Genomic DNA, 144,179 nt, shown 5'->3' with positions numbered 1-144,179 from the left:
TTTTTATTTCTGAAAAAAAAAAAAGAAATCACTTTTGCTTTTTAAGTGATTCAGTTGTAGCTACCCTTTCATGATTAAAAATCTTAGTTTAGAAAAAAAAAATTAACAAAATGTACTTTACACCTTAGCTCCCAGAGGGCTCGCCTATGCGTGAATGGTGTCGTTGGACCTTTTTTTTAGGTTCCTGGGAAAGCTTAGGATCCTAAATCCCTCAAGTGCCAGGTCCTACACAGTGCATCTTCTCTCAGGCTTGGAATACTAAGCTTTCCCAAGATCTAATGGAGTGGCCCAGTGATGCCACTGGTGCCTACAGGAGAAAATGGTCTCAGTCTTTTAATTTTTACTGAGAGTTTTATAATCTGGGGGTGAGGAGCTCCCAGGTAAGAAGACCTTACATTGTTACATACATACTTACATGAATCTGGTTGAAAAAAAAGACTCAAGTCCATCCAGTTCAACCCCCTGAAAAAAGAGGTGCTCTGAGTGGTTCTGAGGAAGTGGCTTGTCCTCGAAACACGTTAGCCTATTGGATCTTCATTTGTCCTGTCGCATGCTATGATGTACTGTGGACTGAATGATTCTGTTCTTTGTGAAAAGCTTTAGGCTCCATTCACACCTTAGCGTATCGTTTTCAGGGTTTTTTCTGGTCTTTTTTCAGGCTTTTTTTCAGGTGTTTTGTTTGGGCTTTTTTCAGGCATTTTGTCTGGCTTTTTTCAGGCGTTTTTTGCAGGTGTTTGGAGGCAGGCATTGATATCTAACAAAAACGCTTTGTATACTTGTACTTCATAAACTAATAACTTATAATCTGCCAAAAGAGCTTCAGGCATTTTCATTCAGGCGACCAAACGCTCAGATGTGAACAGGGGCAACTGAAATTAATGGGATTTTTTGCTTGTTGGGCGTTTTTGAGATTTCAGAGAAGCATTTTACGAGCTGGAAAACGCACAGGTGTGAACAGGGCCTTAAAGTAATTGTCACTCTTTGAGTATAATACTTACCACCTTTATAATAGTAAAGTTTTGCTTTTAGAATAATGCACTAAGTCGGTGCACCTTCTGTTTTGTTTTGTGGTTACACTATCCTATACCCACAGTTGATCCAGAGGAAAGCCAAAAAAAAACAACCCAATAAAGCATGGTCCAATTCGCTCCAGCATAGTTGCCAACATTTGAAAAACATTTCCAGGGACACTTTGCAGCACAGCTTTCAATTACTTACCACACCCACTTCCTTGAAGATCCGCCCACTCTTCAATTTCAATAAAGTAGGCGGAGATGAATTATGCAAAGGGAATTTCAAACTTAAGGCCAAAGTAGCAGAGTTGGAATAATTCTCCCATTCAGCTGCTCTACTTCTGCCTAAAAATTAAAATTCTCATCACAATTCCCTGCAATTCTAAAGTGTAAAATGTGCTCAGGTGTGACCATATAAAAAATGTAATATGTAAATATAAATAAAGTGCAAGGTGTAAATAAGTACGATAAAACCTAATTATACCATCTGAGTATATTTGACACTTTATTCACGTCATTTTACCAGATATTTTTGCACATAAGGTTGTTGCTTTCATCCTACCTACCTTCTTGTCTGTGAATGTGTCTTTACTCTCCAGGGGTCCTTCTCTGCTGAGCCTTTAATTTAAAAATGGCGCCATTACGTAACTGCGCATGCGCCTGCCCGGCCGAGCTTGTACGAGTTTTCCGAGGCCGGCAGGCATCGGAATGGTGCATGCGCCATTACGATGTCGGTCCGCAACCCTTTTTTTTACGGGCACCGGCTGCCCGTAACGGGCATTTACGGGCAGCCTGATTAACGACCGATTGCCGGGACAATGTAAATTACCCAGGACAGGCTCATATTTGCCGGGACTGTCCCAGCAATAACGGGACAGTTGGCAACTATGCTCCAGTGTGGGGAAAAAAAAAATTTCTTCCTGATCCTGCAACAGGCAATTGGATATTCCCACGCAAGGTTTGCTTTATCTATGTTGTGGACTAGTCTGTCCATTAAAAAAAAAAATTTAAAAGGACCTCTTGAAACCATAATACACAAAATAAATCTCTGTTGCTTTTGTAATCTTAACAATAAATCCAATCATACTAACTTTGGAATCTTACTAAAAACAGATCTTCAGTCAACCTACTTGGACCATTTAACATAAACAGATTGGGCCGTCTTTCTTGCGATGCTAGTGCTGTCTTGGGCCTCCGACAAGTAGGGCAGACATATGTTCGAGTTATTAACGGAGTTTCCTGTTACTCATTGTTTTAATCTTGAAAAGCACAGAGCATGTCACTTTTCTTGACACGCACTATTCACAAATCCAAGTTTTGCAATCCCGGCTCGTGCAGCTGTGTGTTTACAGGCACTAAGCGGAGAAAAAAAAAATGAAGCAGCTGACGATCTGGGCAGAGGCTTACTGAGTGGGAGAAAAAAAAGAGGATCTTTCAGCTCTTTTGCCTTGCATGCTCTTTGTGCAAAACCGTCTTTATGTGCTGTGCAAGAGAACATACATTCATTCTAAATCAGTAAGCATAAAACATTATTGTGTTAGTCACGCTTTGTACTGTGTATAAAGAGAAATGGTGTTGAAATTTAAAATGTATGAAAATCAGTGCATGTTTGTAAAGTTTACTGAATGTATAAATGGACTTGTGTGTTTGAGAGATTAGGGGGCCGATTTAATAAGATTTCTGGATGATAAAGGGGCATTGTTGCTCATAGTAACTAGTCAGATTTCATTCTTTTTTTTTTTTCCAAGACAGAGCTGACAATAAATGCATTAATCTGGCCAATATGGGTAAAACGTTAGTTTTTCTATGCTTTCATATATCCTAGATTGCTCCCAAAGCTACACACACACACACACACACACACACACATATATATATATATATATATATATATACACAGTAAAACCTTGGTTTGAGCAAATTTTTAAAATAAATTTTGACTTGATATACAAGCGATGTCTTGATATACAAGTAGCGTCATGTATAATAAAGAAGAGAGGAGCCTCTAAAGTGTAGCAATATGGTTACATTTATTGAAGGTTCAATATTTAGCAACTCACATGGTTGATGATTAAAACAGGCACATCTAAGTATGCAGGCATCTGGGGTAAAGTTGTCCACATAGACCATCTTCTGCACCACCATCAACATCATCCCTTCCCCGCTGCACTCCACGAGTGTTTCAAAGGCTCATTTTCAGATCACTCTACTGCAGGGTATTCTTCCTGTTCACAATTGCAGACTGACAGTGGTGAGAGCCGGTGGTTCAGAAGATGGTCTATGTGGACAGCTTTACCCCGGATGCCTGCATACTTAGGTGTGCCTATTTTAATCATCAACCATGTGAGTTGCTAAATAGTTGAACCTTCATTAAATGTAATCATATTGCTACACTTAGAGGCTCCTCTCATCTCTCTTATATTCTGTAGCTCTGCTAGATTTTGCTTCTATTTCCCTTGGGAAGGCTGCATATTGTGGATGGACATTTTATGGTTACACAACCTACCACATTGCTATAATCTTTGTATATAGACTATAAACTGAAGGACTTGTGGAACGAATCATCTGAGTTTCCATTATTTCTTATAGGGAAATTCGCTTTGATATAAGAGTGCTTTGGATTACAAGCATGTTTCCAGAACGAATTATGCTCGCTATCCAAGGTTTTACTGTATATATATATATATATATATATATATATATATGTGTATTTATGTGTGTGTGTGTGTGTGTGTATATATATATATATATATATATATATATATATATATATATGTGTATTTATGTGTATATATATATATATATGTGTATTTATGTATATATATATATATATATATATATATATATATATATATGTGTATATATATATATATATATATATATATATATATGTATGTATATGGAAGCTGTCAGGCTTACCCTTCCCATGACTGCTTAGTGAGTTACGGTCATGTTACTAAGTGTGCAGGTTAAGATGTATCTGTAGTCAAAACGTTTTAATAGTTTAGGGCATAATTGAAAAGGGTTAGACCCCCTGTCGCTTGTTGCTGTCCTTATCCACACTGGGGGGGGGGGGGGGGGGGGTTTACCCTCTTTATTTGTCCAGGTGGACAATTTCACTGGGAAAGAAAGTGGTGGGAAGCCCAAGATGTGACAGTCAATGCCATCTCTAGGATCTCTAGAGTTGCCTAAGGAAAACTTACCCATGGAGACATCTTTTCCATTGACAACTGTCCAAGAGGAATTTTTTTTCGATCACCTTTTGTGCCTCTGGGGAAAAACAATACTCTGGTCAAAGCCAAAGAAAAAACATTTTTGCTTTAAGTATACATTAAAGGGGTACTAAAGTCACATACATTATATTATGTATTAATAAAGAGCATCAAGCATGGACTTTGAATGCTGTATTATTGAAATATTTTTTCTACTTTAAAATATGTTCATATCTTTAGGCCATCCTTGTAACTGTAGCAGCTGTTTTTCTGGCTCTTTATGGCTAGCAGGGGGGTGATACATCAAATCTCTTCTTATTGCAAAAGTGAAAGAACGCATTCCAGGTAGCCTTTAAACATGCATGTTCCAGGGATGGAGCTGGACACTGGATGGTGTAGATTTAAGATATGTAATCTGCCAATCAGTTGCTTGATTACATTTTCACACTGGAACCGTAATTAACTGATCAGCACAGCAAGAGTCTGCCCCATCCATTGACCAGCAAGGAGGAACATGTTTGTCTACAGGGATGCTGGGGATGTGTTATTTCACTCAGGCTTATCGCTCATCATCACTTACATTCTCTGTTGTCAGTGCATCTGAATGGGTAGCTGCAAAGGAAGATATTGAGAGAGCATAATGAATTGTAGACACAGTCATAAACCAAACAGATGCAGGTGGGCTCTCTGGAATGATTCTTACCTATTTATGGGGACTAAATGTACACATAATTTTAAAGAAACAGGATGAAACAATTGAGAACTGGAATCTGAAGCATACAGTATATGTAATTTTTGTTTTTTAAATTTAGTTATGCTTCAGTCACTTGTGCTCTAGCCTGTTTATACCTCTTCATCATCAGGACATTTTTCAGTTTTCAGTGCCATGATAGTTTAATTGACAATTAGCAATTTAGTTTTAGAGGCCAGGAATCTTGCAGGTTTCAGTAGTCAGAAGTTGTTGTCCCCTTATGGTGGTGGTTGTGGGAAGTACCCCTGTAAATGTTGGTGGTTAGTGGTGTGTACCCTGTTAAATGTTGGTGGTCAGTGGTGATTTCCCTATACCTGTAAGTAGGCAGTGGTGTTTTCCCCTATACCATTGGTGATCATTGTGCCCCCTTTATGGTCAATAAGCCCCCTTGCTTCTTAGTGTGCAACCTTGTAGTGCCCCCCTTTCTGTTGGTTGTCAGTGGAAGCAGTGTTATTATTTACAGAGGGGAAGTAATCAACGACAGAGGTAGAGGAGGAAGGGATTGTTTACATTATTGTGTTTACACTAGTGATTACTGAGATTGGTTAACAGTGACCACAAACTACAGAGCCATTCTGATTGGCTCTGTGCAATTTTCCTGTGATTGAGCTGTCAACGGACAGTGCAGATCACTGGCAAATTCACAGAGCAAATCAGAGTGGCTCTGTTTCCTGTTGCAGCTCAGATCTGAGCTGTCAATAAACAGAGCAGATCACAGGCAAACTGTATCGCGTCAATCAGAGTAGCTCTGTGCCTTGTGATCGCTGTGAACCAACCACAGTAATCACAGAGGCAGATAGGGAGGAATTGTTTAAACTGTTACATTTATACTTGTGACTCATGATAGGTTTAGAGTAAACGTAAGCTACTCTGATGGGCTCTGTGGAGTTTGCCTGTGATCTGTCCTGTCTATTGACAGCTCAGTCACAGGCAATTAAAAGTTGCCTTGGCTGCCACTGTGTGCTTTCTGCAGAGCCATTAAAAAAAAAAAAAAAAATGCTCCACAAAATTGAGCAACAAACTCGCCATTTGACAATGGCGTGGAAGTAGTGGGGAGATTAAGGGCTCCTTCAGAGTAACTTGTTTAGCGGTGCCATTTATTTTGATTGCCACCCCAACACACTAATGCAGTACCTATACATTTTTGGCAGCTTATGGTGCGTTGGCAGCCACCTTGAAATAAACGAGCTGCCTCAGAGCACCGCATGTTTGTTCATGCACTGCAACGCAAAGCTAATTTTGTCAATAGGTCCTAAAAGTATAAACTTCTCTGGCTGCTTACTGATAATAAAAAAGCATTACCAAAAGTGTCTTAAACTGGTTTTAAACCCCTTTCATATACCCAGTGAAGTGACTGGCCTCAGGTGATACACAGATATGAAGCAAATCCTCCTACATAAGTTGTATATGTTTATCTACAGTCTTCTCTTCTCTGCATCTGTTCACAATTCTTGAATTTTAAAGTGTGTCTAAAAGTTCTGTAAAAAGAGGGCAGAGAGCTGAAGTTACTCCGCAGAGCTCAGTGAGGAGAGCTCTGACAGCTGATTGGAGGGAAGGGACACACCTCCGTGCACACAGAAACAGAGCTGGGGCTTTCAATCAGCAGCAGACAGAAATGATACTTAGTGCTCCTAATTGAGACAAGAACATACGTTTGAACAGTGGTCTTCAAATGACGCACCAGGGGCCAGATGTGACCCTTTACTTGCCTTTTTTAGGCCCTTGGGACACTATTCCTCCCACTGATGCATGGCACTATTTCTTCTACAACAACAATGGGGGATAATTCCTGTCACTGATATCAACAATAGGGCATTAATACTACCACTGACCCCAACAATGGGGCACTAGTCTTCCCACTGACACTAATAATAGGGCACTATTCTTCCCACTGACACCATCTGCAGGGCCCTATACTGCCCACTAATACCAATGATGGGGCCCTATTCCTTCCCCTGATACCAACAACGAGGCCCTATTCCTCCCAATGACACCAATGATGGGGTACTATTTGTTCCCCAATTGCGAACAATGGGGCAATATTTCTCCCACTATCACCAATGATGGGACACTATTCCTCCCACTAATACCAATGATGGGGCATTCTTTACTCCCATAAATACCAGGGAATTTTCTACTCCCACTGGCCATAGTCCAGCCTCCTCAAAGTCTGATGGACAGTAAACTGGCCCTTTGTTCAGAAAGTTTGGAGACCCCTGCTATAGAAGGATAGACTTTGTTAATATTTCATGCCTGAGGTTTACATTAAAAAAACAACATTAAAAAGGAAGTATTTAGTACCTGTTGGGTGATGAAGGAACTCGGGAGGTGGCGAGCCAACACCTCTCACCTCCCTGATGCAAGTTCTGGGAGCCAGACACAGGCACTCGCTAACAAAAACACCTTGCTCCCTAGGAAGATGGGACAAAAGCACTACATGTACATTGGTAAATCGAATACTGTATAAATTGATACTGCTTTCCAGGCATTTGTCCCTGGGCACATAGTATTCTAAACTCAGGTACTACTCAGGGCACCGTCCAGCTGCAGCTTATAGCCTCTCATTGAGTTTACAGGCTGCGGGCAGTGGGACTGTACCGTCCACCTGTACTTTCCGCCCGCTTAAAAGCTCTAATACCCTGAGGCTAAATGCCCAGTGTACACGAGGCCTTACTAGATAAAGTAGTTTTAGTAAGATTCTTACTTCTAATTCTGAGTAAAGAAAAACGAAATTGTGAATTTAGATTTTAATTTTGCTAAGCTGATCATATTTTTAAATGTGAAATGCTGGTCTTCTAGCCTAAATTTCTGTTTTTGCAATTTTATTAGAATAGATAGAAATGGACCCATGCCAACTGAGAGTCTATGCCGCAATAATCAAGGATTTTTACAGTGATGATGATACAATGATAGGCCAGCCGTAGACGAGTCAAATACCTGAACATTCTGTTGATCGGAAAACAAAAATGGTGCATACAACTGTGCCATCGTTTTTTTCCATATTTCTAAACAATCCAGAATGTTGGATCAGGCACTTTCACAATTGGTGGTATCAGCAGGGAGTATTAATACTTTTAAAAGACTATTGGATGTGCATCTCAAAGAACACAATATTCAGGGATATGGGAAATTAATATCGTCACACCTACACAGGTTGAACTGGATGGACTGTTGTCTTTATTCAACCTTAACTACTATGTAATTGCGGCACGAAAAACCAGTGTTGCAGCTGGCACACTAATGATCCGAAAAACATATCCAAAAATTTTCATTCGGTTTTCGACTTATCCTGCTTTAATAACTTATGACAGGCTGTAGCTTCTTTAAATCTTTATCAGTATAATTGCAGTGTCAGTTTTTATTTTGTACTTTTTTGCTTTCTTTCTTCAAATATAATGTTTTATTTAGGTTACATTTGTATTAAAACTCTTTATTTTGTAACTTCTCTTTTCAACTTGCGAGAGTCATTGATTTGTTTTTGTGATTTAGTGTTGGCAGTAGTCTAAATGATCAGATTTTTTTTTTCTCTGTTACATTTTGCAGACTTTTGGAAGTCTCCTGTAAACATACAACCAAAATATGCTCCAGCTTTTCACAAGCCTCTCCCCCAAGGCTACGTCAAGAGGGAGTCTCATCATCTACCTCTTATAAACGGCGTGCATTCTCTCCGCACCAGAACGCCCTCAGAATTGGAATGTAGCCAGACCAACGGAGCTCTGTGTTTTATAAATCCTCTCTTCTTAAAAGTGCACAGCCAGGACTCAGGGGGAAGCTTGAAGAGGGAGAGCAGCAGAGCCTATGAAGCAAATGGCATAGAGAAGACGAGATCACCACCTCCTAGACCCCCTCCCCCTTCCATTAACAGTCATCGCACAAGCCTTCAGCTGTCTAGAGCTGTGCAGTCAGAGCCAAGCATGCCAGAAACACTTATTAATAGCAGGAACATTAACTTAGACTCCCCTTCTAAAACTGCTACCCCCATCCCTCCTCCTCGCCTGAAGAAGCAGGCCACCATTAACAGGTGGCAAAGCAGCGACCAAACACCATCTCTGAGTAGTTCCTGTAGGTCGTCTTTTGAATCTCAGCCCGAGGAATCGCCTCCACAGAAGACAATGCAGAATATTACTTTGACTCCGAACTGCAACTCCTCTGGCACATTACGGGTGCAGCGTTTGAGTGATATGAGCATCTCTACGTCATCATCGGACTCCTTCGAGTATGACCGCATGGTGCCCCCATTTTACGAAGGTGACAGCTTGGAAGATTGCGAGGAAGAAAGTGACCAAGAGAGCATGGCACCACCTGTGAAGTCTCGGAAAAAAAGAGGGACATCTCTGGGTCTGTCCAAAATAATGAAAACTCACCTACGCAAAGTGAGCGGAGTCTTCAACTCTTTGGTGACTCCAGAGAAGAAGATGGTCAAAAAGATTTCAGCCTTGTCCCGGGACAAGCGGACTTATTTTGGATGCCTTGTGCAGGATTATATCAGCTTTCTGCAGGAAAACAAGGACTGCCACGTCTCTAGCACAGATATGTTACACACCATCCGACAGTTTATGACACAAGTCAAAAACTATTTGTCGCAGAGCTCCGAACTGGACCCACCAATCGAATCCCTGATTCCGGAAGATCAGATAGGTAAGAGAAAATTCAAGTCTTCTATAACAGCCACCCACAGCAGGTACTGATTACAGAACAGCTTGAAACTCACACGAAAGCTACCCTCTGGAACTCATTTCACCCTACACATGCAGTTTTTCTTTTTCTCAATCTATCTTAAAATTGTTGCATTTAAGTATGACATAAGTAAATGTATTAACACTTCACAAAATTAGTATGTTAGACATATGTCTGGTGGGCTCTGTTTTTGTTTTTCATGTGATAAACCGGGTGTCAATGCCGCTCCCATATACGCATGCACGGCCCCCAGATGTTTTGCATTTATACATTAAAGGCATAACCCAAGATATATAAACATAGTACGGGTGGTGGGGGGACTCGCTCACCATAAATAATAGAACACACTTGTTGTGTATTGCGCAATATTTTGCCGGGGAAGCTGAATGATGGTGTTCTTTTCTTAGACAGGATGCTGCTGTGTACTGTTGACGTTGCTGTAATCTGGTTGTGGCTGCACGTGATCATTGACTTAGCTAATCATAAACTTTTTGCAAAAGTCTCTAGCTTTGTGGTTGGATAGCTTTCATGGGCCAGTACAGAATGAATTAGCTTTATATGCATAAATGTAGCTAGAGTATAAAGTGGGGATTTTGTGAATTTTGGAAAGAATTATATGTGGTGTGCAGTTTAGTTGGCCTTTTACATAGAGTGATGCTTTTTAAAAATAAAGTTTAATCCTATGTTGTGGAGTTGTATTACAGCCTACATTCTGGCCAGTGCAGAGATTCACTTTCACCAGTCCCAGCACTTTTTGCTGCCCTCAGGAATGTTTGCTCCTTGATCCCACCCTATTTTCCTTGTTCTTTGTAGCCAAGAAGGTGCCCTGCCAAGCTACTCCCAGCTTTGAGTCCAGGTTTTAATGTGGAAATAAAAACTCAGAATAACACGTCCCTGGCTGTGCTCCAGCGACGCTAATTAAAATTGTCTTCTGCTAGTCCTTGCTCGCCTGCATAAATGTCCTTAACTCCTAAGCTACAAAACGCAAAATTTTATCCTGAAGAACGAAGACATGTCTAAAAATCATCCATAGATATGCAGTGCAATCTCACACAATTCAATATTAGTTAATGGACCCCACTTATACTAGATAAATTACCAGCTTCTATCAAATAACATGCAAACCCTGCTCCTGGTTGTCCCATCTTTTATACCAGCCCCCCAACCATACCATATCATACATGAAGGGAGGTTGAACACACTCCAAAAGATGGAAAATCCAGTGAAATTTAATGAAGAAAATCCATAATAAAAAACATCACAGCTCAAAGCAGGCAGGGAACACTGATGTTAGCACAATTCATGCAAAAAGCGCTAAGTCATAACCTATGATTAAGCACGTATTGCGTGAAACGGGTTAACATCTGTGCTCCCTGCCTGCTTTGAGCGGTGATGTTTTTTATTATGGATTTTCTTCAATAAATTTCACAGGCTTTTCCATCTATTAGAGTGCATTCAACCTCCCTTCGTGTATTACAGAACTAGCTTTTGTTTGAGGGTCTGGGATACATGGGCCTAACTAATATAAAACATGAATGAACATATCAGATTTTTTTTCTAGGTATTGATCACCAAAACTGATCAAGTCAGAGGTGGCAGCTCACATATATTTATCCAGATGGGTTAGCTTTAATAGGATGAAAACCTTTCCGAAACATGAACTGTCCCTCATACAAAATCAATGAACTTATAACAATTCAAAGTTTGCCACATTTAGTTATTTGCAAGGGTTTCCTCATGATCTTAACCACTTAAGCCCCGGAAAATTTTACCCCCTTCCTGACCAGGGGGTATTTTGCGATTCGGCACTGCGTGACTTTAACGGACAATTGCGCGGTTGTGCGACGCTGTACCTAAACGAATTTGGCGTCCTTTTTTTCCCATAAACAGAGCTTTCTTTTGGTGGTATTTGATCACCTGTGCGATTTTTTGATCATGCACTATAAACAAAAAAAGAGCGTACATTTTGCAAAAATAGCAATATTTTTCACTTTTTTTTTATATGAAATTCCCCCCCAAAAAAATGTAAAAATCCAAATTTTGTAACATTTTCGGCCAATTTGTTTTATGCTACCTATGTTTGGTAAAAAAAATCGCAAAAAGCATATTTTGATTGGTTTGCGTAAAAGTTATCGCGTTTACTAACAAAGGGAAAGATTTTTGTCATTTTTGTTGTTTTTTTTTTTTAACGCGTAATGGCGGCGATCTGCGATTTTTTTTTTTGCGGTACTGTGACATTGCGGCGGACAGATCGGACCCTTGACTGACATTTTTGACACTTTTGGGGTTACCAGTGACATTACTGCAGTAATCAGTGCTATATATATGCACTGTTACTGCAAAAATACACTGGTAGTGAAGGGGTTAACTTTGAGAGGGAGAGGCTGTGTGTGTCCCTAGGGGCGTGCTTTCTACTGTGATTGGCTGTGGCTTGAGCTGTAAGGACACTGATCAACGGATCTACATAGTAGATCCGTGTGATCAGTGTCTTTACACCGAGGAGAATGACAGGCAGCTTGTTTACACAAGCTGCCTGACTTTCTCCCTCTCCCCCGCCGATCGCAGAGTGGCCGGCGTCACACGTGCGGGGGGGTCCGTGACCACGCGGGAGCGCGCCTCCGGAGGCGCGCGCTCGCTCCCTAGACCCTCACAAGCAAGCGACGTAGTCCTACGTCACTTTGCCTGTGAGGGGCTGACCGCCGACGTAGATAGTCGTGCGGCGGTCAGCAAGTGGTTAAAGCGGAGTTCCGGCCTCGGAAAAATTTTTTCAATAAAAATACCCCCGGGACAGTCAGGGCTAGTACATTTCATAATGGATAGCCTCTGAACTGTCCCAGGTCGCAATTACTTTTTAGAAGAAATACTTACTTTGAAAATTTCTTGTCCAGCGCTGCCATCTCAGGTGTGGGCAGCTGAAGCCAGGGCATCCACTTCGGTGTCCTCTTCCTCCCAGAATGCCCTGCACCGGCCCCGCTTGTCACTCCCGGGGCTGGCGCGTCATCCCTGCACATGCCCAGAAGCTGTTTAGCAGGGAATGACGCGCCTGCACCGGAACTGACGAGCGGGGACGGTGTAGGCGTATTGACTGCTGGGAGCGATGACGTTCAGCTCCCAGGAGTCAACGCAAGCAGGAAGTGACAGTGCGGGCCACGGCCGCAGAGGGAGGAAGTAGAAGGAAGGGAAGTATACTTTCTTAAAAAACAAGGTAAGTAAAGAGAAAAAAAATCAGGAGCATCCATTTGTTTTTTAGGGGATTTAAAGCAAGCGGATGGCCCAGAACTCCGCTTTAATCCAGCATTTCCATGATTCATGTAATAGGTGCAGAGCTCAGAGCTGTCAAAAAAAAAGGCAGCAACAAAGTTTATCACAACATTGCTCAGCGCTGAGAAAAAAAATAAACATTGTATCATTTGGATCTTTTAGATCAAAGGGATGAATTTTCTCTGCAAATTAGGGTAGTTTAACCATTTAAAGACCGGGCCTTTTTCTGACACTTGTTGCTTACAATCAGTATTTTTTGACAGAAAATTTCTTAGAACCCCCAAACATTATATATAGATATATATATATATATATATATATATATATATATATATATATATATATATATATATATTAGAGCTGCACGATTAATCGTATGAAAATCGCGATCTCGATTCACCCCTCCTGACGATCTAACCCTGAATTATGCTTGATTCTTTACATAGCTGCATAGCAGAGAGAACAGCTGTGGAAAAAAAAAAAAAGCCTCCTGGTGGCTATCAGCAAAGTCTCCCAGTAACTATAAACAAAAATGATTACATTGTATCTTTTCCTTCCCTCTGCCAGGTATAAAGGAAGTTTAACCTCTTAAAGACTGGATCTTTTTCTGACATTTGTTGCTTGCAAGTTAAAATCATTTTTTTTTGCTAGAAAAGTACTTAGAACCCCCAAACATTTTATATATTTTTTTTTTAGCAGAGACCCTACAGAATAAAATGGCGATTGTTGTAATATTTTATGTCACACTGTATTTGCGCAGCAGTCTTTCAAACGCAATTAATAGACTTTAATGAATAAAAAAAAAACGTAACAGTAAAGTTATCCCAATTTTTTTTTGTTACACAGAGAATCGTGAGAGAATCGTGATCTTTATTCCAAGCTAAAAAATCGTGATTCTCATTTTGGCCAGAATCGTGCAGCTCTAATATATATATATATAGTGTATATATATATATATTAGTGATCGACCGATTAGCAGGCATCACCGATATATCGGGGGCCGATGTACACTTTCCCAGATATATTAAATTGGCCCCTGAGGTTACCGATATTGCCAATATTTCGGGAAAGTGCTTGTACCGGAGTGATGCCTGCAGCAAGAGTCCATAGCCGACGGTCGGCTGTCTTGTAATGACAACCGATGCGGCTGTGAAGCCGCTCTGCTGTCATTACAAGGAGCGGGCGGGGATGCCCCTGCCGCCTTCCGCGGTTCACCCGGGTCTCCCGTCCCCCCGAGAGACCCAGGCATCCTACCTGCACGGCCACCAAAGACCCGATCAAAGCCCCATTCGGCTCTGATCTGGTCTCCATGTAAAAAACCCGGAAGTGATGTCATGACATCACTTCCGGGTACTCGGCGCCAAATTAAAAAAACTGCCAGCATTCAAAACAACCAAACTTGGCGTTTTGAATGCTTTTCAGTGCCGAGGAGGGGTTTGGGGTCTTTTAGACCCCCAGATCCCTCCACAAGGAGTACCTGTGAAAAATATCGGCCGATACCGATATCCGATGACCAAAATATCGGTATCGGCATTAAAAAAAACAATATTGGTCAATCACTAATATATATATATATATATATATATATATATATATATATATATATATATATATATATATATATATATATATATATATTATATATATATGTATATATATATATTTTTTTTTTTGCAGAAACCCTAGACCATAAAAGGGCGGTCGTTACAATATTTTATCTCACACTGTGTTTGCGCAGAAGTCTTTCAAAAGCAATTTTTTGGTAAAAAATATACTTCAATGAATTAAAAAAAACTAAACAGTAAAGTTAGCCCAATTTTTTTGTATAATGTATAAGATGATGTTACCCCGAGAATTGTGGGAAAATCGTGATCTTTATTCTAAGCAAAAAAACGGTGATTCTCATTTTATCCAGAATCGTGCAGCTCTAGTATGTGTGTATATATATATATATATATATATATATATATATATATTATACATACACACACTTTTTTTTTTCTGTCCCAGTAACGCTGAGCTCAGCTGCTGCTGGGGTAGGGGGAGTAAGAGCACACACCAGGCATGTACAGCATGTGTGGCTTTTAAATCAGGAAACCTGCTCTCTCTTGCCTAATGTCTGCCATGTCCTTGAAATATTATTTGAGTCTGAACATTAAGGCGCCTCACTAAATTGTTAGAGTTAATTTTTTTTTTTTTTTTTATTTAAACATATAATAGATGTTACAGCTGATGCATTTCAGGCTGTAACATCTATTATAGGAGAGGAGGACACAGGAGAGCAGAGAGGAGAGCGGCGGAAGACGGAGACATATAAACTGACCACAGTGTCAGGGCTCAGCAGCCATGATAAACCATGGTCAGTTTACAGGGGGGAAGAGCAGAACCAGGCAAGATCAGCCAGGTATTTCAGGTGATAACGGTAGCCAAATTACACAACACAAGCACTGTGCTGTGTTACATGCTTTGAGGGAACAGGATCCGCTTTTTTTTTTTTTTTTTATTTAACCACTTGCCTACAGTGCACTTTCACCCCCTTCCTGCCCAGACCGATTTTCAGCTTTCAGCGCTCTCACACTTTGACTGAGAATTACTCAGTCATGCAACACTGTACCCATACAAAAATTGTGTCCTTTTTTTCACACAAATAGAGCTTTCTTTTGATGGTATTTGATCAATACTGGGTTTTTTATTTTTTGTGCTATAAATAAAAAAAGACTGAAAATATCGTGAAAAAACGCATTTTTCTTTGTTTCTGTCATAAAATTTTGCAAATTAGTCATTTTTCTTCACAAATTTTGGCCAAAATTTATACTGATACTTATCTTTGGTAAAAAACCCCCAAATAAGTGTATATTATTTGGTCTTTGTGAAAGTTATAGAGTCCACAAGTTATGGTGCTATTCATTGAAAATTGATCACACTTGATCACACCTGATGTACTGAAGGCCTATCTCATTTCTTGAGACACTAAAAGGTCAGGAAAGTACAAATACCCCCCAAATGACCCCTTTTTGGAAAGTAGACATTCCAAGGTATTTAATAAGGGGCATGATGAGTTTTTTGAAGTTGTAATTTTTTCCCACAATGCTTTGCAAAATGAAGATTTATTTTTTTTTATTTTTTTTTTTTTACAAATTGCCGTATTAACAGGTTATTTCTCTCACACAGCACATGAATACTTGCAACTACACCCCAAAACACATTCTACTACTCCGCCTGAGTATGGCGATACCACATGTGTGAGACTTTTTCACAGCCTGGCCACATACAGAGGCCTAACATCCGAGTAGCAGCGTCCGGCATTCTAGGAGCACAAATTACACATATCATTTCCTGACAACCTATCGCACTTTTGAAGGCCCTGAAGCACCAGGACAATGGAAACCCCCATAAAATGACCCCATTTTGGAAAGCAAACAGCCCAACGTATAATTTTTGAGGCATAATGAGTCTTTTGAATATGTCATTTTTTTCCACAAGTTTTTGGAAAATGTGGAAAGAAAATGAAAACACATTTTTTTTACACAAAGCTGTCCATTTATGCAATATTTCTAACACATCGCATGTACATAGCAAAACTTGCACCCCAAAATACATTCTGCTATTCCTCCTGAGTATGGCGATACCACATGTGTAACACTTTTTCACAGCCTGGCCACATACATAGGCCTCACATCCAAGTAGCGCTTTACACAAAGTTGTCCATTTATCCACTTTAAGACTGGGCCTATTTTTGACACTTGGTGTTTACAAGCTAAAATAATTTTTTTTGCTAGAAAACTACTTTGAACCCCCAAACATTATATATATTTTTTTAGCAGAGACCCTAGAGAATAAAATGGAGATCGTTGCAATATTTTTTATCACACCATATTTGCGCAGCAGTCTTCCAAATGCGATTTTTTTGAAAAAAATTCACTTTTTTGAACTAAAAAATAAGAAAACAGTAAATTTAGCCCAATTTTTTTCCATAATATGAAAGATAATGTTACGCCGAGTAATTGGATACCCAACATGTCATGCTTCAAAATTGCGCATGCTCACAGAATGGCGCCAAACATTGGTACTTAAAAATCCCCATAGGCAACATTTTAAAAATTTCTGCAGGTTACTAGCTTAGAGTTACAGAGGAGGTCTAGGGCTCAAATTATTGCACTCGCTCTAACGATCGCGGCGATACCTCACATGTATGGTTTGAACACCGTTTACATATGTGGGCGGGACTTGCGTATGCGTTTGCTTCTGCGCGCGAGCTAACGGGGACAGGGCGCTTTAATTTTTTTTTTTTTTTTTTTCCTATTTATTTTATTTATTATTTTTTTATTTTTACACAGTTTAAAAAAAAAAATGTTTTGATCATTTTTATTCCTATTACAAGGAATGTAAACATCCCTTGTAATAGAAATAGGCATGACAGGTCCTCTTTATTGTGAGATCTGGGGTCAAAAAGACCTCACACCTCACAACTACACTAAAAAAGAAAAAAAAAAAAAAAAAAATTGTTGAAAGAGGGAAAAAAAAAAGTAAAAAAAAAAAGCGGCCCTTTAAACCGGTTGCTAGGCAACGTCTTTTGACGTAGCTCCGGTCCTCCAAGACCATAGAGTTGAGTGAGGGCCATCTTGCCCTCACTCGACTTCCTGTCTCTGAGGATCCGGGACCGGATAGTTTTCCCCGCTGCCGGCGGGTCCGGTAAGCTGGGAAAACGTCTGGGACGCGGCAGGAGGGGGGGGCACCTCTTCCCCTGCACCGTAAGGGTAATTCCGCGGCGAATCCGCCACTGGGACCACCCTTATCTGAAAGCCGACCGCCCGCCGTTTCAAAAAATACCGGGGTTATGGGGGCTATCTGCTGCCATAACCCCAGTATTTAGCTTTTAATGGCCGACGCATATAGTCGTTAGGCGGTCAGTAAGTGATTGCATGTATATGGCAAACAGGTGACGATGACTGACGGGGTGACAGGTGACGATGACTGATGGGGTGACAGGTGACGATGACTGATGGGGTGACAGGTGACGATGACTGATGGGGTGACAGGTGACGATGATTGATGAGGTGACAGGTGATGATGATTGATGAGGTGACAGGTGACGATGATTGATGGGGTGACAGGTGACGATGATTGATGAGGTGACAGGTGATGATGATTGATGGGGTGACAGATGACGATGATTGATGGGGTGACAGATGACAGTCACTGACAGGGTGACATGTGACGATGATTGATGGGGTGACAAGTGACGATCACTGATGGGGTGTCAAGTGACGATGACTGATGGGGTGACAGGTGACGATGACTGATGCGGTGACAGGTGACGATGACTGATGGGGTGACAGGTGACGGTGATTGATGGGGTGACAGGTGACGGGCGATGGTCACTGATGGGTGAGGGGTGACCCGGCGATGGTGCACGGCGGTACTGATGGCAGTCTCTGGTGACCGGTGAACTTTAGGCTACGTTCACATGTGAGCGTAGCGATCGCGGGCAGAATCACTGCGATTCTGCCCATGATCCAGAAATCATTGCAAATTGCGGGGCGCCTGTGCGTTGCCCGTGATTTGCAATAGCACCCCAAACGCTGTGCGATGTTGCTGCGATTTCCGCCTGCCGAATCGCGGTAACATCGCGCAAACAACGCATGACGCTCCAAAGAAACTCTTGTACCTTTTTTGGGTGTCATGCGATGTTTGCGCAATGTTACCGCGATTTGGCAAGCGGAAATGGCGGCAACATCGCACAGCGTTTGGGGTGCTATTGCAAATCAGGGGCAACGCACAGGCGTCCCGCGATTTGCAATGATTTCCGGATCGCCGGCAGAATCGCAGTGATTCTGCCTGCGATCGCTGCGCTCACATGTGAACGTTATGGGTGTCAATTTCTGGGCACTGATGAGGTGACTGTTGGGTGACAGGTGACATTGGGGGGGGGCTGAGGACTGTGTGTGGGGACATTTATTAGTGTGATTTTTACTTTGTTACATGTGTACAGAGCAGTAACTCACTATTTCTAGCTCTTCTCCCCTCACACTGGAAACTGTATGAGGGGAGAAGAGCTAGTAACAGTCAGTTACTGCTCTTTGTTTACATTTTCTGATCGGCTGTGAATGGATTCACAGCCGATCACATAGTAAACAGTCACTGTCAGTGACTGTTAACTACCGCCGGTGACAGCTGTGTTCCTACGGAACACAGTGCCACCGACATGACCGCGCTGCGCGCTCCCGATAGCGCATGCGCGGTCATCTAGTGGGCGCCTTCATTGTGATCGCTGTGTCATTGGAACACAGCCGATCACGTGGGAAACAGCCACGCCCATTGGCTGTTTCCCCCCTGCCGGTGACGGGGGGTGTCCCGGGGACACCCCGACACCGGCAGTGCAGGGCGGCGCGCACGCGATCACGCGCCTGCCCTGCTTAAAGTGCCGCAGCTGATTGGATACGATGCACAGCTGCACCAGATTCTGTGTACACCAGTTTTAGTAAATCCCCCCCCCCCCCCCCCCAGTTTCCTGGAAATGAATTCAGGATGCAGGAATGTAAACACCCACATACAGTAGGTCAGGCTATATGGGTGATATAGAAGGCCTATGGGTATAGCATTTGCATTAAACAATATTTTTACAAAGAGCACAGTACATTGTAAACTGCTGGGCCCTTTATCTGCACTGGGCAATATATGTAAAAGGTGAATTTAGCCTTTAACTCTCTTCTATTTGTATTGCATATATACAATGAAAGGAACATTTTCTTTTCCTATGAAAAAGTTGGCAACTGAACATTTTGGGTCCAAGCTCCCAGTATTAGACATCATGGGGGTTCATTTATCAAAGCTGGAGAGTGCAAAATCTGATGCAAATATGCATAGAAACCAATCAGCGTCCAGGTTTTTTTTTTTTGTCAAAGCATAATTAACCACTTTACAACCGGAGGATTTTGCTGTCTTCCGTCCAGGCCACTTTTTGCGATTCGGCGCTGTGCGACTTCAACTGACAATTGCGCGGTCGTGCGACGCCGTACCCAAACGAAATTTACGTCCTTTTTTTCCCACAAACAGAGCTTTCTTTTGGTGGTATTTGATCACCTGTGCGATTTTTACTTTTTGCGCTATAAACAAAAAAAGAGCGTTTATTTTGAAAAAATAACAATATTTTTCACATTTTTTTATATGAAATTCCCCCCAAAAAAGATGTAAAAACCAATTTTTTTAAAAGTTTTTGGCCAATTTGTTTTATGCTACATATGTTTGGTAAAAAAAATCGCAATAAGCGTATTTTGATTGGTTTGCGCAAAAGTTATTGCGTTTACTAACAAAGGGAAAGATTTCTGTCATTTTTGGTGTTTTTTTTTTAACGCGTAATGGCGGCGATCTGCGATTTTTTTTGCGGGACTGCGACATTGCGGCGGACAGACCGGACCCCTGACTGACATTTTTGACACTTTTGGGGGTACCAGTGACATTACTGCAGTAATCAGTGCTATATATATGCACTGTTACTGTAAAAATGACACTGGCAGGGAAGGGGTTAATTTTATTGGAGAGGGAGGGGTTAATGTATGCCTGGTGCTTACTGACGTGTAGGGGGGGAGGTGACTGTGTGAGTCATGGACAGATCGGATGTCCAGCTATGCTGAACAGTCCGATCTGTCACTCCCTGTCACTATGGAGATCCGCCCGCTGTGTTTACACACAGCGGGCGGATCTCCAGACTCGATCCCCGACGATCGGGTAAGAGCAGCGGCGATCGCCGCTGCTCCTCCCCTGGCCCGACTCCCGCTGTGAATGAAAACAGAGGGAGCGAGCCTCCGGCGGCGCGCAAGCGCCGCCCAGAAGGGGGAGTGTCCAGTCACGTTAATACTACGTGGCTGGACGATAACGAACCACTCTGCCGCAGTAGTATTACTGTGAGCGGTTGCAGAGTGGTTAAACAAGCTGAAATGAAAAGCTGATTGGCTACCATGCACAGCTGCACCAGATTCTGAGTACACCAGCTTTAGTAAATATCCCCCTATCTGCCTGGCATGTCATGGCGAATTGTATAATTCCACAATAGCATAACAGCTGGAGGTTACCTAAGCTTGCTTATTTATGGAGAGGAGTGGCAGTATTAGGAGAAAGTTGCTACCTTTGACTCGTGTGTTGTCTACAAGTCTATTCTCCCTCTATCTATAGACAACAATAACCCACACTAGTATCTGTTCCACCTATGGGTTTCTGTGGGTAGCTCTTCTTGGCATCATTGCCATGCACATACATTAGCAGGTCTGTTCTATAAAGTGTATATATGTTTTTGTATGTTTATGTAAATCTTTATTACCTGAAGGAATATAGGCTTGACATAGGTAAAAACAACCTTTGTTCTTCACAAAGTTCTACAATGGTGATGTAGACGATGAGTTGACAGATGCCTCCTTATGTTCACTATTAGGTTTATTCATACCAGCATTATCTACTGTATCGCCGGATTTTAGCAGCATATGAAAATGTGTTGAAGGAAAGTGCATTTCCATCAGTTTTTATTAGTTATCCATTTATATCAGATGAAGCCACCCCAATGGGGAAGGAGGGAGATACCAGCCTACCTTCAAATTCAGTGCTGGGGACCTTTTGCTATCTATGCGTTTGTTTACTGCTGTTCCCTTGCTGCTCTGATGCCTTCCTTTACTATGCTGGTGCTTTGGGGTGTGGAGGCACATAGGACATGCCACCTGTTTCCCACTATCAGGAGCATGTGACATTCCACCTGCCTTCCGGCAATGAGTGGCCAGTCAGTATGCCTAAATGCTGTAACATGGGCGAGAGGGGGCATGCAGTGTGAAATTGTCAACAATATTTGGTACTGTTAACAATTGCTGGTAACTTTGAAGGAACAGTGGTAGAGATCTGGGCAGTAATAAAAGTGAGTATAGGCATAGTTGTATAAAGTACTCGAAACCCATACTTGAGTAAAAGTACAAGTGCTCGATCAAAAAGTGACTTGAGTAGAAGTACTAAAGTATTCAACATTTTTTGTACTTAAGTATTGCAAGTAGTTTTTTTAAAAATGTTGCTACTCAAGTACTGAAAGTAAAAGTACCAGTAGTTTTGAAAAAATAATTGCTACTCAAGTACTGAAAGTAAAAGTACAAGTACTGTGTTATGTAGTTATTAAAGAAAGAAGTCAAAAGTTTGAACATCATATTGTTTTTTATTATTTCAAATGCAGCTTTTATTTATACATACAGTAGCATTTATTTTTGTATGCGCTTATAATACACATGTTTTGAGCTTCATGAAACCTGCCATCTACTGTTCTGGCAGTGGTCATTTTTATAATTGTAACGAGTAACTATGCAACACAGAAAAAAAATATCGGAGTAGAAGTATTGAAATCATCTAAAACATGTAGTGAAGTAAAAGTGGAATAGGAGAAAAAAATTCTACTCTAGGAAAGTACAGATACCGCCTTTCGGTACTTAAGTACAGTAGTGAAGTAGTTCTACTTGGTTACTATACATCTCTGAGTATAGGCATTGGGGAGGGGTCCTTGCTGTGATTTTTTTTTTTCCCCCCAACAGGTTTACATGATAGTAATAACAAAGGCTCTTGTTTTAACAAACATGTCATACTTACCTGCTCTCTGCAGTGGTTTTGCAGAGAGCAGCCCCGATCCTCCTCTTCTCCGGTCCTTTGCCAGTGCTCTGGGCTCCTCCCCCTTACCGAGTGCCGCCATAGCAAGCCTCTTGTGTCTCAGCCAATGAGGAGGGAGAGACCTGGGAGAGCTGCTGGTTTCATGCACATCGCTGGATCGAGATGGGACTTGAGATGAGTATTAGGGGGGGGGGGGGGGTTGCTGCACACAGGTTTTTTTTTTACCTTCATGTATAGATTTGCATGAAGGTTAAAAAAAACCTTCAGCCTTTACAAGCACTTTAATGTGCATTTTCTACAAAATAAACGGATTAAAATACACATGCTAGTTTTTTGTAGATGGCCATCAAACACATTGGGAAGTACGGCATAGGGATGCACAGGTGTTGCAAGCATCCCCATGCCAGCAGTCCCATTGTTGTCTATTGGGACGTAGCAGCTGCATGGACACAGCCGCTTCTCCTAATATGACATCTGTGCTAGTGTGGGGGCATGGTCATAAATACAGCCTGAGTGCCGGCACAGGTGTCATTAAAACATAGCCCTGCACAGGGCATGGATGTAATTTCCCTGTGTGAATAAGACCTAACTGTGCGATTGGCATTACACTCATATTAGTACATTGCTGCATCCTGCTAGTGTGAATGATAAAATGCTTCCATTTTATCATTGATAAGTATTATTCTGCCTCTTAAAACTAATAGTATATTTATAAGGATTACTCTCACTATGATATACAGTGGGTATAGGAACCCCCCCTTATAAAATAATCACATTTTGTTGCTTTGCAGCCTGAAATGAAGACAGACACAGTTTTTGTTTTATCGAGCTCTAGTTACTCAGTGCAACTTATAACATCCAAGTGAAAGATGGAACACCAACGTGTAAGAAAAAATCAAAAACAGAATCACTTAAGAAAATACTGCTGCCCGCTGCCAGAAAGTTGTCAATGGGAAGAAGGTTTATCTTCCAACATGACAATGACCCAAAGCACACAACAAAAATGACCACACAGTGGTTGAAGGAGAAAAAGGTGAATTTCCTTGCATGACCTAGTCAGAGCCCCATTGAAAATCTGTGGACTGTCCTAGAGACTGCAGTCCACAAACGGTCACCACCGAAGTTAACTGAACATGAACAGTTCTGCAAAGAAGAGAGGGCAAATACTGCAAAGTCTAGATGTGCAAAGTTAGTAGAGACATATCCCAACCGACTAACGGCTGTAATTAAAGCAAAATGTGGTTCAGCAAAATACTAACACAAGGGGGTGATCCTTTTTCCAACTCCATGATTTTGTTTTTTATTTATTTATTTATTTATTTTTGTTATATCTTTCACTTGAATGTTATAAGTTGCAATCAGTAAATGCAGCTGGATAAAACAAAAACATCTGTCTTTATTTCAGCAACAAAATGTAATTATTTTAAAGAGGGGGTGATTCTTTTCTGGACCCACTGTATTATGTATTGATCTTCTGGGCTTACTTGCCATTTCTGTATTTTAATTGCCATTTTTAGAGCAAAACTGAAGGTGCCAAGTGGTGACCATTGAAGAAGATAGGGCAGTACATAAGCTCTATAAAATACAGCAGATTGGCCATCACTAAGTTATTTTGTTTGTACCTCTTTTCAATCATTTTTACTTTTTAATGCTGAAGTCATGATATAACCTGTCTGCCTTGCTACAAGATTGCTCAATAACGTAGACAGAAACTTGTGACTAATGCTTGAAACCCAGCTGTGGTTTGGCATGAAAGAATTTAACCATTGATGTAGTCAGCATTGCGAAGGAGATGAATTTCCCCAGGACGTAAACAGACCAGAGTAAATACATGGCAGTATACTGTAGCTATTTATAGCCCCATATTCCCTTCAACAACTTCTATATTAATAGTATGTATGCACTACAAATAGAAACTTACCTGTGGGGGAGGGGCGGGGGGGTTCCCTATGGCCCCTTTCACACGGGCTTTCCGATCCGGACCGCCTGTCAGTTTTTCAGGTGGACCTGATCGGATGCTCCATGCACCCGCCGCTATCCGATCCGATCCTGTCCGTGAAATCCGGATGGCTGGAACCCCTATTTTCCATCTGTCTGGAGGATCGGCTCGGATAGGATCAGATAAAACGGACAGGCGGTCCGTTATCATCCAATCTCCCATAGAGGAGAGCGGGGATCTGACAGCTCCATCTCTGCACACAGAGAGCGGAGACAGAGCTGTCATCCGCCTGCTCAGCGGGGATCGGCAGATCGAACCCCGCTGAGCAAAATGGAGTTCGCTTGGCGGAAAGCCCGTGTGAAAGGAACCTATTGTTAAACCTTACATCAGTGCTTGTGAAGCTGTAATACTTTATCTTATTTTTTCAAAGATGTTGGCTTTAATTTTTTGCAATGCATGTCAAAACAGCTTCCCAGCTTAACCGCTTAAGAGCCGCCCTATAGCAATTTTACTGCTACAGGGTGGCACCTCTGCACAGGTCATGTATATATACGTGATCAGACTCTTCTGGGAAGGGGGCGCGCATGCGCATTGCCGGCAGCTCGCTCTCACTGTACTCAGTCACTGCAGGAGCCGAGCGACTCGATGTCCGCCGGTAACCGCCGATTATCATCCAGAGTGACGGTACCACAATCTGCCTATGTAAAGAAGGAAGATTGCCCTTCTGACAGGAGGGAAAGCTTGGATCCTGTGTCTCTGCAAAGGGGTAAATCATCTGGAGGTCAAGTGGGTAAAATAGGATCGCAATGATGGGGCACCATTCCTCCCACAGATACCAATGATGGGGCACCATTCTTACCACAGATACCAATGATGGGGCACCATTCTTCCCACAGATACCAATGATGGGGCACCATTCCTCCCACAGATAGCAATGATGGGGCACCATTCCTCCCACAGATACCAATGATGGGGCACCATTCTTCCCACAGATACCAATGATGGGGCACCATTCCTCCCACAGATACTAATGATGGGGCACCATTCCTCCCCCAGATACTAATGATGGGGCACCATTCCTCCCACAGATACTAATAATGGGGCACCATTCCTCCCACAGATACCGATGATGGGGCACCATTCCTCCCACAGATACTAATAATGGGGCACCATTCCTCCCACAGATACCAATGATGGGGCACCATTCCTCCCACAGATACCAATGATGGGGCACCATTCTTCCCACAGATACCAATGATGGGGCACCATTCTTCCCACAGATACCAATGACGGGACACCGTTCCTCCCACAGATTCCAATGACGGGGCACCGTTCCTCCCACAGATTCCAATGACGGGGCACCGTTCCTCCCACAGATTCCAATGATGGGGCACCATTCCTCCCACAGATACCAATGATGGGGCACCATTCTTCCCACAGATACCAATGACGGGGCACCATTCCTCCCACAGATACTAATGACTGGGCACCATTCCTCCCACAGATACTAATGATGGGGCACCATTCCTGCCACAGATACCAATGATGGGGCACCATTCTTCCCACAGATACTAATAATGGGGCACCATTCCTCCCACAGATACCATTGATGGGGCACCATTCCTCCCACAGATACCAATGATGGGGCACCATTCCTCCCACAAATACCAATGATGGGGCACCATTCTTCCCACAGATACCAATGATGGGGCACCATTCTTCCCACAGATACTAATGATGGGGCACCATTCCTCCCACAGATACCAATGATGGGGCACCATTCTTCCCACAGATACCAATGATGGGGCACCATTCTTCCCACAGATACTAATGATGGGGCACCATTCCTCCCACAGATACCAATGATGAGGCACCATTCCTATTTTGAATACCAACAATAAGGCACTATTCCTTCCACTAAAACTAGTGATGGGGCACTGTTTACTCTCACTGACACCAGCGCATTTTCTAATAGCACTGGCCACAGTCTGGCCCTTCTAAAGCTTCAAGGATAGTAAACTGGCCCGTTGTTCAGGAATTTTGAAGACCCCTGCTATAGAAGGCAGACAGGTGTCTCATTGAATGTCTCATGAGAAGTGTTATTGTACAAGTCTATGTGGCAGGCCATGGGATATCACATTGATTTACGTGTAAGGTACTTACCATCAGATTCTGCTTTTGTGGGAGCACTGGAATTTATTGCATGGGCCAGAAAAGTGGATTGTAAGAAAAGTCTGTACGGTGATTGTTCAGCCTTTTGCTTTTCTTTTCATTGTTGTATTGGCACAAAAGACCTTTCAGAGCTGTTTAAAAAAGTTGGCAAAAAATAAGAATAAATGAAAATATTATGCAAGTTATTATTCATGAAGTTCATTGTGAGCTCATGATTGCAATATTTGCATTTCCATTGTGTGTTCTAGTGTTCTTGTTTCACAAGCCATCTCTATGAGCTGGTGTATAATAATTTTTCTGTTTCCACTCAAAATATTCTAATTATATTTTAACACATACTGAGCTTAAATGTCATCAATAATAATAAATTGTAGCGGTTATTGTCCTATCTGCGGTAGGAAGAGTTTAATAGTCCTTCAGGTCTGTTCCAGTTTTGTTTATCCATTTACAATAAAGACATATGAACACCACATTGAGGTGTCTAAAACTGAGGCTGTATGCACTGTACTAAAGTTGTATGTGCTGTGGTCTTTATCGTGATTCAGTCTCAAGTAAGTAGGACTGTATCATATGGTTCACTATTTTTTTCTTTAATATATTGCAGCTTACCCATCATTAGATGTGGTTGCTGCATTAGTTTTCTTTTTTAACTCTTTTCCTTATGTTTTCTTCTGGTGATTTGGCCGGTAACACACCACCTATATTACAGTGCCCTCACTCTGGATGAAGGAGCACAGGGGGCACCTTTTGGACAGCAGCATTGATAGTCTGGGGGGGATGTTAGATATACTAGCAGATTTAAATACACTAACACATTGAAGCCAAACTCCAGCTAATACTTTATAAGGAAGTACAGCAGGCAGTTTCGCATTGTTATGGCGCAACGCACTGGGGTTTATTTGCTAAAACTAAAGAGTGCAAAATCTGGTGCAGCTGTGCATGGTAGCCAATTAGCTTCTAACTTCAGTTTTTTTCAATTAATTATTGACAAAAAAAAAACACCTGGAAGCTGATTGATTACTATGCAGAGCTGCACATGATTTTGCACTCTCCAGTTTTAGTAAATAACCCCACTGTTTACTTTTTCTTGAACCTTTATTGAAATTCATATGGTGTGAATGAGCACCAAGGATTCGAAAAATGAGGGACAAATATAATAATGCAATTACCAATTAGTGAGTTTTTATTTTTATCACTTTTCATAGACTAACTGTGACGGGAGTCACTTTGGGCAGGGGGCTTGTGGAACCCATATTACTGTAGAGAGATCTGGAAACTCCTTGTCCAGCTCCCCCGCCCCTCCTATGTTTAAGTCACCCTGTGTCCTTTTAGGTGCATAGGGTGACCGAGAACCCCAATCAGGTCTGCAGTAACCAGACTCACTGTACAACCACACCGGACTCAGCATTTTGTGTTACCCCGGTTATCCTGGGTTCTATATGTGTGGTTTGTGTTAAAAGAATGAAGGGGCTTTTTCTCTTAGGACAGTAATATTTATGAACAATATCCCTCAGGAAATATAGGAAGATAAATTGGTTTGACCTTTTTAGGCTGCTTGAAGGAGTTTATCTCATAGACCATTGCTAGATAGTTTGAGGTGGGGTGGGGTTTGTTATTGTTAAGTGCTTGTATCCCATTGTTCTATTGTTTCTGTCTTCCTTGGGATCAGCCTATTATTGGATGTATATGTGTATGTGGTTAGCTGCTAGATGGGAGGGGGAATTTCTCCAGCAGCCCTTCCTAAGGACTCTCTACTGTTGGAAAGTTGAAGATACCTGGGTGTCCTGTTATCGAATGTAGTTTACCTCGCCCTGTGTCATTATGCAAAGAAGAGGGGTTTGTCCCCGAGTGTATATCTCTTTGTGCCTGTGTTTTGAATAGAGTCTTATGCTTCTTACCACCCTACACTGATGTCGCGACAAGTGACTGGGTGGGCTAAGGGATCTTGGATCATGCTGGTATCAGGCAAGGGAAGCTTATACGGTGGACATACTCTTCTTGAGTAAGGGGGTCCATCACACTCTTATACGGCGGTCGGCGGACATACTCTTCTTGAGTAAGGGGGTCCATCACTCTAACGTTTTCGTTTTCTAAGACGCCATGGTTGGGTTGTGCATGGTTTTATGTTAGTAAACTGTAGAAGCTTTGTTGTTATACTGACAAGAATCTGAGAGGCCCCTTGTTTGGTATTATTTAGGTTACATGTAGCTTTAAGCTATTCTAGTACTTGGAATTTTCGTGCAGTTGAAAATATGAAAAAACATTTCTAATTACAGATACTAGATTGTGACAGTATGACATCTGAATTTAGGGGAGTATTTTGCTTTTATCAGCTACTTGAGCTGTCCCTACTGATGAATGTACTTTCCTTCTGACACTAATCAGCATTCCGTTGGAATAATGTGCCACTTAGAGATTTAGTTGTAATGTAAATTTGAAATATCCACTGGCATGGTTTGGGCGCATAGACTATGTTAACTCTTTCGTGGAAACTAGATTTTTTTCCCTAAAAATGCAGAACTAATCCTTTAAAAAAAAAGAAATTATAATGACAAATATGTATTATTCCAATAGAGTTAAGTAGGATGGGGAGTGTATGATGATGGTCAAAGAACACATTCTCACTGTAGAGTGGGTGAAGAATGCATTATGTGCATTTGCATCTGGTTCCATATAAATTAGTTAATGACGTGTCATGCAGCAAGAGTACACATTTTAAAAAAATTATTTTATCATTAAAGCGGTAGTAAATCGCAGTTGGTTAAAAAAAAAAAAAAATCCCTGCAAGGCAATGTCATAATGTGCTAGTATGCATCAAATACTAGCACATTATAAGAAACTTTCCTTAGAACAAAGCCCGCCAGCGCTGCACGGTCAACACTGAGAGGGTTGACATCTTCCCTTGGTCTTCCTTCTAGGTTCGCAGCCTCCGGCTACATGAGTGGCCAGGGGCGCAAATACCTCACTCCTGTGCATGCGCGCAGGAGCCGCCATTTATGGCATGGGCTCTGAAGGTCTGGCACTAAATGCCAGACCTTCCGAGCTCATGTGTCGGTGACGTCACCAGCTGCATGCATTCTGAATATCTCCTAAACAGTTCAAGTTTAGGAGATACTCACAGTACCTATAGGGAAGCCTTATTATAGGCTTACCTGTAGGTATAAGTGGTGTAACAGAGTTTACTACCACTTTAAAAGCAGTCCTAGAACTGCAGTCAAGTAACTGTGTCTATAGGCAGCATATTAGGGCTTATTCACAAGGGGACAGAGACCTGTATAGCATGCAGATGGGCTGTATTTATGCACCTGACACATCTTCCCACATATCCAAACCTTTACATCCATACAGGGCCTGATGCATGGCTCTGCTCAGCAAGATGATTCATACAGCCATTGCGTCTGTCAGCCTGCCATTGATTCTTAAGAAAGGCAGCTGGCTGTGGCTGCATGGATCACCGGTGCACCTAGGTGCAAAAACATATAGAATTTTGCACGCTGTATGAGCCACCGGATAACCCTTACTCATTGCGCTGGCTGCAAAGCACCAAAAAAAACAGGAATTTCACTTTCATCAAACGATACGGCCTCCTACCGTACCCCAAAGGGTGTGAAAGCTTTATTTAAACAGGTATGCAAGATTCGGCATATAACCTCCTGATTGCCTGCCATGTAAAAGGAACCCAAGGTCTTACTGAGTGGAGCAGCAGGCTGGGATGGTGATTTTTACACTGGGATGGTGATTTTTACACTGGCATGTCCTAGGTATCACTGTCTCATATCTGGGCCAGCATCTATGTTTAAAAGGTAGACGCTGACTTTGGATGATTGATTAAAGAAGATGGTGGAGGCTTTCAGGGGAAAAGGAAGATGAATGTGTTGTCAGGAGGAGTATGAAGTATTTTGATCATCTTCAAAGGAAGAAGTTCCTAAAAAAAAAGATATATAATTGATGCCATGCCCACTTTAATTCAGCTCACTGTAATTTACATTATCTAATTTTATTGTCTGGCTGGTGCTACATGAGGGTTTTTTTGTAGGAGGCGTTTGGAGTGGGGAAGGGTTATTACATCTGTCAGGTTTTTATTGTTGTATATGTACCACTGGCAAAATTCCCTTTACTTTTGTACTGATGACATCACAGGATTCTAGCTAGGGGGGGGGGGGGGGGGGGCTAATCTCAACAGTTTATTCTTTGATTTGAGTGAACAGTGACCCATTTAAATTGCCAATCTGTAAAAACAGCCAGACGTTTGTTTCAATAACCAAATATTCCTCAGTAAAACCAATGAATTAGTTACAGTCATTTTGATAGTGTTCTAAGCAGCATATGGCATGAGGGGAATGCAGGAATGAGGATTGGCCTGATTAGTGATGCTTCCATGTCTATTAGGTAAGCCTTCATAGATCTGGACAATTCAAATTGGTGTAAAATGCATAAGAGAGGACACCCTAAATCCCCTTTCACACTTGTGCGACTTGTCGTGTGCTTTGGACTGCAAAGTTGCAAGTCAAGTAGTACTCCATGATTTCCAATGAGTACTGTTCATATCTGTACGACTTTAAGTCGCAACGACTTCAAAGTAGTCCCTGCACTACTTTGGGCCAATTTTAATGCGTTTTGAGGTTCAAAGACATAGGCATTGTTTTAAGTCCAGTCAAAATCGCGGTAAAATCGCGGCAACAAAATCACTGTAAAATCACGCGACTTTTAGGTCGCACAAGTGTGAAAGGGGCCTTAGTCACAACTACATTTTCAGTAATCAGTAGATCCTCAGATAAAAGCAGTTAAAGTGATATGTGGACCTTGATGTCTCCTGTAAGACTGATTAAACACCTATGCATTATGGTAAAGCATGGCAAACGCACTTTTACCACTCATTACTGCAAGGCACATTGATGTCCAGCACCTTGCATGGTGCATTATAGTGCCTTTCAAACACAAGAAAAATAGCTGTCAAAGCACCCACACTGCAGCCCACCACAACACACATGCCTTAGATGGTGGTGTGCTGCCTTACAATAATTTTTTTTTTTTGTAATCCATTCTGGGGTTTTGGCAGCCCAATATGAATTAGTTGCCTTAAGACAATGCATGTTTATGTTGACTCCTTTTTTAGGCCTCATACACACTGGACGTATTTACAGCTTCTGTTTTTGGCGTCCAATGTTTTTTTCTGCAGCCAATAAACTCCCCAGCATGTTATCCTATGTGTCCATGCACACATAGGCTGTTTTTAGCATTTTTCTGGCATGGGTGTGTTTTCTGGCTGGAAAAAACCCCAAAACTGGTGGGTTTTAAGAGGAGTTTTTCAGCTGTAAAAACGATCTAACTCTGATAAAAGCTTAAAAACGCACCTATTTGGCGTTTATCAGCGTTTTTGAGCCATAAGCTTTTGTGGGAGTATAGTTTTGCTAAAGAAAACGCTACAGCTAAAAAACTCCTTCTACAGCTACAGCTTTCTACTGCGGTTTTGAAAACGTCCAGTCTGCATGAGGCCTTAATAAACTGGGGCACTTTGAAGTGGCGTTTGAGGTAGATGTGGATCATTTCTTTAAGAATTTGAAGCATTTCTGAACCATCAATAGAAATAAATTAAAGTCATTCTAAAGGGTTTTTTTTAACAAACATTCCATACTTTCCTGCTCTGTGTAATGGTTTTGCATAGATCAGCTTTGAACCGCCTCTCCTGGGGTCCCCTGCTGGCTCTGTCCGCTCCTCCTTGTCTCCATCTGCCCCCATAGCAAAGCGCTTGCTATGGGGGCAGATGTGCGGGCTCAAACCAGAGCCGGAATGTGTGAGTTTGTTGACACGCAAAGCACGGCTCAACCCTGCCCCTTCGCTCCTGTCCTTACAGGATTTGATTGACAGCAGCAGGAGCCAATAGTTCCCTCTGCTGCCTCCATGTCCATTGAGGAGAGAGAAACCAGAGCTGGATCAGGCTCGGGTGAGTATTTATGAGGCATTGGGGGAAGTGATCACAGAATGTTTTTCACCTCAATGCAGAGCATGCACTAAGGTAAAAAAAAAACATTCTGCCTTTACAATCACCTTAATAATTGAAAGGGCTGAAAAAAGAAATGAGAAATGAAATCATAGTCTGTATGGATTTTTCTCCTAACTGATTAAAAGTGAAGTAAATAAGGGGCCTTATGGACATTTTTCGATCTATTTTTATTTTTTGGTAGCTTCAGAATATCTTTTCCATAGCTCAATCCCTCTCAAACAAAGCACTCAAACATCTCTATTACAGAATTACACAAAACAGTGCAATATTCCTATATAGAACAGTCATTATCCTATAATATACACCACACCATGGAAATGTATTCATATGGTACAAGAACTGAAAAAAAGATCTGACCAAACAATTGGCGCTTTTCCACTGCATGGAACCGAACGGTTCAGCTCGCTTTTGTGCTTTTCCATTGCATGGTACCGCATGGTACGGTGTAAGAACGGTACGGCGGCGCTTTTCCACTACATGGAACCGAACGGTACGGCTCGCTTAGACAGTACCACCTCGGTTGTGGTTCCAAGAGGGCCATACCGGTACCATATCCCACAATCCTTTGCATGCAGCCTTGACTGTTTGTCACTACTAGCCACTGATTGGTCAGAGAATCGTTGTTATCCCACCCACTTACTTTAGTACTACTTTAGTGGAAAAGCAAACTGTACCAAAACTGTTCCAACACCGTACCATGCGGTACCATGCAGTGGAAAACCAAACCCGGCCAAGCAGGGCCGAGTGGAGCCGAGCCGGTACTTGCAGTGGAAAAGTGCCAAATGTAAATCTTTCAAACTAAAGAAAACTGTAAAATCAGCAAATGCCATTTCACTGTAACAATATGCCCAAAGGATATTTACCCCATAGCATAGACGAGACTGATAGAACATCTGGCATTGGGTATATATCTCAATATGATGAACTTCAGTGCCAAGAGGTCCACATCTGGACCTGTTGTTTAGATCCTCACGTGAATCTATTGTAATTTCAACCATTCAAATGTAGGTCAAGCTGTACTGAGTGCTATAAATAGTAAAAAAAAAAAAATACAAATACCAGCCACACGTAGGTCACTATTTCCCTAAAATTCATGTTTAAGGTGATTGTAGCCCTATTGGTGTACTTGCAACAACACAGTTGAGGACGGTTCTTTTGTTTGCACTAAAAATCTCAAGGCAAGCTCTTAGGGGTGTAATGTAAAAGGTCGGGCACAATAATTGGGGCAACACCATCATGGCCATTTTTGGATAGTGTAAAAAACAGTTCACACCCTGATCATTTTTTTCCCCCCAGCGCCACCTGTTCAGTTGTTGAGATTCCACTTCACATCCTGTCATGGAGAGACAACAGGACATGAGAGGAAATCTTTTCATAGTGAGGGGTAATTCCCACGTCACCAGAGTGGGTGTCCTTATTGGAAGATTTCCTCTCACCCGCCTGTTCCTGCGATATCTGTACAATTTGAGGTTTCTCAATGGACATCAGGACAATTAGATTGGCTCTCCCCACCCGCCACACAGATAGCAATACAAACCTGATAGAACTTGTAACCCTTCCTATACAAAGCAAATCAAAAACAAGAAAGTGTTGGCTTACAGTGGGTATGGAAAGTATTCAGACCCCCTTAAATTTTTCACTCTTTGTTATATTGCAGCCATTTGCTAAAATCATTTAAGTTCATTCTTCTTCCTCATGAATGTACACATAGCACCCCATACTGACAGAAAAACACAGAATTGTTGACATTGTTGCAGATTTATTAAAAAAGAAAAACTGAAATATCACATGGTCCTAAGTATTCAGACCCTTTGCTCAGTATTTAGTAGAAGCCCCCTTTTGATCTAATACAGCCAGGAGTCTTTTTGGGAAAGATGCAACAAGTCTTTCACACCTGGATTTGGGGATCCTCTGCCATTCCTCCTTGCAGATCCTCTCCAGTTCTGTCAGGTTGGATGGTAAACGTTGGTGGACAGCCATTTTTAGGTCTCTCCAGAGATGCTCAATTGGGTTTAAGTCAGGGCTCTGGCTGGGCCATTCAAGAACAGTCACGGAGTTGTTGTGAAGCCACTCCTTCGTTATTTTAGCTGTGTGCTTCGGGTCATTGTCTTGTTGGAAGGTAAACCTTCGGCCCAGTCTGAGGTCCAGAGCACTCTGGAGAAGGTTTTTGTCCAGGATATCCCTGTACTTCGCCGCATTCATCTTTCCCTTGATTGCAACCAGTCGTCCTGTCCCTGCAGCTGAAAAACACCCCCACAGCATGATGCTGCCACCACAATGCTTCACTGTTGGGACTGTATTGGACAGGTGATGAGCAGTGCCTGGTTTTCTCCACACATACCGCTTAGAATTAAGGCCAAAAAGTTCTATTTTGGTCTCATCAGACCAGAGAATCTTATTTCTCACCATCTTGGAGTCCTTCAGGTGTTTTTTTAGCAAACTCCATGCGGGCTTTCATGTGTCTTACACTGAGGAGAGGCTTCCGTCGGGCCACTCTGCCATAAAGCCCCGACTGGTGGAGGGCTGCAGTGATGGTTGACTTTCTACAACTTTCTCCCATCTCCTGACTGCATCTCTGGAGCTCAGCCACAGCGATCTTTGGGTTCTTCTTTACCTCTCTCACCAAGGCTCTTCTCCCCCCCTATAGCTCAGTTTGGTCGGACGGCCAGCTCTAGGAAGGGTTCTGGTCATCCCAAACGTCTTCCATTTGAGGATTATGGAGGCCACTGTGCTCTTAGGAACCTTAAGTGCAGCAGAAATCTTTTTGTAACCTTGGCCAGATCTGTGCCTTGCCACAATTCTGTCTCTGAGCTCTTCAGGCAGTTCCTTTGACCTCATGATTCTCATTTGCTCTGACATGCATTGTGATCTGGAAGGTCTTATATAGACAGGTGTGTGGCTTTCCTAATCAAGTCCAATCAGTATAATCAAACACAGCTGGACTCAAATGAAGGTGTAGAACCATCTCAAGGATGATCAGAAGAAATGGAAAGCACCTGAGTTAAATATATGAGTGTCACAGCAAAGGGTCTGAATACTTAGGACCATGTGATATTTCAGTTTTTCTTTTTTAATAAATCTGCAACAATGTCAACTAGGGATGCACCGAAATTTCGGCCACCGATATTTTCGGCCGAAAATGCAACTATTTCATTTCGGCCGATAGGGGGTTAAATATGCCGAAAATGTATGGCCGCTTATCTGTGCAGAAAGTGAAAGTAAAACTTTCCTGTCCGCCGCGATCCTATGCTGGAGCTTCACTGTGATTTACAGTGACGTCCCGGGGGAGAGGGACCCAGAATGCAGAGTGTAGGAGGATCTCATCCTCCTCCGCACCAATTGCTGCTCCGATTGATCGCTCCACCCACCTCCTCTTTTCTCCTGTATAATAGAACAAATTCACAGCCTAGTGCTCATCCCATTCTAATTGCAGCGCGCTAGTCAGTGAGTGTCAGTCAGTTAGTCAGTGAGTGTCAATGAGTAAGTGTCAGTCAGTCAGTGAGTGTCAGTCAGTCAGTGAGTGTCAGTCAGTTAGTCAGTGAGTGTCAATGAGTAAGTGTCAGTCAGTCAGTGAGTGTCAGTCAGTCAGTGAGTGTCAGTCAGTTAGTGAGTAAGTGTCAGTCAGTGAGTGAGTAAGTGTCAGTCAGTGAGTGTCAGTCAGTCAGTGAGTGTCAGTCAGTTAGTGAGTAAGTGTCAGTCAGTGAGTGTCAGTCAGTTAGTGAGTAAGTGTCAGTCAGTGAGTGTCAGTCAGTTAGTGAGTAAGTGTCAGTCAGTGAGTGTCAGTCAGTCAGTGAGTGTCAGTCAGTCAGTGAGTGTCAGTCAGTTAGTCAGTGAGTGTCAGTCAGTTAGTCAGTGAGTGTCAATGAGTAAGTGTCAGTCAGTCAGTGAGTGTCAGTCAGTCAGTGAGTGTCAGTCAGTTAGTGAGTAAGTGTCAGTCAGTGAGTGAGTAAGTGTCAGTCAGTGAGTGTCAGTCAGTCAGTGAGTGTCAGTCAGTGAGTGTCAGTCAGTTAGTCAGTGAGTGTCAGTCAGTCAGTGAGTGTCAGTCAGTTAGTGAGTAAGTGTCAGTCAGTGAGTGTCAGTCAGTTAGTGAGTAAGTGTCAGTCAGTGAGTGAGTAAGTGTCAGTCAGTGAGTGTCAGTCAGTCAGTGAGTGTCAGTCAGTTAGTCAGTGAGTGTCAGTCAGTTAGTCAGTGAGTGTCAATGAGTAAGTGTCAGTCAGTCAGTGAGTGTCAGTCAGTCAGTGAGTGTCAGTCAGTTAGTGAGTAAGTGTCAGTCAGTGAGTGTCAGTCAGTCAGTGAGTGTCAGTCAGTTAGTCAGTGAGTGTCAGTCAGTTAGTCAGTGAGTGTCAGTCAGTTAGTCAGTGAGTGTCAATGAGTAAGTGTCAGTCAGTCAGTGAGTGTCAGTCAGTCAGTGAGTGTCAGTCAGTCAGTGAGTGTCAGTCAGTTAGTGAGTGTCAGTCAGTTAGTGAGTGTCAATGAGTAAGTGTCAGTCAGTCAGTGAGTGTCAGTCAGTGAGTGTCAGTGAGTGTCAGTCAGTTAGTGAGTGTCAGTCAGTTAGTGAGTGTCAGTCAGTTAGTGAGTGTCAGTCAGTCAGTGAGTGTCAGTCAGTTAGTGAGTGTCAGTCAGTTAGTGAGTGTCAATGAGTAAGTGTCAGTCAGTCAGTGAGTGTCAGTCAGTGAGTGTCAGTGAGTGTCAGTCAGTTAGTGAGTGTCAGTCAGTTAGTGAGTGTCAGTCAGTTAGTGAGTGTCAGTTAGTGAGTGTCAGTCAGTGAGTGTCAGTCAGTGAGTGTCAGTCAGTGAGTGTCAGTCAGTCAGTGAGTGTCAGTGAGTGAGTGTCAGTCAGTTAGTGAGTGTCAGTCAGTTAGTGAGTAAGTGTCACTCAGTGAGTGTCAGTCAGTTAGTGAGTAAGTGTCAGTCAGTGAGTGTCAGTCAGTGAGTGTCAGTGACTGAGTGAGTGTCAGTCAGTTAGTGAGTGTCAGTCAGTTAGTGAGTGTCAGTCAGTGAGTGTCAGTCAGTCAGTGAGTGAGTGTCAGTCAGTGAGTGAGTGAGTGTCAGTCAGTTAGTGAGTGTCACTCAGTGAGTGTCAGTCAGTTAGTGAGTAAGTGTCAGTCAGTGAGTGTCAGTCAGTGAGTGAGTGTCAATGAGTAAGTGTCAGTCAGTCAGTGTCAGTCAGTGAGTGAGTGTCAGTCAGTGAGTGTCAGTCAGTTAGTGAGTGTCAGTCAGTGAGTGTCAGTCAGTGAGTGAGTGTCAATGAGTAAGTGTCAGTCAGTCAGTGAGTGTCAGTGAGTGAGTGAGTGTCAGTCAGTTAGTGAGTAAGTGTCACTCAGTGAGTGTCAGTCAGTTAGTGAGTAAGTGTCAGTCAGTGAGTGTCAGTCAGTTAGTGAGTGAGTGTCACTCAGTGAGTGTCAGTCAGTTAGTGAGTAAGTGTCAGTCAGTGAGTGTCAGTCAGTTAGTGAGTAAGTGTCACTCAGTGAGTGTCAGTCAGTTAGTGAGTAAGTGTCAGTCAGTGAGTGTCAGTCAGTTAGTGAGTGAGTGTCAATGAGTAAGTGTCAGTCAGTGAGTGTCAGTCAGTGAGTGTCAGTCAGTGAGTGTCAGTCAGTTAGTGAGTGTCAGTCAGTCAGTTAGTGAGTGTCAGTCAGTCAGTTAGTGAGTGTCAGTCAGTCAGTGAGTGTCAGTCAGTGAGTGTCAGTCAGTGTCAGTCAGTTAGTGAGTGTCAGTCAGTTAGTGAGTGTCAGTCAGTTAGTGAGTGTCAGTCAGTTAGTGAGTGTCAGTCAGTCAGTTAGTGAGTGTCAGTCAGTCAGTCAGTGTCAGTCAGTTAGTGAGTGTCAGTCAGTTAGTGAGTGTCAGTCAGTCAGTCAGTGAGTGTCAGTCAGTCAGTTAGTGAGTGTCAGTCAGTCAGTTAGTGAGTGTCAGTCAGTCAGTGAGTGTCAGTCAGTGAGTGTCAGTCAGTGAGTCAGTGAGTGTCAGTCAGTCAGTCAGTGAGTGTCAGTCAGTCAGTCAGTCAGTGAGTCAGTGAGTGTCAGTCAGTCAGTGAGTGTCAGTCAGTCAGTCAGTGAGTCAGTCAGTCAGTCAGTGAGTCAGTCAGTGAGTGTCCAGTCAGTCAGTCAGTGAGCCAGTCAGTGAGTCAGTCAGTCTCTCTCTCATAATGCAACAGATTCAGGAATTTATTCCTAACCGTAACATGTGCAAATTTGACAATAAGTGCTCAAAAATGGGTATCATAAATTATTAAACCCATTTTTAGCACTTAATGTCATATTTGCACATCTATTACGAATTTATTCTTGATCTGTTGCATTATTTGCACATTTTCTTCATCATTGTTTAGTATGCGAATCATGTGGTTATATTTCATTTGTTTATTGCTGTATTATTACTATCTACTTCTTGGAATTTGCATCATTCATTTTTGCTCCAGCCATACAGGCATACACAAACACAATTCCTTTCCTGCAGGCTGCACAGGACGCCCTCATCTAAACTAGCTTGCCCTCTGTGTATGTGGAGCTGTTAGCCATTAAATAGTCATTAAATGACAGGCAACTCATCACTGCTGAGCTACCCCTGCTGGTCAGAGGAAGGTCAAGGTATTGCAGAAAGCTGTGCTGGGCTTAAAGAGAGTGTCTGACTCCTGCTGCTGCAATTACTTAAAGCAGAGTTCCGGCCTCAACAATGACTTTGGGCCATCCGCTTGCGGACATTAACCTGAACAAGAAATGGATACTCCTGATTTTTTTTTTTTTTTTTTACTTACCTTGTTATAGAAGAAAATATACTTACCTTCCTTCCTCTTCCTCCCTCTGCTTGCGATGACTCCTGGGAGCTGAACGTCATCACTCCCAGGAGTCAATGCGCCTGCACCGGCCCCGCTCGTCACATCCGGTGCAGGCGCGTCATTCCCTGCTAAACAGCTTCTGGCTGGGCATGCCCAAAAGCTGTGCAGGGATGACGTTCCTGCATCGGAAGTGACAAGCGGGGCCAGGGCGGGGCATTCTGGGACTCCAACGTCACTGAAGAGGATGCAGAAGAGGACGCGCTGGCCTCAGCTGCCCACACCTGAGATGGCAGCGCTGGACAAGACATTTTCAAGGTATTTCTTTTAAAAGGCAAGTGTGACCCGGGACAGTTCAGAGGCTATCCATTGTGGAATGTACTAGCCCTGACTGCCCCAGGGGTATTTTTTTCTAAAAAACTTTTCCGAGGCCGGAACTCCGCTTTAAATCGTGTGATCAAGTTTTTATAAGTAAATAAAAAATAATAAAAAGTTAATTTTTAAGTTAGTCACTTTTTTTTTCTTTTTTAATCTATAGCTGAGTTATAGTTCTCTTCCAGTGACTTTACAATGTCAGCGGTGTGGAAATATTTCAAAGTTTCTGATAAGGACTTAAAATTTGCAGTTTGCAGTATTTGTTCAGCTGAAATTTCAAGAGGGGGTACAGTAGCGAGGCACTTTTCCACAACAGGGTTGATACACCACCTGAAAACACGACATCCAATTCAGCATGAAGAGTACAGAAAAGCAACAGTTCTTAAAAGTACCCCTAGTACTAGCACATCAACACCATCTGTCGCCACAGTCTTTGAAAAGACTAAGAAATTTGCAAACGATGGTCCCAAAGCACATGGCATTACAGAGAAAATAATGGAATTTATTGCCTTAGATGACCAGCCATTCTCTGTTGTGGAAGACGTTGGATTTCGTAGGCTCATACAACACATTGAGCCTCGTTACACATTGCCAAGCAGACGTTATTTTGCAGACACCTGTCTACCTGAAATGTTTGATCGTGTTTCAAAACACATTCATGAGCTCATGATGAACGCAGACATCCCAGCTCTCAGTTTTACCACTGACATTTGGAGTTCAGACGTAAGTCCAACTAGCATGCTCAGCTTCACAGCGCAGTGGATAGACACTGATTTTAAGTTGCAAATAATTTTGCTTCATGCACAAGAATTTGTTGGACCACATACTGCAGCAGCGATATCTGTGGATTTAGCTACCATGCTTGAAACTTGGCACATTGACAAGTCTAAAGTGCATCTGATTGTCCGAGATAATGCACGGAACATGGTAAAGGCTATGGAGGACAGCGGCCTTAATAGCATACCGTGCATGGCACACACACTGCAGTTGGCTGTGAATGAGGGAGTGCTCAGTCAGCGTAGCATATCGGATATAACCGCATCGGGGAGAAAAATTGTGGGCCACTTTAAGCATTCTCCACTTGCTTATTCAAGATTACAAGCTTTACAACTACACTTTGGAATGCCACCCAAACGACTGCAGCAAGATGTAGCCACTCGCTGGAACAGCACGTACTATATGCTGGAAAGACTACTTGAACAAAAGCGAGTCTTAGCTGCGTACATAGCAGATTACGAACTGCCAGCAACGTTCAGTGCACATCAGTGGATGTTGATTGAAAATATTGTGTCTCTTCTTGCTCCATTTGAACAGTTAACCAAGGAAATAAGCTCTGCTAATGCATCCGTTGCTGAAGTTATTCCTTTGATTGCAGCACTGAAGCGTCTGCTAGGAAAAGAGGTGCAAACAGACCATGGTGTAAAAACCGCTAAAAGCACTCTATTGGAGGCCGTTAACAAACGCTTTCAAGACACTGAGTCCAATCCCCTCTACTGCATTGCAACAATACTAGATCCTCGATTTAAAGACCATTACTTCGACGTGGAGAAAAAGCAGCGTGCACGGGAAATGATACAGGCACAGTTGGAGGAGATGGAAGCATCTGGTGAAGGTGACTTGATGCGCAGCACAGAACAAAGTGTGCCAGAGAAACGGTCACGACGTACAAGTGATGAGGAGCACAATCCCTCACTTTCTGACATGTTTGACGAGATTCTACAGGAAAGCAGCACCCCGATCCACAGCAGTGCCACAACAAGCGCAGCTACACAACAGCTGGAGATTTATCTCGCTGAACTACCCATCTCCAGAAGCGACAATCCCCTTGACTACTGGCGCATGAACAAAGATCGCTTTCCATTGCTTGCGCAGATTGCACGCAGATATTTATCTGCCCCAAGCACCAGCACAGAGAGTGAGAGACTATTCAGTGCAGCATCTCATGTTCTTGATGCGAAAAGGAACCGTCTCTCCTGCGAGAAAGCTGAGAAACTTTTGTTCTTGAAAAGAAACCTGCCACTTTTACTTAAATAGAAAGCGCTGCAGTCCAATTTGTGTAGTTACAGTTATTTTATTTGTATTAAAATTGTGTAGCCCTGCAAACATTTGTTCATGACTTAAGGCTACATCTGTTTACACTTGGAGGTTGGTTTATTTTTATTGTTTTAAGTTATTTTCTGTCCAATTTTGGTGTTAAAATACTTTCAAAGTTTCAATAAAAGTGTGGTTATATTTATTTTATTGGCTTGTAGTTTTTCATTTCAGATTCATTAAATTCAAGTCTAATATTGATAGAACTTATTTAAAATCATTTGGGGAAAAAAGTCATTTTCGGTTTCGGTTTCGGTTTTCGGCCAAGGGCATCCTGAATTTTCGGTTTCGGTTTCGGCCCAGAATTTTCATTTCGGTGCATCCCTAATGTCAACAATTCTGTGTTTTTCTGTCAGTATGGGGTGCTATGTGTACATTCATGAGGAAGAAGAATGAACTTAAATGATTTTAGCAAATGGCTGCAATATAACAAAGAGTGAAAAATTTAAGGGGGTCTGAATACTTTCCGTACCCACTGTATGACACTCTTTAGGGACCCACTTACCTCAGAAGCAAGTGTAATACAGAGTTAAACAGGCTGCTGATGTGCGCTATATAGCAGCGATGCAACTCATTGTCATGGGGCATTGCACCATTTACCTTTTCTTGTAACTTTATGGAATACAGTGCAAATGAGCGCTTAGGATTAGAAAAATGGAGGACAAAAGTTATAATGCAATTACCAATTAGTGAGTTTTGTCACGTTTCACTGGCTAGAATTTTAATTTGCTATACTTATGTCACTTTAAAGACGCCATGATTGGGTCTTGCAAGGTTTTCTGCTAGTAAACTGTAGACGCTTTGTTGTTATACTGACAAGAATCTGAGAGGTCCCTCGTTTGGTATTGTTATTTAGGTTACATGTAGCCTGAAGCTATTCTAGTATTTGGAATTTTCGTGCAGTTGAAAATATGAAAATTATTTCTAATTACAGTTACTAGATTGTGACTTTGTGACATCTGAATTTAGAGCAATATTTTTCCTTTTATGAGCTACTTGAGCTGTCCCTACTGATGAATGTACTTTCCCTCTGACACTTATCAGCATTCCGTTGTAATAATATGACACATAGGTAATTACAGTGCCATGTAAAATATCCACTGGCATGCTTTGGACGCATTGACTATGTTCACCTTTAATGGAAACTAGATTTTGGTTCCTAAAAATGCATAACTAATCCTTTTTTTTACTAAAATGACAAGCCAGTTGAACAAAGAGAATCCTGAGAAAATGTATTCTTTTTTGCAAAATTGACAGCTGTTATGGAAAGTGAGAAGGTGACTAGGGACCTGTGTGGAAGAACTTTTACAAGTCTTGACTTTACAAGTCAATGCAATAGCAGTGCAGCTTAGGGCCCTTGCTTATGTGGATGCAGCGTCTCGAAGTCTATGACAGGCTATGGCTGAACGGTGTTGAGCGTTGTATTGAGTGGGACCCATGTTTAGAGCCTTATGCATTCAGGGAAGAATGCACAGAACACAAGTTAGGACACACAGCAGCTTGACAGCCCATGTGCAAAGGGCCTTAGAGGGTAGGCATTAACGGTCTGGAGGAGGTAAAGTGCAGGTCAAATGCACCTACCTGCTAATGAACTCTGAATGTTCTCAAAAGCCTCTCAAATGCAAACCCAAGGCCCATCTTCACAGGCCCAAGGTGTCAACGGAGGCTGAAAGAAGATGGTTTTAGTCCCCAAAGTTTAGAGCAAACTGAATATACTGAAAGACTTGGGCAGGAGGTAAGAGATGGAAGAAGTCACAGCTCTGCAAGATTCTCAACTGGCTATTTAACTTTTTTTTTTTTAACTATAATAGTGGAAAAGGCTATTACTAATTCACCCTGATTACAATAACATGCTCCCCTTCTGTTTTTTAGATGTAGTCCTGGAAAAAGCCATGCACAAGTGTATATTAAAGCCACTGAAAGGATATATACAAAACATGCTAAAGAACTTCCGTACTGCAGACGGTTCTTGGAGGCAGCTGAAGGAGAACCTGTTATTGGTAAAACAGAGGACCCCTCAGGAGCTGGGGGTTCTCACTCCAACCCCAGAATCTGTAGATGTGGAAAAGATCAAAGTCAAGTTGTACACCATGCAGAAAATGTACTCTCCAGAAAAGAAAGTGATGCTGCTACTTAGAATCTGCAAACTCATCTATACGTGCATGGAGAATAACTCAGGTACATCAGAACTGGTAGTAATGAACAAGGAGTCGTGTTGTGATACATCTGTGGAAATATTTTTGCTGCATACATACATACACACACACACCTATACCCGAGGAGTAACCACTGACAGCAAATTTAGGGAGCATTCTTCTCAGGGACCATCACACTAATGTTTTAAGACCTGGGAAGATAAAATAACTATTATCAGGGGTTCCCTGATATTGTAAAGGTATTGCAAGGATTCTTCTTTGTGAAAAAAAAAGTGGAGAAAGGCTGATTGAGAGTAATTTTCATAGCACAGCACAAAATATCATTACTTTTGCACTCAGAACCAACATATAGCCATAGCAAAAAAAAAGCTAGATCTTTAAGTGCTATGGTTTGTAAGGGACACCTATGATGTTTTTTACTTAAACGGCTCAAAAATACTTTATCATAGACATAATAATCATATTTGATGGATGTATGTTTGGGCCAAGAGGGGAAATTAACACCTGTGCTACCCACCTTTTGGTTTTGCAACATTGTTATAGTTGTAATAACTCACTGGGGGAGATTTACTAAAAGTGGTGCAAAGAAAATGTGGTGCAGCTGTGTATAGTAACCAATCAGCTTCTAACTTCAGCTTGTTTAATTACGCTTTGAAAATAAAACCTAGAAGCTGATTGGTTACTAAGCTGCACCAGATTCTGTGTGCACCACTTTTAGTTAATCTCCACCATTATCTATTTTATCCATTCGTTTTAGCACATCTGGTACTTTCTCCAACTTACCTAATGGTTACTGAATTGAACCCTTTTTGGCCAACCTTGCCAGTGCCCTGCAAAATTTCCCTCTCCTTTGTGTCACAGTGATGAAGTGAGTGAAATCTGCCTATTGGGAACACACACAACAAGGAAAATCTGATTTCTATATTGTTCCTTCCCTACTTTGTTTAAAATAAAAAAAAAAACTCATGTTAGATTGTGGCTTACATTTTAAAAAAATCGTGTGAAATTATATATATATATATATATGTACACACACTGAATATGCTCTTTTTACTGTTGCTTTTCGGGCCTGCATTCTAATGCAGCCATTAGTGTGCGCTGTGGAGCACGCAGCACTGATGCGTTGATTACAGCATATCAGACTGTTTACTTTTTTAACTTTATTGGTTTGTTACAAAATTATATTCTATTCATGTTTATAAGTGCGTAGTGACACGCTGCCATGAAAAAAAAGTGCATGTCCTACCACAGTGCAGTGGTATGAATTGCACAAATAGTACATAATTTACCTTGTCCATGTGTTGGTCCTGCGCTGGGCAAGGCTACCCAATACAGACCAACTTACCAGGAGTGAATAGGCTCTTAAACCATACAGCCTGGGGAAGATATGAAAATGTTCATAAAATGACATTGATCATCTTACATTGCACAGTATATAACATGATCTTCTCTTCCTGCTTAGATTTAATTATATTTATTCTGTCTTATAGGGAGGATGTATGGAGCAGATGATTTTTTGCCAGTTCTAACGTATGTCATCGCTCAATGTGACATGCTGGAAATTGACACTGAAATTGAGTACATGATGGAGTTGTTGGACCCAGCTCTACTGCACGGAGAAGGTAGGATTTGCTTTTAAGCCTTTCAATAAAGCAGTAGTGTGAAAAGAGTAATAAATAGAGCTTCTGCTTCATCATTAAAGTTGTAGTGTGTTAAAGGATATTCTGCAAGCTGCAGTTTTATCTTGCAGTAGGACTCCTTTACTGCACCCAACACTGTGAAGCACATGTAGGCTCTTCATCTATCTGGTTTAGGAGCAGAGTTGTATAAAGTACTCGAAACCCATACTTGAGTAAAAGTACAAGGGCTCGATCAAAAAGTGACTTGAGTAGAAGTGGAAGTGCTCGATCAAAAAGTGACTTGAGTAAAAGTACAAGTGCTCGATCAAAAAGTGACTTGAGTAGAAGTACTAAAGTATTCAACATTTTTTGTACTTAAGTATTGCAAGTAGTTTTTTAAAAAAAATTGCTACTCAAGTACTGAAAATAAAAGTACCAGTAGTTTTGAAAAAAAAAAAATGCTACTCAAGTACTGAAAGTAAAAGTACCAGTACTGTGTTATGTAGTTATTAAAGAAAGAAGTCAAAAGTTTGAACATCATATTGTTTTTTTATTATTTCAAATGCAGCTTTTATTTATACATACAGTAGCTTTTATTTTCGTATGCGCTGATAATACACATGTTTTGAGCTTCATGAAACCTGCCATCTACTGTTCTGGCAGTGGTAATTTTTATAATTGTAAGGAGTAACTATGCAGCACAAAAAAAAAATATCAGAGTAGAAGTATTGAAATCATTGAAAAAATGTAGTGAAGTAAAAGTGGAAGTAGGAGAAAAAAATTCTACTCTAGGAAAGTACAGACACCGCCTTTCGGTACTTAAGTACAGTAGTGAAATAGTTCTACTTAGTTACTATACATCTCTGTTTAGGAGTGATGTTGTATAAACAGGCTTGTTCTATACACCGGAGAAATGAAAGATCAACTCTCAGCAGTAACTCACCCAGCGTACTTGAACTCTATGGGTTAATAGACATGGAGGTTTCACATTTATTTGACTTTCCTTTGCAGTGATTCCAAATGGCCAATGTTAATGTTGTGTTCACCACTCCTATTTATAGCTCCCCTGGTTAAACATTCTCACGCATGAGATCATTTTAAAAGCTGGTTTGCTTTAGTGTACATTACTTATATGTAAAAAAAGGATCACAGCGACTGGGGAAATCGGGGATAAATACTCATGACTGCCTCTTGTTTGTAACATTATGATTGATCCCCATAATTCTCAAAGACAACTGATGTTTACTGAAAGAGCCTGGCCTGCTGGGAGATATGTAAGGATATTGCCTGCTTATAGATCACCCTGGAAAATATGCAAATGAAGACATCTTGTCTTGAAGTTTTGCTTTCCCCATCCCTCTTATACCTCACTATTGGTCAATAGTGGTGTTTGCGAGGGGGCTAGGCCAAACATAACTTTTGTTTCTGAAGTTATTATATACATATTAGAGCATCCAGGGAATGCAGGTTTCCATGTTGTACTATAATTTTGTGAACATTTATGCATCTTTAGATGCCTGCTTTGGCATTTGCCAGCAAATGTATAGTAAACCCTGAAATACCAAACCAATAAAAGAAGTTCCATTTGTAATCTCTTCCCTGGAGCCAACTGCTGGCTTGGACTTCAAATGCCTACAGACCTTAGAGAACATTCATACAGTCTGACCATTTATGGCTGCATTGGGAGCAATAAAATAGTTCAGGATAGAAACTGCGGACACAGGGGGTATATCTTCCACACATTTTGGATGTGTGTCTGTCCGGGTTCTGGACTGAAGTTTTTGACCTACTATCCCAAATCCTCCAGGTATCCATACCGCTAGACCCAGGTATGGCTCTATTGAACCTTAACTTGGATAACCTCCCCCCCCTTCGAGAAGAACTGCTCTTCACATTTTCCTTGCAGCAAAATTGACCATAGCGAGGAGGTGGAAATCTCCACTTCCTCCTCCGCTAAGGGAAGTGATCGAACTCGTTCATACGCACTATACGTACGAGAAAACGTTGGCCACAACTAATGACGACCTGACTAAAATACACAAAAACTGGCAACTCTGGACTACCAACCACCCTACTTAGTCATGACAAGCTCTGATTATCTTTGATGCTTGGGTACTTTGACTACTGATGTACTTTGATAGTCCTGCATATGGTATTGGTGGATCTAATGCATGTATACTCCTTGTCCTATTTGGTTCCCCCCCCCCCTTTTCTCTCTCCCTTTCCCCCCTTACATTCTGCCCTTCCTAACCCTTCCCTTCGAGTGTTCTGCCTCAACCACCTGGGGCCTTTAACCTGAACTTACTGCTTTTTACAACTGTTGGCATGTAGATGGGTATTGGTTACGTCCTGCCTTCCTCCCAGGGCACAGTTTGTTCCCCTTGGGGTGCCCTGGGAGGATTGTCAGAACCGTTATAGTTAGATCTATATATCTGTTCTCCCATTCTATGTCGCCATGTTACTAGTGATTATTGCGACCCCAAGTACTTTATACTTTGTACTCATTTGTACTATTATTCTTTAACCAGTTGGTTGTTTATGTTTGTTATGCTTATAAAGCTCAATAAAAACCATTGAAACAGTAAAATAGTTCAGGATTAAAAAAAACAAAAAAAAAACAATTATACTCAACTAGGTGGATGCAGTATAGATCCGATGCTGCATCTGTTTCCTGCCGGCTCTTCAGTGACAACTGAGTGTTCAAACACCGCTGATCTCTAATTTCTGCCCTTCTGCTCTAAGCAGAAAGCTTTGACTGCCAGTCAGCAACTCTCTGCTCTCCCCTCCAGCGCTTACTGGAGTGCCGGACTGTGGAGGGGGCAGGAGGGGCTGGATCAGGTTCTCAGCAGATCTCTAAGAGGCTGAGCCAGCTGCCAATCCAGTCATGTGGGTGGATCCCGACTGTAAAGTCAGGATCTTTCCTGAGCCTGGACCAGCTGTGTGGTGTCAGCCAAAAGCAGGCTTTAGCCCACTGTCAGCTAAAACTGGGTCATAGGAGTGCAGAACAAATTGCACTCCTGTGATCCATAGGAAAAGTTTGGCCAAAAAAGCTTTGGCCATACTTCTCCTTTAAATACATATTTTTATAAACCTCTCCACAACCCTGACTCTGGGAAAATTGATTGGTCAAGATGGATATAGTATGAGATATCTAGTGCCTGCAGCGTATTCCCCATTCTTTCATAGTACAAACATGGAAGCTTAGCTGATGTGATCTTAGACCACAATAGGGTCAAATCTGACAAAGACAGCATTTACTTACACTAATAATGTACAGTATACTAAAATAAATGTAATGCAGATAGTTGGTACAGTTCTATATGGGAATTGCACCATTTGCTCATAGTTATAGTTATGTTACTACATTTCATAATAATGCAAATACTTATTGTTAACGTGAATGTAGCCTAAGATTGCTTAGTACATACAGTTTAAACATTGAACAAAACATCAGGCCTAATGTTCTCTCCTCCATTTGAAGAGATCTGTAAATTCTGGCTTAAAAACTTGTTAATGTTCAGCATTTTTCAATTTGGAAATGACGGAGGTTCTTTGTGTCTCTACCTGTCACACAACGGTTTAGCACCTAAAATATGGCTATGTAAACCATTACGTCGTCCTGTACTGCTACCATGAAGAGAGAGGCTGTGTAACCTCTTTTTTTTTTTTTTTTTTTTTTTTTTTTTTTACCGTGGAACATTATTCTCTACAGCTGATTTTCCATTACAGAATTCCTATGTTATTATGGTCAAGTTTAGCTAAATAGTTCCATCCTGTTGAGAGAGTGGTATGCCTTAGATAACCAGAGGGGACCTCCTCCTCCCTTCCTGAAACTGTCCACCCCATGCCTGCAAATAGAAACAGTGCTGTGACATGGGCCTGATAACCCGAGATAACTAACATAAAGAAGAGACAGATAGGATGTAAATATGTATACAGGCAAAGCTCTTTTGAAGTAAAATAACAGATTATATAGACATGCCAGACACTTCAAATACTTACCGTATTGATGTCTCGTTGGTATGTTTAAAACAAGTTGTGATGTTTTTACGAAAAGAAACTTGAAAGCAACTTGAATTGAATAGTGGCCATCTCTAGATACTTGCTGGGTGAGATTACTTTGAGTTCTGGACAACCCTAAAACCCAGGGAAATATGTTAAGTTGACCACACACATTACAAACTTACCATACAACCCCTTTTAGATCTACAAACAACAAAATGCTGCCCAATTGGATACAAATTTAATGGATAGTTTGAATAGGCCCTTATATAACATAGTTTTGGTAAATCTTGATTGTACAGCCAGACTTTAATGCGTATGGTGGGCTTTATACAAGATAGGAACATCAAGTAGTAAGTTAGTGATTGGCTCTGTTTATTGGGCATCTCACCTGATCAGTAGGGCCACCATTGCAGTAATGAGCCATTACAAAGGTGCTGGATGGGACTCGGCTAACCACAAACCTCCTGGATTAGGTTGGTGCTTGATTGCTATGCAAACAAGTTCTACCCTTTCCTTAAGAAACACTGTTGCTTTGTCTGTGCTATATAGATATAATACGTTCAGGAAAATGGTATTGAACCAGCCATTTATGAAAAGCGTCATAAAGCACATAGATGCACTTTTTCCTAAAATTGTACCAGTCAGCCAATCATACATACATACATACATACATACATACATACATACAGGCTTGCTCTATGACTTTTCCATTTCCAAGATGATCATATGTGCTTCTCAATTCACTAGGAATTGCTCATAAATTAATGATATCACTACACCTACACTATAGGAAATATTGGTTTAGACATCACAATTGCCGTCCCAGTAGCACATGGGTAACAAGGTTTGTTCTAACTAAAAAAAAAAATAGTCATATTGTTAGCTGTACATTTACATGGTATGCTTGTTTTCCCTTAGGAGGCTATTACTTGACAAGTGCATATGGGGCACTTTCCTTGATAAAGAACTTTCAGGAAGAGCAAGCAGCTCGATTGTTAAATTCGGAGACCAGAGACACATTAAAGCAATGGCACAAGAGGAGAACTACAAACAGGACTATTCCATCCATTGATGACTTCCAGGTAATATTAACCCATTAGACCTATTATATTAAATTGGAACTTCAACCATTGTTTAATTTGTTCAATCTATGTGTTCCTATTGGTGGGAGATTTCCCTGCACATCCTGTGTGGTTATCAAGAGAGAAAGCACACAGTGATAACACCACTTTTTTAATAGAATGGACAAGGCTTAGAACCTCTTTTTTTTTTTTTTTTAGTGTAGGATTTTTTGCTGTCTGTGTCTTTTGTTGGGAAGATTCATCTAATTTCCTGTTTAATCACCACCAGGAAATGAGGAAAAAAAACCCATTTAGGGACATAGACAATAATATAACCTAGCACACGCTCAAACCCAGGGGTCTCAAGCTAGCGGCCCTCCAGCTGTTGCGGAACTACAAGTCCCATCATGCCTCTGTCCTTAGGAGTCATGCTTGTAACTGTCAGCCTTGCAATGCCTCATGGGAATTGTAGTTCTGCAACAGCTGGAGGGCCACCAGTTTGAGACCCCTACTCTAACCCTTCCCTACATTACACAAAATTTGGAGATCTGAGACTAAAGCTGACCATATATTTTACAATCTGATTAAACAATAGCCTATATATTTACCAACAACTCTGAAATTCAGGAGCCTACCTGATTTGATATACAGAGAATACAGTATATTCTCACAATAAGTTGTTCTTGGTAATCTTAAATTAGATCGCTGTCAAATTACAGCCTGTATGGCCAACTTCTGGAAGTTTAAAGTGATTGTAAAACTTTATTTTTTTAATAAAAAAGCAAACATCTCATACTTACCTGTGCTGTGCAATGGTTTTGCACAGAGCAGCCCTGATCCTCCTCTTCTGGGGCCTCCCCACTGGCACTCCTGGCTTCTCCTCCTCTGTGGGGACGAGTGCCCCCATAGAAAGCCACTTTCTTTAGGGGCACTCATGCGGGCTCACTCCTGAGCCACCCTGTCTGTATCTATTGACACAGACAATGCAGCCCCACTCCCTTATCACATAATTTGATTGACCGCAGCTGGAGCCAATGCGATATCCCGCTGATATCAATGTGCCCTGTGAGGAGCAGAAAGAGCTGCTGCTCTCATGCACGACAGTGGAGCGAGAATGGGCTTAGGTGTGTATTAAGGGATTGAAGGTAATGTAACACAAAATGTTTTTCACTTTACTGCATAGAATGGATTATGGTAAAAAAAAATCTTTAGGCTTTAGAACCACTTTAAGAGTGCAGTCATTATATCACTTGCCAGTTTTCCTATTAGTGATGTCCTGCATATTTAATAAATTATAGTCAATACATATAATATATTATTAAATGGGTGTGCATTGATCAATACAGCCTGCTAATTTCCTGTGTCAGATGTCCTTTGGTATGTAAAACTATCCACTGCATAGAGATGATGTGTAGTCATATATCTAAACACAGCAAAACTGCCAGGCATCAATAAAAACAATAGCAGGACTGGATTACCTGTAGATAGCTTTAAAAAAAGCACGTATGCAATAAAATCTGAACTACCACTTAAGGGGGCATGATACTTTATGTGCCCTACACACTCTAATAGATTCTTTGGCCAGTTCTTGCCCACTTGAGCTTGACCTACGCTCTAATAGATTCTTTGACCAGTACTTGCACACTTGAGCTTGACCTACGCTCTAATAGATTCTTTGACCAGTACTTGCACACTTGAGCTTGACCTACATTCTAATAGATTCTTTGGCCAGTACTTGCACACTTGAGATTGACCTACGCTCTAATAGATTCTTTGACCAGTACTTGCACACTTGAGCTTGACCTACGCTCTAATAGATTCTTTGGCCAGAAATTGCACACTTGAGCTTGACCTACGTTCTAATAGATTCTTTGGCCAGTACTTGCACACTTGAGATTGACCTACGCTCTAATAGATTCTTTGACCAGTACTTGCACACTTGAGCTTGACCTACATTCTAATAGATTCTTTGGCCAGTACTTGCCCACTTGAGCTTGACCTACGCTCTAATAGATTCTTTGGCCAGTACTTGCACACTTGAGATTGACCTACGCTTTAATAGATTCTTTGACCAGTACTTGCACACTTGAGCTTGACCTACGCTCTAATAGATTCTTTGGCCAGAAATTGCACACTTGAGCTTGACCTACGTTCTAATAGATTCTTTGGCCAGTACTTGCACACTTGAGATTGACCTACGCTCTAATAGATTCTTTGACCAGTACTTGCACACTTGAGCTTGACCTGACAGGCCTTTGCTGGAGCTTCAGGGAAATCTTGTAAAGGCAAAGCAGGAACAGAGCTTTCCTCAACTCAAATACACAAGATATTGAGCAGAATTGGGATATGTGATAGTGGTTGGCTAAAGTTCTATCTTATTGTTTTGATGCCCTCTTAGTATTTGCGCCCTAAAAATAACTCATTTTTTTTCATGTTGAGGGAACATCAGCTGGAAATGGTCACCTTTAGCTGGTGGCTTTCCTCTCCTAGAAAAGAGTGATCAGCAGTTAGTGGCAGCTATGTAGTATATATTATTTTTAATACTGTGGAATATCCTTTATTGTAAACCATTACATATACCCAGTGAAGTGACTGGCCTCAGGTGATACACAGAGATGAAACAAATCCTCCTACATAAGTTGTACCTGTCTATGTGCAGTCTTCTCTTCTCCACAGCCGTTCAAAGTACAGGCGTTTAAAGCTTGTCTGAAAGTTCAGAAAAAAGGGGGCGGAGAGCTGAAGTTACACACTGCAGAGTTCAGTGAGGAGAGCTCTGAGAGCTGATTGGAGGGAAGAGACACACCCCCTTCACACAGCACACAGGAACAGAGCTGATGGAGATTCCTCCGCTGTCACCATTTTTCTCTTGGTGTAAGGAAAAATTGTCGGAAGTGATTCATGCTGATAGCAGAGGAATGAAGCAGCAGACAAAAGTGACACTTATTGTTCCCAACTGAGACAAGTACACACTATAGAGGGATATGCTTCGTTCATATTTCATGTCTGAGGTTTACAAGCACTTTAAGTGACTTTATAAAAGAAAAGTTTTTTTTTGTGCTTTAGTCTTAATCATAGGTAGATTTGTACTTTCTACCTCCCTGGGCCAGCTGTCTTGTGCTGCTTTTCTCTGGCCCCAGTCAACTGTCATCTTACTCTGCTAACAGTTCCTTTCTAAATGCACAAGCCCAAAGTGAATGAACATTAAAGCGGAGTTCCACCCAAAAGTGGAACTTCCGTTTTAGGTAGTAATAACCCCCTGACATGCCACATTTGGCATGTCATTTTTTTTTTGGGGGGGGGGGAGCGGGTACCTAGTTTTGACAGGTACCCGCTCCCACTTCCGCTCGGAGCACCGCGGCACCCTGAACAGAAGTTCTCCTCTCCCCCTCCCACCCTGCAATCTTCTGGGACATGTCAGAGGTCCCAGAAGATTGCCGGCCAATCAAGATGCGCAGCACAACTCGCGCATGTGCAGTGCGTACCCCGCTGTGAAGCCGCAAACTGTCACAGCCGGGTGCCCACACCAGTGATGCCGGCGCCGCCGAGACCAGAGGGAAGAGGATCGAGGCTTCGGGCGGCCGCATCGCTGGACCGTGGGACAGGTGAGTGAAAAGGCTGGAACTCCGCTTTAAGTACAGTATTTCTGGAACAAAAGTGCACTATGTAGGGACAGAAACTAAAAGTACCCATCTGATTTATACTGCCAGGCAGGGTGCCATTATAGAATCTTTTATTATACACAGCAATGTGTTAGTGACAGTCAGCAATATGATATGTGATGTCCATGCAGAACTGTGGTCCTTGTCTAAATGTAATTCAGTAACGTTCTGTGTTCCTTTTTTTTTCCCTTTTACAGAATTATTTAAGGGTTGCCCTTCAAGAAGTGGATAGTGGCTGCACCGGCAAGACACTTATTGTTAGGCCTTACACCACGACAGAAGACGTCTGCATGATGTGTGCAAAGCGGTTTAACATCAAGGACTCAGAAAATTATGGCCTCTTCCTTTACATTGATGAAACTTGGCAGCAGCTCAGTGAAGACACATACCCACAGAAAATTAAAGCTGAACTTCACAGTCGACCAAACCTCCAAGTCTTTCATTTTGTATACAAACGCATCAATAACAACCCTCAGGGGCTCATCAACTATAATGATGACAATGATGAGAATGATGAAGATGAAGATGCAGATTTCTGAGAGCAGACACCTTGGCTGATTTGGCACTCAGAATGGCAGTCCGTCAGAGTGATTGCAAACTATGGACAGAATATTGCTTTTTTGGGCATTCTGTGTACTCTTTTACTCCTGTAAAAAAAATGTACAGAAGTCAGGATGTGGAGAAGTACTGACTGTGCATTGCGACAGGCTTTTCTCCCGAAATATCACTTTGAGACGTGAAAGAGAGAAGCAATCCCCTACCTAGAGGACATGGCTTTTAGTCACATGCAGTATGGCATTAGTATTTGATGTTTCAAATTGAAAAGTAACAGTGTGAAGGACCACAAAATCTTCCCATGCATCTTTTTTATTTTATCAAACGGGTTTTTGTTTTTTTTCACAGTTACGTTTATGGGAAATAACTACACCATTTGTCAGCACTGAAATTTTCTATAAAACACGCATTGTAAGACTTGTCTTGGTGGTGAGAATTAGGCATGATTTTTTTTTTTTTTTCTTGTATTATGTATATAACATGTATTTTTACAATTTACTTTTTTTATAAGCAGCTATTTTTATTATGAGTCGTAAACATTTTTAGTGTTTAGGTCATGGTAAAATGGCTAAATATAATAAATTTGGTGTTATCACTAGACAAAACTAGCTGACATGGGTTCTATAACACCTTACTCCAAAATTATTCAGACTGTTGTGTCATAACGCTTAGGACAAAACGTTACCGTTCTAGCAGCTTTTTCATGTACAACACCACACTTTGTTCAGGTAGATTGGACGCAGTGCTGAAAGAAAATGCTTATTAATGCACGTGGAGGTGTGAAGGGGCCCTCAAACCTCTCTCCAGCTTTCTTTACTCAAGATGTAAATCAACTCCAAGGAATGTAGTTGAACTGAGCAAGAATTCTACGTGAGTTCTAGTGTTTATTAGAGTACTCAGAAATTATCTATTAACAGATTTGGTGGGCACCAGTGTTTATAGCAGGGTTTCTCAACTAGCGTTCCTCCATGGTTAGCTAGGGGTTCCTGGAGCAGTGAGCAATTACTGCCTCTCAGATAAGTTCCCAAATTCTTCCCAGTGACCATCGCACCTGGTATCATGAGTTGTAGATATAATAATTTTAGAAAGGTATTTCAGGGGTTCCTCTGTGTTGAAAAGATTGAGAAAAGGTTGGTCTTTAGTATAGATAGGTGTTCTTTAAATTTTAAATTGCTCTTGCACTTCTCTTTGATTTGAAATAGTTTTAAGCCTAGGTTGCCCTAAAACAAAGCAAAAAAAAAATTGGCACAAAGGATGTGACTTGCCTACAGTGGGATATGTCCCGTGTGCAGCTGTGTGCTCCTTTTACTGAATTATTTCTTCTGCGAAAGCCCACCCCTGTCACCCTTGCCACCCCTGTCACCCTTGCCACCCCTGTTGTTGTAATCTTTTAATGTGGCATGGGTTTATAGAACTAAGGGGTCATAGGCACTTATTAAAGAGGAAGTAAACTCTCCCCCTCCTATGCTGCTTTTCTGTTAGACCATTATATTAAATTCTTCTAACACATTGTACTATATAATTTAGCCTAAATCGCATGTTCCTTACTGTGTTTAAGAAGTTTATCAATTAGTTTCTCCCAGGATAGGTCAGCGCCATATTTAGTCTTGTTTTCCGTGTCCGTAGTATGCAATACTTCCGCCCTTTTCTGTACCCCTTGCTGTAATCTCATGCACGCGCGATCATTTCGCACCCAAGCCTCCTTCTAGTTCCTGAGGTTGGGAATGTAATCTCGCGGTATTGGAGCCCAGTGGTCATGGCACACTGCTCAATGGACTATAAGCACAAAGAGCGTGCCGCGAATCGCGGGATATATGCGCATGTGCCGGTGACGTCATTACAGATAAATGGACGGATTACAAGCAAACTGAGCAAGTAAGGTGAGATCTGAAGACAGCAATCAATAGTGCTTTTTATTCAGATTTGTATGTGCTAAAGTGATGAGAGAGAGTTTACTTCCACTTTAAGAGAGCCCAACTTCGTTTGCCTTTTCCGCTACACTGCTGCATTCATAAAAGTTGTTATAGCACAATCTATGAATGGAGGAAGTGCAGACTATTGATAGGTCCACCCCCTCCTTTCATAGATTGGGTTTGATTCATAGACGCTGTAGTACCAGCTTCTATGAATGGAGGAGCTGGTAAGAAAGAGCGGGCCATCACTCTTGATAAGAGCCTGTTAAAACCCCCTCTTATTTCTAATAACCCCTGAAGCACTGGAATATTGTTGGTGTAGAGGTGGTCATCAAAGTAGGAAGGTTTTAGTAAATGAGGACACAGCAGCACAAGGGACGCATCTCAATGAAGAGAAGTCCTATCCCTTGTGGTGATTATTTTTTTTTTTGTTTAAAGTAAGCCTAGACTTTAACATTCATAAAATCAACACTCCTTTAGGAATGGCCAGTGGCTTAGAAGCAAGTGTTCATCAAAATCCACATTTCAGGTATTGGACATATTATAGTATTAAATATTACTCTATTTTTAGTCTTTCTTTGTGGACAAAAATAACTTAATTTGCCGATACAAAGCCTTTGCTGAGTCAAGACCATGTAAATTACACAATACACAAATATCTATGTCTAATATAAGTATTATGGAGCAAGTTTTTCAATCACTGTTTCAGGATTGACTCAATTGATTCAGATATATTATCGATATATTTTCAGATCAGATAACACTGTTTCATTTTGGTTTGCCTAGCTTAGTGGTTCTTGACCTTTTTTGCTTTCAACACAGATGCAAATATCATTATAAAAGGATTGGTTGGTCAGTTTGCTTAGTGGAAGTCTGCCAGCTAGGTAGGGCTGGCTGAAAGAAAGTAAAGGCTAATTCCACAGCAAAGTTATATTTCATGTTTATGTGGATACTGAGGAGTTTTGTTCCTCTAAATCAGCCATTCTTATCCAGGGTTCCTCAAAACCCTGGGTTTCTTCCAGAGGTTTCTGGGGGTTCCTTGAGCTGTGACTAATTGACCTCTGGTGCCTTAATAGTTCCAGGTCCATTGACACGTGGTAGAGCCAGTAGCATGACACCATCTTTTTTTTTAGCTGACTGTAAGAGTGGCATTATAACCACAATTATAAGAGCGAAATGACCACCAAGACAAGGGGCATTTTCCTAGTGACCCCCAATGGACTATTCTTAGAAGGGATTCCCTGAGATCTAAAAATTTATTTCAAGGGTTTTTCTGGAATAAAACGTTTGACAAAGGCTTCTTTTACATAGTGGTCATTGCTACTAAAGGAAAACTATAGTATAGTTTTATTACATTTTCAGTCATTGTGTAATGTCACCTGTCAGTCATTTCATGTGATGTTTTCAGGTTTTTTTAAGCAATACAGTGAGATGAGAAGATGTTGCATGAGGCGTGGCTACCAGCATTTTCACTGTAGCTTGCCAATCGGGACCTGGCTCTTTTTCCCATTTTCTGGTTTGGCAGCACTGCCTCTGTTGCTGAAAACCACCAACCATAAGCTGCAGTGTCTGGGACAGGGGGAGTGTGAGACACAAGTAAAGGTGGATTTGGCTCAACCAGGTGGTGGGGGGAGGAAGTGGTAAACCCGAATATACACGATCAGGAAATGTGACGACAAATACAGCGTTCGCAGTGATAATCTGGTTATTAGTACACAGCTTTGGAAAGCCGATCATGACAGTTCATCTGAAAAATGTTTTCGTCTGACACCAGGTTGTAAGATTTTAGCTTAATCAGAAAATCGAAAGAGCAAGACCCCGCATGTTCGGAAATGAAAAAATACATTACATTTTAATACAACACATTACATCACTTTCAAAGTTGTATTCTGGCATATGAGAATTTTTGTAAATTAGGTAACCTTTTGGTACACTTTCGATATGAGGCTAACATGCAAAATAAAAAAAGCAGATCGTTCGTCCAATATTCTCATAATTTATACAAGGCTTTAACTGCTTGCCAACCAACCACCGTAGTTTTACTTCGGCTCTGTCCCGCAAAACGATGTACCTGGGTGAGCCAATCTGTGGGTCCGGCAGCTGCGGTTGCCGCTGGGCACCTGCGATCGCTTCCCATAGAGACAGAATGACGGTCTGCCGTTGTAAACACGGCAAACCGCTTTTCTGTCAGTTATGAACACAGGGATCCTGTGTTCCTCTTATTTAGAAACACAGGTCTCTGTGTTCATGCAGCAAGCCCACCCCCCCCCCCCCCCACTGTTAGAAAGCAACCCCTAGGGACACATTTAACCCTTTGATCACCTCTGGTGTTAACCCCTTTCCTGTCAGTGTCATTAGTACAGTACCAGTGCATATTTTTAGCACTGATTACTATAGTAATGTCACTGGTCCCCCCAAAAGTGTCAAAAATGTCAGTTAGGTGTCTAATCTGTCCGCCGCAATGTCGCATTCCCGCTAAAAAACTGCTGATTGCCGCCATTACTAGTAAAAATAAATAAATAAAAATTACATACCGTAATTTTTTCCCCTAGTTTGAAGACGCAATAATTTTTGTGCAAACCAATCAATATACACTTATTGGGATTTTTTTTTTTTTTTACAAAAATATGTAGCAGAATACAAATTGGCCTAAAATGATGAAAAATTTAGATTTTTAATTTTTTTTTATTGGTAATGTTATATAGCAGAAAGTTCAAAATATATATATATATATATATATATATATATTTTTTTTTTTTCAGAATTGTCGCTCTTTTTGTTTATAGCACAGAGGTGATCAAATACCACCAAAAGAAAGCTCTATTTGTGGGGAAAAAAGGACATCAATTTTATTTTGGTACAGCGTCACACGGCCGCGCAATTTTCAGTTAAAGTAATGCAGTGCGGTATTGCAAAAAAATTACCTGGTCATTAAGGGGGTAAATTCTTCCGGTCCAAAAGTGGTTAAGGGAGTTTTTTTGTTTTTTTTTAACTTCAATTTTTTAGGGCTTGTGGATCATGCCATAACTGGATTTGGGACCTGTTAGACTCCCATGCAGGAGCTTTTAAATATACTGTAAACCAAACATCTTTTTTGGAAATCTTTAAATTCTCTTTAAGATGGGAGCTTTGATGTCATCCCGGTATTGTGTATATGGAAAACACATACCATACTATTTACTGTCAAATGATCTGTTCTTTACTTCATAAAACCAAATCCTTTAAATATGTTTGTAAGGGACAGCTTACACCATATATTTTTTTCACTGTGCAGAATACAATTAGTTTTATTTCAGCTTTTGGGTAATACAGCACACTCTTTAAAGTATGCCAAAATATTCCCTTTTGATGTCTAAGTTTCTGTTTAGTTGCTGGATGTTTCCCATTTCCAGCTCTTCTTTGACAAGGCTGTTTGATGCAGTGCATCGCAGTAATCTATATATATTATTTAAAAATATTGGAAAATATGTAACAAAAAAAAAAATGACTAGTTTTTCATTTTAGATACATGCATAGAGTTCTATGGCAGTTTCAGGCAAACTGTAAGGATTTCTTATTTTATCTATAGGTCAGTAATATGCATGTGGGTTAACATTTAATATATAAAGAATATCTCTTGCTGGCTCTAGAGTATCTCATCTATATGTTGTAGTAGACCTTGTATTTTTACTACATATAACGCAAATTGTCGTTGACAATTTCTACTTTATGAGATTGTTCCATTTATGTTTTCATAATGTTTTTAGAAGGCTGATCGCGTATGTGTTTTTGTATCTTTGCTGTCAAAAGGAGTCTGTTACATGCCGTGTGTCTACCTTTTGCAGGAAAGGCAGAGAATAAAGAAAGCTTACGTGCAAGTGAAGGATGGCGATAGGGCATTGGACTATGCATGTGTTGCTCCATTGCAAACTACTGCTTATTCCAAACATTAAAATCCTTTTTATTTAAACTGATAATACAATAAAACTGATAATAAGTAATATACATGATGTGGCCCATTTATATAGGGGTATTCATTCAATGACACTGAAGAGGCAGAAAACATAGTTTTCCATTTTATCATGACTCTGATAGAAAAAAAAAAAAACCCACAGAAATGTTCAACTTCATCACTTTAAATTGTCAGTTGTCCATGTTCTGAATGTGATTGAAGTGATCTACAGAATCCTTTGCATGTTACAATTGGGTTGTACGTGGGTAATTTAAACTAGAACTAAAGGCAAGACCTTTTTTTTTTTTTTTTTCTTTTTGCATAGAGTAAGGGAGGGTTATAACCCCTCTAAGGTTTATTTTTTCAGTCTGTGTCCCATTGGGGGTTTTCCCCTCATTTCCTGTCTCATAGCTAAAATATTAAATGAGAAGAAATCCCTATAAAGTGAGAAAACCTTTGGTTGTCACCAAAATTAGTATCCCCATTGGAAGATATCCTTACTATTTCCGTTCTGGAGGCAACCCAAAAATTGGGATTTTCTTTTACTTTCACGTCCATTGATGATGGGAAAACAATACAAATAAAAAGAGAGTGAATCTCTCTAATGGGGGCACAGACAGCAATAAAGACTTGGCAGGGAGTCCAATCTCTCTCCACCCTATCCAAAACCAAACAAAGTTTTGCCTTTAGTTATACTTTAAGACTTGGGTCATAGTAGTGGGTTAGCACAATCTGCAGTATAGCAGCATACTGGGGTGCTACCATTCATTTTCGATGCTGCCCCAATGTGTATACAGTAGAACCTAATGTACCTGTGCTATAAGGAACCAAAATGCACAGATGTTAATGGTCTGTTCACTGTGTTGTCCAGAATTTTGCAGGGGCATTTTTTTGTGTTTTGAACCACGCTGAATGCTCATTCAAACTGAATGCAAAGCACAAAAAACACACGTCACTGTGTGCCGATATGTGAATGGACTGTAACAGTTTAAAACCCCATGAGAGATTTATCTTTTAGAGCAAAAAGGAATGATATTTTGATATCAGAATGTGTTATAAAATTGTAGACCTGTTTTAAAAAAGGTATTTCGTAAAATATTCTATAATTATGTTTCTGTAAAACAATGTCTTGGAAAATACTGTTAACATGATGAAGAATTTTAAATACAGTAGTTTGTCCTCAAAATAAATGTAGAAATATTACTGTATCAAGAAGCCATAAAACATATCTTTTTTTTTTTTTTTTTAGAGAATTTGTAATTAAGATAAAAAAATAAAATAAAAACAGCTGCCGGTATAACATGTAAAGAGCTGTAGAGGTAACAAGGGGATTTTTTTTTTTTTTTTTTTAGGGGCGGGGGCACTTCATACCTACAACTTTTTTTATTTAATTTTTTTCATTTTAATGGCAGGGAAGGGAAGGAGGCTGGTGGTGTAGAGTCTCTTGTGTCACAGGTGCTCCTAGCACTGTATAGGTATCCATATTGCAGGACTTTGCTATCAACAACTTCCTTCCCCCTGATTGTAGAGCAAGTACAGACCACCATTTTATCTTGCAAGTTTCCTAGTTGGGGGTCCACATCCCCGTTTATGTTTGGCTAATCCACAAGAATCAGTTTATTTCGAGTTTAAAAAGTCTGTAGTTTGTACTGCTGACTTCAACAAAAATATGCTCACATTTTAGTCAAAAATAATTCCTCTTCAAAAGTGCTGAAGATAAAAATATAGAGTCTACCTGGTATTAGAAAGTACTGGCCTTGTCTTCATTTTATATACATGTTATAGTAAAAGATTAACACTGATATAAACATGATTTGCTGTATTTTTTTTTGTAAGTAATAATACTAACAATCCACCTTCCCCATGTATTCCAGTCATGTATCTTTTGTTAACTTTGACTCTGGCCTAATTCACAGATGTGTAGAGAACGATGGGTTTGTTTAAATTAGAATTTAAGGAATATGCAAACCCAATCGCTAACATTTGTTTGAAATTTCAATAATCATTTTCAGTATTTTTTAATCTGTAACTTTCATAAAAATACTCCTGCCGTGAATGTCTTATGTTCTGACACATCCTGTTACTGGGTTACAGCATTCTATCCATGCCCATTAAATGTGTTCCTGCTTTGTCAACCTGTTACATGTTCTTCCAATGGACACTACATGCGGCTGTGGTGATGCACATTGTATGGTCCATTGTTGTCACTGTCAGGAAACCCACCGACGCAATGGCATGAACTCATTACTGGAGTATATACATGTACACAGGAGGCTGCAGGAGATCAGCTCTAAGATACAACATAAGTGAACACAAATGGTGAAAACAACTAGTTTAATAAAAAAAAAAAGTCCATGGCAATAGTTTTATAAAAAAGTAAGGGAGGGCTGTCGTTTTTTTTTATTTTTTTTTTGTCATCTGTTTTTAAATGGGGAGATTTCCCTTTGCTTGTATATGCAACAGGAAGTGAGAGGATATCTTTCCAGAGTTAAGGAAATCCCTTCTTGATTGTAACAGGGGAAAAAAAGTCCCCGCTGGGAAATTTCCCATTTATTCCTGTTCTGGTGACAACTCAAAATGTTGGATTCACTCTCACTTTTATTTAGGACAATTAGATAGAGAGAGGTCTTCCTATCGGGGGACAAAGACAGCAGTAAACCGCAATTCTAATCCTCATTACTCTATCCAAAATCTGAAAAAATGTTTTGCCCTCAGTTATATTGTTAAAAAGAATCTTGCACCAGGTCACCTATTTTAGGTGAACTCATCAGCACAGGTTCATAAAGTGTTGCTGAAATAAGCTCTAGATTTTTAAAGGGCAGAAAAGCATCTTCGGAACTCCTCCAATTTTGGTAATTAGGAGAGCTGTATGTACAAAGCAAATTTGAATTATTAGGGGGCGGTAATGGGTACCCAGATGCAGCCATTGCAATTCCCTTCTAAGTGTTCTGTTGTACCAGCACTGAAAAGGATTCTGGAAGGTATTAAGTGAAGTCAGACAAGGTCTTTTATAAGAGTAGCGGCAGATAAGAAGGATGTAGTAAGTGATACATTCTTGTATTATAGGTTTGTAACCGTACTGTAATTAGTCTGCTGGTCCAGACATCTCATACAATGTATTGGAAGAGAATTTGAAAGAAATTTTGAGATGGGTTTTGCTGGAACATACCCGAAATTTTAGTTAGATTGTGCAAGATACGTATATGATTTCATAAAACACTAATTATTTATAGTCACTTGTTATGTAGGTTGCTTTTAAGATAAAAGGAAAAAATAGAAAAAAAAAAAAATTAAGAAATATTTGTGTATTCAGTGCAAAGCCTAAAGTTATGTTTCAATCTGTATCAGGTGAAAGGTGACTTGTAAGATTGGTCAGCTTTGCGTAAAGTAGATGAGCCTTCCTGCGTTTAACTGTACTTTGTGACATTTATGTATTTTGCACATAATAAATGGTATTGTGGTTTTGGATAAGACTCTAGTGTTTTTTTTTCATACTGGCTTTTCTTGAAGCAGACTGTATATTAGGCATTCTTAAACTGTATGTAAACCCCAAAGGCTCATTTAAACACCTGTTCATGGCCCTATACCGCCCATATCACAGTATTTTTGCTGCAGGTACAGTCAGGTGTTTATGTTCTGCTGCGGACGCTCAGACTGTACAGATCAATGACAGGCTAGGAGGTTTACAGCTGTCTGCATGTAATATAACGTGGAGCATTATCTGTGGTTGCGGACAGATAAGTGGCCCTGAACACAAACAGTCTGTGTACAAAATAACAATCTGGCCCTTGCAGCATGCAATCACTCCTTGAGCGATAACATGCAGACATAGTCAGCCTATCATTGATTTCTTTAGGCTTCCCATCCACAGCTGACCTCAAACACCTGGCCACACCAAACACAGAAATATGCTAAGCAGTGAATGGCCATGTGAATGAGCCCTAATGATGGATTTCCCTTATTTGCTCTTATATGGTATGTCAAATTTACCATTAAAAGTGTTTTGTAAAATCTGTTCAATAAATGTAAAAGTACCTGTTGAGACAGCCAGAAATCCATTGAGCTGATTGTTTCCTCTGCTCACTGCCTCTGCTGTTTTAAGTTAGCATTGTTCCCTGTGTGAACTACTAAACACATGCCCCTATTTTATGCAGTTACAGAGGGGTGAGGTGGCAGGATCACCAGGTGATTAAAAAAGAAAACAAATGCATCTGCTACATCTATTAATTACTTGTTCTGCTTCAGTTCCTGCTTTATGCATTTATATGCTTCCTTAGACCCAGTGTGTCCATACAGTATGGTATACCCGTGGATTTGGCACCATCCACAGGCTGCTAAAGCAGTATTTAACCCAAAAGCAAACATTTATTATATTGCAGTTTACCAGTTCTTAGATGTGGTGACTGCATTAATTTTTTTTTTTTCTAGGCTTTCTTTTTTTCTGTTTTATCTAGACATCCAGCCAATAGGTTTGTTCTTTGCTCTCTTGCAGATGTATCAGGTAAAGGGATAAAGCAAACCACTAAACAATGGCAGGGGTGCTTACAATTGTCATCTTTTAAAGCCTGGTACAGACGTAAAGTTTTTTTTCGTTCAACGCAGCGGGATGACAGATCACTGTACCAACACAAGTGATGTTGGTGCAGCTATCTCCCTCGTGCTTTTGTGTCCTGACAGGGGGCCTGCCTGCCTGCCTCTCCACCCCCCCCCCCACTAGAACACACTGATCAGTGCGTTTACTTTCCAGCGTGCCCCTTTGACAAAAGCTAGTCGTTAGACCGGCTTCTGTTTGATAGCCATCTGTACACATATTCGGCCGTGTGTACCCAGCATAAATTTGCTAGTACATCTAACAACACCCTCCCCCCAGACTGACAACGCTGCCTTCCAAATGTGTCCCTGTGCTCATCCAGAGTTGGGGCACTCTAGTACAGGAAGTTTGTTATTGGCCAGATAACCGTAGCTGTAAAAGTAATCATAGTGTAAAAAATAAAAAAATCTAAATCACCACTTTCAGAGCATTACAGTGTCACTATGGCCGCTACAGAAGTCTCACTGTCACCAGACCATCTGCATGTCCGACTGAATATGTTCCTGCAAGTCCCCCCCTTTGGACAATTGCACTCTTGGAACTACAGGAACTCTTTTGTTCTTCTTTTCTTCAGCCTTGTGTACTTCCTGGCCAGTGAACATTGCATTTCTGGGGGCAAACATGTCTGCTATAGGTGATGCTACACTAAGCTATATTCCCTGACCACTCGGACAGAGGTGACCCATGCAGTACATTGGTTTTGACACAATTGATTGATTGATTTGTGTGATATACTATATACAATGGGGTTGATTTACTAAAGGCAAATAGACAATGCACTTTGTAAAGTGCAGTTGCACTCTGCAAGCGCAGTTGCTTTAGAGTTCAGTAAATCAACCCAAATGTCCGCTACATAATCAGTCCAGACAGTAAAAAAAAAAAAAGTCTCACACCTGCGGTATCATCCTACTCCAGGAGGAGTAGCAGAATGTGTTTTGGTTTGTAATTCTATGTAAGCACATGCTACATGTGAGAAATATCCTATTAAATTGACAATGTTACATAGTTATTCTGGGTAAAAAAATCCATCTAGTTCAACCAATAAAAGGTAAAAAAAAAATTATACAATCCTATACCCACAGTTGATCCTGAGGAGGGCACAAAAACAAAACAACAAAGCATGATCCAATTTGCTCCAACAGTAGAACACCTTTCTTCCTGACCCCCCTAAGTGGCAATTAGATACTCTATTTTAGGTTATTGTGTAAGAACAATGATTACATTCCTCTGTCGCTCATTGACAGACGCAGTCCTCTTGATTAATAACACATTGGGTTATGCTGCCCTCTACAGGAGTAGGACACTAGACGGAAGGAAAACGGCCACACCTCTCTCTGCTACAGGAAGTCAGTTTTTTTCTGTCTAGTTAGGAGTAAGGACCTAAGTTCCTTGCTGGGATCTTTGGTCCTGGCACGATTTTCTAGAAAAAAATTTTTGGCAGCTTTTTTCTCCAGTTGTTCCTGTGAGATCTTCAAGCAAGTACGCTGAAACTGGGCGACGGGCTGGATGTTGAGATCCAGTGGTCACCCCAGTCAGCCCAGTTTTTCCTTTGCCCAAATGTTTTGGCAATAAAATTACAGAGGAATGGGGTCATCCGAAACGAACCCTTGCTATTTCCAAACGCATTGCTAGACGCTATCCGTTTGAGGAATCCCTCATTAAAACATGGATGGTACCACCAGTGGTGGACCCACCGATTTCCAGACTAAATAAGACCACTGTTATCCCGTTGGAGGACGCCCCGTCCTTTAAGGATCCGGTGGATCGAAAAGTGGAAGCGGAGTCCCGCACCATTTTTTCTCTGATAGGGTCAACCTTTAGGCCAGTGATTGCCATCGGGTTGGTTTCACAGACATTAACAGAATGGGCCAAAATGTTATGCCGTGACTTAAAGGGGAGAAGTATCCCCCCGGCATCTGATTTGATGGAGCAAATTATACAAGGACTACAGTTCGTCTGTGACGCCGCCCTGGATGCCACTCCCTTGTTAGGGCATGCATCGATGTCAGCAGTAGTCCTGAGACGTGTGCTGTGGTTAAAGTGCTGGTCGGCGGATCAAGGTTCCAAGAAAGCTTTGGCTAATCTCCCTTTTCAGGAGGATCGCCTGTTTGGGGCCACCTTAGATGGTATTATAAAGGATGTCACTGGGGGCAAGAGCACTTTTTTGCCGCAGACTGCTAAAGGTAAAGGACCTCGTAACAGGCGAGGACCTTCCTTTTCCGCTCATAAAAGGTTTGTTCGCTCTGCTGGGGCGAGCGAGAAGGGCAAAGCCCCTTCAGGGGGTTTCAAAGGACGCTGGTTGGGTAAACAAAAGGCCGACTCAGCCAAACCTGAAGATAAGACCAATACAGCCTGAAGGTGCGCCCCCACCCGTCTCTGGGGTGGGGGGACGTCTTCACCGGTTTTCAGATCCATGCCTTTCCTGGATCCCAGACAAAGGGATTCAGGAGATCATACGATCGGGATACAAGATTGAGGGTCGATCACTTCTACCGGTGCGATTCTTCCCTTCCAACATTCAGATGCTACAGGGAGCGGTAGTTCCCGTTCCTTGAGCAGAACGTTTTATTTACCTTTTCCAAAGATCATTCCCAGTTCCCTCCAGGAATCGGATCTGATTGAGCGAGCGGACCAGGGAGTCTCTGGTCTGGCGGCTTCGATCTCCAATGCTCAGCCAGGGGAAGTCACTACTTCCGATAGAATTAAAGTTTCTGATAAATGTGTGGGAACTGAGAGCGATCAGACTTTGTCTAATTTCCTGGACCAAGCAGCTCTAGGGCAGCCCGGTTCGGATCCAGTCAGACAATGCCATGGCTGTGGCTTAAGTCGGTCACCAAGGATTTCACCAGCTGTGCCTTTATTGGGGCACCCCGGAGGTGGATCCGTTGGCATTTCGGCTCAACAGGAGGGCACGGAGGTTTGTAGCTCGCGCCCGCGATCCTCTAGCGGACGCAGCAGACGTGCTGATCGCCCAGTGGGGGCAGTATCAGCTACTGTATGCCTTCCCTCCTCTCAAGTTGCTGCTGAAACTTTTCCGCAGGATAGAGGTGGAGGGAATTCCAGTTATCCTGGTAATTCCGGACTGGCCTCGTCAAGCCGGGCACGCCGACTTAGGCAGGCCGGTCGCGGACGCTCCTTGGAGACTTCCTCTCAGGGAGTATCTGCGGTCTCAGGGACCGATCTTCCATCTTGCTTTACAAGCGCTGGCTTTAACGGCCTGGCTATTGAGACTCAGGTGCTGAAGGACAAGGGATTGTCAGCTTCAGTTATTCCTACTCTAATTAAAGCAAGAAAAGCGACTTCCAGCAAAGTCTATTATCGCACATGGAAGGCTTATATTGCGTAGTGTGAATCTCTTGGATTTCCCCCACGTACCTATTCGGTGACCCGAATCTTGGCCTTTCTGCAACAGGGGGTTGAGCAGAAACTGTCCTTGAGCACTATCAAGGGTCAGGTTTCAGCATTAGCAATCTTCTTTCAGAAGCCTTTGGCTACTCATTCCTTGGTACGGAATTTCATCCAGGGGGTTCGGCACTTGGCTCCGCCAGTGCGCGCGCCCTTACCGCCCTGGGATCTTAATTTGGTGTTGTCGGTTCTGCAGAAACCTCCCTTTGAAAACATCAGGGAGATTCCCTTGCTTACATTATCCCAGAAGGTGGCCTTCTTGGTGGCCATTACTTCTTCACGCAGGGTGTCAGAACTGGCCGCATTATCCTGTCGTTCCCCATATCTGGTGGTTCATAGGGATAAGGTGGTTCTTCATCCGAAGCCATCCTTTCTTCCTAAGGTGGTATCAGAGTTTCATCTGAATGAGGACATTGTATTACCTTCCCTATGTCCTAAGCCCAGTCATCCTCGGGAGTGTGCGTTACATTCCTTGGATGTGGTTCGGGCAATCAGGGTTTACCTGAAGACTACGGACTCGTTTCGTAAAACGGATTCACTTTTTGTGATCACGGATGGCCCCAAAAAGGGGTTGCCTGCATCTGCCGCGACTATCTCCAGATGGATCAGACAGACGGTGGTACAGGCTTATTCTATTAAGGGTCGGAATCCTCCGTTCCCTGTTAAGGCGCACTCCACTCGGGCGCTCAGTGCTTCCTGGGCCTTCCGCCATCAGGCGTCAGTGGTCCAGGTTTGCAAGGCGGCTACCTGGTCGTCGGTTCATACCTTTACAAAATTTTATAAAGTTGATGTGATGGCATCGGCGGATGCCTCTTTTGGCCGCAAGGTTTTGCAGGCCGCAATTTGAGGAGACCGGTGGTCTACCTCGAGGGTTTTTTTCTGTTGGATTTTCAGTTGAGTCTCGTCCTTTGGTTGATGAGCCTTTAAGACTTCTAGTCGGCACCGGTTGGGCCTTCTGGATTTAAGTTTTGATTTCTGTTATCCCACCCCTCATTTGTGGCACTGCTTTGGGACGTCCCAATGTGTTATTAATCAAGAGGACTGCGTCTGTCAATGAGCGACCGAGAAAAATGGATTTTTGTAAGATCTTACCGTAAAATCCTTTTCTCTTAAGCTCATTGACAGACGCAGTACCCGCCCCCCTGTTTTTGAGTTGGGTTGGGTTAAATTCTCTGACACTGCTTTGTGACATAACTGACTTCCTGTAGCAGAGAGAGAGAGGATATACCCTCTGGGACTGCCCCTAAGGTGTGGCCAGAACGTTTTCCTTCCGTCTAGTGTCCTACTCCTGTAGAGGGCAGCATAACCCAATGTGTTATTAATCAAGAGGACTGCGTCTGTCAATGAGCTTAAGAGAAAAGGATTTTATGGTAAGATCTTACAAAAATCAATTTTTTCTTTTCACATTTTCAAAAACCTGTGGTAAAAAAATGAAGTCTTCATAAGACTTACCATGCCTCTTAGAAAATACCTTAGGGTGTGTGCTTTCCAAAATGTGGTAATTTTGTGTGTGTTCCCATTGTCCTGGTGCTCCAGGTCCTCCAAAACTGTGATAGGTATTCAGGAAATTAGATGTGTAATTTATGCCCCTAGAACTCCCAAAGGGGCTCATTGGATTTTGGGTCCCTCTATGTGGCTAGGCTGTCTCACACATGTGGTATTACCATACTCGGGGGAAGTAGCAGAATATGTTTGGGGTGTTATTTTTATTTATACCTATGATGTATGGTAGAAATATCTTATTAATTGACAATTTTATGTAAAAAAAAAAAGAAAAATACACTTTCATTTTCTTTCCTGCATTTTCCAAAAACTTGTAGCAAAAAATACATTTTCAAAACCCTATGCCTTTCAGAAAATACCTTGGAGTGTTTGCTTTTCATACGATCATTTTGTGGGTGTTTTTTCTGTCCTGGCACTTCACTCAAGAAATATTATAGATATTCCGGGAAAGCAGATGCATATTTTCTGTTCCATGAAAGCCCAAAGATTATCCTTGAATTTTCAGCCCTTGCATGCATCTATTATAGGCTGTGAAAGTCTCACACATCCCCATACTCAGGTGGCATAGTAGAATGTGTTTTGGGGTGAAACTGTAAGTATGCCTATACTGCGTGTGGCAACTTTGTAAAAAAAAAAAAAAACATTTATTCAATTAGCCCAAAAATTGTGACAAAAAATTACAGCTTCAAAATCTCACCATGCCTTATACTAAATACCTTGGACTGTCTATAAAGGGGGTCATTTGGAGGTATATATACTGTCCTGGCATTTTAGGGCCCCACGAAATGTGATCAGATGATGAAGATGAGGCAGTCAGTACTGATCAGTATTGACCAATTAAAAAAAAAAAAAAAATACAGTATATAGCATAGTTTGTAAACTCTATAACTTTCACACTGACTAAATATACACTAATGTGGAGTGTCTGGCGAATTGTAGCAGAATATATTTGGTCAAAATAGTTTGAAGAAATATTATTTATTTGCAAATTTGTATAACAGAAACTAAGAAAAAACATTTTTTTTCAACATTTTTGGTTTTTAATCGAAAAAAATCAAAAATCCCATTGGTAAATAAACGCCACCAAAAAAATCTCTTTGGTCTGGGCTGGAAGGGGACGAAACAGTCCGGCCTTGAGGTGGTTAAAGGAGAACTCGCAAACATTTTTAAACTTTTATTAAATCCCCCAGGGAACCAAATTCATACAGCATGTTCTTATTGGTAGCCACATTGTGGATATAAAGGACCCCTTTGTTTATGTTGATGGCTGTAGCTCCACCCTGGCCTGAAGCCCAATTTACGAGCCTTTCTGTGGAAGAAGGTACAATGCTGTTTGTTCATTCATAATAGTAAAAGATCACTCAGTGCTGTGTGCCTAGTTGGTTGTAAACAAACAGAGCCCGGAGAAATAGTGATATTGGGAGTGTTGGCGCTGGGAGGGAAGCAGGGACTACACGTGAGTGCTGGCAAAGACAGGAGCCCAATGGGGGTTTCGACAGAACACAGTGTGAGTGGCCACATCCTGAAAAGGCAAAGGGGGCTGAGCAGCCTGTGCCTCTTAATGGATCTCAATGTTGTGAATGGAGCAGAGGAAGATTATAAATGAGGCAGCTGGGGACAGTACTAGTGGAATCCAGAGAAGGGCTGAGCGGATATGCAGCCTAAAGTGGGGGTTTCATCAATGTCATACAGGGGGGTTGCCATGGCAGTTGTTTCATGAGGGGAGTCTATGACAGCCTCCAGGCTGTGTCATTTTTATGAATGGCAGTCCCAGTCTCCAGAGCATCCCCTGCTGCCAGAGAACAGTGCTGTCTGTCCTAAATCTGCCTTCTTTCTAACTGTGTTGGACAGCGAGGGGCAAACTGCAAAATTATACATGCACTTGGTCCCTGGGGGGATTAAATAAAATGTTGAACATTTTCTTTTCCAATACTTTTTTCTTTGAAAGTTTCAAGAAAAAATAAAACCTTCCTAGACTTACTCATAGGAAAATCAGTAAGCTATAGACATATATCACAGAACAAGAGATTGCAAAGATGAATAAAAAAAAATATTTCATTAGGTATTGCCTTGTACAAGACAGAGCTCAGATGGTAACAACATGAAGAAAAAGGGGCAGGCATAATCAAATTTCTCTGTCACTCTTGGGAGCTTGATGTTAAGAGAAAGAGATATAGTGGAATGACATAACCATATAACACTCATATGCCTACCCATAAGCCTTAGAATTGGTAGGGATAAAGGGACATAAAGAGGGGCCCGGAGTAGCTGCCAAGGCCCTGCTTCACCCCCCCTCAAAACCTCATATGCGGCGTTATCTCCCATATTGTGTAGCCCACTGAACAATAAAAGAAGGAGCAAGAAAAAGAGAAGGAAAGTGTAGAGTAAGGAGTTCATCCTATGCAGTAAAAACAGGACTAACTAGTAGCAACTCATAAGGCATCCAACAGATAATTGATCTAAGGTTCCCAAACTTTGTCAAAGAGGGCCTGCTTGTCATGTAACTTCGCCAAAAAGGCGCCAATTATTCATGATTTATGTAGGTAAATATATTTAATAAAATATATTCCTTGCGCCTAGGAGTGCCTACTCAAATAGGTGATGTGGCTAGTGGATGTAGTGTAAAAGCAGCTGCTATAAAGTGCAAAGTGGATGTATAAAAAAATCCCAAACTAAATGGGATAATATAGCGCTTGCTGATATGTGCGGGAAACTAGGAGAATAAAAATGCAATATGATATACTCTAAAATCTTCTAAAACTAGTAAAAAAGCTGTGCCCTTAAAACATACATATCATAAAATTAATTAATGTTCCAAAATCAAGTCCAAAAATTCACAGTGACAATAAAGTGCTGAGTGACATATAAAATAGTTCATATGTGATTCAGTGATGAATATTCCAAAAATGTGCCAGGAACTACTAAAAAAGTGCTGGTGCTTAAATCTTCCAATGAACCAGGATCTCCAATCATGCAGGTATTTAGGGTAAGGTGTACACTCACCAGATGCGGTGGGTCTCGACTACCTTACGGCAAAGAGACCAATAGCGCTTTGGTGACCCTCCAGGTCAGAATGCTGGCAACTGCTGGGCTCCTGTCCCTCTCAGCCGGAATCCTCCAAGCAGGATATGTGGGCTCCTCACGGTTTCCCCAGGTGTTTCAAGAAAAGAAGGACATGCTCCCAATAGTGCAGTACCATTAAATGAAGTTTATTCGATAAAAAGTAGACAAATCCAGTGTAAAATCATCAAATCGCTGTACATAAACCCTTTCTTGAATCTCTGTAGCGTGGAGAGCGGTTTGCGTTCCAAACTACTTCCGGGTATGACGGCGTGCGTTCCACCTGACGCGCGTTTCGTCAGAGCGTAGTGATGTCTTCAGAGGTCCTCAGATTATACATTCATGATTTATGACAACTTAGTCGAAAGGGATTGTGGGGGACTTCTAGGACCTGGCTATTTTGATCCTAGCTGCCGTAAAATTAAATGCTATAAGTTTCTTTGCTTGTCTTGGCGCTCCCTGTACTGGGTATCCCAGTGATGCTTGCTGTGGTGACCTATTAGGATTCACTTGGGTCAGTGAGTAAATAAAAGTATCCAAAACCATTTGACTTTTGGGCATGTCCACTATGTGTGGAACACCGTGCCTTCCATGCCACATTCTCAAAAACATAACGGGGAAGTCTCCCTGGGACACACAAAGTAGCATGTTGTGCCATCTCAAACCATACTCTGAATCGATTGTCTCGCCTATGTCCTGTTCCTATTTTTCCATATAAAACAACTTATCAGAACAAGAAGTCAAAATATTATACATTTTTGAAATGTGAACAGTATGCTTATCAAAAGTCCTACATAAATGTTTCATCAGTGTGGAAAAAGTTAAATCAGATATACGCTTGAATGTAGCTAAAAGATGTGCTATTGGAGAGTAGTGGTAAATTTCCGAATTGGGGAGTTGATGTATTTCTCATAGAGATTTGTTTCAATAAGGTATGCATGTGTTCACACATATCAGCAATCCATATCACACCTTTGACCACCAGGCAAGATTTTGGGGGTTAAGACCCAGGGTGAAAGCAGGGTTTTGAACTAAGGGAGCAATGGGAGTATGGGGAGACTAAAATCCATGCATAGTTGTTAGTCTGAAGTTTGAACATTTTCGTTAGATTTTTTCTTTAGAGGCATTCACACCATATGCGCGGATCTGCAAATACCAATGCAGGTTCACCCCTATGGCACATAGAAAACAATTGTTTTCTATGTGTCCTGTTCACACCTCAACTCTGCCTTAAGGTGGATTGCAGTGTCTTTGTAAAGATGCTGCATTTGTCTGCAGTTCTCCGAACCCTACAACCCCATGTCATCACCGGTCACCACGCTGCAGCTCTGCTGTGATGCATTGGGAATGAATGAAATGAAATTCGTAACATTTCAATAAAGTTAAAAAAAAATGAAAAAGGTAAGTAGTGCCCTCTGTTGTAACACAATGGACACTGGCTGATGCGCTAAAACACAGGCTGGTGTGAATGTGTCCTTAAAGAGCCTTTACCCACCATATCTGTAACAAAAATAAATGTTTTCCATGGAATTGGGCTTTACATTAATTTGTATCTAGATCACTAAAGTATTTACATATTCTGAACAAGCAGTAAAAACCTTTAAACAAGGGCTCATTCACCTCTTATCTAAAAGCATTGTGAAGACATTTTAAGATAACTCCACCTTTCTGATCATGTTTAATATCACCAATATATTCAGGGTGTAACATGAAAAAGGGTCAGAGTCCACAGCTCCTAAACCTCAAACCACCACCACCACTTACAGAATATGGGGGTTCTTCTCCTTAGTGGCTCCTGTGCACTTTGAATTTGTCACAGTTGTGTGTGACTTCACTCATCCATATACAGAGAGTTGTGAATGAAAAAACTAAAAATCCCATCTGCACAATGGCAGAGGAACATGAGTTTTTATTGGAGCAGAAGTGTGCACATTTTTTGCTTTGTGCAATATGGGTGCATTAATTATTTTTCTTTGCATAAATTGGAGTTCTTCTTTAAAGTATAACTAATGCTACATACAGAAACCTGTAAAAACACAAAAAAAGCACAAAAAGGCTATTAGTGTAGTGGTTTTGTGACCCTATACATGAGTTCCCCCACCACATCAGAGTCTCCCATCACAGAGCCACCAGTCACACTGTCCCCTCTTAACATCAGAGCCCTACCTTCGGACTCCAGCAGCACTGCAGAGTGTGGGAGGTGGAGGAGTTGAACTTTAGAGATGTATAGAACTGTTCGCCGGCGAACAGTTCCCGGCGAACTTAGCATGTTCGCGTTCGCCGCTGCCGGCGAACATATGCGATGTTCGGTCCGCCCCCCATAAGACATCATTGAGGCAAACTTTGACCCTGAACTTTACAGTCAGCAGACACATTTCCAGCCAATCAGCGTACCTCCCTCCCACACCCTCCCACCTCCTATAAATAAGCAAGGGCAGCATCCATCTTAGATCATTCTGAAGCAGTGTGTGTAGTGAGAGTAGGGAGAGCTGCTGCTGCTGCTGCTGCTGCTGCTGCTGCTGTTAAGCTAGGGACAGTTAGTCAGTGTTCCTGGTCTTGCAGTGTTCTTGGTCCACTACTGCTGTAATATCAGCACCCCAAAAAGCCCTTCTAAGGGCTGGTATTTGTGTTTTTTTTTTTTTTTTTTTATATATATATATATATACCTAGCGTCCCCAAAAGCCCTTTTAAGGGCTGGTAATTGAGTTGTTTCTTCATATATATATATATATCTATATCTATCTAGTGTCCCCAAAAGCCCTTTTAAGGGCTGGTAATTGAGGATTTTTTTATTTATATATATACATATATATATATATATAGTGTCCCCAAAAGCCCTTTTAAGGGCTGGTAAGGTAATAGATTTTTTTCTTTATATATATATATATATATATATATATATCTATTGTACACTGCAGTTGCCTGCCCGCTGTGTGTGAGAGGCCACAGACCTACCACAGACTGTACTGTGTGCACACCACACTCATTTCGGGTGGCACAGGCACAGTACCTGGCATTTTAAAAAATATTTTTTTTTCCTCTGTCATAATTGCAGTGAGTGCTGTGTCAGGTCCACAGAGTGCACTGTACCCACTGCAGTGCACTGCCCACCACTGATATATATACGTTGGCACAGCATCTTGTTGCAATAAATTGAAAAAAAAAATATTTTTTATTATTGCAGTTGCCTGGGCTGCCAGTGACTGTCAGGTCCACAGAGTGTACTGTGCCCACTGCAGTGCCACTGTGTGCCCACCCACCACTGATATATAAGGTGGCACAGCAGCTTGCAAAGTAAAAAAAAAATATATATTTTTTTAAATTGCAGTTGCCTGGGTGCCAGTGACTGCTGTCAGGTCCACAGAGAGTGTACTGTGCCACTGCCCACCCACCACTGATATATAAGGTGGCACAGCAGCTTGCAAAGTAAAAAAAATATATATATTTTTTTAAATTGCAGTTGCCTGGGTGCCAGTGACTGCTGTCAGGTCCACAGAGAGTGTACTGTGCCACTGCCCACCCACCACTGATATATAAGGTGGAACAGCAGCTTGCAAAGTAAAAAATATATATATATTTTTTTAAATTGCAGTTGCCTGGGTGCCAGTGACTGCTGTCAGGTCCACAGAGAGTGTACTGTGCCACTGCACACCCACCACTGATATATAAGGTGGCACAGCAGCTTGCAAAGTAAAAAAATATATATATATTTTTTAAATTGCAGTTGTCTGGGTGCCAGTGACTGCTGTCAGGTCCACAGAGAGTGTACTGTGCCACTGCCCACCCACCACTGATATATAAGGTGGCACAGCAGCTTGCAAAGTAAAAAAAAATATATATATTTTTTAAATTGCAGTTGCCTGGGTGCCAGTGACTGCTGTCAGGTCCACAGAGAGTGTACTGTGCCACTGCCCACCCACCACTGATATATAAGGTGGCACAGCAGCTTGCAAAGTAAATAAATATATATATATTTTTTAAATTGCAGTTGCCTGGGTGCCAGTGACTGCTGTCAGGTCCACAGAGAGTGTACTGTGCCACTGTCCACCCACCACTGATATATAAGGTGGCACAGCAGCTTGCACTCATAGTACAACAGTAACAACACATTAAAAAAAAAATGACAGGCAGAGGCAGGCCACCCCGCAAGGGCCGTCGTGGTCGTGGTGCTGTGATTTCCTTAGGCCCTAGAATAATGCCCAGTGTTCAGAGGCCACCACAGACCCTGAACTCAAAAAATTCTGAGGCCATAGTTGACTGGCTTACACAGGACACCCAATCGTCTACAGCTTCCGCTCGGAACCTTAATGCACCATCCTCCTCCAGCTCAGCTTCGGGCACCTCTCAATTTACCACTCGCCAGCCCGCCGGCACCACCACCAACACTAGCACCACAGCCGCTTCACTTGATCCGTCAGAGGAGTTATTTTCACATCAGTTGGAAGAAATAAGTGATGCGCAACTATTAGTGCCAGAGGATGTAGATAACGGGGATATGTCTCAGTCAGGCAGCATTATACACATGGACGTACATTGTGATGATGATGATGTTGTACCTGCTGCTGCTGCCTTTGCTGAGTTGTCAAGTGAAGCGGCTGATGATGACGATGTGTCTGTGGATGTCACCTGGGTGCCTGCTCGAAGAGCAGAAGAAGAGGGGGAAAGTTCAGATGGGGAGACAGGACGAGTTGGAAGCAGGGGGAGGAGGTCATCGCAAGGAGCTAGTGGCGCAGTCAGACAGAATGTAGATTCGGCACCCGGGGTCAGCCAGACAGCACGCCAATCAACGCAAGCTGTTGCCACCACCAGAATGCCGTCCTTGCAAAGCTCAGCAGTGTGGCATTTTTTTTGTGTGTCTGCCTCTGATATCAGCGATGCCATTTGTAACCTGTGCCAAAAGAAACTGAGTCGTGGGAAGTCCAACACCCACCTAGGTACAACTGCTTTGCGAAGGCACATGATCTCACATCACAAACGCCTATGGGATCAACACATGAGTAAAAGCAGCACACAAACTGAAAGCCACCATCCTCCTCCTGGTCCAGCATCTTCAGCCACGTCAACCACTGCTGTCCTCCATGCCCCCTATCAACAACCCGCCCCTCCACCTCTCACCCTCAGCAGTTCCTGCTCGTCACCTGCCCACAGTCAGGTGTCTGTGAAGGAAATGTTTGAGCGCAAAAAGCCAATCTCGCAGAGTCACCCCCTTGCCCGGCGTCTGACAGCTGGCTTGTCGGAACTCTTAGCCCGCCAGCTTTTACCATACAAGCTGGTGGAGTCTGAGGCCTTCAAAAAATTTGTCGCTATTGGGACACCGCAGTGGAAGGTACCCGGCCGAAATTATTTTTCACAAAAGGCAATCCCCAACCTGTACTCTATTGTGGAAAAGGAAATCATGTCACGTCTGGCACACAGTGTTGGGGCAAGGGTCCATCTGACCACTGATAGCTGGTCTGCAAAGCACGGTCAGGGCAGGTATATAACGTACACTGCGCATTGGGTAAACCTGCTGGCGGCTGCCAAGCATGGAATGCGTGGCTCTGCTGCAGAGGAGTTGGTGACACCGCCACGACTTGCAGGCAGGCCTGCTGCCACCTCCTCTACTCCTCCTACTCCATCCTCTTTGCTAACCTCCTCGGCTGAGTCCTCTTCTGCTGTTGCGTCTTGCTCCACACCAACTGCACCCCCCCAGCTCCCCAGGGGCTATTCCACATGCCGGATACGACAGTGTCACGCTGTCTTGGGGTTGACTTGCCTGAAAGCAGAGAGTCACACCGGACCAGCACTACTGTCCGCCCTGAATGCACAGGTGGATCAGTGGCTGACCCCGCACCAACTGGAGATCGGCAAAGTGGTGTGTGACAACGGGAGCAATTTGTTGGCGGCATTGAATTTGGGCAAGTTGACACATGTGCCGTGCATGGCACATGTGTTGAATCTGATTGTGCAACGTTTTGTGCAGAAGTACCCAGGCTTACAGGACGTCCTCAAGCAGGCCAGGAAGGTGTGTGGCCATTTCAGGCGTTCCTACACGGCCATGGCGCACTTTGCAGATATTCAGCGGCGAAACAACATGCCAGTGAGGCGCTTGATTTGCGACAGCCCGACACGTTGGAATTCAACACTGCTAATGTTCGACCGCCTGCTCCAACAAGAAAAAGCGGTCAACGAGTATTTGTATGACCGGGGTGCTAGGACAGCCTCTGCGGAGCTGGGTATTTTTTTGCCACGCTACTGGACGCTCATGCGCAATGCCTGTAGGCTCATGCGTCCTTTTGAGGAGGTGACAAACCTAGTGAGTCGCACTGAAGGCACCATCAGCGACATCATCCCATATGTTTTTTTCCTGGAGCGTGCCCTGCGAAGAGTGCTGGATCAGGCCGTAGATGAGCGTGAAGAGGAAGAGGAAGAGTTGTGGTCACCATCACCACCACCAGAAACAGCCTTACCATCGATTGCTGGACCTGCGGCAACACTGGAAGAGGAGTGTGAGGAAGAGGAGTCAGAGGAGGAATGTGGCTTTGAGGAGGAGGAACACCAACCACAGCAGGCATCCCAGGGTGCTCGTTGTCACCTATCTGGTACCCGTGGTGTTGTACGTGGCTGGGGGGAAGAACACACCTTCAATGACATCAGTGAGGACGAGGAATTGGACATGAGTAGCTCGGCATCCAACCTTGTGCAAATGGGGTCTTTCATGCTGTCATGCCTGTTGAGAGACCCTCGTATAAAAAGGCTGAAGGAGAACGACCTGTACTGGGTGGCCACGCTACTAGACCCCCGGTATAAGCAGAAAGTCTGTGATATGTTACCCAATTACCGGCAGTCGCAAAGGATGCAGCAGCTACAAAATAAGTTAAAAACTATGCTCTACACAGCGTATAAGGGTGATGTCACAGCACAACGGGAATCCAACAGGGGAAGAGGTGAAAGTAATCCTCCTCCTACCACCACAACCACGCCGGCAAGGACAGGACGCTTTACAGACGTCTTGTTGATGGAGGACATGCGGAGCTTTTTTAGTCCTATGCATCGCCACAGCCCTTCGGGGTCCACCCTCAGAGAACGACTCGACCGACAGGTAGCAGACTACCTTGCCTTAACTGCAGATATCGACACTCTGAGGAGCGATGAACCCCTTGACTACTGGGTGTGCAGGCTTGACCTGTGGCCTGAGCTATCCCAGTTTGCCATTGAACTTCTGGCCTGCCCCGCTTCAAGTGTGCTGTCAGAAAGGACCTTCAGCGCAGCAGGAGGTATTGTCACTGAGAAGAGAAGTCGCCTAGGTCAAAAAAGTCTTGATTACCTCACGTTTATTAAGATGAATGAGGCATGGATCCCGAAGGGACTGACAGTGGGGGATGCATTTGACTAAAAAAGGCCTGGTGATGACTGAGATGCCTTGGCCTAAAAATGGTCCACACGCTGCTGTATATAATCATTCTCTGCATGCCGGATGACTTACGTGACATCTCCGCCACCAACTACGGTTCAAGCCGCAATGTTTTAGTGCACTTTCTGCCTTAAAACCTCAATTTTTCAGGCCGCTGCTACAGCAGCGGCTGCAACAATACCTACTTTTTCATGCATGTGTACATGCCTAATTTTTCTGGCCTCTGGTGCTACACTGTGGCTGCAAAAAAACAAAAAACAAAAAAAAAGGCACATACATGTGTCAATTCCCCTTCGTGATCGTTACCTTGTCGTGGTGAAGGGGCTTGCGTATCACAATGAAGCGATCACCTCTAGGATTGTGTTGGCACACCCCAGATGATAAGGTCGTTGCTTCATTGTGTACAGACCAAAAGCGATCCGCAGGATAATTTTTCATAAAAAAAAACATTCATTTTCTTTCATTCTTTCTGCGGAGCTGGGTATTTTTTGGCCGCGTTACTGAATGCTCATGAACAATGGCTGTAGGCTCATGCGTCCTTTTGCGGAGATGACAACCCTGGTGGTCAGTCGAACCCAAGGCAACATCATCGACCTCATCCCATATGCGTTTTTTCTGGAGCGTGCCCTGCAAAGAGTACTGGATCAGGCTGTAGATGAGCATGAAGAGGAAGAGTTGTGGTCCTCATCACCACCAGAAGCAGCCTTGTCGTTGTCAATTGCTGGACCTGTGGCAACGCAGAGAGAGGAGTCTGAAGAAGAGAAGTCAGAGGAGGAAGGTGGCTTTGAGGAGGTGGAATACCAGCCACAGCAGGCGTCCCAGGGGGCTTGTTCTCACCTTTCGGGGACCCTTGGTGTTGTATGTGGCTGGGTGGAGGAAGAGACCTTCAATGATGTCAGTGAGGACAAGGAACGGGACATGGCTAGCTTGGTATCCAACCTTGTGCAAATTGGGAGTTTGCGGTTGTGCAAATGGACTGACTGACTGTTAAACGGGGAGTTTGGTCTGTCAGAGTTTGGTCTGTCACTGTGAAGCGGGCGATGGGCGTAACCCTTACACTACTTGACCGATAAAACATCATACCTGATCGTATTCACACACTGGATGTTTTAGTGCTGGTTTACACTGCCGCTACCACTAAAGTAGCGTCGCTTCCAGTGCGACTTTGGCGCGACTTAGCGCGACTTTGGCGCGACCTCATCGCGAGGTGACTTTTTATTTGGCCAATCACAATATCATGTTTTGTGACCGTCACCTAATTTCCTTTTCCTGTTTTTTGTTTTACATATTTCCCCATGTGTGCAGTGTTGTCTGTGTCATAGCTCAACTGATAGGCATGTTTGCCTTGGCATATCATATTTCAGCTTGCCAGAAAGAAAAAAAGACAGCTGGAAAGACACTGCATTAGTTTTCTACTAAAAATCATAAGAAAAATGCTGTTTTTTTTGGGTTGTGGACATACTACAGAGCTGAAACTTGACAGGTACACTTTTTAGACCCCCCAGACACTAAATACAAAAAATGACATGCCTGCCTAAAAAAATGCCCGATAAATGCCTGCAAGAGAAAAAGCCAGCCGCAGAGAAGCCGTATTCCTGAAAATATAAGAAAAATGCTGTTTTTTAGGGGTTCTGGACATGCTACAGAGCTGAAACTTGACAGGTAAACTTTTTAGACCCCCCAGACACTAAATACAAAAAATGACATGCCTGCCTAAAAAAATGCCCGATAAATGCCTGCAAGAGAAAAAGACAGCCGCAGAGAAGCCGTATTCCTGAAAATATAAGAAAAATGCTGTTTTTTAGGGGTTCTGGACATGCTACAGAGCTGAAACTTGACAGGTACACTTTTTAGACCCCCCAGACACTAAATACAAAAAATGACATGCCTGCCTAAAAAAATTGCCCGATAAATGCCTGCAAGAGAAAAAGACAGCCGCAGAGAAGCCGTATTCCTGAAAATATAAGAAAAATGCTGTTTTTTAGGGGTTCTGGACATGCTACAGAGCTGAAACTTGACAGGTACACTTTTTTGACCCCCCAGACACTAAATACAAAAAATGACATGCCTGCCTAAAAAAATGCCTGATAAATGCCTGCAAGAGAAAAAGCCAGCCGCAGAGAAGCCGTATTACTGAAAATATAAGAAAAATGCTGTTTTTTAGGGGTTCTGGACATGCTACAGAGCTGAAACTTGACAGGTACACTTTTTAGACTCCCCAGACACTAAATACAAAAAATGACATGCCTGCCTAAAAAAATGCCCGCTAAATGCCTGCAAGAGAAAAAGCCAGCCGCAGAGAAGCCGTATTACTGAAAATATAAGAAAAATGCTGTTTTTTAGGGGTTCTGGACATGCTACAGAGCTGAAACTTGACAGGTACACTTTTTAGACTCCCCAGACACTAAATACAAAAAATGACATGCCTGCCTAAAAAAATGCCCGCTAAATGCCTGCAAGAGAAAAAGCCAGCCGCAGAGAAGCCATATTCCTGAAAATATAAGAAAAATGCTGTTTTTTAGGGGTTCTGGACATGCTACAGAGCTGAAACTTGACAGGTACACTTTTTAGACCCCCCAGACACTAAATACAAAAAATGACATGCCTGCCTAAAAAAATGCCCGCTAAATGCCTGCAAGAGAAAAAGCCAGCCGCAGAGAAGCCATATTCCTGAAAATATAAGAAAAATGCTGTTTTTTAGGGGTTCTGGACATGCTACAGAGCTGAAAATTGACAGGTACACTTTTTAGACCCCCCAGACACTAAATACAAAAAATGACATGCCTGCCTAAAAAAATGCCCGATAAATGCCTGCAAGAGAAAAAGCCAGCCGCAGAGAAGCCATATTCCTGAAAATATAAGAAAAATGCTGTTTTTTAGGGGTTCTGGACATGCTACAGAGCTGAAACTTGACAGGTACACTTTTTAGACCCCCCAGACACTAAATACAAAAAATGACATGCCTGCCTAAAAAAATGCCCGATAAATGCCTGCAAGAGAAAAAGCCAGCCGCAGAGAAGCCATATTCCTGAAAATATAAGACAAATGCTGTTTTTTAGGGGTTCTGGACATGCTACAGAGCTGAAACTTCACAGGTACACTTTTTAGACCCCCCAGATGCTAAATCCAAAGAAATTTTTTATTTTTATTTTTTTTTAATTTTTCCAATAATTGGCTCTCTATCAAAAAATTATAATTTTTAAGAACTTTTTTTTGCGTGATCCCTCTCCGGCATGCCACAGTCCAGGTGTTAGTCCTCTTGAAACAACTTTTCCATCACTATTGTGGCCAGAAAGAGTCCCTGTGTGTTTTAAAATTCGCCTGCCTATTGAAGTCTATGGCGGTTCGCCCGGTTCGCCGGTTCGCGAACATTTGCAGATGTTCGCGTTCGCCGTTCGCGAACGGCGAATTTTAGGTTCGCGACATCACTATTGAACTTCTGTCTTCCCCTGCATGCTGCCTGCCCTAGATTATAGTCATGTGTTGCCATAGTGCAGGCGAACCAGCCGCCATAGCAACAAATGATGTGCGTAATGGTCCTAGGGTGTCATTGGTTGCTATGGTGCTGGCGACCAGATCACCAGCATCATGGCAACTCATAGATCTGATCCAGGGCAAACTGGGTGCCATGCTTGCGGCACCCTGGGGAAACCAAGATAGCACCCTAGTTGAGAACACTGCTTTACATCACAAAGTGCAACAATATAAATCACCTTTTAAAATAACAAACACTTTGTACACTTTGTTTAACAATAACACCAAATCCAAAATTAATTTAAGTACCTTAATCTCTCCAACAGAGAGAAAATCGTTCACAGAGGAAGAAATTAAGGTAGCAACTAATTTCACTACTTTAGGTAAAAACCTCACTCTAAGGTCCCTTTCACACATGCTGTCCGTTTGTCCGTTTTTCATCCATCCGTTGACGGATGAAAAACGGACATCAATGTATCTCTATGTAAAAACGGATGACAACGGATGATCATCCGTTTTCATCCGCTTCCGTTAATGTCCGTTTTTTTGAACGGATGAATGCCCTGTTTTTCATCCGTCAAAAAAACGGATGAAAAACAGATGACAACGGATGAAAAACGGATAACAACTGACGAAAAACGGATGAAAAACGGATGACAACTGACGAAAAATGGATGAAAAACAGATGGAAAACTGATACATTTGACGTGACTGAACTGATGAACTGAACGGATCGTATGTGGGAAAGGGGCCCAAGGCCTCTTTCACACGGCCGCTCCATTTTTTTTCTCCGCTCCGGCACTTTTTTTTTTTCACGGACACGGATGATACTTGTGTCATCCGCTCCGTATGTCCGCATATCATCCAATCCGTTTGCGGATGATATACAGACATAATGTATGTCTATGGGGATTGCGGATGTCAGCGGATGACACCGCTGACATCCGATTTTGCATCCGTTCCCTTTTTTAAATGGAAGAAAAATAGGGTTCTGTTCCGTTCCAAAAAACGGAACAGAAATGGTCATCCGCTGACGTCCGCAATCCCATTGACATGCATTATGTCCGTATATCACCCGCAAACGGGTGGGGTGATATACGGACACACGGAGCGGCCGTGTGAAAGAGGCCTAAGTGGTATTACGATACGGCTCTATATGACCTTCTACCCACAACTTTTCAATTCCTCACTACAGATTTCAGTGAGATCTTCTCTGATAATCTATTTTAAACCCAAAACGTATACACATCCCATTCCATCAAAGCTGGACAAGCATGTCACTATCTGGGGCAAATACTGCCCAATTTCTTTGATAAATGATAAGATCAAAATGTTTTCCATATCACTTGCCTATATGATATCAACATTTATTTCTCATTACATATCCCAGAAACAAGGTAGCTTTGCCCCTGGAAGAAAACCAGAGAAAAGAGTCAAATATTTTAGGCTCGTACATGCCAGATCTCATGCAGTTCCTGCCAGCTTTCTCTTGGTAGACGAGGAAGGAATTTGAGTGAGTCAGTTGCCAATTTCTCAAGTGTGCCCTTCAACAAAAGGAAACTGGACCCAAAATAATAACTGAAAGAATATTCACTAGGAGAAGATATGGTTTAAGTTAAGTACTGAAACTTGTGATGCATTTGGTTTATTGGTCCAATAAGGTGCACTGAATTGTTTAAATTTACTAACCCAATTAACGGAAACATATCTCTGTAGGTACTTCTGTATTATAAAATGACATTAACCTGAACCAAAACACCAATTTGGGGTTCTCTTTTAACGGTATTTGAACCAAAATCCTCTGCTGAGCCCTAAGACCACAGTTAGTCTGCTAAATGTTAAAGTAAACCTAGCATCAGGAAGAAGGCTGGCGCCATCTTCATTCACTTCCTATTCAGTGTTTTCATCTGCTTCCTGGACTCAGATGCTGGCCCAGAGATTAAAGTCCCTACCATTACACCAGTGTTTCTATTCTTGGCAGGGTGTCTCAGACAGCTCAGCTACCTTGTTGCTGCCTTGTGAGCTACCATATCCTTTACAGAAGGGGTCTCTAAACTTCCTAAACAAAGGACAATTTACTGTCCTTCAGACTTTAGGGGGCCAGACTGTGGCCAGTGGGAGTAGGCCATGATTCAGGCTTGGAGTTCAATGGGAGTAAGTATACAACACAGTGCCTGTGGTCAGTAGGAGGAGAAATAGTAAATTGTGCTCCATCATTCTTATTAGTACGAGGCGTCATGCCCCATCATTGATGCCAGTGGTAGGAATCATGCCCCATCATTGATGCCAGTGGTAGGAATCATGCCCCATCATTGGTACCAGTGCAAGGTACTGTGCCCCATTTTTGGTGTCAGTGGGAGAAATTGCGCTCCATCGTCAATGTCAGTGGGAGAAATAGTCCCCTTATTTTGTGTCAATGGGAGGAATAGTGCTTCATCAGTGTCACTGAGAGAAAAAGTGCACCGCTCTTGGTGTTATTAGAAGATATGGTGCCTCATTTTTGGTGCTTCATTCTTGATGTCAAAAACAGTGCCACAAATGCCAGATAAAGGCAAACAAAGGCCACATCTGGCCCGCAAGCTGCAATTTGGAGACCACTGCTTTACAGTGATAGTGACGATAGGGATGAAACATGTCAGATGACTGCGGTGGTTACGTCAAATCCGGCCAGTGACACACAAGTGGCGGTGTGCTTCCAGTTTCTGGTTTTTATGCTTGTATTATCCTGTACAAAGTGAGTGGAATATTGTGCTTTATATTACTATTTTAATAAACGGAATAACGCTATATACTCTTCCTCGCTTCTGGCATTATACTATATATGAGGAAAATCTTTATCTACAACGAAGGAGCCTCATTGGAAGACTACTTATCCCAGCATCTGAGATGATTTGCAAAGCGCACAAGACTTCTGTTATGGGAATCTTTGGCAGCTGGTGAGAGAGTGGTCACATAGGAGGGAAGCACGGACTGCACCGATTTTGTTTACAACACTTGAAACTACAGCACTTTTATTATAATGGAACTGTAATATTCAAATAAGGAATCATATTCAAATAATGATGGACTTTTTTAAATAGATTTTTGACTTTTTTAAATAGATTTTTGATTTTGGACATTTAAGTATTGTGTATGTAAATGAGTTCATGTAATTGTTTATATGTATTGATATTAGGACTAGCAGTAAAAGCGCCCTTTTTTCACATATATAAAAGATTTAAGGCACTACACCTTTTAAAGGAGCAGAAACCTCACTAAAAATATTAGCTAAATTTTTCATATAGTTTATATACACACTACTGGGCCCAATTAGCCATTTTCCTTCCCCGGTGTCATGTGACTTGTGAGTGTTACAATGTCTCAGGTGTGAATGGGGTGCAGGTGTGTTCAATTTGGTGTTATCGCTCTCACTCTCTTATACTGGTCACTGGAAGATAAACATGGCACCTCATGGCAAAGAACTCTCTGAAGATCTGAAAAAAAAAAGAATTGTTGCTCTATATAAAGATGGCCTAGGCTATAAGAAGATTGCCAAGACCCTGAAACTGAGCTGCAGCTCAGTGGCCAAGACCATACAATGGTCTTGGGCATGGAAGAGAAATCCAGTGGCAATCTGTGAAGCTCTGGTGAACTCCATGCCCAAGATGGTTAAGGCAGTGCTGGAAAATAATGATAGCTACACAAAATATGGACACTTTGGGCCCAATTTGGACATTTTCACTTAGGGGTGTACTCACTTTTGTCGCCAACAGTTTAGACATTAATGGCTGTATGTTGAGGTATTTTGAGGGGACAGCAAATTTACACTGTTATACAAGCTGTACACTTACTACTTTACATTGTAGCAAAGTGACATTTCTTCAGTGTTGTCACATGAAAAGATATAATAAAATATCAACAGAAATGTGAGGGGTGTACTCACTTTTGTGAGCTACTGTATATATATATATATATACATATATATACAGTGCCTTGCCTAAGTATTCGGCCCCCTTGAACTTTGCGACCTTTTGCCACATTTCAGGCTTCAAACATAAAGATATAAACTGTAATTTTTTGTGAAGAATCAACAACAAGTGGGACACAATCATGAAGTGGAACAAAATTTATTGGATATTTCAAACTTTGTTAACAAATAAAAAACTAAAAAATTGGGCGTGCAAAATTATTCAGCCCCTTTACTTTCAGTACAGCAAACTCTCTCCAGAAGTTCAGTGAGGATCTCTGAATGATCCAATGTTGACCTAAATGACTAATGATGATAAATAGAATCCACCTGTGTGTAATCAAGTCTCCGTATAAATGCACCTGCACTGTGATAGTCTCAGAGGTCCGTTTAAAGCGCAGAGAGCATCATGAAGAAGAAGGAACACACCAGGCAGGTCCGAGATACTGTTGTGGAGAAGTTTAAAGCCGGATTTGGATACAAAAAGATTTCCCAAGCTTTAAACATCCCAAGGAGCACTGTGCAAGCGATAATATTGAAATGGAAGGAGTATCAGACCACTGCAAATCTAAGAAGACCTGGCCGTCCCTCTAAACTTTCAGCTCATACAAGGAGAAGACTGATCAGAGATGCAGCCAAGAGGCCCATGATCACTCTGGATGAACTGCAGAGATCTACAGCTGAGGTGGGAGACTCTGTCCATAGGACAACAATCAGTTGTATACTGCACAAATCTGGCCTTTATGGAAGAGTGGCAAGAAGAAAGCCATTTCTTAAAGATATCCATAAAAAGTGTCGTTTAAAGTTTGCCACAAGCCACCTGGGAGACACACCAAACATGTGGAAGAAGGTGCTCTGGTCAGATGAAACCAAAATCAAACTTTTTGGCAACAATGCAAAACGTTATGTTTGGCGTAAAAGCAACACAGCTCATCACCCTGAACACACCATCCCCACTGTCAAACATGGTGGTGGCAGCATCATGGTTTGGGCCTGCTTTTCTTCAGCAGGGACAGGGAAGATGGTTACAATTGATGGGAAGATGGATGGAGCCAAATACAGGACCATTCTGGAGGAAAACCTGATGGAGTCTGCAAAAGACCTGAGACTGGGACGGAGATTTGTCTTCCAACAAGACAATGATCCAAAACATAAAGCAAAATCTACAATGGAATGGTTCACAAATAAACATATCCAGGTGTTAGAATGGCCAAGTAAAAGTCCAGACCTGAATCCAATCGAGAATCTGTGGAAAGAACTGAAAACTGCTGTTCACAAACGCTCTCCATCCAACCTCACTGAGCTCGAGCTGTTTTGCAAGGAGGAATGGGCAAAAATTTCAGTCTCTCTATGTGCAAAACTGATAGAGACATACCCCAAGCGACTTACAGCTGTAATGGCAGCAAAAGGTGGCGCTACAAAGTATTAACTTAAGGGGGCTGAATCATTTTGCACGCCCAATTTTTCAGTTTTTTATTTGTTAACAAAGTTTGAAATATCCAATAAATTTCGTTCCACTTCATGATTGTGTCCCACTTGTTGTTGATTCTTCACAAAAAATTACAGTTTTATATCTTTATGTTTGAAGCCTGAAATGTGGCAAAAGGTCGCAAAGTTCAAGGGGGCCGAATACTTTCGCAAGGCACTGTATATATATGTAGCAAGTTTTCCAGGCCTGTTACCTGGTGTGGGTCTGCCATCGGTACCGGTTACCTCTCCAGCCTATGCGGGCTGAGGCCCTGGGTGTGAGCACTGAGACATGGACTACTCCTGCATCTTTGTTTTGTAGCTTTATTGTAGAAAAGGGGATAGGGGAAGGGAATGGGTGGGATACTCCTTGTAGGCTTCAACTCGATACACTCGACTCGATGGACTGTCTCCAGAAAATGTCTGGTAACGCTGTCCTGTCGCTAGCCTGACGCTTAGAAACACACTGTAACTTGAAAGAAGTGCTAGATTCTCCGACTTTAAGTCCAGAAGATCCAGGACTGCAGAATAGAGAGCTTCTGACACTGTTTGACCTGCAGAGTCTCTGACTTTACTCCCCAGCCTTGCACTGGCTTGTAGTAAACTGCTAAATGTTCCTGTATGAATGCAATTCTCAACCAACACTCTGTACAATTCAAGGCCCTACTGAAGGCGCCCCCTTTACACTTGGTACTCTTCAGGGTCCACTGACTATGTACCCCCTCTGTAACTTCAAGTTCCTCAACCTAGGCATCACCTTTACCGCTAGCTGGCACTGGATCTCAGAACCTTCTCCGGAGTGGTCCCCTCTGACTCTGGCAGACCCCCAGGGGCAATCCTCAGTACTCACGACCTGTGTAGGCTTTCCTGGGACTGAACCCCTCTCGCTCTCCGCTGGACACCGGATCCTCCTCAGCTCACTCAGCACTCTCTGGATTCTCAGGCGACACCCCGAGACATTCGCTTCCTCAGACAGGAGGGGAGACAGCCGTTCTCTCCCTCCTGGGACTCTGCTCCCACCAAAGACACCTGCGTCACATGCTTCCCCAAACAAGCTGATTTGTTAACAACTCCTGACTGGTACCCTCGGGTGCCCTGAAAAGAAAGTGAGTGTTCCATTATAAAATGATTGCTTTAGGGCAGTGTATGCTGTTATAAAAGTTTGAGGTCATTGTAGCCGTATTAGTGCACTTGCGACAGAGACAATTGAGTACTGTCCGTGATACTTTTTTTATTTGCACTAACACAATTTTTCAGGAAAAGCTTTCGGGGTATGTCCCCTTCAAGATCCAAGCAGTACTCAATTGTCTCTGTTATAAAAGTTGATTTCTTTTTTTCTTACCACTTGCTACCACCTAGTGGCTATTTAGCAAAACTACACCTTCCAAAAAATCTCTTGATGTGTAGTTATTATAAGTATTTTATTCCCATAAAACTACATTTTTTTAGAACACAACTTTGTGAAAACCAGTTTTTGTAACATAACCAGTAAGTAATCCTGGGGCCTAAACATTAAGGAGAGATTTATTCCTCAGTTTTAGGCACTTTCAGCAGCTATTATAAGGTGCTATAACCCTTGTTTTTTTTTTCAATTAAGTAACAAAATGCCTATAGTTGCCTGCTCTGTGCAATGCAGAGCAGCTCTGATCCTCTTCTTCTGGGGTCCCCCACAGGCTCCTCTTCGGGTGCCTTCACGGAAAGCCTCTTTCCCTAGGGGCACCTGTGCACGTTCGCTCCCGAGTCCCGCTTTTGTGTCCATTGATGCAGACAGCAGGACTCAGCCCCGCTCCCTGCCTCCATGTCACAGCTTTTGATAGACAGGAGCAGAAGCCCATTGCTATCAATCAGTCCATTGAGGAGAGAGACAGTGGCTGGAGCTGCTGTGTGCACATCGCTGGATCGGATCAGGGTCAGGTAAGAAAGAGGGGGGGGGGGGGGCGCTGCAGCATAGAAGGTTTTTTACCTTAATGCATAGAATGCATTAAGAGGAAAAACCTTAAGGCTTTAGAGCCACTTTAATCACTTTCTTGGTATGAAGACTGTTTATCTTTAAATCCTTGCTGTTGTTCCAGTTTAGGCTGGTGACATGATCATTGGCCCAGGTTTCCTGTTTCTGAGAGGCTCCTTTTCATGCAGTATCCTATGACGCCATTCTTGCATTGCAGGGACTAGAGTTGTTTCTCCATATGCTGTGTGTTTAAATTTAAACACACAGATCTGTAGCTTAGGATGGCAAGGCATTCCCTTGCTCCTCCCTCCTCCCAACTAACAGACTGACTGGAGACTGCACTGTCCACTGTTAACCATTTCCTGTGAATATCGGAACATCAGGGAAGCAGCACTAAGAGAGCAGAAGCCAGCAGCAGGGCTTGGACAAGGGTTGGGCAGGAGGGTGGGTTGCCCTGGGAGCAATGGTTTATTGCAGGGATGGGGGGGCGCCTTGACCCTAAACCTAAGGAAAGGGGTGGGGCGCAGTTTGACATCCTTGCCCTGGGTGCTGGCTGACCTTGTTTTGGCACTGGCCAGCAGCATTGAATATTGTAAACTGCAAGTGCAGGGGTAAAACTTTTAACAAGTTGTAAACTGGAGAATGATTATTTCATCGTGTTAAGCTAAAAAATCCTGAGGGTTTAACTCCTTCCCATCCGTGCTACAGCCTATATACGGCTGCAGCGCGGACTTGAATTTTCGGGAGGCCGTTTTTAAACGGCCACCCAGAAAGACTCTCCCCGCGTGCTCCCGCGAGCGCGCATCAGGGAGAATCTGTGTCGGCCGTGTCCCTTGGACACGGCCCATCACAGATCGTGGTGAATGGCCAATCACAGCGGCCATTCACCACGTGATCAAGCCGTCCAATGAGAGATGATCTCATATGTAAACATATGAGATCATCTCTCATCGCCGGCGCTCCTTCCTCACACAGACACTGCAGTGTGAGGAAGGAGGGGGAGCCGACAGCCGCTGGGGACACAGAGAAATGTAATCAGGGCACTGATCACCAGTGCCCTGATTACTAAAGGTAAAAAAAACACACACATTGCCCCCCCATCAGTGCCCACAGTGCCCGCCATCAGTGTCCCCCATCAATGCCCACAATCAGTGCCCATAGTCCTGCCAGTCAGTGCCCATCAGTGCCTGCTCATCTAGGCACTGATGAGCACTGACTGGCAGCACTATGGGCACTGAGTGTGGGCACTGATGGTGCTGCCCATCAGTGCTCATCAGTGCCGCCCATCAGTGCTCATCAGTGCCACCCGTCAGTGTCCATCAGTGCCATCCGCCAGTGCCCATCAGTGCCGCCCATCAGTGCCACCTCTCAGTGCCCAGCAGTGCCACCTCTCAGTGCCCAGCAGTGCCGCCTATCAGTGCTCATCAGTGCCGCCTATCAGTGCCGCCTATCAATGCCGCCTATCAGTGCTCATCAGTGCGGCATATTAGTGCCACCTCATCAGTGCCCATAAGTGCCACCTCATCAGTGCCCATCAGTGCAGCCAATCAGTGCCCATCAGTGCCGCCTCATCAGCGCACATCAGTGAGGGAGAAAAATTTATTTTCAAAATTTACTCGCAGAAAATAAGAAAAATTTTTTTTTTTCAAAATTTTCTGTCTTTTTTCTTTTTTTTTGTAAAAAATAAAAAACCCAGAGGTGATTAAATACCACCAAAAGAAAGCTCTGTTTGTGTGAAAAAAATGATAAAAATTTCATATGGGTACAATGTAGCATGACCGCGCAATTGTCATTCAAAGTGTGCGAGCGCTGAAAGCTGAAAATTGGCCTGGATGGGAAGGGTGTTTAAGTGCACAGTAGGCAAGTGGTTAATACTACTTTAACAGGTATACTAATCACTGGCAATTACCCAAATTAGCTTGTACAAGACAACTCAACTCTTCAACCCCCGCTAAGATCCAAGAAGTAAATCCTTAAACAAACCTTATTTGTAATACAAACATATAAATCACAAGCTGATCGAACACTAAATGGGACTGGATTAAAGTCTATTCTTTTGCTTCTGTAGCCCTATTGGGGGGTGGGGGGCGGTATTGTGCTAAACCTGGAGGTAAATAAAGGAACCAAAACCTTTGTAGGAGTGAGTTTGATAACACAGTTAGCATGTGACGATGGGGTCCTGCACAGTTTCCAAACGTTGCACGTGGTCCTTTGTGATGTGATCTTTCTGCACTACAAATTTTGGATGCTATCTGATCATCCATAGTGTGTTAGCGAATATATACGTTACACTGAGGTGGCACTGATATGCTGCACTGATGGACACCGATATGCTGCACTGATGAGCACTGATATGCTGCACTGATGAGCACCAATTTGCTGCACTGATGGACACTGATATGCTGCACTGATGAGCACTAATATGCTGCAATGATGGGCACTGATATGCTGTACTGATGGACACTGATATGCTGCACTGATGGGCACTGATATGCTGTACTGATGGACACTGATATGCTGCTCTGATGGACACTGATATGCTGCGCTGATGAGCACTGCTATGCTGCACTGATGGACACTTCTATGCTGCACTGATAGACACTGATATGCTGCGCTGATGAGCACTGCTATGCTGCACTGATGGACACTAATATGCTGCACTGATGGACACTGATATGCTGCGCTGATTGGCACTAAGGCTGGCCATACACTATACAATTTTCTTATTCAATTTCCTTTAGATTTACCTTAAACTATGTAGTGCAAGGGCCTGCCTGACTGCATACAAATTGAAAGTGTTTAGGTTTGACCCTATATTACATGGTTTTGGTAAATCTAAAGGAAAGTTGAACAAGAAAATTGTATAGTGTATGGCCAGCCTAATATGCTGCACTGATAGACACTGCTATGCTGCACTGATGGACACTGATTTGCTGCACTGATGGACACTAATATGCTGCACTGATGGACACTGATATGCTGCGCTGATTGGCATCGATATGCTGCACTGATGTACACTGATATGCTCCGCTGATGGGCACAGATGTGCTGCACTGACGGACACTGATTTGCTGCACTGATGGACACTGCTATGCAGCACTGATGGACACTGATATGCTGCACTGATTGGCACTGAAATGCTGCACTGATATGCTACACTGATGTACACTGATATGCTGTGCTGATGGGCACAGATATGCTGCAATGATTGACACTGATATGCTGCACTGATGTGCACTGATGTACACTGATATGCTGCACTGATGTGCACTGATGGACACTAATATGCTGCACTGATGGACACTGATATGCTGCGCTGATTGGCACTGATATGCTGCACTGATATGCTACACTGATGAACACTGATATGCTGCACTGATGAGCACTGCTATGCTGCACTGATGGACACTGCTATGCTGCACTCATGGACACTGATATGCTGCGCTGATTGGCACTAATATGCTGCACTGATGGACACTGATATGCTGCACTGATAGACAATGCTATGCTGCACTGATGGACACTGATTTGCTGCACTGATGGACTCTGATATGCTGTGCTGATTGGCACTGATATGCTGCACTGATATGCTACACTGATGGGCACAGATATGCTGCACTGACGGACACGGATTTGCTGCACTGATGGACACTGCTATGCTGTACTGATGGACACTGATATGCTGCGCTGATTGGCACTGATATGCTACACTGATGTACACTGATATGCTGCACTGATGTGCACTGATGGACACTGATATGCTGCACTGATGTGCACTGATGTACACTGATATGCTGCACTGATGTACACTGATATGCTGCACTGATGTGCACTGATGGACACTAATTTGCCCTGATGGGGTTGCACATATAATCAGTGCTCTGATTATCAGTGTAAATGTCCCCTGTCACAGGAAAGCCAGTTATCGGCATTCGATTTCTTACACACTGACAGCGCTGAGGAAAGGAAATGCTGATAACCAGCATTTGATCACATGTAATGAGCTGTGATTGAACACAGCTGATCACATGGTAAAGAGCCACTGTGATTGGCCTTTTACCTCTATCTGTGATCCTTGTGTCAGAAGGATACAGCGATCACAGAGGGCGCTCGATGCACACCCTGGGGGCATGCAGAAGGCAGGGTTCTGGGAGGTTGTCAATAAATGCCCTCCCTGAACTAGACATCGCGCTGTAGCTGTCTTTCGGTTGGTAGCGCGGTCCGCAAGTGGTTAAATAGATGACCCAAACAAACTAGGTAGAGATTGTGATTTCATCCAACTGCCACTCCATCTCAGCCAAATGAAGCCTTGTGTTCATTAATAAAATACAAGGCTTTCTGTGAATGAAACACTCAGGTTTTCTTCCGGCAGCAGATAGGAAGTTCCGCTACCACTGCTGGAAGACAATGCTGTATAGTGTATACTGTATGTGGATGATGCTACACAGAGTTTATACAGTCCTAGATTTAACAAGCAATTAACTCTTGCAATGTGAGGGGGGCCAACTGCCAGGGAGGATTTTTGCTTGGGCTTTAACCACTTAAGCCCCGAAAGATTTTCCCCCGATTGCGGCCAGGGTTTTTTTTGCGATTCGGCACTGCGTGACTTTACTGGCCAATTGCGCGATTGTGCGACGCTGTACCTAAACGAATTTGACGTCCTTTTTTCCCATAAACAGAGCTTTCTTTTGGTGGTGTTTGATCACCTGTGCGATTTTTACTTTTTGCGCTATAAACAAAAAAAGAGCGTCAATTTTGCAAACATAACAATATTTTCACATTTTTTTATATGAAATTCCCCCCCAAAAAAATGTAAAAATCAAAATTTTTTAACATTTTAGGCCAATTTGTTTTATGCTACATATGTTTGGTAAAAAAAAATCGCAAAAAGCGTATTTTGATTGGTTTGCGCAAAAGTTATTGCGTTTACTAACTAAGGGAAAGATTTCTGTCATTTTTGGTGGTTTTTTTTTTAACGCGTTATGGCAGCGATCTGCAATTTTTTTTTGCGGTACTGCGACATTGCGGCAGACAGATCGGACCCTTGACTGGCATTTTTGACACTTTTGGGGTTACCAGTGACATTTCTACAGTAATCAGTGCTATACATATGCACTGTTACTGCAAAATGACACTGGCAGGGAACGGGTTAACTTTATTGGGGAAGGGGGGGTTAAGTGTGTCCCGAGGGGTGTGGTTCTAACTGTGATTGGACATGGCTACTGGTGTAGGAACAGTGATCAACGGTCCTACATAGTAGAACCGTATGATCACTATTCCTACACAGGGGAGAATGACAGGCGGCTTGTTTAAATTAGCCGCCTGCCTTTCTCCCTTCACGGCGGACAATCGCGTCCACCGGTCACACGCACGGACTTCCCAGGGAACGAGCCGGGGCGGGCGCGCGCCTCCGCGGGCGCGCGCTCGCCCGCTATTGGCTCACAAGCAAGTGACAGGCGAGTGACGTACCCATACGTCACTTTGCCTGGCTGGGGCTGACCGCCGCAGTATATGTACTTGCGTCGGTCGGCAACCGGTTAAGATATATACTTCTGATACTACTCTGCCCATTAAACAGTGAAGGAACAGCATCAGACTGATGAGATCATCTTTCTGCTCACGCTAATCTCTCCTTCCATCAGCATATTTCTTGTCTGCAGAGCGGCATGCAGCACACCTGATTGGATGTTAGTTCTGCCCCTCTCACTCTCAATCTGTTGAGTTATAGGGGAATACAATAAGCTGATATAAAGTCGAATTCAGATATTTACACTTAAATATTTAAAAATAATACGGTTAATGATTTATTCATGAACACAGAGCTGTCTTCATTTGTGGTTTTTATTTTCTTCCTGGAGTCTGTGTCAGCACAGGTTAATGATAACCATCATGGTAGCTCAAGGAAAACAGCAGCCCCATATGTCTCTGTAGACAGGTTTTATTTTATCAGAGGATGTACTGTAACTAATAAACAGTGACTCCAGATGGCGCTGAAACCCAGAGAAAGAAATCAGTGTGAACCAGCACTATTCTAAAAGCAATATGTCACTTTTATGACTATTACTTTATATTAGTGATCGACCGATATCGTTTTTTTAATGCCGATACCGATATTTTGGTCATCGGATATGGGTATCGCCCGATATTTTCGGACATGAAAAAAAATTATTTTTTTATTTTTTTCCCAGGTACTCCTTGTGGAGGGATCTGGGGGTTTAAAAGACCCCCAAACCCCTCCTCGGCACTGAACAACATTCAAAACGCCAAGTTTGGCTGTTTTGAATGCTGTCAGTTTTTTTAATTTGGCGCCGAGTACCCGGAAGTGATGTCATGACATCACTTCCAGTTTTTACATGAGGACCCGATCAGAGCCGAATGCGGCTTTCATAGGGTCTTCGGCGGCCCTGCAGGCAGGATGCCCAGGTCTCCCGGTGAGACGGAAGACCCTGGCGAGCCGCGGAAGGCGGCGGGAGGGGGGGGCGGGGACATCCCCCCTGCTCCTTGTAATTACAGCCGAGTGGCTTCTCAGCCGCATCGGTTGTCATTACAAGACAGCCAACCTTCGGCTATGGACTCCGGTACCGGGGTGATGCCTCTAGCTGCAGGCATCACTCAGGTACAACACTTTCCCGAAATATCGGTAACCTCAGGGGCCGATTCCGATATATATCGGGGAAAGTGCATATCGGCCCCCCATATATCGGCTTTGCCGATAATTGGTCGATCCCTACTTTATATAGCACCAGAATGATGACTATCTAAACCAGCTTTTCTCAACCTTTTCAACACAGAGGAACACTTGAAATACCTTTTTGGTCTTTTCTTTCCTAGACTCCCCAATCCGTTAGGAAAACTCAACCACCCATAGAAATTGGAAGGGGGGAAGAGAAAAATGGGTTAGGGATTTTTTAGGTGCCAATATACAGGTAAATCATTTGAAATGTACAAAATGTATTATTAAATTGTATTAAAAATGAAAAACAGAAACAGACAAAAAATGGAAAGACATACAATTTGAAAATCAATTTCTGAGCTGCATATATAAGCAATTCATATACAAATATGTGTATTGATATCACGGAGTAGCAATCAATACACATATTTGTATATGAATTGATTATATATGCAGTTCAAAAATTGATTTTAAAATTGTATGTTTTTCCATTTTTTTGTCCGTTTCTGTTTTTTCATTTTTAATACAATTTAATAATACATTTTGTACATTTCAAATGATTTACCTGTTCATTGACACCTAAAAAATCCCCAACCCATTTTACTCTTCCCCCCTTCCAATTTCTATGGGTGGGTGAGTTTTCCATTTTCTCCATTTGGGATGTGGTGCATTTGGATCTTTTTCGAGACAAAATTTCCTTCATGTTCCCCTATCCCTTCTATAGCTCCCTACTTGGTAGGTGAGCGACCTCCCTCCCTCCCTTTAGCTTCAACTTTCTGTCTCACTTTCTTCTGTTTTCTGCTTCTCTATCCTTTTCAGTTTAGTTTTGGCTGTACATTGCACCACCTTTTGATTTTGACAGGCCTAAAGGGTGCCCCGTAGTTTTGGGCAACCTCTCTGCGACCCCTGGATCCTGACGGTATCATTAACACTTACAGTAAATCTACTACTGTTGTGTTAGCGCTAATTTTTTCTGTTTATGTGTCACTTTATTTTTGCCCTTCTTATGAGCTAATACCTGTTTCAACCTCAATGCCAGCCCCTGCGCGGACTGAACTTTTGCATGTTAACCACTTGTTAAAACCAAATAAAAACTATTGAAACAGAAAGAACTTTCTGGTCTCAGGGAACTCCTGTTAAAAATTACTCAGGGGCAGACTGAGCGGTCGGGCACTTCGAACGTGGTCCGAGGGCCCGCCGGGGGGGGGGGGGGCCTGGCCGGCAAGCGACTTGGCCTAGGTATCAGAGAGCTATGTTGGGTTTTTTATTGTGGGTGTGGCTAGAGGTGGGGTGTGGGTGTGGGTGTGGATGGAGGCGTGGTAAGGGTGTGTCTGGAGGTGGAACATGGGTGGGGCCTGGAAGAGGCCCTTGATTTAGTTTGCCCGGGGGCCCTGAGGGTTCTCAGTCCGCCCCTGAAATTACTATATCTACAACTCATGATAAATTAGTGTGATGGTCACTGGAAGGAATGCTCTTTACATTTGTGGTCAGTGGGAAGATTTACCCCCTTACAGAGAGCTAAAAGATTTTAGTGGTGTCAGTGGGAACTTACCTGAGCAGTATAAATTGTTTATTGCTCAAGGAACTCCTAGCAACCTCTGGAGGAACCCTAGGGAACCCTGGTTGAAAAACCCTGCTCTAAACCATTAATAGTAATAATTAAAATACACTGAACAAAATTATAAACATGTAGCACCCTCCTTGGTAGGTGCTAGTGAGAGAGTATAGTTTTTAGCTCTGTCTGCTTACCAGAGGAGCTGCAGGTAAATTTATATTGCTCGCTGCCTATCAGGGAGCAGGATCTGTTAGTAAGGTCTGCTCATTGTGCTCAGTATGCGATTCATTCAGTCTGAAGATATGGAGGCATGTTGGACAGTGGGAGGAAACCTGAAGAATGGGTGCATAGGCTTTTGATACAGTCCTGATGATTGGCAGAGGGCAGGTCGCTTAAGTGCATTCTGGGATACTGAATAAAAGCCAGGAGCACATGTGCTGCAGGCTCTTTGGCTGGAGAGCGGAGTCTCGGAGGGTGGCTGCCTCCTAAACTGTAGACGTGCCATGCGGTCGCGGGAAGTTGTCCTGAGGGCCAGAGAAACGGTGGAGAGGAGCTGAACCCAGAGGTCCAGGAGAGCTGATTGAGAGGGGAGACACTGGAGACCCTGGGACTACAGTATTGTGAGTACAGGGACTCGTGTCAAGGGGCCTGACCTGAGGGGGGGCCACCCATGCTAGTAGGACAGTCAGTGGAAGGGTGTCAGCCGAAGTGTCCTGAAGATAACTAGTTGTTCACCAAGTCATCTTAAGGATAAGAGGCTTAATCCACATTCATCCAAAGTGGTAGGATGAATCAACAGCCCGGCTGTTCCAAATCTTTAGCAAAGCAGAGAAGATAGGAGTCATCAATCACTGTGAATAGTTAAAGTTGGAGTATCCCACTCTTTCCTTCCCCTATCCCCATTTTACAATAAACCACAAAACAATCAAATACCCCTGGATTGATTATTGGAGTGTGAGCCAAGGAGAATCAAGGACTTGTCTTTATTTGTTTGGCGGGGTGCTGGTAACCAGGAGGAACCTACAGAGTGAATATCAAGCAGACCCTATGGGGGGAGTGCTACACATGCAACACTTTTGTTTTTGCCCCCATTTTTCCATGAGCTGAACTCAAAGATCTAAGACTTTTTCTATGTACACAAAAGGCCTATTTTTCTCAAATATTGTTCACAAATCTGTCTAAATCTGTGTTAGTGAGCACACATAGTTACATAGTTACATAGTAATTGAGGTTGAATAAAGACATCAGTCCATCCAGTTCTACCGGTATAGGGGTGTGTGTGTGTGTCAGTGGCCTGCTCATTTCCCATGACCCTGAATGTTATGATCTATGAGATGCATGTCCAAAAGAATTTTAAGAGTAGCCATACTCCCTGCAGCTACCACCGTGTGTGGAAGAGAGTTCCACATTCTCACCGCTCTTACAGTGAAGAACCCCTTATGCAGCATAAGGTTAAACCGCCTCTCCTCTAATCTCATTGTGTGGCCATGTGTCTTCTTGCACTCCTTGGGACTAAATATTTTTCTACCTACGCTGGGATCACCATTGATGTATTTGTAGATCGCTATCATGTCCCCTCTCAGGCGTCTCCTCTCCAAGGAGAATAAATTAAGCACTTGTAATCGCTCCTCATAATTAAGGTCCTCCAATCCCCTAATTAGTTTGGTTGCCCTTCTTTGACCTTAATATTTCAAAATGGTATGTTTGTAAACTAAAAAGACAGATTTTTTTTTTCAAGGTGGCAAAACACAAAGAATCAAAATCAAATCATATTTGCTTGATTTTATTTTACTTACAACAATTCATAATTTTTATCAGTTTTCAGTAATGTAAAATAATTTAGTTGAATTAAGCAGGTTGCATCACCATTCTGTACATTTCATACATTTAGAAATATAGATTGTAAAATTCCCCAAATGACACCGTATTACTATCACAGCAAGTGGATATCTTTGAAGGATGAAGATATCAAAGCCAGCCTTACAATGTGGTAGCCAAAAATAGGAGGTACTACATTAAAGGAACACGTGTAGGTGTAGGAGTCTTTGGTTACTGGTGATCTCAGAGACATCAGCAAGCTTGTACGCAAGAAAAGTGTAGGATATGTAAATTCCTGGGCAGATAAACATGTTCCTGGCAGGAAACACATATACAGTAAACCCCCGCTCCATTGCGGCTCAGTTTTTGCGGTCCCGGTATATTGCGTTTTTTTTTTGTAATGTTATTTTACTATATAAATCATTAAAAATGAAATATTTTTGTGTTTTCCATAGCTCTTGCTATGTCTCTCAGTATCTTTTATGTGTTTAAATGAGTTTGTATTGTTTTAAAAGTGTGTTTAAAGACCTTAAAATGCTTTTACACGTACAGTGACAGTAAAAAAACCATGCCTACAATGCATTTTAATAGGGTTTTTCTATTTCGCGGATTTTCACTTTTCGCGGCTGGGTCCGGAACGTAACCCCCGCAATGGAGGGGGGTTTACTGTATTAGACTGCAGTGATGGGCAATATTCGGAATAGAAATGGGATATTGGCAATGTTTTATCTACTCAAACTTCTCTTTGAAAAAAGAATTAAAGGATAAGCCTCTAAAAACACATTAACAGGTAATATATATATTATTTATAAAGTTGGTGATTTTTCTTTTACCTATTTAACAGTAGAAAAACTGTCAAGAAGGTTAAATTATTATCAATAGTTTTGATGTCCTACAATGGTGGAGTGATAAATAAACAGATGTCTAATTTTGATATTTACTTTCCTAAACTTGACAACCACAATGAGGCTAGGTGGGCATATATAGATTTTGAATCTTGTCATCAGGTTATTCCTCATATAAGGTAACATTCAACATATACTTTCAGTTAATGTACATTACAAATAGCTTTGCATTTGAAAAGCTTGCCTAGTACATGTGACAGAGTTTTGTAAAATATAAAAAAACTGTACTGTAGTAAAATAATTAAACCAAGCTACTATACATATTGTCCCAAGTGGAACTTAACCCCAAAAATAAACTTGTAAATGTCAGTCAAAGTAATGCATATGAGAATTATATATGTTTCAGTGTGAGAGGTAATCCTCTTCGAGAAGAATCGCTACATAACTTGGAAGATTTTTCCTTATCTCCCGTTCAGGCCACAGCTGAAAAATGTTGGTTTGTGGTTTGGTGACATAGGTGTATCTAAAACCAAAGTGTTTTTTTAGTTTTGGATAGAGTGATGAGAGGTTGGAACCTCTTTTGTAATGCTATTTGGGTTTTCATTTTCAACAGGAGAGAAAATGAGAGAAAAAACAACATTTTGCATTGTCCATAGAACAAGAATAGAGGAAAGTTTTTTTTAGTGGGGACACTTGACCACATAATAACTAAAAATCCCTAACATTGGAAAGAGTCCTCTTATTTCCTGTCCCGTGTACAAGGTGGGACATACACTGAAATTTCCCCTGAGAAAGAGCAACATTTAAATTTATATGGGTTTTAACCATTGCCTAATCTTTCCAAAATGAAAAAAGAAGTTTTTGATTAAGATATACCCTATATTGCCCTAATAGAAAAAACATTGCTGTAATTATGTGGTACCTCTGGATGTGTACTGTAACTTCATTTAAAATGTTCAGTTTTGAAGTTTAGTTCCACGTGAAATAGTGTTGCTACATTTGCAAGCTTTCTATGTTACTGGCACTGAATCACTGTTTACAAGCAATGACCTTCCAAGGATTTAATTTTGCCACTTGTTAGTTTTTGTGCCAGCTGATCAACTGTAAGGTCATCTTGGCTGTGAAGCTCCCACTGTTTGTTCACTCCTAAACACAGAGAGAAAATTTTGTTACCAATGTAAAATAGTACTTCCATAAATATTAAACAATATGATTGGTTTATATCAGGCATCACTAAATGGCGGATCGTGGGCCAGATCCAGACTGAGCCACTGTCCCATTTGGACCTGCGGTCGCACCATTTAGGAACCGCTTCTGTTACCTTGCCTTGGCAGCTGTAATTCTCTGCATGTCGGGAGGCACTAATATTTTGGGCGAGGGAGGTACAGCTCTGCATTGGGGGCAGGCAATAGGCTGAGTGCTTGTATTAAGCTGACTTTGGGAGGGACTGCTCTGCATTGGACAGGAGCGATGGCTGCTGGCTGTTTTTCAGCAAGTGATTGGTGGTGTAAGCTGGGGAACAGGTAGCAGGTGCAAAGCTCCCTCGGATAAGCAGTTTTTCAGGCACAGATACCAAATCCAGTGAGGTAGTGACAAACAGTGCGGTGTTTATTGATGTTATATACAAGTCTATATACAGGTGTTGTACAGTGCTTTTTAGAAAACAAGCAGTAATAATAATAATAAACAAAAGCATAGCCGTGTCCCGGCGCTTACTACACACAATGCAGTCCCTAACTAACACAGACTGAGCAAGCCTACAGCTTGTCAGCTTCCAAAGACACACACAGGTAGTTTTACTGACCTTCCACTCTCATAGACAAATGTTGTCTGTGTTCCCAGGCTGAGAGAGCCCTGCTGTCTGTCTCAGGTGAGATTAAATTGGCCTGGTGAAGAGGACGAAGATCCGAATTGGATCATGGCTCAGAGATCCCTAAAGGTATAGGAGAGATGCCTGGGTGATGTATAAACCCCGAACAGGACTTTTCCTGGCTCTCTCTGGGACGCTCTGCTACATATCCCCCCCCCTTGTTTCAACCCCAGGGTTGGAACACCTGTGGCCAAACAGGAGTGAACACGGGACATGGCATCTACATTCCCCATCTCAACACCTGGCCTGTGTTTTACAGTGAAGGAGTAATCTTGTAGAGCCAAAAACGATCGGTTCACCCGTCTTATTAGTCTCCTTCTTTTGGGCCATCCATTTCAGAGGAGCATGGTCAGTTATCAAATCAAACTGGCGCCCTAACAGATAGTACCTTAGTGTGTCCAAGGCCCACTTTATGGCTAAACATTCCTTTTCAATGACTGCATACTTTCTCTCGTGTTCATTAAGCTTTCTGCTCAGATACACCACAGGTTGTACTTCCGCATTGTGTACCTGTGACAATACGGCCCCAATACCTACATCAGACGCATCCGTTTGAACCAAGAAATCCTTGGAGAAATCAGGGGAGTACAACACTGGCTGTGCACAAAGAGCCTTCTTTAAGACTTGGAAAGACTCCTCTGCTATTGGGGACCATTTCACCATTACTGATTCTTTCCCTTTCGTAAGGTCGGTCAGTGGGGCAGCTAGAGTTGCAAAATTCGGGATAAACCTCCTATAGTACCCTGCAATTCCAAGAAAGGCTCTGACCTGCTTCTTGTTTGCAGGACGTGGCCATTCTTGGATGGCTTCTTCTTTGTTTAACTGAGGTTTAATGACTCCACGACCAATAGTATAGCCCAAATACCTGGCTTCCTCTAAACCAATGGCACATTTTTTTGGGTTTGCTGTAAAACCTTCCTTGAAGAGGGAATCCAGAACAGCCTGTACACAGGGCAAGTGAGACTCCCAGTCAGTGCTATGTACTACTATATCGTCCAGATAGGCAGCTGCATACTGTCGGTGAGGTCTTAGGGTCCTGTCCATGGCCCTCTGAAATGTCGCAGGGGCATTTTGCAACCCAAAAGGCATTTTTTATACTGAAATTAACCCTCTGGGGTAACAAACGCAGTCTTTTCTTTGGCGATACCAGTCAGGGGTATTTGCCAATATCCTTTGGTCAAGTCTAAAGTAGTTAGATAGCGGGCTTTGCCAAGTCTGTCTATAAGTTCGTCCACTCTGGGCATTGGGTATGTGTCAAACTTTGTCACTGCATTGAGTTTTCTGAAGTCATTACAGAATCTCCAAGTACCATCAGGTTTTGGGACTAAAACGATGGGGCTAGACCAGTCACTATTGGATTCCTCAATGACATCTAGCTCCAGCATCCTTTTTACTTCATCACTAATGTCCTTTCTCCTCGCTTCGGGAATTCGGTACGGTTTGAGCTTGACACAGACCCCAGGTTCAGTAACAATATCATGCTGAAGTCGTACCAGGTAACTCCGAAAATTTCTCTCTATTCCTTATCAGGAACTCTCTAGCTTCTTGTTTTTGGGAATAAGACAGGGTGTCTGGAACCGTGACCTCAGGGACCAGAGGGGACTCAGTAACCCTAGATGTCAAAGGGACGGACCTCGCAGTTAAGGCCAGCCTATCCTTCCAGGGCTTTAACAGATTAATATGGTAAATCTGCTCTGGCTTCCTTTTTCCTGGTTGATGCACTTTATAATTGACCTCCCCAACTCTTTCGAATACTTCGAAGGGACCCTGCCACTTAGCTAGGAACTTGCTCTCGACAGTGGGAACTAACACCAGGACCCTGTCACCAGGTGAGAAGACACGGAGTCGGGCTCCCCTGTTGTATATTCTCTGTTGGGCTGCCTGGGCCTGCAGTAAGTGTTCCTTTACCATAGACATGATCGCTGCAATCCTGTCCTGCATTTGAGCGATGTGCTCAATGACACTTTTGTGGGGTGTCTGCTCCCCCTCCCAGGTTTCCTTGGCTATGTCTAAGAGTCCCAGAGGGTGTCTCCCATAAAGCAATTCAAAAGGAGAGTATCCCGTAGAGGACTGGGGTACTTCCCTGATGGCGAACATCAAGTACGGAATCAAGAAGTCCCAGTTTTTTCCATCCTTGTCCACATCCTTTTTTAACATACTCTTTAATGTTTTATTGAAGCGTTCTACAAGGCCATCAGTTTGAGGGTGGTATACGGAGGTTCGCAACTGGGTCACCTTAAATAACTTGCACAATTCTTTAGTTATTCGTGACAAATGGGGTGCCCTGGTCCGTAAGGATCTCCTTAGGGACCCCAATGCGACTGAACACCATGAACAACTCTTTAGCAATGTTCTTAGCGGATGCAGTGCGTAAGGGAACTGCCTCGGGGTAACGGGTAGCATAATCCATGATTACAAGAATGTGTTGATGACCTCAGGCAGACTTGGGGAGTGGACCTACGAGGTCCATGGCGATCCTCTCAAAGGGCATTTCAATAATGGGTAAGGGCACTAAAGGACTTCGGAAGTGGGGTAGTGGGGCTGACATCTGACATACAGGAAAAGATTGACAATAATTGTCAATATCTTTCTGTATCCCAGGCCAGTAAAACCTGCGTAACACCCTTTCAGTGTTTTTTCAACCCCTAAATGACCTCCTAGGAAGTGTCCATGAGCCAATTCCAGCACCACTCGTCTGTAAGGCTTAGGGACCACCAACTGTTCAACAATTTCATCTTTCTTTTTATATACACGATACAATAAATCCTCATTGCTGCTAAAAAAAGGAAAACAGGGCCTGTCCCCTGGTTCGCCAGGTACATCATTAATCATTACTACATTCTCCCAGGCCCTGGCAAGGGTAGGGTCTTTTCTCTGCTCGGTACCAAAGTTTTCCTTGTGTACATTAAGATCAGCAAACTCCAATGTACCCTCAGGGTCAGCAGAAGGTTGTCCACCTTGACTGACTGTGGGGACTTCCTCAGGCTCCTCCAGTTCTCCTGCCATAACAGAGAAAGGAAAATCCGGGGAACCTTGAGAGGGATCCCTTAAACCCACATTGTCGGTGAAAGCCAGGGGTTCTGGCTCCACCACTGAGTCAGTTACGGTGACCGAGTCGGGACCGTCCCACAGTTCCCAAAACTTAGGGAAGTCTCTACCAATGATGGCCTCATGCACTAAGTGGGGCACAAGTCCGACCAGATGGGTCACCGTACCTAAATCCGTTTCAAAGCGAACAGTCGCTATAGGATACTCCCAAGTATCACCATGTACACAGATCACAGCAATTTAAATTCACATTTTCAACCATTTCTGCTTTAACCAAAGTCACTAGACTTCCCGAGTCCAGCAAGGCTGCAATAGACTTATCATTAACAGTCATTTGGCATATGTGTTTTCCTACACCTGGTGCAGCAGCGCATGAAACAGCAGCAAACATAGACTGCCTTCTAAGAGACATGTCACACTGCATGGGTTCATCTGTCAATGAACAGTTTTCTACAACATGTCCCAGTTCCTGGCAACGGAAACACCTGATGTTACCCCAGTTAGGTTTGTTGACAGGCAGTGGCTTCCCTTGTTTGGGACACCAAACTTCAGCTCTGGCACCAAAAATCCTCCCCCCTGTCTCCTTGCCATGCTGACCACCCACTTCCCCTGGAACAGTCTTACCGGTTGTCTGGGGAGACCGTGGCTTTGGGTGGAAAGTCCGTGCGGCTGTAGGGGTGGTGACCAGGTTCTCTGCAGCATAGTACCTCTCAACAAACTCCACCAGGTTGTCCGCCGACTTGGGGTCTCCTTGACTCACCCACTTCTGCAAAGGAGTTGGTAATGACCTCAGGAACCGATCCATGACTACACGCTCCACTATTTGTGGCCCAGACAAGGACTCCGGCTGTAGCCATTTTTGCGCCAGGTGGATTAGGTCAAACATCTGTGATCTTGGGGGCCTCTCATCTCGGAAGGACCAGCTGTTGACCCGCTGGGCTTGAACGGCCAAGTTGACACGAGACACGCCAGGATTTCCTGCTTGACCTTTTCATATTCTCCTGCATCCACGGACTCCAAATCGTAATAGGCCTTCTGCGATTCCCCAGTAAGTAAGGGAGCGATCAATCCTGCCCACTGGGTTTTGGGCTAGCCTTCCCTCTCAGCGGTTCTCTCAAATGTAACCAGAAAGGCCTCTGGGTCATCATCAGCAGTCATCTTGGACAGGAAGCGACCAACATGGATGGCTGAGGAGCGGTCTCTAACTGTTTCTGTTTTCACAGCAGACTCCTGTGCAAGTGTCTGCACCACCTCAACCAGCACCTTTCTGTCTGCTTCTGCAGCACTTGCCAGTTTTTCAAACATCAACTGGGTTTGATTTTGTACAGCACCAATCTGTTGTTGGATCAAAGAGTTTGCTTGCTGTTGTGCAGCGTTTGCTTGCTTCGTTTGTTCTTGTACAACACCAATCTGTTGTTTAAACAAAGAGTTCGCTTGCTGCTGTGCAGCATTCGCTTGCTGCTGTGCAGCGTTGGATAACACCAACTGTTTGAGGATTTCCTCCATGTTTAGTCACTCCAGGTACTGCCCCTTTAAGTAGTAACTTACTACCAGTGCCCGTAGGCCTCCACCATATGTAAGCTGGGGAACAGGTAGCAGGTGCAAAGCTCCCTGGGATAAGCAGTTTTTCAGGCACAGATACCAAATCCAGTGAGGTAGTGACAAACAGTGCGGTGTTTATTGGTGTTTTATACAAGTCTATATACAGGTGCTGTACAGTGCTTTTTAGAAAACAAGCAGTAATAATAATAATAAACAAAAGCCTAGCCGTGTCCCGGCGCTTACTACACACAATGCAGTCCCTAACTAACACAGACTGAGCAAGCCTACAGCTTGTCAGCTTCCAAAGACACACACAGGTAGTTTTACTGACCTTCCACTCTCATAGACAAACGTTGTCTGTGTTCCCAGGCTGAGAGAGCCCTGCTGTCTCAGGTGAGATTAAATTGGCCTGGTGAAGAGGACGAAGATCCGAACTGGATCATGGCTCAGAAATCCCTAAAGGTATAGGAGAGATGCCTGGGTGATGTATAAACCCTGAACAGGACTTTTCCTGGCTCTCTCTGGGACGCTCTGCTACAGTGGTAAGAACCGCCCTGCATCCTAACCACCAATCACTTGCTGGTTAATATGAAAAGCAGCCAGCTGCTCTCGCTCCCATCCAATGCAGAGCCGTGCCTCCTGAAGTCAGCTTAATACCAAAGCTCAGCCTATTACCTACCCCCAATGCAGAGCTGTGCCTCCCTCGCCCGGCATATTAGCAAAATGCCTCCTACGGATCTAAGGTAGGAGAGTGAGGGCAGTGGACACTACAGGGGGGGGGGGTGTTATGAGAGGAGGCAGTCCTGAAGGGGTGAGGCTGGCTGGATATCCAGAGAGCAGAGCACACTTCTGTGGGGGGTAAAGGGGGGTGGGGGGTTAATGCTGTGGGGGGTTGTGAAGGTATGCAGTACTGTGTGAGGGGTTCTGTGAAGAGGCGGGGTTGTGATTTGAGAGGGGGCAGTGCTGTAGGGGACTGAAGAGGGCAGGTCACACTACTGTGGGGGAAGGGATTTGTGATGTGGGGGGGAGTGATGTGAAAGAGGGTAGCGCCGTGTGTGTGTGTGGGGGTTGATGTAAAGGGGGCCGTGAAGAGGGCAGTGCTGTGGGGGGAGGGGTGATGTGAAGGAGAGTGGGGGCAGTTGATATGAAGGGGGGCAATGCTGTGGGGTGGTGATGTGGAGGGGGGTGGTGAAGGGGAGGGAGAGCAGTGCTGTGGGGAAAGGAGTGATGTATACGGGGGGGCAGGTGATGTTATGGGGGCAGTGCTGCGGGGGGGGGGGGTAATGTGGAGGAGGGAGGGGCAGGTGATGTGAAGAGGGCAGTGCTGTGGGGGGCAGATAATGTGAAGGGGCAGAGCACACAGGTTTCTTTGTTTATTTTAATTTGAAAACCCACATTAGTTATATGGCAAAAAACTTTTTGAGTACATTTAAGGAAAAAAAAAACAGCGCAAGCTTATGTTTCTGTCTGTAGGTTTCCTCTTACATCTTGATATAGTGTATGTGTCTAGTATTTGATATTTCAGTGGTGAGTCATCAAACATGGAAAGAAAAAAAGAACTTCAGAATCAGAACCATCAATCAGAATTCCTAAAGGGGGAAGACTCCACTTTGGTCCTCCATTTTCTTTATGTTGGTTTAATGGATTATCAGACACTATGAGGGATTTCAACCAATATTACCATGTTTGAGAACCATGTGAAAAATAAACATCTATCAAAAATATAGAGGCAGTAAGGCTTGTTCAACTTATCGGCTTTTCCTTGTTTAAGAAACCACTCCCAACAACAATTTTCCCAACAAAGGAATGGGGGTGGGGTTTTGTCAATATATTTATTATATTTAGTCAGCTTTAAACTCTACCTTTCATTTTTTTTGTTAGGTGAGTTCTCCCCTCACTTCCTGTTATTTCTGACACCCATCACCTGGACAGGAAGTGATGGTAAATCTCCCTCATGGAGGCAATGACGACAATAAATGCCTAACAGAGGCTTTAAACATTCTTCACTACATTAAAGAAATTGTTTTTATTACATTCCGGGGTTGATTTAGTATAGGCAAACATACTCTGCAAGGGAATCTTCCCCAGAGCTAAGTGAATGTTGTGGCAAGGAATACCCAATCCCATGGAAGACAAATAAAAAAAATAAAAACAGCATTTTTGTTTGCACATGGTTGGATAATGGAAGTCAACAGAGCTCTACCCCATTCATTAAGCTCTGAGGAAAATGTCCTTGCATGGTGCATTGTTTTTAGTAAATCAACCCCTCTGTGTCACCATCTGGAGTGGGGCTTTCCCCTCACTTGCTATCCTGTCTGACATTAGTCACAATTTGGAGACTGACCCTTATTTCCTCTTCTGTCTAACATAATTCAGGAACAGGAAGTGGGTAGATTTTCCTTTACTTCCTGTTTTGTCAGGATGAGCAGATCAATAATAAAACAACAAAGGTTCTACAATTCCTCATTCTATAAAAAAAATTAAAAAATAAACGTTTTATTGGAGTTGGATTTTATGGATAATTATGAAATTCAATGTAATTTGATTCCCCTTGTACCTGAGAAGGCTTGTTTCAGGTAAGGTTTTGAGCTTGCAAATAATAGCTTCTCCTTAATAGGTGCATCTTCTGGAGCCCTGTAGATATAAAAAATATATTACTAAATAATAATCACCCAAATCTTAAAATGTCAGAAAATCTAATCATTGGTGAAAAGCAATGTTCAAACAATATATGTCATGTGGCGTCATAACTTGTGCTTTCTCCTTGCAGTGCAAAACCATACCCTCTTTTTTTCTGTAACACCCTGTTACAAGTTTTTTTGCTCATGCCTACTATGTCTAAAACTAAGAAACTTGCCTGGAGTTTGGCTTTCAGCATACTGTACGTATAAGCACACAGCATCTTAGACCTGGTGATTATCGTACAGTATAGTTCCAACATTTAGTGCAGTGAAAATTCTTCACTACAAAACCAAACATGACAATCTGCTATATTGAATTTACATTTTACAACTTTAAGAATCGTAACTAAGGTTAGGATCACTCAAGTGATTGATTTTCTGGTTCCCATTGCTTTTTTTCTGTGCATAGAGATATAAAATGCCTACAAAATAACCAGCAAGTAGCACAAAGACTTCTGCTGCTGGAGGTGTTATCTGAAATTGTTGTACTGTCCACCAGTAATGCTTGCCTCCTCCTTTTTTTTTAAATTTTCATATTTTTTAAATAGGTTTCTAGGCTTTCACAAAAAAAAAAATTAAATAATATAAATGATTTATGGACATCGACACGTACAGGACATTTGTCATAAAACCAGCAATATCTGTTGAAAATAAAAGTTTATTTTTATTATATTCAGTGTTCCCACATCATAAAATATTTATATAATTTGAGTCTGCTTGGCTTCAAAAGATCTAAACTGCCCTTGCATGAGAAACCTTTAATTGTCCTCACACAATGACACATATTCATAGAGGCTCTATAGGCTATTCAAGGTTATGTTAACCACTTACCCACTGGGCGCCTAAATCCCCTTCCTAACCAGACCAATTTTCAGCTTTCAGTGCTCTCACATTTTGAATGGCAATTACTCAGTCATGCACCCAAATGACATTTACGTCCTTTTTTTCCACACAAATAGAGCTTTCTTTTGGTGCTATTTAATCATCATAGGGTTTTTTTTGCCCTATACATGAAAAAGGATCTACAATTTTGTAAAAAAAAGTGCAGTTTTCTTTGTTTCGGTTTTAAAATGTTGCAAATTTAGTAATTAGTGGCACTGATAAGCACTGACGTGGCAGGATGTGGCATGGATGAGCACTGATGTGGCATGGATGAGCACTGATGTGGCACAGATGAGAACTGACGTGGCATGTATGAGCAGTAATGTGACATGGATGAGCCACTGAGGTTACATGGATGTGGCACAGATGAAGCATGGATGTGGCACAGATAAGGCATGGATGTGGCATGAATGAGGCATGAATGAGGCATGGATGGGCATAGTTGAGGTATGGAGGAGGCAGAGGATGAGTGCAGCTGCAGTCTCTCTCCTCTCCTCGTACGCTGTACCGATCGTTGTGTACAGTGTGCGAGGAGAGGAGAAAACTGAACCGGACATGTGCCAGTTTGTTGACTTCGTCATTGGACGGAGCGATCACGTGGTAAAGGGCCGTTGTCATTGTCACAGTCTGGGACACTCCCAGAAAATATGGAGTAAAGTCCCTTTTTTTCTAAATTTTTGGAATAATTAACTTGCAAACCTTATTATAACAAGAAGTAAGAGTCTGCTAAGAAAGCATAATCATTCATATGTAGCTATGGCAGCATGAACTCCAATAACAGACCTTAGCCCACCATAGGAAAGAATGCACATTGCATGCATATTAGTTCCTAATAACTTACCACATTACAAATATCAGGTCTTGTTTCTTTGATTCCCCAGTAACATAATGAATATCCAACAAGGCGTAACAGCACTTGTTTTCAGGAAAGAGTGCTTTCAACCTCGGGAAAAAATTTGCACAGTTATCTGACAAGATTTCCTTCCCCTCTTGCACAATGATGTATTTTTCATCACTGCTGAAGCCAAAGAAAACGGCTTTCTTTCCAGACTTCTTCAGCTTCATTTCTTGGAACAAGAGGGTAACCGAATCGTCAACCTGGACACCTGATGCCTGCATAGAGAACAATGTGTACAGTCATTGGTAAGACAACGGCGTATCCCTCTCTTGGGTTTTACATTCAGTTCATGCACCAATGGAAGGAGAACCAGACTAAAGGATAACAAAATCCAAATTAATTGATTAGTTTACACTAAGGACAGAAAAAAACTCCCCTTTTGTCAGTGCTACTTTTAAAACACAATATAATATAAATGTGGTTCACATAATCATAAGTCCAATGTGGGGATCTACAGCCAACTACTGCTAGCTGATAGTATCACAGTTTTATATATACCGTATGTATATCACTTCCTGGCCCTGTGGTCTGTAACCAGAAAGAAGTAATAAAAAAAAAAAAATATCAGTGATCTTTAACTTGTGATCTGCCCAACTTTGGCCCAAGACAATTTCTCTTCTTCCAATGTGGCCCAGGAAGGTCAAAAGGTTGGACACCCCTAGTATAGAGCTTAGATAAAGCCATACCTATAAGATCTGATTCACACCAATAGTTGTGTTGTAACGCAGCCACTGGTGTGCGCTGTGGAGTACGCAGTGCACTTACGTTTTCTCAACTATATTGCAATGTCACAAAATGCAATTTTATTTATGTTTGTTCCCCACAGAGCATTGGACATAAGGCAACTTACCTTCTCCATTTGCAAGGACTGCACTGGACAATGCTGCTCAACACAACCAAAGGCACCTGGTGTGAAAGAGCCCTTAATGAAAAACAATTACATTACTGATGGCTGCACCATCAAGCTCTGCTCTGACTCTGAGAAATAGTCTTCTCACTGAAACCAACTTCCAGGACTAAATAAAAGGCAATAAAATTGGCGCTCAATTGATCCCCAATAAGACTTGATAAGAGAACTCACTTAGAATAAAATATACACATCAATAATAAATAACAAAAATAGTGACATCAAAATAATAGTGACGTGATAAAGTGCATAAGTGCTAAAGGTGCATAAAAATGCATAAATAAGTGAGAGCAGACTCCAATAAATAGCAGCAGAAAGGTTAGCCAATAATAACGAACAAATGTCACTGTAAAGAAAAAAGTGACAGTGAGTGAAAAGTGCCAAGTGATGGTAGACTAAACAAAGTCACCAATAAGATATGATCCGAAGTGCTAATATCAAGAGTAAATCAATGCACAGTGAAGAAAAACAATATATAACTGTGTAATATAAATTGTGACTGAATAAAAATGATATGATAAAACCCAAATACTTCAAGGGAGTGTAAGGGTATAAGCACATAAAATGAATAATGTAAGAGCAAAAAGTTCATATATGATTCATAAGTTCATGAAATGGAAATTCCAAAAAAGTGCTGATGTGCAAAAATTTGCTGAAAGTGCGGGAAACTGTGACCAATCACAAAGTGCGGGAAACTGCTTCTCAGGTGATGGTGAGCAGATATCCTAAATGAGTGAAATGGCCGCTCACCTCCAAAACACGCTTTAAGGGCGTTTGTACCAAAAGGTAACAGGGTCTCCAATAGGGTGGTGAACGGTCCTGTAGTGGTCCCTTTAGGGTAGGCTGTAATGATTCTTATGGGTAACCAACATCAGACATCAAAGGAACAGGATATAATTTTCTTCATGGTAAAACAGCATGTAAACAGTAGCGTGGCAAGCGGTATGGCGCTTCTATGCAGCGACTTCCGGTCTCGGCCGTGGACTGGAAATGACGTCAGACGGCTTCTCCCGACGCGTTGCGTCACAGCGCAGCGTGACTTTATCAAGGGATCTTCCAGGACTGTTGGCCTTCTGGTCCCTGGCAGCTCTCACTGGTTCCTCCCTCCAACCTCCACCCATTGCAAGATACAGTAGTGGCATGGAGGTCAGCAGAGAGAACCAGTCAGAGTTATGGGGACTCCAGGAACAGGACAGGATTTGATTGAAAATCCTGTGAACAGAAACCCACAAAAACCCACACTTTTAGAAGAGTGGGGAATGGTATGAAATCCTTGGAATGTTTTACTGCTGTCTTCCCCTTTCTGTCACAGTAACAACCCCCCCATCACTTCTACAGTTGTCACACAGACAGAAAGTAAGGGAAAATCTCCCTAATGGGGTCACAGACAAAAAAAAAAGTTCTGGCAGGACATGTAAACATCTCCCAACTCTACTAAATTCTAAAAACAATTGACTGGAGCTAGGTTTTAAGACTTATGTAAGTAAGCAAGATGGAACAAAAATGGCAAAAAAGTGTTGGGGCCCAAGGATGAATTTAAAACTTTGATAAGGGGTTATTTTTGAACTGCATTTGATATTACAGTATCTCACAAAAGTGAGTACACCCCTCACATTTTTGTAAATATTTTATTATATATTTTCATGTGGCAACACTGAAGAAATGACACTTTGCTACAATGTAAAGTAGTGAGTGTACAGCTTGTATAACAGTGAAAATGTGCCGTTCCCTCAAAATAACTCAACACACAGCCATTAATGTCTAAACCGCTGGCAACAAAAGTGAGTACACCCCTAAATGGGAATGTCCAAAGTGGGCCCCAAAGTGTCAATATTTTGTGTGGCCACCATTATTTTCCAGCACTGCCTTAACCCTCTTGGGCATGGAGTTCACCAGAGCTTCACAGGTTGCCACTGGAGTCCATGACGACATCATGGAGCTGGTGGATGTTAGAGACCTTGCGCTCCGTTTGAGGATGCCCCACAGATGCTCAATAGGGTTTAGGTCTGGAGACATGCTTGGCCAGTCCATCACCTTTACCCTCAGCTTCTTTAGCAAGGCACTGGTCATCTTGGAGGTGTGTTTGAAGTTATGTTGGAATACTGCCCTGCAGCCCAGTCTCTCTGAAGGGAGGGGATCATGCTCTGCTTCAGTATGTCACAGTACATGTTGGCATTCATGGTTCCCTAAATAAACTGAAGCTCCCCAATGCTGTCAGCACTCATGGAGCCCCAGACCATGGCACTCCCACCACCATGCTTGACTGTAGGCATGACACACTTGTCTTTGTACTCCTCACCTGGTTGCCGCCACACATGCTTGACACCATCTGAACCAAATAAGTTTATCTTGGTCTCATCAGACCACAGGACATGGTTCCCGTAACCCATGCCAATAGTCTGCTTGTCTTCAGCAAACTGTTTGCGGGCTTTCTTGTGCGTCATCTTTAGAAGAGGCTTCCTTCTGGGACGACAGCCATGCAGACCAATTTGATGCAATGTGCGGCGTATGGTCTGCGCAGTGACAGGCTGTCCCCCGCACCCCTTAAACCTCTGCAGCAATGCTGGCAGCACTCATATGTCTATTTCCCAAAGACAACCTTTGGATATTACGCTGAGCGTGCACTCAACTTCTTTGGTCAACTATGGTGAGGCCTGTTCTGAGTGGAACCTGTCCTGTTAAACCGCTGTATGGTCTTGGCCACCGTGCTGCAGCTCAATTTCAGGGTCTTGGCAATCTTCTTATAGCCTAGGCCATCTTTATAAAGAGAAACAATTATTTTTTTCAGATCCTCAGAGAGTTCTATGCCATGAGGTGCCATGTTGAACTTCCTGTGACCAGTATGAGAGAGTGAGAGCGATAACACCAAATTTAACACACCTGCTTCCCATTCACACCTGAGACCTTGTAACACTAACGAGTCAAATGACACCGGGGAGGAAAAATGGCTAATTGGGCCCAATGTGTACATGTTCACTTAGGGGTGTACTCACTTTTTGTTGGCAGCGGTTTAGACATGGGACGACAGCCATGCAGACCAATTTGATGCAATGTGCGGCGTATGGTCTGCGCAGTGACAGGCTGTCCCCCGCACCCCTTAAACCTCTGCAGCAATGCTGGCAGCACTCATATGTCTATTTCCCAAAGACAACCTTTGGATATTACGCTGAGCGTGCACTCAACTTCTTTGGTCAACTATGGTGAGGCCTGTTCTGAGTGGAACCTGTCCTGTTAAACCGCTGTATGGTCTTGGCCACCGTGCTGCAGCTCAATTTCAGGGTCTTGGCAATCTTCTTATAGCCTAGGCCATCTTTATAAAGAGAAACAATTCTTTTTTTCAGATCCTCAGAGAGTTCTATGCCATGAGGTGCCATGTTGAACTTCCAGTGACCAGTATGAGAGAGTGAGAGCGATAACACCAAATTTAACACACCTGCTTCCCATTCACACCTGAGACCTTGTAACACTAACGAGTCAAATAACACCGGGGAGGAAAAATGGCTAATTGGGCCCAATGTGTACATGTTCACTTAGGGGTGTACTCACTTTTTGTTGGCAGCGGTTTAGACATGGGACAACAGCCATGCAGACCAATTTGATGCAATGTGCGGCGTATGGTCTGCGCAGTGACAGGCTGTCCCCCACACCCCTTAAACCTCTGCAGCAATGCTGGCAGCACTCATATGTCTATTTCCCAAAGACAACCTTTGGATATTACGCTGAGCGTGCACTCAACTTCTTTGGTCAACTATGGTGAGGCCTGTTCTGAGTGGAACCTGTCCTGTTAAACCGCTGTATGGTCTTGGCCACCGTGCTGCAGCTCAATTTCAGGGTCTTGGCAATCTTCTTATAGCCTAGGCCATCTTTATAAAGAGAAACAATTCTTTTTTTCAGATCCTCAGAGAGTTCTATGCCATGAGGTGCCATGTTGAACTTCCAGTGACCAGTATGAGAGAGTGAGAGCGATAACACCAAATTTAACACACCTGCTTCCCATTCACACCTGAGACCTTGTAACACTAACGAGTCAAATGACACCGGGGAGGAAAAATGGCTAATTGGGCCCAATGTGTACATGTTCACTTAGGGGTGTACTCACTTTTGTTGGCAGCGGTTTAGACATTAATGGCTGTGTGTTGAGTTATTTTGAGGGGACAGCAAATGTACACTGTTATACAAGCTGTACACTCACTACTTTACATTGTAGCAAAGTGTCATTTCTTCAGTGTTGTCACATGAAAAGATATAATAAAATATTTACAAAAATGTGAGGGGTGTACTGACTTTTGTAAGATACTGTACATTGTATCTATACATGCCTTCCAGCAGGATTGGCTTGATTAGACTAATTTCTACTATAACAATTTATAGAAAAACTGAAAAGCACAAAATGAATTAAAAGAAAGCTGCTAGAGCACTGATTTACGTTTAGTATGTTATCCGTCATGCATGAAAAGTTACCAATGTGAATTGTACAGCCAGAAATTTAGCATTGATCATTTTCAAAACATGACACGTTATAACTACTTACTGTAGTAAAAAATCAACTGAAGAAAAATGAAAATTGTGAAAAGAAAGAGTAGTTATAAACCTTACATGAACAAGATTTAGATTTCCAAAGCATTGTGTATTAAAACTTTTTTTATGCTTTGTTCTATCTCAGTGCTGCTGATCTCCATATCTTTACTACATGCACTCCAGCAATGGCTGCATGACATTTCTCAGGGTGGGTGTCCTGGACGTGCCTGGGTAATGTGTGTTGAATCCACTATTTTCAGTTTCCATTGGAAACCAGTGGGACAGGTGATGGCACAGGAACACAACTGGGAGACAGAGTATCGCCACCAATAATAGGAAATGCCTGAACAAGGTCCTTCATTGCAGCATCACCAGGTATTATTTTAATGAAAGCTGCACATTTAAAAATATTGAAAATTACTTTTGAAATGTCATCAGTCTATTAAAGTGCAACTACAGCACGGGTTCTTAAAGTGGAACTGCACTGCATCTGAGCACCACAAACCAAAAAGGCTATTTAATTCCTTTTTTTTATATTCAAAGCAAATTACCCCATTCATATATATATACACCCTTTACTTTGCTGAGAAATCATTTTGAAAAACACCACTGGCATTTCTGGTAGTGGCCATCTTAAGTAAGGGCAGATGATTCATGTATCATTTTCTTCCTGGAATCCATCTGTCCTTAGCTCAGACATAGGCTGAGCTGAGAGACCTCCCTCCCTTCCTGAAGACTCCTGGGTCTATGATATAATTTGCCTAGGTATGGAAGCCAAGAAGTAACTGAAGAAATGTAAAACAAGGTTTATAACAAGTAAATATGATATACTTTCCTATCTATTTACTAATGCTAGCAGCATAAGGATTAAAAATAGCCCATGTTGATTGAGAGAGCGAAGTTCCACTTTAACATGGGGTCCATGGACCCCTACGTTTTTCATGGATGGATTTTTATAATAAGTTTCCATTACTTTTTTTGCATGAAAAGTAGTGAGCTTTTGACAGTTTACTTTTTTCAGACTTTGTGTATGTCATATATGTATGAGGCAATCAAATGTCAATAAAATAAAGTACATATATTCATTGCATGCAAACTTGTGTTTATGTGAATATTTCTGAGGAGTGGGTTCATAGCTTTCATCAGCTTCTTAAAGGGGTTAGGTTAGGAACCACTGAATTAAAGGGTTCTGCATGACTTCCTTTATCTTCCCTGACTGACCCAAAACCTCCTTCATTTGTGTCTACCATACGACACATGCTGTCGGAATATACTGGTAGTCCCAGATAGGTTTAGGGTACCCGCCATACATCCCCTAATAAGGATTCCACCCCCTGATCACCCTCAGTTAACCCCTTCATTGCCCTGTCACAGTGTAACTTATATAGTGTACAGATTATTTTTCTAATCACTGTATTAGTGTCACAGGTGACATCAGTTAGTATAACGTTAGTTAGCACCAATACAGGATAGGGTCAGATTGCCCGCCGCATATTTAGTAAACATTTTTTAACCCTTTGATTACCAGTGACACACACACACATTAAACACCCCCATTACTAGTATAGTGTCTGAACGGCTCAATATCTTTGACCTGATCAGAACTATACTAGCGTCCCCAATAGTTTAGTTTAGTGTTCTCAAAATGGAGAGTTAGCAGGATCAGCCCCGACACCTGCCAGCACCTGCGTTGGTGAGTCCCTGATTACATTTTCTGGCCGCCTTGCTTTCAAACAGTTTCTCCCCAGCAAGTATGCTAGATATGGGGTCAAGTTGTATAAGCTCTGTGACAGGGCAACAGGATATACATGTAGTTTCTGGGTTTACGAGGGAAAAGAGCCCCCCCAACTGCCCAGACTATATGGGGAGCAGTGGCAAGATTGTTTGGGACTTAGGTTTCACTCTTATTCAGAAAGGGGTAACATTTATACGTGGACAATTATTACACAAGCGTTCCATTTTTTAGTCACCTTTTTGATTTTAGAATTGGTGCATGTGGCACCGTGCGATCTAATCGCTGGGGCTTCCCACAATGGCTTGTAGATTCCCGACTTAGACAGGAAAGAAAGCCTGCATGAAGTGTAATAAATTTCTTGCAGTGAAGTGGAGGGACACATGGAATGTTTTCGTTCTGTCCTCCATTCATGCAGATACGACAGTCCAAATTGCAACGGCGACTGGTGTTGTTGAGAAGCCCCTCTGTGTCCATGATTACAACCTCAACATGGGAGGGGTGGACTTCAATGATCAGATGATGGGACCATACTTAATTGCCCATAAGGTCAGATGCTGGTACAAAAAAGCATCTGTATACTTATTCCAATTGGCTCTGCTGAAAGCTTATGTGCTATACAAAGCATCAGGAAGAAGTGGAGCCTTACTAAAATTCCAGGAAAAGATCATCACAGCTCTTTTGTATCCAGAAGGTGCTGTGGCCCAAATTCACAATCCAGATGCAGTGAGCCGGCTGCATGAGAGGCATTTTCTGGATGTCCTCCCTGGTACCCCTACCCAAAGAAGATGTAGTGTCTGCAGAAAACACGGATATAGGCGTGACACCCGCTATTTATGTCCCTCCTGTCCTGGTAAATCTGGTCTCTGCATTGGGGACTGTTTCTGTCGCTACCACACACTAGTAGAATATCAGTATAGGGTACAACACAGCACAGTCTAGGGCACACTTTCACACAGGGTCTCTAAAAAAGATTAGATTACTTTTGCATTTTGAGAGACTCTAACCTGGGACAGTTTTTTTACAATTACAAAAAAAGTGTAAAAAAAAGTTTAAAAAAAAAATTATTAAAAAAATAAAAAAGCCAAAAATAGTTGTCCCTTTACTGAGGTCATTTTCTGTTCTTACTCTACTTTTCTACTCTTTCTACTTTTAGTGTACTTTATAATATACTGTTATACTGTGATGTTTTATTGTTACTGTTTTTCATTGTTAACCATAGTTTTCTTTGCAGATACTACCATTCTACTGTACTGTATGCTATTATAATGTAATGTTTCATTGTTGTGTTTTTCATTGTTAACCATAGTTTTCTTTGTATATACCACCATTCTACTGTTTCACTGCACTGTATACTATTATATTGTAATGTTTTATTGTTACTGTGTTATATTGCTAACCATTGTTTGCTTTGCAGGTACGCCCATCAGCTGCAGCACTGATTTGTTTATTCAGACAGCAACAGCGTTTGCTCTCAGCATGTACGTAAATCAATGATTGCAGCGCTGTAGGAGGTGATTTCACCACCACAGTTAAAAAAAGAGCATATATAGTATCTCACAAAAGTGAATACACCCCTCATATTTTATAAATATTTTATTATATCTTTTCATGTGACAACACTGAAGAAATGATACTTTGCTATAATGTAAAGTAGTGAGTGTACAGCTTGTATAACAGTGTAAATTTGCTGCCTCCTCAAAATAACTCAGCACACAGCCATTAATGTCTAAACCCCTGGCAACAAAAGTGAGTACACCCCTAAGTGAAAATGTCCACATTGGGCCCAATTAGCCATTTTCCCTCCCCGGTGTCATGTGACTCGTTAGTGTTACAAGGTCTCAGGTGTGAATGGGGAGCAGGTGTGTTATATTTGGTGTTATCACTCTTACTCTCTTATACTGGTCACTGGAAGTTTAACATGGCACCTCATGGCAAAGAACTTTCTGAGGATCTATAAAAAAGAACTGTTGCTCTACATAAAGATGGCCTAGGCTATAAGAAGATTGGCAAAACCCTGAAACGGAGCTGCAGCACGGTGGCCAAGACCATACAGCTGTTTATCAGGACAGGTTCCACTCAGAACAGGCCTCGCCGTGGTCGACCAAAGAAGTTGAGTGCACATGCTCAGCATCATATCCAGAGGTTGTCTTTGGGAAATAGACGTTTGAGTGCTGCCATCATTGCTGCAGAGGTTTAAGGGGTGGGGGGTCAGCCTGTCAGTGCTCAGACCATACGCTGCACACTGCATCAAATTGGTCCACATGGCTGTCATCCCAGAAGGAAGCCTCTTCTAAAGATGATGCACAACAAAGCCTGCAAACAGTTTGCTGAAGACAAGCAGACTCAGGACATGTGTTACTGGAACCATGTCTTGTGGTCTGATGAGACCAAGATAAACTTTTTTGGTTCAGATGGTGTCAAGCGTGTGTGGCATCAACCAGGTGAGGTGTACAAAGACAAGTGTGTCTTGCCTAAAGTCAAGCATGGTGGTGGGAGTGTCATGGTCTGGGGCTGCATGAGTGCTGCCAGCACTTGGGAGCTACAGTTCATTGAGGGAACCATGAATGCCAACATGTACTGTGACATACTGAAGCATAGAATGATCCCCTCCTTTTGGAAACTGGGCCACAGGGCAGTATTCCAACATGGTAACGACCCCAAACACACCTCCAAGACGAACAGTGCCTTGGTAAAGAAGCTGAGGGTAAAGATGATGAACTGGCCAGGCATGTCTCCAGACCTAAACCCTATTGAGCATTTGTGGGGCATCCTCAAACGGAAGGGGCAGGAGCGCAAGGTCTCTAACATCCACCAGCTCTGTGATGTCATCATGGAGGAGTGGAAGAGGACTCCAGTGGCAACCTGTGAAGCTCTGGTGAACTCCATGCCCAAAACGGTTAAGATTGGTCAAGATTGACACTTTGGGCCCAATTTGGACATTTTAATTTAGGGGTGTACTCACTTTTGTTGCCAGTGGTTTAGACATTAATGGCTGTGTGTTGAGTTATTTTGAGGGGGACAGCAAATTTACACTGTTATACAAGCTGTATACTCACGACTTTACATTGTATCAAAGTGTAATTTTTTCAGTGTTGTCACATGAAAAGATATAATAAAATATTTACAAAAATTTGAGGGGTGTACTCATTTATGTGAGATACTGTATGGCGAAGCATAGAGGATGGGGTGGACACAGTAAGCAGATCACCCCTATGATTCGCCATATATTTTTTAAACAATTTTCTTGGCAGAGATTTCTTCATACACATCGATTGATGCAAATGGAGGAATCTGCTATGTTCTTTTTTTTGGGGGAGAACGAAAAAAAAGAACATTGCATGTATGCCCATTATTAGAAGTGGGTGGATGCTGGGAGGTCTAATGGTGGGCATACCAAACACTTTCTGGTATTGTTTTTTACAGCCAGTGGTCATCTTTCAATTAAAAGCAATCCTAGCAGATAATTACCTGCTAGACTGCTTTTACAAGCAGTAGGAGGGGACACCCAACTCCCACTGCCTTCCACAGTTTCTCGGGCTCTCCTGTCCCACCGGGTAACCCGAGACTGCAGCCGGTGGTTCCGTCAGTTGACCATAGAGCTAATTGGAGGCCAGAATGGCTCCAATCATCTCTATGGCCTAGGATACCTGAAGCTTCGAGCATTTCATGACTTCGGTTTCGCCAGGTATAAATAGCGTCATTGGGAAGTTGGGAAAGCATCTTATCACACCAATCTCGGTGGGGTCAGATGCTTTAAGCGTAGAGGAGAGATCTAGAGTCTAATAGACCACTTTTTGTTTTAAAAAGAGTACCTGTCACTACCTTTTGTTATCATAGGGGATATTTAAATTCCTTGTGATAACAATAAAAATGATGAAAAAAAAAATTGAAAGGGAAGGTCTAAAACTAAAATAAAAAAGCAAAATAGAAAACATTCAAGCACCCCTGTCCCCCTGTGTTTGTGTGCAAAGGCAAACGCAAGCATTGGTCTGGTGTCATATGTAAACAGCAATTGCAGCATGCATGTGAGGTATCGCCGTGAACGTCAGATTGAGGGCAGTAATTCTTGCAGTAGACCTCCTCTATAAATCTAATGTCATGTTTGGTATCTATGTACTCAGCATAAGATCATCTTTTATATTTTACCAAACAATTGGGCAATATATAGTGTGTTTGTGCATTCAATTAAAAAAAAAAATTGGTCTTTTCCCCAAAAAATTGTGTTTGGAAAAATCTCTGCGCAAATACCGTGTGACAAAAAAAATTACAACACATACCATTTTTGTTCTGTGGGGCCTCTGCTTTAAAAAAAAAATATATATAATGTTTGGGGTTCAAATAACAAATGTCATTTTCCTGAAACTTGTGGCAAAATATAAAATATTACATGGACTCAAAATGCCTCTCAGCATATAGTTTTGGATGTCTACTTACTTTCTAAAAAGGGGTAATTTGGGGGGGGGGGGGGGGGGTGGTGTTTGAACTGTCCTGGCATTTTATGCCCAATATTAGAAGCTTATGCCACACACCATATGCAAAAAGTCAAAGCGCTGATAATCAGGACCCCTAAAGAGGAATTGACCAATAAGACACTGGAATATCCAAACCAAACACTCCTTGTGCTGCCAGTCCCAAGCATAGGATGTAAATGCAATGGAATAAAGCACTGAAAATGTATTGAATGAACAAAAACCAGGGATTACAAGCATGTTACCACATGGGTCCGGATGGCGGTAAAGGCATTGTGGGATAACAAATGCTAATAGTCAATACGGGGTGGTCCAACGCTATACCCCTTGGAGATGTAAGTGTATCCAGGGAACGGGACCCACTCTAGTGGAAAGAAGATCCTCTTTTCACTTCAGAGTGGGTCCCATTCCCTGGAAACCCTTACATCTCCGACAGGTATAGCGTTGGACCACCCCGTATTGACTATTGGCATTTGTCATCCCGCAATGCCCTCACCGTTATCCGGACCCATGCGGTAATGTATTTATAATCTCTAGATTTATTCATTCAATAAACTGACATTTATTATGGATCCTTGCCTGTTAATTCTCCTTAGACACCTTTTTGTCACTCCTGTGCACTGTTCATGTTCAGTGCTTTATGCCACACATCACCCACACTTCTAACCACTTGAAGACCAAGCCTTTTCTGACACTTTTTGTTTACATGAAAAATTATTTGTTTTTACTAAAACTTGTGGCAAAATATAAAATATTCCATGGACTCAACATGTCTCTCAGCAAATAGCTTAGGGTGTCTACTTTCCCAAAAGGAGTCATTGGGGGGGGTTTGTGTTATCTTGGCATTTCATGGCCTCCGAAGCTGTGATAGGTAGTGAGGAGTAAAATCAACAATTTACAACCTTAGAAAGCCTAAAGGTGGTGATTGGTTTTTGGGGTCCTGTACATGGCTAGACTGCCAAAAAGTCTCACACATGGGGTATCCCCATACTCAGGAGAAGCATTTTTCAAACACCTGTGACAAAAAAATTAAATATTCATTTGGCTCAACATGCCAAATTCCTTGGGGTATCTACTTTCCAAAAAGGTTTAATTTGGGGGGGGGGGGGGGGGGGGTTGTTGTACTGCCCTGACATTTTAGCACTTCAAGAAATGAGATAGCCAGTTAGAAAGTAAAAGCTACGTAAATTCCAGTATATACACCATAGTTTGTAGACGCTATAACCTTTGCGCAAACCAATAAATATACACTTATTGAGATTTTTTTTATCAAAGATGTAGCTAAATACATTTTGGCCTAAATGTATGACAAAAATTTAGTTTGAGTTTATTGGATATTTTTTAAAGAAAAAGTAGAATAGTAGAATAGAGTAGAATAGAGTAGTGTAAAGTAGAATAGAGTAGTGTAATTTTTCCGAAAAATTTTCGGTCTTTTTTTGTTTATATGGCAAAAAATAAAAAACCCCGCAGAGTTGATCAAATACCACTAAAAGAAAGCTCTATTTGTGGGGAAAAAAGGACATACATTTTGTTTGGGTACAGCATTGCATGACAATGTGCAATTACCAGTTAAAGTTTCGCAGTGCCAAATTGCAAAAAATGGCCTGGCCATTAAAGGGGTAAAAGCTTCCGGACCAGAAGTGGTTAAGGAAGGTCAAAGTTTTACTTTAAATCTTCACAATAGAAGAAAAGAAGCTGGTCGGCCCAACATCAGATAAAAGCACCTTTATTTGGACATATTCAAGAAACACTCTCCGCCCTACAATCAAGGGAATATAGCACTCCGGCTACTTTAATGCTTATAGTATAAGAATGTAGAAACTCAATTTAGAAATATTTTTTTTAACCAAAAACACAGTGAACGTGCAACTAATAACAACACACTATAAAATATTGAATTGTTAACATGGCTGTAAACTGATAAAAGGCACCAACCATGCCTTGTCATTCTTGCACTTGTTGCATTGCATCTAATTTCCCATAATAAGTGCTGATTTCAGCAAATACTGCAGAGTAAACACTGTAAACTGGATTTTATTTGATTCCTTATTTAACATCGAAGTTAATTTGATTCAGGTCATTAATAAAGCCAGAATAACTACAGAGAACATGAGACAGAAAAACGTTTTCACAAAGATTGAAGAGTAATTTAAAACCAACTGGCTGGGTCATTCTTTCTGAAAAGATTGAATGGTTTCCCAGGCTGTAGGCCAATGTTTTATTTTGCCTTGAATGGGGTCACAGTCAATACCTTTGAAAGTTGGATTGCAAATACTGTATTTATATTTACAGCTCTGCTTCGGGAACATGTTCCCAAAGTTGCTTTGTTTTTTTCCTTAAATTCATAACCAGTTAATTAACATCTTAGTCCTGTTAAATGTGTGCGTGTTTTTACATTTTTTACATGCACGAATGAAACACATAATACACACTTGTATATTCATTAAAGTGATCTCTGTTTAATGTAATAAAAACTTTGTACAATAGAAACTGCTAAATACTTCTCCAGCAGTCAGAGTTTGAACTCCGCTGTGTTTAAAGTGACTCTAAACTCTAAAAAAACTATTCAAGAATGTATTGCTAAATAAAAAAGTGCCCTCTATTGTTCTCAGCCTCCTCCAAATGCCCAAATTCTTTTTTTTTTCTGTTTTGATCTAACTTTTTGTTTGAGCAGTGGTTGTTAACTTACGAACTAAAGGGGGCCTTAAATGACATCACCAAGGGCTGCACATAATGTTCAATATACAGTGCCTTGAATAAGTATTCATAACCCTTGAAATTTTACACATTTTCTCATGTTACAACCAAAAATGTAAATGTTTTTTATTGGGATTTTATGTGCTAGACCAACACAAAGTGGCACATAATTGTGAAGTAGAAGTTAAATGATAAATGTTTTTAAAACATTTTTTTACAAATAAATATCTGAAAAATGTGGAGTACATTTTTATTCAGCCCCCCTGAGTAAATACTTTGTAGAACTACCTATCAATGCAATTACAGCTGCAAGTCTTTTTGGGTATGTCTCTACCAGCTTTTCACATCAAGAGAGTGACATTTTAACCAGACACTATTCTGCAACAGAGCTACCTAGTGGCAGACTAGCTAACTGCACCTGCCTACACAGTCCCTGCTGCCGGATAAAGCAGCACTGTGGACCAGGGGCTACATATGGGTTTAGAGGTCTTTAAAGAGCTGCAATGGAATGGTTTCGATCAAAGCATATTCATGTGTTAGAATGGCCTAGTCAAAGTCCAGACCTAAATCTAATTGAGAATCTGTGGCAAGACTTCAAAATTGCTGTTCCCAGACGCTCTCCATCCAATCTGACAGAGCTTGAGCTATTTTGCAAAGAAACATGGGCAAAAATGTCACTCTCTAGCTGTGCAAAGCTGGTAGAGACAGACCCCAAAAGACTTGCAGCTGTAATTGCAGTGAAAGGTTGTTCTACAAAGTATTGACTCAGGGAGGGAGGGGGGGGGGGCTGAACACAAATGCTAACCACACTTTTCAGATAATTATTTGTAAAACATTTTGGAAACCATTTATCATTTTCCTTCCACTTCACAATTATTTGCCACTTTGTGGTGGTCTATCACATAAAATCCCAATAAAATACATTTACATTTTTGGTTGTAACGTGACAAAATGTGGAAAATTTCAAGGGGTGTTAAAGAGTGGCTACATTAGTTCTCCATGATCCCGCTATATGTAGGAACATATCCCCGCCTCTCTCGTCACTCCCAAGATGGACTAGGGACTATGGACTATGGGATTTGTAGTGTGCATAGAGCAGTGCACATTACCACAGCTAACATGCACTGCTCATTCCAAACAAATATAATTAAGAAAGAGGGGAGATGTTAAGGAGCTTACATAAGATGTTACAGGAAGGCAGAAAAACACAGTAAGAATCAATTTAATTAAAAATAATTTTGTTCCTAACAGATTACTTAGTCAGTATCAGTATAGATATCCAGCGTGATATTTCTCCCCACTTAGATTTGATGTGTTTTCAAAGTGTTCCTTTAATTCTTTTGAGCAGTGTATATTACACATGCATTAAGGCAGTCACGCCAGCTCAAGATTCAAAGTCATTATCCAGGAGGCACAGTTCCTCAAAGATTAAAAAAGACAGCCTGCACTGGAAGATGGAGGACATATCACTCCACTGGGGAATAACCAACATAGATATCATTAAGCTCTTGCAGTAACGCTTTTTGGGCACTAGATGGCAAGAATACCAGCTGGTGCAGCTGAATCTATACAAGAAGTGTTTGAAAATGTGGTTTGGGATTAGTCCGTGGACCAACACACAAAAAAAAGTCAGTTTCCCCACTGCCATGGCATTTTTCCAACATAAAAAATAAATATTTTTACTGCCACTAAATGCAAAGTCCCAACGTCCTCTGCTGTCACAGCTTTTCCCTCATAGTACTGCCAGGGTATACATACACCAGATTAGGAAACACCAACCTTACTTATTCTTCCTGCTTAACAAGTGTTGAGATTTTAGCTCCTGAAGGGGCTACACTGTTGTGAACAGTGAACTGCTATATGTGTTCCCAATCAATCCTTTCATCAGGAGGTTAGAGAGTGGACTGTTGTGTGGAGTGCCTTTGGGCATTGCTAGTGAGCCGCCTCTGAGGACCATGGCCTATGCTGATGACTTGTCTGTTTTCATCTCTGGAAAAGAGGAGGCTGAGGAGGTGGTCTCAGTGATGAGGCAGTATGCTGAGGTATCAGACTCAAAGATCAATCAGGATAAGAGTAAGGTTTTCTGGATGGGAGAGGAAGGCGAAGACTTTGAGCTACCGGACGCCTTTCCAGAGCTCTGGTAGGAAATTAAAGTTTGAGGCATCAAATTAGGTCCCTGCGATTAAGACCTTTCAAATTGGGTAAGCAGGCTACAAGATAGTGATATCAAGGTTGCCAGCCAGACAGATTGGAAACTCTTACAGGGAAAGGATTGACCTGATCAAAAATTATCTGATCTCCGTATTTCTGTATGCCAGCTTTGTCTGGGTTTTGCTGGTTTCTCTCTATTTGAAAATCTACAGCTGTTTCTACCAACTGTTGTGGGTAAACATACTGAACCTTGTTAAGAGGTCTGTAACCTACCTTCCCAGGCGGATGGGTGGCCTAGATATGGTCCCCGTGGTGTTCTTTTCTCTGATGTTTTTGATACATCATTTTGGTAATATGCTGGCAGGGGAACCACCTGGATGGGTTGGTATTTTTCTGTCCTGGTTTAGGCCTTTTCAGCAGAGCTGGAAGAATAATGGGCCAGGAAATAGCCTGAGGGTCTAACATAGTACGCTCCCTGCTTATGTCTGAAAATGCTTCGGCAGTGGCGAGTGATGGCGGGGGAAATCTCTTCCTAGGAAGGCCCTGGAGATGAGGGTTATTGAATCTGCCTTTAGCAAGCCACTGACCTTGAGGGATTGCCCAGGAACCTTTTATGAGGGAGGGTCTGCATTTGATTAATCTGGAGAGAATCCCTTTAAAGTTTCTGAATTTGGCCTAGTTCGCATTCCATGGCAAACTCTATGTGAATGGCAGCCTGAAGCATCGCTCTGTGGAAATCTGTGGTTGTTGGGAGTGTGATGGGATGGTTCAGTGCACCTTCAATGTAGATGCCTATAAAGGGGTGGGTGGGGCTCTGGGTATACCTTTCCATTCCTGCTTGAGTGGTCAGATGGAGCCTTTCAAACTCACTAGGATTTTGATTTTCAGACACTTATTCTAGTTATCCTAGTAGTCCATTACTTCACGTGGAATGCACAGTGTCAGGTTTCAAGAAAAAAGTTCTCCCTGTGAAGGTGGTGGTGCACAACATTCTGGGTGAGGTTGGGAAGATTCAGGGTCTTCAGAGGGACAGGTGGTGGCCGGGGGCCTGGACAATGGTGTGGAGGAATGTCAGGTCCCTGTAGCTGCTGTCTGTCAGTCAGTGTGTGTGCGACTTTCTTTCTGTCCTTTCAAGTCCCCGAGATTTTTTTGGGAAAAAGGCTGCATGCATGCATGGGAATAATGTTTATTCGTTTCTTAGCCTGGGAGTGTGCTTAGGTTAAAGTAGGGTTGGTTTTGCATAATTTAGTAATTTACAGATAATAAAATAATTTTTCTTTGTATATAGTTCTAGTTATTTAACCACTTCTGGACCGGAAGGATTTACCCCTTAATGACCAGGCCATTTTTTGCGATACGGCACTGTGATATTTTAACTGACAATTGCACTGTCATGCGACGCTGTACCTTAATAAACGTGATGTCCTTTTTTTCCCACAAATAGAGCTTTCTTTTGGTGGTATTTGATCACCTCTATGACTTCTATTTTTTGTACTACAAACAAAAAAATAGCGACAATTCTGAAAAAAAAAAAATTTTTACTCTTTGCTATATAACATTCTCAATAAAAAAAAAAAATCACATGTTTTCATCATTGTAGGCCAATTTGTATTCTGCTACATATTTTTGGTAAAAAAAAATCCCAATAATAAACAAAAATTTACACTGTGAATGAGTCAAGGATGCAGAGACAGAGTATGCAGTGGGTAGACTGCTCTGAAGTTTATATATGCAATTACAAAATATACATAGAAATAAAGGTTTTTAAAATAATAACACACATTGATAAAGCTATTTACATCAATCAAATCTATTCTATGTGTATATCTAGAAAGAGCAATTGAGCCCCAGGTTAACAAATGTGTGATGCGGGAACCCTGCAAATCCACCACAGGTTCCCGCATTGCATTCAACTTGCAGACAGTTCACGAATCGCTGGGGGTGTCAATACAAAGTTAATGACACCCCCAGATCAGTTCACATATCGCAGTGCAAACTGTTAGTTCGGACATGAATCGGATCGCATAGGTGTGAACACCCATGCGATCCGATTCTGGTGCGGACCCAAAAAAGGCTCCTGTGCCAGTTGTGTCTGCATGCGATGCAAATTCAGCCATAAAATCTGTCATCAACCCTAGCTAAATGTCATCCCACTCTATCTCTGGGGGGTACCTCGCATTTCTCCAGGGGTCAGGTAGTCCTACATATCAATCCACCTACATATTGACCCTGTTCCATGAATATTTATGACAAAAATACCTGTATCCTAAAATAGGCTTTTGGAGTTTTTCTCTGATATGGCTGCCAGATCAATTATTCTTAGACACTGGAAATCACACACACACACACACACACACACACACACACGCACACACACCTCTTTGCGAATATGTGCAAAGAGGAATTAACTGCTACTTTATACAATTGTTCCAATTTTTTGAAAAGCCCTTTCTTAAGAGACACCATTCCATACTCGCATGTAGATGCAGAGATACACAAACAAATGCATGCCATTTAAAAAAACAAAATCTAGGTACTTTTTTTTGTTTGTTTTAATAACTGTATCTCATTATCCTATTGATAGACATATTTCTGTTGAAAGGATCATTTTAAATCTATCAGTAGTTTCCTATCCTGAGGGCCCATTTATTGTGTTACATGTGTTGGTGAGATGCAGTGCCTCTGAATATTATTAACCACTTACCGTCAAATGACGGCAGAGTGGTGCGCCTCTCGTTCTGGGACGGCGTCATATGACGGCGCCCCAGAATGGGCCTCTCTCGAGCGTTACTCGGAAGTGCCATTTATTGGCTCTCCTCGCCTCACACTATCAGAGTGTGTTGCGAGGAGAGACGATCAGCGGCTCCTTCTCAAAGGGGAGTCTGGGACAGGTAATCAGGGCACTGATCATCAGTGCCCTGATTACAGAAAAGTTAAAAAACAGTGCCCATAAGTGCCCACAGTGCCCACCATCAGTGCCCACTATCAGTGCCCACAGAGCCCACTATCAGTGCCCACAACCAGTGCACATAGTGCTGCCAGCCAGTGCCCATCAGTGCCTGCTCATCTGTGTTGCCCATCAGTGCTGCCCGTCAGCGACCATCAGTGCCGCCTTTCAGTGCCCATCAGTGCCACCTATCAGTGCTCATCAGTGCCACTTATCAGTGCTCATCAGTACCGCCTATCAGGGCCCATCAGTGCGGCATATTAGCACCTCATCAGTGCCCATAAGTGCCACCTCATCAGTGCCCAAAAGTGCAGCCTATCAGTGCTGCCTCATCAGCGCACATCAGTGAAGGAGAAAAATTAATTATTTTCCAAATTTAATGACAGAAAATAAGAAAAACTTTTTTTTTTCCAAAATTTTCTGTCTTTTTTCTATTTATTTTTAGTAAGAAATAAAAAACCCAGTGGTGATTAAATACCACCAAAAGAAAGCTCTATTCGTGTGAAAAAAAATGATAAAAACTTCATATGGGTACAGTGTAGCATGACCACACAATTGTCATTCAAATTGTCACAGCGCTGAAAGGGAGGGGGTGAAAGGGCACTGTATTGAAGTGGTTAACCACTTGACCTCCAGGAGATTTATCCCCCTTCATGACCAGGCCATTTTTGCGACACGGCACTGCATTAATTTAACTAACATCTGCGCGGTCATGTGACGCTGTACCCAAATAAATGTTATGTTTTTTTTATCCCCACAAACAGAGCTTTCTTTTGGTGGTATTTGGTCACCTCTGCATGTTTTTATTTTTTGCGACACAAATAAAAAAAGACAGACAATTCTGAAAACAAAAAACATATTTTTTACTTTCTGCTATAAAACCTATCCAAAAATTTTTTAAAAAATCTAATTTCTTCATAAACTCAGGTCAGTATTTATTCTGCTACATATTATTGGTAAACAAAAACCCAATAAGCATTTATTGATGGGTTTGCGAAAAAGTTATAGCGTCTAAAACTATGGGATATTTTTATGTACCGTATATACTCGAGTATAAGCCGACCCAAATATAAGCCGAGGCACCTAATTTTACTACAAAAACTGTGAAAACTTATTGACTCGAGTATAGGCCTAAGGTGGGAAATGCAGCAGCTACTTGACCCAACTGGACCACTACAAGACCCAAAACAGGGGCTGCGGGCATGGTGCAGGGACTGCGGACATGGTACAGGAGATGCAGGGCTGTGGACATGGTACAGGAGATGGCACAGGCGCAGCACAGGAGATGGTATATTCATGACACAGGAGATGGTTCAGGTGTGGCACAGGAGATGGTTCAGGCATGGCACAGGAGATGGTAAAGGCGTGGCACAGGAGATGGTACAGGTATGGCACAGGAGATGGTTTATGCATGGCAAAGGAGATGGTACAGGCATGGCACAGATGGTACAGGCACATATATGGTACAGGCATGGCACAGATGGTACAGGCATGGCACAGATGGTACAGGAGATGCAGTGCTGCGGGTATGGTACAGGAGTCTCACTTACCTTTCCAACTTACATTTAAAAATGGTGCCATCCGGCACCAACACATCACTGCGCATGCACCGTCTGCCCAGGAATAGCCGAGCGTGTATGGCCTTTCACGAGCGGCGGCTGCGCATGCTCACTGACCAGGGAAAAGTTAAGTGAGACTGTGACTCGAGTATAAGCCGAGGGGGGCTTTTTCAGCATGAAAAAACATGCTGAAAAACTCAGCTTCTACTCAAGTATATAAGGTATTTATTTTTTTACTAGTAATGGCGGCGATCAGCGACTTATAGGAGGACTGCTATATTGTGGTGGACATGCAGACACTAACTGACACTTTTGACACTTTTTGGAGACCAGTGACACTAATATAGTGATCATAGGGTTAACTGTGTGCCTAGCCTGTGTTTTTCTACAGTGTGAGAGGTGCTTGTACTAGGGGAAGGCATGGAGCCTTGTCCCTTCTTTGCAGGAACACAGGATCCATGCTGTCCCTACTTGTTTACATAGGCAGGCTGCCATTCTGCCACTATGCTAGATCATCATAGGGTGCCAATGGACATCGAGTCCGCATTACCCACTGATCGGCTCGAGCCGCCGGCAGCGTGCATGTGTGCCCCCTATCTGCAAGGGCCAGATCAAGTATATATACTGTAGGTGATCCAGCGCAGAGGTGCCACGCTATAGCAGTAAAACTGCTTTAAGGCAGACCTTAAGTGGTTAATTACTTTAATTCCTATATTATGGGCAATAGGAGAGGAGTACCCCAACACACCTACCCAATGTTCGTGCATTGTAGAAATTGCCAGAAATTGTACATGCACCTTTTTGGTGAATAAGCAGCCCAATAAAATGAATAGGCTGCCTTAAAGCAATGAACCCATAATATTATAAAAATGTCCTAAAAATGTACAATTCCTTCTTGCCACACTTCCTAAAGGAGTTTGTGGAGAGGCAGAGCAAGTAATGGTATGATATCCAGTAAGTGATAACATCATCCCTTTCTCACTACTAAACACTACTGAAGGTTTCAAATAACTATGAGAACCTGTATTCCAACCCCACAGAAATGGCAGGTGAACAGACGTTACCATAGCAATAAGAAAATGACATGTTACTCCTTGCGCACAGCAACTTTTTTGTGTGTTTGTACAGATATTACAGTTTATTTAAAAGCGGGCTTTGGATTTTATTAGGAAGTGTGTTGAAGCTCTAGGACTAATGTATAGCATAGAAGTAAGGGAACAGATGCATGCATGCACCATTTTACAGCATGTCTCTACTGTAACTGTATAGACCAGGGCTCAGCAAACGTTAACACATTAGGTTTCACTTTTACAAGCATTAGACAGCCAGTGAAAAATAGTGCCCTTTAGTCATTTTCAATTTTTGCACTCATAGTTGTACTGCTAATGGCAAGGTCAACTCGTTAACCACTTTACCACTAGAGGATTTTGCTGTCTTACGTCTGGGCCACTTTTTGCGATTCGGCGCTGTGCGAATTTAACTGACAATTGCGCGGTCGCGCGACGCCATACCCAAACGAAATTTACGTCCTTTTTTTCCCACAAACAGAGCTTTCTTTTGGTGGTATTTGATCACCTGTGCGATTTTTACTTTTTGCGCTATAAACAAAAAAAGAGTGTAAATTTTGAAAAAACAACAATATTTTTCAAATTTTTTTATATGAAATTCCCCCCCAAAAAAATGTAAAAATCAAAATTTTTTTAAATTTTTGGCCAATTTGTTTTCTGCTACCTATGTTTGGTAAAAAAATTCACAATAAGCGTATTTTGATTGGTTTGCGTAAAAGTTATTGCGTTTACTAACAAAGGGAAAGATTTCTGTCATTTTTGGTGGGTTTTTTTTAACGCGTAATGGCGGCGATCTGCGAATTTTTTTGCGGAACTGCGACATTGCGGCAGACAGATCGGACCCTTGACTTACATTCTTGACACTTTTGGGGGTACCAGTGACATTACTGCAGTAATCAGTGCTATATATATGCACTGTTACTGTAAAAATGACACTTGCAGGGAAGGGGTTAATTTTATTGGAGAGGGAGGGATTAATGTATGCCTGGTGCTTACTGACGTGTGTGGGGGGAGGTGACTGTGTGACACAAGGACAGATCCAGGATTCAGCTATGCTGAACCCTGCAATCTGACCCTGCCTGTCACTTGGGAGATCCGCCCGCTTGTGTTTACACAAGCAGGCGGATCTCCACACTAGATCCCCGATGATTGGGGAAGAGCGCCGGCGATCGCCGCTGCTCCTCCCCTGGCCCGACTCCCGCTGTGACTGAATACAGCGGGAGCGAGCCTCCGGCGGCGAAAGGGGAGTGTCTGACGACGTAGTACTACGTCATCAGACGATAACGAGCCACTTTGCCGCAGTAGTACTACGGTACTCAGACGGCAAGTGGTTAAATAGAAAGAAAAAGTGTTTTGTTGCGCTGTCGTATATAATGATAGCGCAACAAAAAAACGTTTTCTTTCTGTTTTCTATATTGGTATGTGCAATATATTTGAGTTGAGTTGGTTTATTAACACTAGGCGCAGATATTATCCATTAAATTGTTTATAAACTCATTAAATATTGTATAATATTAGCCTCAATACATGCTCCTTCAGAACTCAGATCAGCCTCAATGCATGCACCTTTAGACCTCAGTTCAGCCTCAATGCATGGATCTCTCATCATCCTTAATGAATACACCATCAGACCTCAGATCAGCCTCAATGAATACACCTTTAGACCTCAGATCAGCCCCAATTTGTGCACCTTTAGACTATAGATTAGTTCCAATGTATGCACCTTTAGATCTCAGATCAGCCCCAAACCCTACCCTTTTAGACCTCAGATCAGCCACAAACCCTACCCCTTTAGACCTCAGATCAGCCCCAAACCCTACCCCTTTAGACCTCAGATCAGCCCCAAATCCTACCCCTTTAGACCTCAGATCAGCCCCAAACACTACCCCTTTAGACCTCAGATTAGCCCCAAACCCTACCCCTTTAGACCCCAGATCAGCCCCAAATCCTACCCCTTTAGACCTCAGATCAGCCCCAAATCCTACCTCTTTAGACCTCAGATCAGTCCCAAACCTTACCCCTTTAGACCTCAGATCAACCCGAAACCCTACCCCTTGAAAAGGAGTTTTGCATTCATGTGCCATCCAGAGCAATCATGAAAGAAGTTGGTGATGCCTGGTATAGACCAGGCACTAATATAGTGTACAGAAATTGTATGATATGTGTGCATTAATGTATAAGTAAACCCAGTCATTATAATGTTTAATGTTTTAAATCTGGAACATTCACTAGCATAATACTTGGTGATTCTGGTATGAAGGTCCTTGTTCTCGCTCTTAATAACAATGCTCTGTTTCTGCCTGCTCCTGCATTGCACATTGCACAGTTATGATCCACTGTTGTCACTATCAGAAAACCCACCCTGAGAAATGATGTGCTGCAGTTCTTGGATGTTGCATATAAAACAGAAAAGCTGCGCTAAACGTGACAGTGGTACAAATAAATGTATCCAAATTAATAATAATGCCAAGTTAAAATTATGAAGGTGAAATAAAGTCCTAATAATAGGATATAGTTCCAAAATGGTGATAAAAGAATGATTGTGATGAATAAATATAAATATATGTGCCGTCCTCCACTGCAGTGCTCCAATCACCATAGCATGCGATTAACCTTACCAGAAGCCAGTAAATATGAGCCAATAGACAGCCACTAAATAGGATAAGGAGGCAGATTCCCGAAAGAAATCCAGCCAGCAGGGAGACATCAATTGGAGCAGATACAATGCCAGGGAGCATACAGGGCAGCAGATGTACTCAGAGCAATACTCCGGTATCAATATGCCTAATCCTTAATGTCCTTCTAAAATATTTGACCATTGGGTCATGTGACCTGAAGAGCATAAAAACTGCAAGTTCCTGTTGTCTACTTGTATTTCTGACTTTGTGGATAATAAGATGGCTGATCAGGCTGAGCACATGTCTAGAAGCCACGCCTCACAGAAGGGGCTTGGGAGTGTTTGGATGTTCTACTGAACCCACGTGGCCAAGCCCACATATATATGGCCCTTGAAGGCTTCCTAGCTGTCTCAGCCATGTGGATTTGGCAGAGCATTCAATCACACCCAAGCTTATCTCTACTTGTGAAGTGTTATTTCATCACTGCCTTAAACATTTTTTTCTGCTTTCCTCTATGGATACTGTAGCTAGCTATTAAGTTTCTCATGTATCATTAGTGGGCATTAGTCTAAGCAGTGATAACCTGTGCGGTAATCTTTATGAAAGGACTTTTACAAAGATTTTTTTCATAACTACCAATAAAATAACACTGGCAGTCTAATAATAGTGCTATAATTGCGAAAAAAATAGCACCACATGCAGAACTGTCTAAAAGTGTTTTATATATATATTTATATATTAAGATTTAAGAGGTGTGAGAAAGAGCTGGCAATTATTGGAAATAAATGTAATTCAGTTAGGGTTTATGTGTATTTAAATGTATACCTGTAAAAGAACTGAAGCATAGAATTGTGCATTTGGAGGTATGGATAAGGTATATATATATATATATATATTAGTGCTTACATGCAAATATGTCATTAACATCATACCCAGAGTTCGGAATTAGGCTTAAATTTCCATGGTCTGTGTACCTGGTGGTGTGGCAGGGGTCTATCCTTTGCCTAGATACTCGTACAAGCTAAAGGTGTCCCTTTTTCACATCTTAAACCATTGGGAAGTACAATGAAACTGTACAAGAAACAATATTGTTTAAACACTTTATGCATGCATTGGTAGTGGTAATGGGGGATTTTACTTTATACATGCACTCAGCCTTTTCTGTTTGCACAATACATAAAAGTATAGCGGTTTTCCACAAAACAGCATGCCTCCATGTAGATTTTGGGGTTAAATGTTAACATTTGTTGGAGGGTATGTAAGTGCAACTGTATGTGTTATTTTGTTGTTTTCTCAGGGATTTCAAGGTTTATTCTACCTGCCTGCCTAGGCTAGCTGACTGTTCCTTCCTGACAGAATTTTCATGGCAGTCTTAGTATCATGCAATAGAACCAGTTGTCAACACCACACATATCCCATTTAGGGCTAAGGGTGGAGTGTGTGAAAGGGACAGTTTGCCCTTTTTTGCATCACTGTACCCAGATTTTAAGAAGTTTAGGAAAAAATGCCTCTGCCATTGGGTTCTAGGTATATGGAACCAGAGTGGGCCAAAGTTATTTAGCACCACTATACTACTATAACGTCAACACAAGTCCTAAAACTATGCAGGAACAGGACTGAGGACTTGACTGGAGTGCTGTGGTAGTCTAGAACCATTAATAGTACATAGGAATGTGTTATTGACAGCAATGTGATTTGTGGTTGGTTGCATACAGCTCGGCCCCCTACACCACAGCCAACACTAGCTATGTTTTTTTGTGATATATTTTACCTTCTTCTATTTTAGAGACTGAAATAGGAGAAATTGGTGTATCAGAGTGCTCATTTAGTCACTATATTCTGATGTGGATGCATGCATCTTTAACTCCATTTTCCCCAAATCCCTAGGTTCCTGAAAAGGTTTATCTACTTCCCTCCCTTAGCAGCTGAGAGAGGTGACATTTGATGAGGGAGAGGTAGCTGGTCATTGATCCACAGCCAGGTGACAGGCCCTCCACGATCAGAACTGGCAACCAGGCAGCTAGGCCAGAACCTATTAGCATGTAGCTTCTTCAAAAGCAACAGTGAACAGCCCCTGCTTGACTTCTCCCAGAGTACTACAATTCCAGTAGGCCTGGGATCCCATCAGCTGTTCACCTGTGTTATCATAGCTAACCAGGGGTGCTGTTTATGAGGATAATGGCAAGCAGCCATTTGTGTTCTGAACTGTTTTACTGAAGTAGGTATTCTCTTTTAGGGTCGGTATTGTTATAGAGTCTTATAGAGACTATCCTATGGGGCCTCATGTAACACTCACTGAATCACACACAGAGATATTGTTATGCATAGTCCATATTTGAGCAGCTTTTGTAATATGTTTGGATTATTCTGAAGTGTATGCATGCTCTTTGCTGTTTTGAACCTGCTTTGCATTATTGCTTCTAACTTTGCACCTGTTTAGCAAACAGCAGATTACAATTACTCTCTGCCTTACTCACCCTGTTACATTGAAATACTCCTTTTTAATCAATGTGTGTGGGGGGGGGGGGGGGTACAGACATGAGAAAGAAGCAGAACTGGGAAGTATGGTGGGGAGATTTTACCAAATAAGTTTAGGAGGATTGAAGCTTGAGATTATACTTTACAAAGAACATATATTTCCTAGATGAAAGCAGATGACTGGAGCTTTGAGATGATCCCAAGAACGAGGGTGCGCATAATTTATTAATGATGTAAGTACACTCAATGCCTTCTATAGAAAAGCCTGACTGTTCCACTTAGCTTTGTCATTCTATAATACAGCTAAGTCATCCTCGTTTTCTTTAATCATTTGTGGGTTTCAGCCCAATGACATAATCCATGTAATTTCTTAATACTACAGCTAAATATACAGTATGTAACACAATTGTTTAACGCTCTAAGAACTATAAAGCAAATGAAAAATATCAGGTTTAAAAAAAATAAAGAAGAAAAGAAAACCCGTATGATAAAATATTTTAAACATTCAAAGTTACGATGAATATCTTGTCATTTGTTTACATTTATTTTCCAGTCTGCTTTTTCTATGATATCCTATAATTATGGATTACAAATGATTAAAAAAAGTAAATTGGCATGTAGACTTCGGCTTACATTGAATAATTTGTTTACAGAACTGCATGCCATACATGCATTCATCAAAAGAAACAAGATCTACTTATTTGTATTAGAAAGACATTTGTGGCACGTAGAGTCTTTAATTATTAATTGATCGTTTTGTTTTATTCTGCTATTTTAGATTATTTTCAATTTTTTCAAGTTATTTTTAAAAAGCATTGACTTTATAAAGTATAGCTGGTTAATAAATAGGAAATTATCTATTGGCATTAAACCTGTATGCAATCATGTTTTGAGATATAAATTAACTTACCATTCTTGGTAGAGTGCTTGGCTGTAGCTCAGGATAAGCTGGATGGAGTTATCAGTAACTGGAGAAGCAGGGCTGTCCTTTGTGTGTGCACCTGCTGAAGCTGAGCTCTGCTGTGTAATATGTCTCTCACTCCTACAGGTGAGGTGCTTTGCAAGGGCAGAGAATAGCAGTGATGACAGCCTATCCTTGTGTTAGCTTCAAGTCATGCAGCAGTGGCACTGCCTTATAGGCTATTCAAAAAAGAAGAGGTGGGACAGAGTAGAAAAAAAAAAACATGACAAATATATTGCATGTTGATTGACTCTCTTGTATACACTCAAATATATATATTATCTTTAAGATATGTGAAGGTAGTCAAACACAAAATGGATGAGTATATAACTATGATCCGTTGGGTAGAAGAGGGCTGTGGACCATTATTGTTCATAAACATACATGCTTGGGGAGCCTGAATGAACAGGTTAACCCTTATGGTTTTGGAATGAGGAGGATGGAAGAAGAAGGTACAAGCAGGCAGATAACACTTGACGCTGGTTTAGAAGTTGTCTGGCTGGAGGAAAATATGTGGCCAAGCTTGTAAAAGCTTAAAGTGAGGGAACAGAAGAAAAATCAAAATCAAATCAATATTTAATTTAGATTTTTCTAAGCTCTTTGGGTTCAAATCAGTATCAATTCTCATACTTTGTACACTTGAGCAAAACCAGGGATTTTGTAGGATTTTGTAGGATTAGGTGTACGATTAACCAATTATACCAAGCAGGTGCTAATGATCATCAATCTAGGTTTAAACACATGAATCAGGTTGAAACACAGTCATCAACAGAAACACAAACAGTTGTGTAGGAGGCTGAAAAGCTGGATAAGGAACAGCCAAACTCTGCTACTAAAGTGAGGTTGTGGAATACAGTTTCATGACACAGATCATACACCATGGCAAGACTGAGCAACGCAACAAGCCATAAGATAAGTATACTGCATCAACAAGGTATCTCCCAGTCAAAAGATTTCAAAGCAGGCTGGGGTTTCAAGATGTGCTGTTCATGCCCTTTTGAAGAAGCACAAAGAAACGTGTAATGCTGAGAACTGTAAATGCAGTGGTCAACCATAGAAACCTCCCATATAGCTAGGATAACTTGCCACAAATTTGTGGCAGTGTTGAATTGTAAGTCTGTTAACTTGCTGAACATTTTCACTGGCAAGTTGTACACTTTCAGAGTACTTGTAGCAAAAGTTCTAGTTGACACTTTTCCAATTTGTAGAAATTTGCGTGGCAAGTCTCTAACAAGAGAAAAGTTGCAGTGGTGAGTTTACAGCAAGAGATCTGCAAGTCTACAGTATGAAAATTCAACCACAGTGACCCCTGTGGTGGGATGTCTATTGCACAACATAACTAAACCAGAACTTGCAGTAGACTTGCAGAATGTTGGCAAAGAAAGTAGACCTGGAGTCATGCAATATGGACTTGCTGCAATGTGCAACAAGCTTGTGAAGCCTGGCAAGTCTAGCAATAGCTTAGCAAGTCATTTTAAAACTTGCAGCACAATTGCTTGCTATCTGGGCTAATGCAGCAGATAAAGGGCACATCATGATTATTTCTCTTCCACATTGGAAGATGTCCAGCAGTACCATCAGCACAGAACTGTCTGAAACCAGTGGGATCCAGGTACACTGATCTACTGTCTGGAGATGTCTGGCTAGAAGTGGTCTTCTTGTAAAAATTGTAGACAAAATAACCGTACCTCTGACATGAAACATCATTATATGCATTAAAACGTAGAACCTGGGATGCAGAAAAATGGCAGCAGATGCTCTGGACTGAGTCACAATTTGGAGTCAAAATTTTAAATATTTGGCTGTAGCAGGAGACAGTTTGTTTGCTGAAGGACTGGAGAGTGGTACAATAATGAATGCATGTGGTTGGCCCCAAATGTAATTCTGCAGCAGGACAATGACCCCACGCATACAGCCAATGTCATTAAGAACTATCTTTGGTTTGAAGAAGAACAAAAAATCCTGAAAGTAATGGTTTGGACCCAACAGAGCTCTTATGTCAACATCATTAAATCTGTCTGGGATTACATGAAGAGACAGAAGGATTTGAGGCAGCCTACAACCACAGAAGATCTGAAGTTAGTTTTCCAAGATGTTTGGAATAATCTTCTTGAGTTTCTTCAAAAACTGTGTGCAAGTGTACCTAGAAGTATATACAGTATCTCACAAACATTAGTACTGTGACTGGAGTCACTTTGGGCATGGGGGTTGTGGACCCCAAATTCCTTTAGAGAGGTTGGGGGGCACCATGCCCAGCCTTATGGGGCTCTCTTATGTTTAAATCACCCTGCATCTGTTATGGATGCAGGGTGACCAGGAGGGTGGTGAACACTGAAAAATGGTTTGGACTACTACAAATGGGTTGAATTGCTTCATTTTTGTCAGCAAGGTCAATTGTTCCCTTTGCCATGAGGTTTCTGAGCAGGAAGCCCACTCCTAATATGGTCATCCCAGGAAGTTCTGAGGAGCCGGACTGTCTAAGGTGGCTCCCCATTCAACTATTGTCAGATGTGCTAATGACCGCACCTGTTGTCTGCCAAGGGAGGTATTGACACAGAGTAATGTGTATTGAGGGCTCGTTAGGGAACCATTGTTCTGTGTCTGACCATTGTGTACATTGACTGCCCCCTGGGGCTTCTGTCTCCTTGCATTGGTCAAAGCTATCTGTCCAATCCCTGTTG

At 42.2% G+C, this 144,179-nt stretch overlaps 2 protein-coding genes across 5 annotated transcripts in view; one reads left to right on the top strand and one right to left on the bottom strand.

Moving 5' to 3' along the window:
• Positions 1-55,103, top strand: part of RIN2 (Ras and Rab interactor 2) — a 332,660-nt gene extending 277,557 nt beyond the window's left edge. For all 4 annotated transcript variants that reach the window (XM_082251626.1, XM_082251625.1, XM_082251628.1 and 1 more), the window contains exons 8-12: positions 8,520-9,614; positions 43,766-44,071; positions 45,540-45,671; positions 50,592-50,755; positions 54,591-55,103. In XM_082251626.1, coding sequence (XP_082107752.1) covers positions 8,520-9,614; positions 43,766-44,071; positions 45,540-45,671; positions 50,592-50,755; positions 54,591-54,932 — 2,039 coding nt within the window. In that variant the 3' untranslated portion in view covers positions 54,933-55,103. The remainder of the gene's footprint in view (positions 1-8,519; positions 9,615-43,765; positions 44,072-45,539; positions 45,672-50,591; positions 50,756-54,590) is intronic.
• A 48,256-nt stretch (positions 55,104-103,359) lies between these two features.
• Positions 103,360-141,618, bottom strand: LOC309548923 (cofilin-2-like). The gene is made up of 4 exons (XM_082248852.1): positions 141,448-141,618; positions 113,335-113,606; positions 111,488-111,564; positions 103,360-103,616 (listed from the first exon to the last, which is right to left on the bottom strand). The coding sequence occupies exons 1-4, from the start codon at positions 141,448-141,450 to the stop codon at positions 103,507-103,509; spliced, it is 462 nt and encodes a 153-aa protein (XP_082104978.1). The 5' UTR covers positions 141,451-141,618; the 3' UTR covers positions 103,360-103,506.
• Positions 141,619-144,179: the final 2,561 nt, after the last annotated feature.

The sequence above is a fragment of the Pelophylax lessonae genome (assembly GCF_965119305.1).
Source record: "Pelophylax lessonae genome assembly, chromosome: 3".
In the NCBI taxonomy this organism is placed as follows: domain Eukaryota; kingdom Metazoa; phylum Chordata; class Amphibia; order Anura; family Ranidae; genus Pelophylax; species Pelophylax lessonae.
Note: the sequence above shows the minus strand (reverse complement) of the source record. Positions and strands in the feature narration are given on the sequence as shown.

Coding starts and splice junctions, on each gene's coding strand:
- LOC309548923 (XM_082248852.1), bottom strand. Junction 111,565..113,334: donor GACCTGATATTTGTAATGTG/GTAAGTTATTAG, acceptor TTATATCTACAG/GGCTCCAGAAGATGCACCTA. Junction 103,617..111,487: donor CCTGAAACAAGCCTTCTCAG/GTACAAGGGGAA, acceptor CTCTGTGTTTAG/GAGTGAACAAACAGTGGGAG.